The sequence below is a fragment of the Muscardinus avellanarius genome (genome assembly GCF_963383645.1).
Source record: "Muscardinus avellanarius genome assembly, chromosome: 8".
NCBI classification, from domain to species: domain Eukaryota; kingdom Metazoa; phylum Chordata; class Mammalia; order Rodentia; family Gliridae; genus Muscardinus; species Muscardinus avellanarius.
This window is the reverse complement of record NC_137794.1, coordinates 68,170,265-68,314,443: the sequence shown is the minus strand read 5'-3', so window position 1 is coordinate 68,314,443 and position 144,179 is coordinate 68,170,265.

Sequence of the window (144,179 nt, the reverse complement as noted above, 5' to 3'; positions counted from 1 at the left end):
CACCATGCCCAGCTTTATTCTTTATTTTGAAACAGGGTCTCACAGAGTTACAAAGGGCTGAGGCTGTCTGTGAACTACAATCCTACTGTCTCAGCCTCCCAAATGCTGGGATTACAAGTGTGCACCACTATACAAGACTTAAATAGCATTTTTTGACACAATTTATACATACCATGTTTATAACTTAAAGTATTGATTCTGTGCTTTTGTCTTCTCCATCACATCCTGGAGTGTGTCAAGTTACCATTTATTTCTCAGTACCTTTCCATTTACCTCCATGGACTATCATCTATATTTCATCCACTTTAAATAAACCTAATCACTGACTTAGGTTTTAATGCACATGCAGTGCAATGAGATAACTTCATTTAAAAACACTTTGTTACACTGTGTATACAGATAGACATAGTCCGTCAGATTATATCTCTTGTGTTTCATAATAAGCTTCCTTCTCTAAATCAATGTAACAAACGAGGGGTAGCCTATTTTGTTGGTTGTAGCATCTGAATTTGAAATGATGCTAGGCTTGGACACAGAATCAATTGAAGAAGTTATTTGTACACTATGAAGTTTGACCCTCAGAAGCTTCGTTTTTCAGACTTAGAAGAACAGAAAGCTAACATTCACTTTTTCTTGACAAAGACCACATTAGCATTGATGGTTAAGAAAATCAAATGACTTATTTTTACAATCAGTAGATTGTCATCTATGGTCTTCTTTATAGATTGCACAAAAAAGATTACAGATTTCTGTAGAATCTAGCAGTTTCAGAATTGGAACATTTTATGACTGATATCAAAGTAATACAAAAGTTCTGAAGTAAGATACCTGAAATTGGAAATCCTGATAAAGTAAAAACTATTTTGCAATTTCCTCAAGAGCCTGTTTAATGTTGTTTCCTAGAGCTTGGCAGATTGTCTCCCTCATCTCTGGCTAGACCTGAGCCCAAAGACAAATGTACCCATAAAATACCCATCTCAAAAGAAATGAAAAGAAAATGACATTTCTAAACCCAACAAATAGTTGTAGCAGGAAGATTCAGTGGCTTTCCCAAGCCCAGTTCTCATGTTTATTTTAGTTTAGATTTAATCGGAAGTGCTATAGGGAGCTTTAATTAAAATCAAAACTATTACAAAGCAATGGTTATCTAGTTATATATTGTTCTTACAGAACCGGATGAAACTTGAGGACATCTTTCCAAATCCTCTCATGATTTAATCTTGAACTGAGCAACACAAAACAAAAGGATCAATTCCCTTCTTAAGAAACAAATGTTTAATCATCACTCTGGACTCATTCCAATTTGAAAAATCTTTAGAACTGAAAAAAAAAGCAAAAAATAAAAAGACACAATACTTTTCCAAAACGCTGTTGACACTATCCAGAATTATTTGAGATGGTGCCTCACTGTGTTTACCCAGACTGGCCTCAAACTCATGATCCTCCTACTTCAGCCTCCCTAGTAGCTAAGACTGTAGGTGAAACCATTCCCAGCTTCTATTCAGAATTACTAAATCATTCAAGCCTGTTTTTAGCAAATCCTAGTTGCCTTCATCTTTGTGTTGTTTCTGCTTGCTACTAGTTCTCTTCAACATTTCATCTTAAGTTCCTAGACTGAAAAATCTATCCCTGAACCCTAATTTATTCATGAGGAAAAATAAGATTATGACAGCTATAAAAAAAAAAGTCAAGGCAGCCAGGCATGGTGCCACATGCTTGTAATCTCAGTACATGGGAGGTTGAGACAGGAGGATCTCAGGTTCACAGACAGCCTGAACCCCTTAATGAGGCCCTCTGCAACTTAGTGAAACCTTCTTTCAAAATAAAGAATAAAATATAGGGCTGAGGGTGTAGCTCAGAGGTAGAATGCCCCTGGGTTCAATCCCCAGTACCAAAAGAAAAAAAAAGGCAAGGTATTAATTTCTGTTTTTTTTTTTTTTTACTTTAAGTTAAATTTTTAAGGAAAACAACTCCTGAGTATGAATTCTGATCTAAATTATAGGAGGAAAAGGAAAGAGAGAAGGTTATACTGTGCATCTCGCTTCTCACAGTCTAAAAGGAGAGAAAGAACTATAACAAATTACTAACCTACACTGAGCTAGATTATAATAGAATAACATTCAAGGTATAGAAGAAAGGGAGGCATATGCTATTAGAGGGATAAGAGATGTCTTGAAATAAGTACTGAACTTGAGGAATTTGTGGGCCTCCAATCTTAATTTATATAAGAGAAAATAAATACTGGGTTCTGAAGTCCTGTAAAACATCAGATATTAATTTGATAAGATTAATTTCATCTACTCTTATATTATAGAAACATGCAGAGATAAGTCTTTTCCAAGGCCTAGATCCCAGATTCATCATCTCATAAGATGATGCTCTGGAGAAAAGTAGAGCCTCGTGATCAAATAAGATCAAAGAATTTCACACAGTTCATCACTGTCCTTTGGAAATTTGTACATAATATTAACATTTTAAAGACAGCAATAAGTGCTAAAATTAGATAAGATATAAAAATATACAAAAATGTCTATTAAGAAAGCTAAAAGAATCTTGGTATGGTGGCACATACTTGCAATCTCAGTACTTGGGAGGTTGAAACAGGAGGTTCACATATTTAAGACCAGACCTAGCAACTTAGAACTTGTTCCAAAATAAAACAATAAATAAATAAGGCTGGGGATGTAAATCAGAGGTAAAATGCCTTTGAGTTCCATCCCCAGGATCACAAAAAGAAACTTCTTTTTTAATTGAGGAAGGTAAATATGGTCAATTATACAAATCTTAGACAAATTCCTAGAAAATAAGAACTGGCAAGGAGAGGGTTTTACTCTATTTGTAATTCTAGAATCCAAGTGAGAACATGGAATATATTATATATTCATTGACATGTATCCATAAAGAAATGAATAAAAGCACAGCCATTGAAAAGTAATTTCTCATTTAATTCCTTTGTACATTCTACTGAATGCCTATGAAGATGGGGAAAAAAGATTAGTCATAGTAAAATAAAATTCATACAAAAGAATATAATTTGATTTTGGAGAAAGTTTCACAAAAAATATATCACAGTTAGTATGGAATTAGAAGTGTATTCTGAGACATTAGTGGTTCTCAATGGGATCAAGAGAGGACAATCCTCTTTCCCACTCTGGGGACATTGGAAATATCTTAGAGGTATTTTGGATTGTCACAAAATCTACTGAGTAGAGACCAAGAAGGCTGATAAATACCCTAAGACACACAAGAGTGCCACTAGAGCAAAGAATTTTCTGGCTCACAGTATCAATAGTGCTGCTGTTGAAAAGTCCTTTTGAACAACATATAATATAGTTTCGACAAGGAACAAGAAGAATGAGTTCAAATCAGGGATCTGGGAGTCTTTGATTTAACCTCCATTGTCTGCTCTAAATTTCAGGGGGGAAAAGGAGAAAATGCCATTTTCCAAAAGACTAAAGAATCATTTTTTAAAGCCCTGTAGAAACTGCCCCGTCCATCCAACCAGGGTCCCCAAAGCCATCTGAGACTTATGCTGGGAAGCAGTGGCTGAGATGCCATTCTCGAGAAAAAAAAAAAAAAAAAAAAAAGGAATGACTAGCCCATACTTTGTGCCCTACTCACTGTTAGACAAGTACATCTTAAAGTCTGTGCACATAGATCTGCCTTTGGATCTAGAGAATAGCAGCTGCCTGCCCCTAGGTGAAGAGCAGCCCAAGCCAATGAAAACAAGAACCATCTTTTGAAAAGTCCCAGGTAGAGTTGAATCTCTATCTGCCTAAGGAAGAACAGAGAAGAACAGTAGGAAAAAAAAAGTTTGTTTTAAAGGTTGTTTTTTTTTTTAAAACATCCCTTTGTGATGTGTTTAAAAATGGAAAAGATAGAAGTAGCCTCTGTATTAAAGGAGTGAAAGGCAAAGGGTGTAAGATAAAGGTAGAGAATAACAAAGAAATCTGAGTATATTTGTAAGAAACTTCAAGAAAACTCCAGAGCATGAACAAAACTAAAAGTCCCATTGAAGACAATAAAAATGTATGTGACCAAATCAAATGAGTAAGAAGAATGGAATATTAGAGAAACTTAAGTGCAAAGGAAAAGGACAGAAGTTACAGTGACAAGAAAATTTGTAGATGAGAATGAAAGGGAATCCAATCTTTAAAAGTTAGTTCTAACATAACTGAAGAAAATTCATGACAGAAAGTTTTACTGTAGTGAAGAAGAAAACCAAATTTATAGATTTAAAGCTTCACTAAATACCAGGCCAAAATAAGACTCATTCCTAAAGATAATGGAAATCTAGGACCATAGAACAATGTATAATTCTAAAAGAATCAAAAAGAAGGGAATTACCTACAACTGGATAAAAATCGGGTTGTCTTTATACCACCTGAACTACACTAAATCTCAGAGGAAAATAGAATGAAGTCTACAGAATATATCTACCTACATATAAGTAAAAAAAAAAATAGTTAAGGAAAAATGACCGGAAGATAGTTGTGGAAAATTTATAGACCTATCAATCTGACTAATTAAGTATGCAAAGAATAGCAATGCATATGATTTTCACATTTAAATAATATCAAATAACTATCTATCAAAGAGAATAAACCATTCCAATTATCAAATGTTACTGGTGATTTTTGGATTGTATTTTAATTATAATACCTACTCTCCCTCTTACAATGACTTCACCCCCAGCCTCCTTTTTTCAACTCAAATGCAATACTGTTTTAGCACATATTTTCTCTGAATAACAACAAAAACATCCTAATTTTTAACATTTGCCACTTCCATGGTGTAGATATCCCCATCGTGGCCAATTTTAAGACACCCGAAGATAAACAACCCAGCTGTTGAGATTTCTGAATATTTAACAATGGACTCACTAAGAGCCAGCCAGCTTCTTTACACCACTGAGAAGTGACCTTCTCATTGAGCACTGTGATTGTGGCTAGCTGTTTGCTTTTATGCTCTTTTCACAATATTAGTAATTCCTCAAAGGTAATGACTTTAACAGTACTAATTAATATAGAAAGCCCCATATTTATAATGGTTATTCCTCACTATATTTTAGCTTTACAGATGGTGTGAAAGCTATATGTATTGAGTAGAAACTGTACACCAAGTGCAAGTGTGCATGTATATTTGTAACACATTGAACCTCGATATGTTGTATAATTACAATACACCAATAAAAGTGTAAAAACTTTCTTTAATTAAACTCTTTACCTGGGTTTGGGGGTATGCAGTACAATTCCCTCAAGATGAACCACAGCTCCCACTCAGCTCTGCGATATTGGGGGTAAACAAACAAAACTCTACTGTGTATTGTGGATGTTTGATAGGTTAGGTGTATTATGTCCATTTGTGACTTTGGATATTTTCAACTTAGAATGGGCTTATCGGTATGTAATACCATCTTAGGTGGAGAAATGTTGGTAGTCATGTTATTGTTGGTTTGGTAGAGGAGGAGAAAGTTAGGTGGGAATCTTGAATCTTTGACAGAAACACTACTGGCAGCCTGAACACATTTGATCACTGGAGCTTGGCCTTGAAACCTGGAGTGGAATCCTAACCCCCAGCGAGCGAGAACGGACCCCACTCAAATCACAAAATCTCTTCAGTGTCTAGCCTACATGAAAATTTGCCCCTATTCCCTAAATGAGCAACTTTACTAAACATTAGTAATATGATGAACCAAAGCGATGAAAGATAATTCCAAGACCTAGAGCAACAAGCTACCCCTCTAGTCCTGGTCTCTGAACTCCATCTGGATCAACTGACTTCCTGAGATTAAGCTGATAGATGTGTTAATTAGCTTGATCAAATCTTTCTGCATTGTACACATAGATGGAAACATCACATTGTACCCCATCAATGTATAAAATTGTCAATTAAAAATACTTTTTAAAAAAATGTACAAATTTTCTTAAGGGAGCAAAGACTTTGAATCTGTATATGACACTGACATAAGAGGAGAAAAGAAAAAAAACTATCAAGTCCACCCCATGAATAATGGGTATTATAATTCCTTTGCTCATCCCACCCAAAGGTCTACCCTCAAGAGCCCTGGCCCACTGGGATCTCAGAATAATCTCTTTCTTCCCTGATCTGAAGGGAATCAGGACATCTTTTGTGGGATGGAGAGAGAACTGGAGTTGTGAGTGGATAAAAGCTCCCTAGGGGGCAGTACTAAATCGAGCAGTGTTCAGCAAACTTTTCTTTAAAAGTCCAATAATAAGTATTTTAGACTTGTTAACAGCATAGTCTCTGTCAATAGAAATTAAGGCTACAGAGTTTCCACTTCATAGCAATTAAGTTATTTAATTTTCAATAAAACTTATGCAAAAAAGAGAACTAGTAATGATATATAATAGGACATAAATATTTTTATCATTTTATCAAAATTAACAAAGGATATAAGAACAGTATAAGCACAAACATCCTCTTTCATGCTGAAGAACAGAATATTTACTGATAGACCACAGTGTTAATCTAGCAATCACATCCATCTGCTTTATACAAAAGAAAGCAAAGCAAACATTTCCCTGTTATGTCAGAATACCTCAAATTATGTTCCATATCAAATGTTATTTTAATGCACAATCTGTGAAAACAAGAATAATTCAAATTAAATTTTATTTTGGCCATAGATCCAACATTTGGAGGACCATTTGTGAATGTGAGGTAGCTTACACATGTTCCAAAAGTTGTTCTCTGAAACCTTGCCTGAACAGCTGAATTAACAACTGCAGCAGTCAATCCAGTCCTTGCAGCTGTTCTTAACAGCCAAATCAAATTGTTACATGGTCAATAGGTTGATCAATGCATAATTGACTGTGAAGATAACCAGAAATATCAGCCAATTTGTTAACTGTGGAGATATAGACAGAGTCAATGAACAAATTGGAGGAAGGAAATTAAAAGAATGTAATCAAAATTGCTCTGATCAAAAGAACTATTTAGATGTGAGAACTCCAAAATTTATTCCACTTTTTTCTTGGAATGTCCTGAGTGTTTTATGTTTAGGATTCTCAATATTTAGTAACAACTTCCAGCTATATCATATGTGGAATTTGCTTGAAATATCCATTTTCCCAAGCTTCCACCAACACTACCACATTGTATTTACTAAAATAATAACCTAAGTAGGAAGTATGTTTTTGTAGATAAAAAGCAGTATGTTTAATCAATTATTTTACATTAGCAATGTTGACCATAACAAATCACACACACACACACACACACACACACACACACACACACACACAAACAGAAAACTGTTGCAATAAAACCGAAGGAGAGGAAGCTGCAGAGTATAGTGAACATTAAAACTGCTTTTTGTTGTTGTTGTTTTTGTTGTTGTTTGTAATTGGGATCAGACCCAAGAGCATTCTAGAGTCTACCTCTGAGCTATTTCCCCAGTCCTTTTAAATTAATTAATTAAGCTGTGCGTGGTGGCGCACGCTTGTAATCCCAGCGCTTGGGAGGCAGAGACAGGAGGATCGCGCAGGTTCCAAATAAAAATACCCTGTTTCCAAATAAAAATATATATAAAAAAATAGGTCTGGGAGTGTTACCCAGAGGTAGAAAGGTTTCCAGGAACCCCAGTACCACCGGAATAAATTAATTAATGAGTTAATTAATTGATACTGGAAATTGAATTCAGAGGCATTCTACCTCCAAGCTACATCCCTATCCTGATTATTATTATATTTTTATTTCTTATTTGGAAACAGGGTCTCAGTAGGTTGCTGAGAGCCTAAGTTGTCAAGTCTGGCTTTGAACCTAAGATTCTCCTGTCTCTGCCTCCCAAGTACTAGGTTTACAAGCATATACCACCACACCCAGTCTTTTTACTTTTTATTTTGAAACAGGATAATGCTAGGTTAATGAGGGGGTCCCTCAGTTGCTGAGGCTAGCCTCCAATCCACAATCCTCCTGTCTCAGCCTACCAAGTAGTGGAAATAGAGGTGTGCACCACCACACACAGTTTAAAACTATCTTTAAAAAAAATCAGTAGTGGTAACATATGGCACATGCCTGTAATTCCAGCATTTGGAAGTTTGAGATAGGCGGAGCTCAGGTTCCAGATTAGCCTGAGCAGTTTACTGAGACCCACAGTGACCTAGAGAGACCCTGTTTCAAATGAAAAATAAAATAGGGCTGGGATGTAGACATTCAGAGGAAGAATGTCTCTGTATTCAATTCTCAGTACTGCATACATGCACACACACACACACACACACACACACACACAGCAACAAATTGTAAATGAGATCTTGAGAACACAATGACAAACATAATTTAAAAGTTAAGTTCTACTATACCATTCAACTTTTGTGTATAATACATATGTGTACAAAGTAAAATGACTTTAAATTTAAAACAAAAATTAAGATCATATGTTATATGTATTTTATTTTAAACATGTGCATATCAGTTCAAACAGGTAAATTATTGTCTCTTAAAAACAGAACATGTAGATAATTTGGGTAACATTTTTTAACTCTAGATTTAGAATATTTGTGGTCACAAGTATGCAAAAAGATACAATATTATAAACCTTAACAAGTTTAGTGTTCAGGTATTAATAGAAAAAGCTTTCTATGGCACTTTATCACTGTTTTTCATTCATAATTTATTTGTGACTTACAGACCTGACAGGTGGGCTGGTCAGGAGTTATTGTCAGTCATCTTGTAGGGAAGAGACAACTGCAGCTGAGGAGAGTGAAGTGCTGATGGTTTTAAATGACATTTAAATATGATCAAGATGTTCTGGCCTTTTCCACTAAACAATTCTACTTTCTGCTACATCGATACTGAGATATGAAAAATATGTTCTTTGTTTTAAAAATAATCAATCTTTTCTCCTTAAACTTACTAAAAACTTGGGTAAATATCAAGTGCAAAGTACATGTTTATCAAGAACTCTCAGAATAAGTAAAGCCACCCTGGTGAGTTAAATGTCTTTGGTTGTAGAACACTATGAAAACACCCCCAGCTTCAGCTTCTCTTGGGTTCATGTTCTAAGAACTTAATTGCCTGTTTGTCCAGACACACTGTGCTAACCACAGGGGAAGGAAAACAGACTTGTTTATGTTTCAGACCAGTTGATATGGGAGCAATAATTTCTTGTTGTTTTAGAACTGTAATGTAAAATTATCAATATTTAATAGGTGAGATGAATTGGTACACACACTTTCTTTAAAGTGGGCTTTTCTCTTCTTTAGCTGTGCCCTGTCAAAAAGTCAATAAAATAAATAAATTTTTTAAAACAGAGGCATAACAAGTCTAGATTTTTACTTCCAATTGAGTCTGTAATCAGCACTAAGAATGGGATATAACTGAGGGAGGTTTTCCAGTGATTTGAGAGTATGTGGATAGAAAACTTTTCCTCCTAAAAATGTTTTTTTTTTTTAATCAGTGCATTATAATTGTGCATCACTGTGAAGTTCGGATTGACAGTAACATACATTCACATAGCATTCCTTGTGTGTGTCCCTTCAGGTCCCTCCCCCTCCCCATAGATAATAGTAACATTAATGCAGATAATATATGAACAAAGGATTATTTGAATTGTTTCCAACATTAGGTCTCCCCTTTGTGTTTGCATCTAGGTAATATTTGGGATGTTAGTACTAGAAAACATCCTACCTACTTTTTTTTTGTTTTTTTTTTTTTTTTTTTTTTTGGTGGTATGGGGTTCCTGGAAACCCTTCTACCCTTCTACCTCCGGGCTACACTTCCAGACGTATTTTATTCTTGAAAACAGGGTCTCTTAAGCCAGCACGGCTGGCTTCGAACCTGCATGATACTCCTGTCTCCGCCTCCCAAGCGTGCACGACCACGCTCGGCTCCTACCTACTTTTGATCACACTGTAAAAGAAATATGATAAGTATTCCCAATCTAGCCTGTTACTAAGGTCTTTCAAATGCAGTGTATTTTCTATTTATTATCTTCATGATAATTCAGATAATGCAGCATTTATTGTGGTACCTTCAATGAGTACTTCAATGTTAACCCCTTTAAAATATTATTTAGTCTTTATCATATATATGTGAGTGTGATGTGTGTGTGTTGTTTTGCTTTATACCAATAAGGTAGATCCTGTTACTTTCTTTTTGCAATTTGTATTATCATTTATTGAACATTTTTGGACCATACCCAATACAAATGCTTTTGGGTGTTGTCTTATTTAATTTTATTTAGCATTCAAAATCTATGAGGTGAGCACCTATCTGTTCACTATGCAGGTGGGAAGAGTGGAACCCCAAGTTTCTTTTATTAGCAATCACACGTTCTTTCATTCCCAAGGCTGGAACTCAAATTCAAATCTATCTGATTTCAGAGCTTATGTTCTATCAGATTGTTATGGTTTTTTCTGCTTTATTTCATTATTTATTGGATTGAAATTATGTGCCTAACTTGACTGTTCCTCTAGGAGTATACACAGAAGAGAAATAACTCCTCTCCCTTCCTTTCACATATACCTTCCCCATCATACACTCTGCCCAGCCATGACCCAGGAGAACTCCATAATTTTCCCCTATTGCACTAAAAAATGTATTAGGCCGAATAATACATTCATGAAGTGTTAACTCTACATTGCCTTGGGAAGGGCTGGAAAAAAATGCACCTTTCTCCCTGTCAAGCTAAAGCATATTTCAAGTTAAAGACTAATGAAAATTCTTTCAAACTTCAATTTTCCTCCTTGTTTCTTGTATCTGGCCTGGCCTATTTCTTTTTACAATTAAGTATAGAGGAAGCAATGCTATCCTGTTTCTGGGCCCAGCCTTTAAGAAGACCGAATGTTTCTGCCTTGATCACTCAAAGCCTGAGTCACAATGAAAGAAATATGACTACACTGCTGGAGAAAGCTCATGAAAAGGCCTTGAGATGGTGTGAAAAGAGAAAGCCCAGCCACAATCAGCAAGCTTCTAGGCATGAACTCTTTAAATTGTGTTTCCAAGACCCACATTCTGAGATTTGAGACCTGTGCACAGGCTGTTACTGGAATGTTCTTTTTGAAGAACAATACCTATGAAGAATGAGCAAAACATATGGGAGGAAGGTTGAACTTTGATGCAGCTTCAACAGATGAGCTTTGGAATTTGGACAGCTCTTGAGAGATGTCTGGTTTGAGGCAGAGGATTAGGCCTTATACTGTAGTATGGAGTAATTGTTGGAGGCAGGCCTGTAGAGCATGGACTAGGGGTGTGTGACTTTTCTTCAAATGGCCTTTGTTTAGGATTCTATACAAACTAGTTTATATTGCTTTTTTTTCTCTTTCTGCAAAGGTGTAGTCTCTTTTGATCTACTGTTAGTATGAGAGTTATATTACATTTTTTCAAAATATTCTAAATTAAAATTGGCAAGATTCTTCATGCAAAGTCGATTCCAATAGTCCTCTCATGACACCCACAGTTCTCAAGCTAATTTTCGTAGAGAGGTAGAAAAATCAAATTAATACCAGTCTATTAGGAATATCTTGCCCAACATCCCTTCTGATCCTAGAGCTCTTTTATGAGGTTCTCTTTTGTTCTAATTGGATATATAGGGAATCAGTTAAGGAAGTATATAGAAAAAATTCAAGTCTGATTTTATTAAACCAAATAGAACCAATAAGATAAACCATATTTCCATGGACATCTGATTTCCTAGATAGACAGCTGCACACAGGATTACTGCCAAAATTAGAGAGAAAAAGATTGCTTTTTTGATGAATTAATTTTCTATTTCAAATGGCTTAAAGCAGTTTTGACCCTTGTTATACATTTAATGCATGTTAAATTACTAGATGCAAGTCCTGAACTGGAGACCTTCTTGTTAGTCACAGCAAGGAAGAAACTATCACCTCTTTAGGCCACCATTCCTATTTTACTTTTACAAAATGACCCAAGAAAACAACTTAGCCTATTTTCTCTCATTGCCCCCAAATCAATAATCCCATGGTTCTGCAGTAACTTCGACTAAAACAAAATGACTCCATCCAAGAGCTTTGCTCATGCAACTACTTAGAAACATTTTTAACCTAGTTAGTTATGCAATAAAATTTTACTCTTACTCAAAATCTGTGGGGAGCCATTAAGGCTTTCCCCTAGATTGGTGTCTCTGACTCTGCTGACTGTCCTTCGCCCAGAGTCAACAAGGTTTGGGGTTATGGAAAGTTCAAAGAGGTCAGAGAGAGGATCAGGTGGTGATGACACGAGGGTACTGATAGGCTTATCTGTAGTGTATGTGTTTTGTATTAGTCTTTATTGTATTCTGGTGGTGGTAGCCTGAGAATGTTGATTGAACTGTGACTGTATAAATACCTCTGAAAAAACAAACCTGACATTTGTGCAATAAAGATGAGATTGACCCAGAAGCTGCGTTGGCCAGGAGTGTCAGCACAATAGAGAATACCGACTCAGGCATAGTCGTCGACCCGTAGGAAATACTGACCTACGAACAGGGGTCGACCAGTAGAGATAGTAGGCGGGCGGCTCCCCCACGTTAGAATTTTAAGTTCTCCATCCTCACGCCTCACTTCAGAACCCATACTCTTGTTGGCTGGCTCCGGCAGGTGGTGGCCCATACGGGGACAATTCTGAAACTGAGGATACCGTGAAGGACACCGCTGAATAAAAAAGGAGCGCACTCGAAAGATTTTTGGTAGTGGTGAAACGTGGGAATTTTGTAATACATAATCGGTCACTAAAGTAAAGCTTTGTGCAAAAGAAATTAAGACAGAAAATGAAAGAAACTAAGATAGAAAATGAAGGCACCTAACGTGTAAATAGTAATAGACAATAGGTCAGAAGATTAGTTCCTAATGTAAGAGTTGTAAAAATCCAATGGGTCAAAAGATATAATATACAATGGGTCAAAAAATTAGTTTTTTGTTTTTTGCATATATGTTAAAAGATATGCTTTGTGTTAACCTTCCTAAGGAAGGAACTGCTGCTCAGTACCATAGAGATGAGTTGTTTTCTTTAATTTCACCACTTCAAACAGTGATAAATTGGGCTGCAAAAAATGGAGAAGATACTAGGGGATTTAGAGTTTTCCCAGATACTGAAGACCCTGATGGTTAAGGAAGTGTTATTACATTTCTTAGATGCCGACAAAACTGGGTCAAGGGGTGTTATTAGAGGACATAGACCCCTTTCCTTTCAAACAATCTGGTTACTGAAGATCCTGACAGTCAAGGAGGTATTCTTAGAAGACATAAACTCTTTCCTTTCAAACGAATAAAAATTAAAAACGGCATGTGCTCAATATGGGCCAACAGCACCTTTTACTCAAGCCATGATAGAATCTCTCTCTATGGAGGCTTTGTGTCCTTCTGACTGGAAACAGATAGCCTGAGCTCATTTATCAGGGGATGATTTTTTTATTGTGGAAGTCTGATTTGCAGAACAATGCCAATCCACAGCAGATTTAAACATAGCTCAGGGAATACCCATAAATTTTGATATGTTATCAGGAGAAGGACAATTTAGGGAGACTGCTCAACAATTAAAATTTAGTCTAGCTTCTTATGCTCAGACCAATGCTGCTGCGCATCAAGCATGGAACAAGTTACCTTCTTCAGGAAAACAAACAGAAGATCTTTCAAAAATAAGACAAGGACCAGATGAGCCATATCAGGAGTTAGTAGCCAGGTTATTACAAACTTCTAGTCGATTGATAGGCGACAGTGAAGCAGGGCTGTTGCTCATAAAGCAATTAGCCTTTGAGAATGCTAATACTGTTTGTCAAGTCGCCTTACTCCCTTTTAGAAAGAAAGAAGACCTGTCTGATTATATTTGGCTATGTTCCGATATAGGACCTGCATATACACAGGGACTAGCTATGGCTGTGGCATTACAAGGGAAAACTGTACAAGAAATCCTTTTCCAAAAACATAAAAAATCGGGACCTAAGAAAAATATGGTTAAAAGCTATGAGTATAGACAAAATGGTCATTTAGTTAACTGTCCACAGAGGCAGAGTGCTAGTAATAAACAAGAGCCAGGCTTATGCCCTCTATGTAGAAGAGGGAAGCATTGGGCTAAGGAATGTAAATCAAGGACTGATGAGCAAGGGAATCAGTTCCTGTCGGGGAAGGAGGGGCCGCCTCAGGCCCTACAGCAACATTGTTATGGGGCACTTCAGACAGCTGTACCACAGCAGGACAACTTTCAACAAAACAAACCATTCAGGCCGGGCATGGTGGCGCATGCTTGTAATCCTTGCGCTTGGGAGGCAGAGACAGGAGGATCGGGCAGGTTTGAAGCCAGACACACTGGCTTAAGAAACCCTGTTTCCAAATAAAAATATAAAATAGGTCTGGGATGGTAGGCCGGAGGTAGAAGAGCTTCCAGAAACCCCAGTACCACCAAAAACAAAACAAAAAAACCATTCAGGACTTATTCAGAGCAACCCCAGGCAGCGCAGGATTGGACCTCTGTGCCTCCACCTATACAGTATGAACTCCCGAAATGGGAATGCAAGCCCTTCTTACTGGCATTTATGGTCCGTTACCTAAAGGGGCAGTAGGATTGTTGTTAGGACAAGTACATCGACTGATATTTTGGATAGAGAATTAATAGTACAAAGATTGATAGTATTATTTTGAACAAAGAATGGAATTGGTACTTTTGATTATTTTGGACAAAGACTGATAAGTAATTGTGCTATTGAAGGTTTGGTCTTGTGGGGCCCTGGTTACCCAGAGAAAAAAGATAAAAATGTTAGCCCACTAATAACTTGTTTACTCTGTAAAACTGATTCAACATGTAAAAATCATTGTGTTAATTGGAGAAAATGTCTTGCTGAAATACCTATGTTACATGATACCCCCAATACCTTGTTTATTAGAGACTTGGGACAAAGTGTGGTCTCAGGACAAAATGAGAACATTTTTTCAGCAGAAGTGCACAATTTACCTTTGAAGTGTACCCCCATTTAAGAGGCTGGTAGTCAATGATGGGTAAAATTTCCTTGGGACAAGGAAACCTAAGACAGGATATACAGCTTAGTTCTGTATTATCCAAAGACAGGTAATCCTTGATACATAAACGAAACAACCTAAGACAGGTACAGTCTTCTTTGAATATAGTAAAAAAAGGGGGAATTGTGGGGAGCCATTAAGGCTTTCCCCTAGTTTGGTGTCTCTGACTCAGCTGATTGTCCTTTGCCCAGAGTCAACAAGGTTTGGGGTTATGAAAAGTTCAAAGAGGTCTGAGAGAGGATCAGGTGGTGATGACACGAGGGTACTGATAGGCCTATCTTTAATGATGTGTTTTGTATTGGTCTTTATTGTATTCTGGTGGTAGAAGCACAAGAATGTTGATTGACCTGTGACTGTATAAATACCTCTGAAAAAACAAACCCGGCGTTGGCGCAATAAAGATGAGATTGACCCAGAAGCTGTATTGGCCAGGAGTGTCGGCACAATAGAGAATACTGACCCAGGCATAGTCGTCGACCCGTAGGAAATATTGACCCACGAACAGGGGTTGACCAGTAGAGATAGTAGGCTGGTAGCTCCCCCACGTTAGAATTTAAAATTCTCCATCCTCATGCCTCACTTCAGAACCCGTACTCTTGCCGGCTGGCTTCAGCAAAAATCTTACAGTTTAATTAAGGAGTTTGAATTGTTTATCTTTGATTCCATGTTAGAGGTTGATTAGCAGGCAAAAATTACTTCATATACTAGTATCTAGCATCTCAACGAAAATGCTGATGAACTTTTAAAATCATATTTTTAATTTTGAAAAAATTATATTCTCAGTGTTCCCACAGCTCACTTCCATTTGATTGGAACAATTCTGCAGCTGTGAAGAAATTTAAGTCAGGCTCCCATGTTTACAATGGCTTGTTGCTTCCATGGTCTCCACACCTGATATCTAACACACATGAATTTTCTTGATTTAACAACCCAGATTCCTGACCCAAAAAGCACTCTTCAATTTTTTCTAATAACTATTATCTGGAATTTGCCAAAACCTCATTTAGGACAGTGACTATTGATACAAATAGGATAAAGGATATTTTAATCATCTATGACCTTAGATCTCATAACTATAATAACTCTATCTCCAGCTACCCAAAAGCTTATTAGAAATTTACAGGAACAACCAGGTGTGTTGGCACAAGCCTATAATCCCAGTACTCGGGGGACAAAGACAGGAGGACCAAAGCGTAAAGGCCACCCTCAGCAGCTTAGAGGCCCTGTTTCTAAATACCCTCAATAGGGCTGGGGGTGTAGCTCAAAGATTGAGTGCTCCTGGGTTCAATCTTCAGGACAAAATTAAAAATAAAATTTACAGAAACTCACATTTTATGTCCAACTTTCTGCTGGAAACTACACTAAGAACTAAAATTGAAAATATATGTCCTAGAACTGCATGTGCAAGTATTTATTCTAAGAAACATAGTCTTGACAAAGTTGCATAGATGCTTACTGAAACAGTTTTATAGAGCAGATAAATTGGAAATTACTCAGTAATCATTGATAGGAGATTAACTGTGACTTATAAATATAAGACATCCATTAAAATGATTAAAGTAGTACTAAGTAGTTACATAAATCTATATCTTTATTTTAAAATATGTAAAAAAGCATATATAATTTATTTTTACTTGTTAAAATAAATATATATATATATGCAGATAAGAAGGTGTAAAAAAAGGACACAAAACGATAACTGGTAGTTACTAAGTGATGGAGAACCCTCATTTAGAATTTATATGGCTCAATATTTCTAGATTTTTACAATGAGCCTGTCACTTTTTCTATCTCATGAAAAATGAGTTATTCATTGAAATACTCTAAATGAGACCAGATTGCATTAAGTTACCATAGTTCCCATTTAACGCAGAGTTAAAACTCAACATTAAATTCTCATATTTATAGAAATGATAATATAGAAAACCTTGAATCGTGTTTCTAAGCAAAACTCTACTTAAATCACATAATAATTGCTAGTGTATTCAGTATTGTGCTAAGTTCTTTATGTCACTTCTTTAATACAGCACCCTGAAATAATAGGTACTGTAATTATACATAATTTGAAAATGAGAAAAATAAGATTTAGATACTTCAATAACTTTCTTATTTAAGGTAAATCAAAACACTTAGTGTCTTACTTGACAAAAAAACTTTTAACCACTAGGCTAGACTACTTCTCTATTTATTATACTAAGATTATGAACAAAAAAAAAGAAAAACACTCTTTGCACTATAGATAAGACATATTTAAGACAGGGATTTGAGCCTTTTAAAAGATCAAAAGAGCTGCTGGGAAGAAGGTCAAAGAAGCCTCCACCAATATCTTAGTCAGAAGATGTGATGAGCGGAGATGATGTTTCCTTCACACACAGAATATTTAGATTACTTCAAACTCAAACCATCGGTTTATTGTTAAACTACAAAAGCCAGCAGTGCTCCCTACTACCTTTTGTGGGCTCTATAAGCTGAAGCAACAGGGATTATGAAAAGTATAATTCCTGAATTCTCCTCTACAGTACAGAAGTGGCCTTAAAAAGGAGAGGTGGGGATAAACAGATAATCTAAAATTATTGCTTCACTAGATATCTCTTATGTATTTATATAATATGCACTATATATCTCTTATATATGTGTATATATATTTATATGTATTTTTATACAAACTTGAATATGTGTGTGTAAATGTCTAAGTACACCTTCACATTCATATACTATGCCTTCTAGATGTATCTATGGACAATATAGCTTAATAGTTGAGGATACTGACTCTGATGTCAGGTGCTGATCCTGGTGTCCTCACTAACTAGGTGACTTTGGGCAAATTGGTTAATATCTGTGTGCCTCGGTTTTATTGTCTTTGAAATAAGGACAATAATATTACCTACATCATGGGATTATTGTTAAGGGCTGTGTATCAATTTTGTATGCCCCAAACTGCAAATTTGGCATGCTGAAGGGAATCAGTGAGAATGGAGAGGGAAAATGATGAGTTCAGGGACATTAACCAGGGGATTTGTTAGGTTAATCCTATGGGTGGTTTAGAAAAAGTACTCAGCATGATTGGCTTCTCATTTACAGAATCATTAACAATAGGTGCTGTTTTCCATTTTTATTGTTGTATTTGTTTTTGACAGCACACAGGAAGATCTTTCATATGCAATACCAGGGGCAAGTTTAATCTCTTAAGACAAAGTAAAAAAAAAAAAAAATATATATATATATATATATATATATATATATATATATATATATATATATATGTGTGTGTGTGTGTGTGTGTGTGTGTGTGTGTGTGTGTATATATATATATATATATATATATATATATATGACATTTAAGAAAGGAAGGGATGAAAGAAGAACTTGTACCTATACTGTATATTGCTTTATTTCTCACCTCCCTGTTAATGTATTTTTATTAGCACTTAAAAATGTTTTTCAATTATTATTTCTGAATTGAGCAATTTAGTTATGTCAGCTTTGATATTACTTATTAGCTGGATCAACCACCTTTTCTTTGGAAACTCACTAACTATGATTGAGTTGAAAGATAAATATATCTTCTCTCGTTTATTTCTCCGTTTTTACATGATGCATTGGTTCAGCCACGAAGAAAGTGCCACTTTTATAGAGATTTGAAAGATTAGATGAGTGGAGGTTATGTTCTTCCCACACACCATTTAGATATGTTTACTTCAAACTCAAGCCATCAGTATGTTGTTCAAACTCAAAAAGAGTCAGGAGATTAATCAATGTAGTTTGCATGTCCTTTGAAATCATAATAGGTTCTTCTCTTTGACAACACTGATAATGGATATTAGTATTCTTGGGGGATTTCTAGCTTTTTAAAAAAACAAATATTATTGTTTAATAATTCTACAATTTGCCCATGAAAAAGATATAGAGTAACCTGTGTGAGAAACAGCTCAAGTCTAATCAATGCCTGCAATTCTGAGCATCTGTCCCAACATTTGTTAAAACCACAGATTGTTTCCCCCATACAATGTGTCCCAGAATGTAAGGTAATTTTTTTCCCACGGAGCAGCATAAGGGCCTCAATACGAACTCTGTTATCAGTCTCTGAACTTTTCATTTCTATCTGTGGAGTTCTTAGCTTCTCTCAAAACAATCCCAATTAGGTAATAGTCTATTTTATGAAGTCAGATGATCTCCCACTTATCTTCCATATTAAGTGAAACATCTCCCTTCTCATTTTCAGCTTCTCTGAAAAGTGACTGCCTCTCCTTTTTAGGTGATCTCCACAGCCCCTCCTCCAAAAGTGTATTTTGTAGGTGCTACTTATACAGCTTTGTTTTTACATCAGACCACAGCAAATTTCCCTACAAATTTGTTGTCAATCCACATCTCCATTTTCACATGATGCATTAGGGAAGCCAGCAGGCAGGTGTCAGTTTATAGAGATTTGAAAGATTAAGTAAGAGAAGAGGATGTCTCTCCTGCACACACAGAATATTTAGATATGATTACTTCTAACTCAAGCTGTCAGTGTGTTGTTAAAACTTCAAAAGAGTCAGGAGATTAATAAGTGTAGTTTGCCTGTCCTTTGAAATCATGATAGGTTCTTCTCTTTTGACATCCATAACAGATCTTAGAATGCATGAGGAAAATTGCTGCCATTTAAAAATTCTATACCACCAACTATCATAGATGCAGTTTTCAAATATATGCGGCTTCAGCATGCCATAACAGCATTTAACATTTATAGAATTTAAAACATTAAAAATATCTTCCTCTTTTGTTGAACAACTCAAATTAGACACATGTATACACACAGATTAACTCTTCTGCATTGTGTAGAGAGCATTATTAATAATGATCACACTTAAAAATAAAGGAATCTGGAGTTTCATTATAATTTCCACTTAGCTCATGCTTTAGTCTAATGTATGGATAATACCTGCTCCTATTTTTACTTAATGATTGCAAAAAGACTAGAAAATATGATATGACTATATTTCTGTAAGTCCTTGTGCTTAGATTTCTTTGAGATACTGTCTCCAGCAATAATCCAATGTCAAAAACAAGAGCAACAAAGTACATTTAGGAGTGAGGACTTGTTCATGGTCTTGGTAGTCCAGCCCTTGCTCAGCTCTTAGATCTGAGAATCACACACAGGGGTCTAAATTTAAGAGCCAGTTGCTCCTTAAAACTCTCTTTGCAGTGTTTTCAAGGTTTTATCAGACAAAAGTAGGGATCGCAGTACATCCTGAAGGCAGGGCTTGTAAAGAGCTGCCACAAGGAAAGAGCACAAGCTCTTGATTCACCACTGCCACTCAGCTGCTTCTCCACCAAGATTCTGGTGGTGGTCATCACTCCAGCAGTGACCTCATGTTCCTTACTGCAGATCTCGAGCAAACCCACTTCTCCACAGCCCTGTTTCCTGGATTCCTGGGACTCATCCATCCATCCTGAGTGGCAGGTCATGGCTAAGCCTGTGTCATTCAAGCTGCCTGACACTTTCGTGAACGTAACCCTCGGCTAACACTGCTGCCAGCTGGTCCCCAAACATCTATTCTTCCTAATTGCTTATCTCTCCACAAACAAGTGTGGAGCACAGGTGTGCAGCTGCTACTGACTGCATGGCCGGGGTCCTAATGAGCTTTCTGCTCCTCACACGCTGTCTGTGAATGGGGCACTGAGTATCTTCTCCCCGTAGATGAGGAAACTGGGACTCAGGTAGGTAGCTATTCAGGCCCTAGAGCCAGTGAGCGACAGAGCCAGGCTTGGGGTGCTTTCAGGTCTGAGCATAGACTGCAAGCACTTTATTGCTTCACCAGGTGATATGTCATAAGAGATAAACCAGGCTCTGACACTGATACAGAACCAAGCCAAGGAAGTATACTTGTGTGTTCTTCATAGACATATCCTGCTGAGAGAAGAAAATATCTTAGCAGTACCCAGAAATGCTATCAATGAACTTGACGATCAAAAAATGCAGTTTCATAAACCAAACTCCCACTTCTGGATCTTTTTCTGACCACCCTCCTCCCGCTGCTCAATCCAGGATTCTAGATCCATTCCTATTTATTATACATAATCGTTATTTGATTTTATCTAGTTTTAGGAGTCATATTGAACTCACTTCATATCAATCTACACAGATCTGTGCCTTCATTTTTTTGCTACATACTAATTGATAAAGGAATATTCAACATGGCCACCAGCAGATGAACAGAGATTTGGGAAGGCAGGAAATATCTGGGGCAGCTCCCTCTTTCTCTGGACTGCACCTGGAGCCTCCTATCTGAATCCGTTCTGCCTCTCCCTAATTTGTTCCCACAAAGCAGCTATGGTATTCTTCAAATTTCAGATACTAAGCTGGGTGTGGTGGTGCACACTTGTAATCCCAGTACTTGGGAGGCTGAGACAAGAGGATTGCAGGCTCGAGGCCAGCTTTAGGTACTGAGTGAGATCCTCTGAAACTTAGTGAGACCCTGTTTCAAAATAAAGAATAAAAATATAGTGTTACTGGCCTCATAGAAGGAATTTGGGAGAGTTCCATCTCTTTCAATTTCCCGGAACAAGTTACGAAGTATTGGTATTAGTTGTTCACTGAAGATTTTGTAGAATTCAGCTATAAACCAATCTGGGCCTGGGCTTTTCTTTGGTGGAAGAATTTTTATTGCCATTTCTATTTCTTTGGTTGTTATTGGTTGGTTTAGGCTTGCTATGTCCTCTTGGCTGAGTGTAGGAAGGTTAACTGTGCTTAGAAATCTATCAATTTCTTCCATGTTTTCAAGTCTATTGGAGTATAAATTTTTAAAGTAGTTTCTGATCATCTTTTTAATTTCTTCACTATCTGTGGTGATATCTCCTTTTTAATTTTAAATTCAGCAAAGTTGCAGGATAGAAAATCAACCTAAAGAAATCAGTGGCTTTTCTTTATGCCAACAACGAATCCACAATGAAAGAAAAAAGAAAACAATTCCATTCACTATAACCTCAAAACCTAGGAATAAACCTAACCCAAGATGTAAAAGACCTCTACAACAAAAACTATAAAACATTAAAGAAAGAAATTGAAGAAGACCTTGGAAGATGGAAAGATCTCCCATGCTCATGGATAGGCAGAATAAATATCATCAAAATGGCCATTCTGCCAAAACTGATCTATAGATTCAATGAAATTCCCATTAAAATACCAGTGACATTCTTCAGAGACCTAGAAAAATCAATCATGAACTTTATATGGAGAAAAGACCCAGAATAGCCAAAGCAATTCTCAACAATAAGAAACATGCAGGAGGCATTATAATCCCAGACTTCAAACTATACTATAGAGCAATAGTAGTAAAAACAGCATGGTACTGTCACAATAGCAGATATACTGACCAATGGATTAGAATAGAAGATACAGAAACAAACCCACACATCTTTACTCAATTAATCTTTGACAAAGGGGCCAAACACATACGCTGGAGAAAAGACAGCCTTTTCGACAAGTGGTGCTGAGAGACCTGGCTAACCATTTGTAAAAAGATGAATCTAAACCCTTATATCTCACCCAACACAGGAATAAACTCAGGATGGATCAAAGACTTAGAAATTAGACCTGAGACTGTGAAGTTAGTAGAGGAGAGCATAGGTTCAACACTACAACATATTGGCACAGGCAGCAACATTCTCAACAAAACCTCCAAAGCTCAGGAAATTAAAGCAAGACTAAACAAGTGGGATAGCATCAAACTAAAAAGTTTCTTCTCATCAAAGGAAACTATCAATAACCTAAAGAGGAAGCCTACAGAATGGGAAAGGATCTTTACCAGCCACCACTCTGATAGGGGACTAATATCCAGAATATACAAAGAGCTCAAAAGACTCTACACTAGCAAAACAAACAACACAATCAAGAAATGGGCAAATGAACTAAATAGACACTTCACAAAAGAAGAGATACAAAGGGCCAATAGATACATGAAAAGATGTTCTTCATCACTGGCCATCAGGGAGATGCAAATCAAAACTACACTGAGATTCCATCTAACCCCAGTCAGAGTGGCAAGCATAAAGAAATCAAACAACAACAAATGCTGGGGAGGATGTGGGGAAAGAGGAACTCTTATACACTGTTGGTGGGAATACAAACTAGTTCAGCCACTATGGAGATATGTATGGAGATTCCTAAGAAAGGTGGAAATAGATCCACCATATGATCCAGCTCTACCACTCCTGGGTATCTTTCCAAAGGGGTTGAATTCAGAGAAATACAGCAACATATGCATACCTATGTTCATAGCAGCACAATTTGTAATAGCCAAAATATGGAACCAACCCAGATCTCCATCAATAGATGAATAGATAGCAAAACTTTGGGAAATACACACAATAGAATTCTATTCAGCCATAAAGAAGAACAAAATTATATCAGTTGCAAGAAGATGGAAAGCCCTGGAGAACATAATGTTAAGTGAGATCAGTCAAACACAGGAGAAGGTACATATGTTTCCTCTAATATGCCCAAACTAGGAAACACAGAGGATACCAGTGGGACTCCAGATAATGGAGGGGAAATATCAGCAAAGTTTGAATGGAAAGATAGGAGAGGAGGAAGGCTGATCTTGATTACTGAGGGTCTACATCTGAATATGTGTAAAATTATGAATATGACATGGTTAACCTGGACAACCATTAGTGGGAGGGGGCGGGGGAGAGGGGCGGGAGGGAGAGGGCACCAAATATAGTTTAAATGTATACTATTTATGTTCAATAAAAATTGTTTAAAAAATAAAAAATAGTGTTGATGATGTAGCTTGGAGGTAGAATGCCCCTGGATTCAATCCCCCATATCGCAGGAAAAATGAAAAAAATTAATATACTATAATTTAGTTCCCTTTTCTTCCTCCCCAATTAATTTTTTCTTATTAATTAGATTGCAAGACCATAACATCCTCAGAAGGTCAGCCCCAGCCTTTCTGATGTGGTCAAATATTTATGTCATATACCTTTTTGTCATTAACATTTTCTTCATAAGCTGTATTACAAATTGTAACTATATGTTTATAATATTTAACCAATGGTTTTAAAGTAGTTTGCTTTTGTTTTCCTCATCTCTCTTGCTCCCAGCCTAGCTGATGCTTAGAACAGTATAGAGGCTCATATTACTAGTTGAATGAGTGTTAGTGATCTGGTGAGCTGAATAGGGGTGGCAATTTTCAGTTACACCTGGACACAGTTCAAATTTTCTCCAGTCACCAACACACAAGTTGATAAGGGGAAAACCTTCGCAAAGGATGACGTTTTTGCAATAATATAAAGACCATCTTCCATAACACAATCCTGGAGAAAAATCTGTGAGATAAATTATGATAAAGAAAAAAGACAGCTAGGCATGGTGATTCACTCCTGTAATCCCAATACCTGGGAGGCTGAGATATGAGGATCAAAAAGTTTGAAACCAGTTTCAACAACTTAAGAGTCTCATCAATCTAGTAAGACCCTGTTTCAAACCAAAAAATCAAAAGGGCTGGTGTGGGGTAGCTCAGAGGGATAATGCCCCTGGTTTCAACTGCCAATACCCACTCCCTCAACATAAAGAATAAAAAAGTTGCATTTGTTACATTGATAGGACAATGTCTTTTTAAATTTGTATTTACATCAAACTGGCTGACTGGTTAAACTATTCTTACAAAAACTATCCCTCCTTCTTCATTATTAACTTTCATGTGACTTTTCTTTTCCAAGGAAATATAAAACAATGATTATTTTGCAGTATGATTATCTTGCAGTATAGCCATAGAGAAATATACCCAGCCATTTCACTGCCTAGTCTCAAAGTAGAGATGGATCAACAAACACCATTCTTTTGCTCAGCCCATGTATTGCATAGTGAAAACCCAACATCAGAGCACAGTACTAGTATGCAAGCAACAGTCAAGGCACATATTCAAGTGGTTCTTTGGTCTCTCCTCTCTTTTGCCTTTAACATGATGATAATCAGAACAAATTGATTTTGTTTTTCAGATTGCTAAAATCCTCCCAACACTTTCTTCAACACCGGTGCTGAATAAATCATTGTAATGTCCCCCTGAAGTGAATTGAAAATTAATTTACACAACCAAGATGATCCTCCTAATAACAGGGTACATGAAATGGGGAAATTGGAAATCATTACCCAGCAAACATTATCTGCATTATTTTTGTAGCTTCTTTAGATTGCATTGTAATAGAAAATTAGGAGACCGGCTGTGAAGAAGTTTAAGAGGGTCCCCTGAAGAGCGCCTGCTTTAAAATTGATTCTTTAAGAAAGCATTAAAAAGCTATTGGAATTGATTGCCTGCTAATATAAAGGAAAAACTCTTTGCCACCATTTGAGTTAAAAAAGAGCATCTTCATTCATGCATGTTATTAAAACTACTGGCCTGAAAGCCCCTGTAGAAAGATAAAGGATATGGATGGGATATTAAAATGGCAATCTTTACCTTATCTGGGATTTAAACTTAATATGTTGCTTTTATTAATTTAGTAGGAACCATTAGTTAGGATGTCAAAGAGTGGATTTACAATTAAAATGGTACAGAATTGTGGTATCTTTAATAAACAGTAGACTAGGAATTCTTCATTAATCTTCTAAGCATGAGGCACACCCCTACAAAGAATAAATCCTGAATTTACAGTTTTCTTTATTGCTAAGTTTTCTATATAGCAGCAATAAAAGGCATAGCTGATAATACCTCCGATTAGCTCTAGAAGCTTCCCCTGAAATAAGGTAATGACCAATCAGATCTCAGCAGTTGGCCAGATTTATAATAGCAGTTGCCATCTTAAAACATCATCTATTGAATTTTCAAAGGTTTCCATGTATCTGATGTCACGGGCTATTGTTTGATAAATGGTACTATAGACTGATATACAAACACATAAGCAAACTCAATAGGGTGCCTTGACATTAAATTATTTTCTTTTGATTTTTGCCACATTCAGTGGGAAATTGCCTTGTCTCTTTTAATACATGATAAGTAGGGCTACTTAACAGTAAGAAATAATGAGTGAGAAAAGCCTTTTCAGATGCAAGATGTTTCTTTGAAAGTTATCTTGGACTTTAGTTAAACTTCACCTCCAACCTAATCTCTTCCTTTCTCTCTCTCTCCTGTTTTAACAGATTCTGAATAATTTCTACACAGATGAATCAAATCAATAAATTTTGGGCGGATGCATACTAGGATGTATATACAGCATAAGCTAAGATTGTATCCATACAAGTAAAATTACAGCCCACTATCAACTTGGATCCTCCCTCTCAGCCTCTTCATCAGGTTCTTCATGATGTAGAAGACAACAGCCTCATAATAAGACCTTTGGGTACCTCAGTTATGAACCCCTTTAAAATCGGTACATCCACATTTTACTAAATTTTTGCATTATTCTTATTAGACTAGTAGCATTTCTTACATACCAGCTTCAAATACTGGCATGAAACCTAAAATGCTCTGTGAACTTAAGACCAGAAAAATATGTATTCAACCCTATTCACCTAAACATATTTTAATAAGATTTCCTATATTTATTTTATTCACATTTTTTCAGTTGATTAAAGTCATCATTTTTATATGTCTCGGTTTTCCTGGACAGTACAATTCAAGGCCTGTTGCCTAGAGTAATAATTAATAGTAACCTCTTTTGGGTCACTCTAAAACCATCTTGGCTTGAGGGTGAATAATAATAGCTATTCTGTTTATTGATAATTTCCAAAATATGTAACTTTTAGGTCATTTGTAGTCAAACCCAGGACCATTTTTATCAACTTAGTCAAGCCTTACAGATAAAAAAATGCTTTTAAAACCAATTTCACCTTTTTGTTCTAATACTCATAAAACTCCTTTATAGCCAGTACAGTTGATCCAAAAAGGATTAGTATATGTATTTAATGTCTGTGAATGTTGATGACAAAGATGATAATAATTACATTGTTAAATTTAAACAAATAAATTAATAGAAGCAATAAAAGTATCATATTACTAATTTGTAAAACATTTAAATTATAGGAAACATATGAGGTCATGGTTTAAAAAGGTTAATGAAAAAAATATTGAATGAATGTTCTCCATAAACTTACTCCAGAAAGTCAATTGTTACCCAAACTCTACATTTTCCAGAACTCAGTGTTTTTGAAAACAAAGTCACATTATTTGTAAACTGGTCTCTTCACTGTTAAAGAAACCAGAAATGTACATGGTTTTAAATAACAAACATAATATTTCTTTGTCATGTTTTTCAATTCTGTTGATAAAAGACAAAGAACCAAGCAGCATATGTTGACAGAGAGAAAAATGAAACCTGCCCAGCATATGGCAACCCCTGCAGTATGTGGATCTTTCCAGATCAAACTCTTTCATGTTCAAGTTCCTGATTGTCTGTTAAGTTCTTTTCACCTAAGTACTTTACTACTAATAATAATTTCATTAAAAGTGACACCAAAACTAAAACTAAAACCTAAAAAGAGTACAATTAACACAAATACCTTAATTTTTTCTGTAAGGCTGAAAAACCAACAATCCACATTTCTATTCAAATTGAAAGCTATATTCTTTACTTCAATATGACATGCTAATACATATTAAAATGTTTGAGTTTCCCATCCAAGTACTAACCAGGCCCGACCCTGCTTAGCTTCCGAGATTGACAAGATCGGGCGCGTTTATAGTATTAAGATTTATACTTAGGTCTTTTATCTATTTTGAGTTAATATTTATAAATATGTTAGGTAAGGGTCCAATTTTATTATTTTTCATGTAATTATTATTTTTCAACAATATTTAGCTAAAAGATTATTATTTCCTCCACCAAATGTTCGTGGAAACCTTGGCAAAAATAACTTGACAATATATGGAAGAATTTATTGTTTCAATTATTGTAGCTTTATATGGTTTGAAATAAAAAAATATACATCTTCTAGCTTTGTTCTTCTTTGAGATTGTTTTGAGTATCTAGAGTCCATATTCCATATCAGGATAGATTTTTTTCTGAAAAATAAATAAATAAATGTATGATAGCTTCACCTAAAAAAAAAAAAGAAAAGAAAAAAATATTCTCTGGTAAGAAAGAAAGCAAAAAGAAATATTGAACTGTTATCTTTTAGTCATCAAAAGCTTGGTATCAGACAAATGAAACTGTTTTGTGAGATTACCATCGTTAATATTGGATAAATTGCTATAAAACTAGATGTAAACCACTAAGCCAAGCATGGAACGAGGGATGGGGAGGGAACGGGGTGGGGATCGGGTAGGGGCTAACTGGGCGATGTGTGCATGTATGTCTACAAAAATATTTTCTTTATACCATTATGATGTATGAATACATTGCACCAATAAAAAAATAAATAAATATTGTTACACCAAGAAAAAAAATGTTTGAGTTTATGCTTATGATAAAGATGATAGTCATATTTTGAAAATATAAACAAGAATAACTGAAATGTTCAGTAGGTGAATAGATAAATTACCTGTGGGGTATCTAGAAAATAGATGTGATTTAGTTAGTACTAGAAAGAAATGAGCCATTAAGCTGTGAAAAAATAGAGGAAAACTAAACATGAGTATTACTGGGTAAAAGAAGCCAGTTTGCAAACGCTATATACAGTATGATCCCAATTATATGACATTGTAGAGGGAACTATTCACAGGCAAAGCTATGAAGACAGTAAAAAGATCAGTAGTCTCCAGGAGAAAGGAGAGATAGACAAAGCACAGTTAATTCCTAGAGAAGTGAAAGTACTTTGTATGATACCACAATAGTGGATACATAACTTTAAATATTTGCCCAATCCCATAAAATGTACTACAGCAAGAACAAATGCTAATCTAAACTATAGATTGGGATGTCATGTGTCAATGTAGTGAATGTACTGCTCTGGTGAGGGATGCTGCTTATGTTGAGGCTATGTATGTTTGGAAGCAGGCTATACATGGGAAATCTCTACATTCCTCTTAATTTTGCTCTGAACTTAAACCTGTTCTAATAAAATAATGTCTTAAAAGAAAATAAATAATTTGTCAGAAAAATTAATAAACACAACAAAAATGAGTAGCATCTTTACTACTACTATTGTATTGTAGGTTTGTAATATTTTCAGATTACAAAATTCATATACTTGCGTGAACTTTGAAATTTTTTTCTTTTATAAAAGTTCTAGTTAAGTTAGAAAGTACAGTTTTTTATTCTAATGAATTATAACTTCAAACATCATGTGTACTTGATATGAAAAGCATCTTATATTAAATAAACAATAAAAATGTTTTTCCATAATCCCTCACAATAGTAGCATAAAAATAGATGTTTTGGGGTTGAGGCTTTCCATCAAAGGTAGACTATATGCTTAACATGTAGGAGGACCTGGGCTTGATCCTTAGCACTACACACATACATATACACCCACATACCATATTTTGTATGTATACTATATATACTACACATATATATTTAATATGTATACAAAATATATTATGTAGCTGGGTATCATGGTGTATGCCTGCAATTCCAGTACTTGAGACACAGACAGGAGGATCTCAAGTTCAAGATCAGCATCATCAATTTAGGGAGACCTTCAGCAACTTAGCAAGACATTATATCAAAGAAAAAAAATAGAAAAGGCTGGGGATGTAGTTCAGAGTTCAAATGCCACTGGGTTCAGTCTCCAGTACCATTATGTGTGGGTGTGTACGTAACACACACGTGCAGTGTTAGTATACAAGAATTAAATTGAACTGGATGCCATCATTTTTTCCTTTCAAAAATTATATTTTGTGGTTTTTATGTAAAGACAAATGTCTCTCACTCTTAAAAGGAACATAAAACTAGAAAGTTGTACTATTATTGTAGTAGATAAAAATGTTATAAAACAGAAGACATGTTCTTCTACAAGAAATTTTTACATAGCAAAAGACCATGGGGGAGAAAAAGATGCAAATGAGATCATCTGTGGGTCTCTGGGGACCCAAGATAAATAATCCCTTTTCTCCAAAACAGTAAGAATTTAGTTAAAAAAGAAAATATTTATAATCTCAAACTAATAGAGCTTATATTCTCTTTTCTCATTTATTTCTTAATAAGTCCAAGTGGCTACTCTACATACAAAAAAAGAAAGTCCAACTATAGCTCATCAGAAAGGCAGAAAATATATATCTTTTAAAAGGGCCTAAGTAGAAAGAAGCAAGGAAATATAAAGGACAGGAAGTTAGTTTTCTCCTTATAGATTTTAAAGAGTTGCAAAAGACTAGTATTATTTGCATATTTTCCCATTCAGATTTATGAAATAGAAGAAAGAATACTGAAAAGGTAAATAGTTTTCACCTTTATTACCTGTGAGTTGGTTTCACATAAACAAAGAGCATGACAGCTAAACTGCTTGTCCCTTGGGAAAATAGCACACACATATGCACTCGCGTGCACACAGCACACACACACACACACACACACACACACACACACACACACACAAAACTGGTAGAATATTAAAAGTCCAGATCAGTGTCAAGATATTTAAAATAAGAAATCAAATCTCACACATATAATTCTTTTAAGAGAGCTTTCTTGTCACTTTTCCGTCTTTAATTAATGTGTTAGAGGGAACTGAAAAAGCTGAAGCACAAGTAATTGGAGGAAATTCTTCTTTAATGAGTCCACCCAGACATTATCTTTCCATAAGCTTGACCAGAACTGGGCATTAACTGTTGCGATGTTGCTGTCTGCAGGTATTAAAAAAATAAATAAATAAACCCCGCCCACAAGGGCAGCTCCATTCATGCTCATCATTCCCCTGTTATTGTGGCACCAGTCAAGAAAGAAAATTATCTGTACAACAGCATCTTGAACAAATGGCTAGGAGCCAAATTAAAAATGGAAAAACCTAAGCTGGGCACATTTGTAATCCCAGAATTCAGGAGGGTGAGACAGTAGGATTGCAGTTTGCGGACAGTCTCAGCTACTTAGTGAGGACCCCTGCAACTCAGTGAGACCCTGTTTCAAAATGAAGAATACGAATAAGGCTGGGGGTATTGCTTGGAGATAGAATTTTCATGGGTTCCATCCCCAGTATCGCCAAAATAAATAAATAAATAAAAACCAAGAAAAAACTGCAAGAAGAAAATTATACAAGTCAAACCCAGACTTCCAAGCACAGGCAACAGACTAGCTACAGGCCGGGAAGATAGAGCTGTCCTATGCATGTGTTATCCAGACTTCTACTCCTTCAGTCCATGCCAGATCTCAAGTCTATCCAAAGTCTGAGTAATGAGGTCCAGTCCATCTCTGTAGCTCCTTTACCAGCAGCCAGTTCTTCAGAGAAAATTGGTACACGGTCACATTAGATAGGAGAAATACTATCTTCAAATTCCCTTTAATTTGTCTCGCTGGTCTCACTAGGACCACACCTGGCTTGCAAACCCTGTCCTCAGCTGTAAACCCTATTTTTCCTTCTTAACCAATATGACAGCAGCCAATATAGGAATGTGCCCTACAGTATCACAACAGTGGGGAGTGTAACTGACCAAAGGCTCAGCAGCACTTCCTACAGGCTGCCTCCAGGCAATGCTAGTGTACAGGAGGGGACACAGAGAGGAACACTTTAAGAGATAAAAATTCCTCTGTCCAGCCAGGTTTGGTGGCGCATGCTTGTAATCCCAGCATTGGAAAGGCTGAGACTGGAGGATGGCAGTTCGTGGACAGCCTTGGCTACTTAGTGAGGCTCTCTGCACCTTATTGAGACCCTGTTCAAAATAAAGAATGAAAAATAGAGCAGGGGATGTAGCTTGGAGGTCAAACGCCCCGGGTTCCAGCCCCAGCCCCCACTGCCAAAAATTCCTTTGTCCAGCAGCATGCAGGCCTTGCCAAAACTTTTCTAGAACCATAACATTCTCTAGTACTTTTCCCACCCAAGCCTTCCTCCTTTCTATTTCACAGAGCTCACACTTATAGCATCACTTGTGAGCTCTCCCCCACTCATACCATGTCTTTTTGCTGCAGTGCCCCAAATTACAGAGTGTCTCTGTCCTTTTATTCTCCTAACCTGTTCTGTGATATATTCTTAGATGGTCTGTTGAGTGGTAAGCTGCAGCTAATGGGGTCTCATAAATAAATTGGAGGATGTCTAGAGCCAGTCAGTTGGCAAGATGTTTTGGCACACAGGAACGGTGATAGGGAGAAGAACTCGAAGGATAGAATTCAGAGCTCGAAGTTCTGGTAGAGATGTGCACCCTCAGAGCCAAAGAGAAACAAGGTTCAAGAAGAGTTTCTTAAAGGCACTGAAGAAAAACTATGTCAAGTGATGTAATTAACAAAATGTGCAGAAAGCACACCTGGGGCAGGGAGCCTGTGTCCTGCTTAAAGACATTTCTTTTTTGCATCAGCTGTGTAAAACAGCACAGGAAATATAAACTGGGTTGCTTGTTAAGATACAGACTGGGACTGAGGAAAAAAAAATCATGAAGGAAAAGTTTATACCAAAATTACAGTCATCCAACTTTTTCTGAAAATTGCTAATGTTTAAAAAAATTAAGCTGGGTGTGGTGACACACACCTGTAATCCTAGTACTTGAGAAGCTGAGACAGGAGGATTGCAGGTTTGAGGTCAGTCTCAGCAACTTGGTGAGCCTCTCAGCATTCAACAAGACCCTGTTTCAAGACAAAAATGAAAAATGCTGGTGGTGTGGCTCTGTGATAAAATATTCTTGGCTCAATAAATAAACAAACCATTCTTCTTTCAAGGCCTTCACAAAATCAAGAAGAGAGTCAAACATGGTCTTCCAGGTCTGGTCAGCAACCGCTGGCCTAAAGTGAGCATTCATATCTGTCCAAGTGCCTCTCAGATAATATATAAGGCCACATTTGTATTTTATTCAGAATAGTGCTGTGTACATGTATATCACTACCATGATGAACTACATTATGATGTGAAACTAAGTTGTACCAATTAGTGTATAAAAATAAAAATAAAGATCACTTCATAGCATTCTAACAGGGAAGGGTATGTGTCACATTTTAAATTACCATCTTAATTGAACAGAAATATTACTGAATCAGCATCCTTTTGAAGTCACCAAAATAGTAATTAGCTGACCACATTCAAGGAGTAGCAGCAAAAAGGCATCCTTCCTATCATTTAGGTTGAAATTCATTTAAGGGCTGCATCTTGCTACTAAGTGATCCTTGTATCTGAAGATGATGGATTCTCCCTCCTTGTTCCAGAATCATTCAGCGGTATCCACAAGCATCCGGACTCTGGCTGGCTCTGTCACTTTATTTGCAGGAGAGAAATCTACCCTTCATCTTTTCTGACACTTTGGTCTCTATTACCTGAAACTTACTACTAATCATAGGTTTTCATCGTTAGTAACAACAATGATAATGTTATTTATTAAGCACTTTTCTTGATGTGCTTAACCTTGATACACAAGCCTCCTGATATAACTCAGCCCTTCGAGGCTGGGGCTTTTATGAATGATGGAACTCAAACTCAGAATGGTGAGATGATTTGATCAAGGTCGAGGAATTAATCTAACTCTAGTAGAAATTTCTTTTTGTCTTTGCCAGCATAGCATTCCCCTTTCTTCTGGCAACAGAACTATTTTTCTACTGTCCTTCTGACACTGAGTAGGATCCTGGTAAATTTGTCATTTATATAGCCCTACTTTTCCCTGACCTAATCTTACCACTGTGGGTGGATCACAAAAATGAATAGTCGGCATAGATCAGTGATTGGCCTAGGAGTGAACATGTGACTCCTGCAGGACCAGAAGTCAGACAATAGATAAGGATGCTGGAAGAGAAATCATCGTTCTGCTTTTATGATAGAGGGTGCTATGTGTCATGCATGTATAGGATGCCAGTGGCCTCCACTGTCAGTACACAAATGCAGGTGAATAAAGCCAATCTTGAGGAAAATATTAGTTGTAGCTAAAGCTAAAGCCAATCCTTCAGACTTACCAGAAGCAAACACCAATAAATATCATTTTTGTTTAAACTAAACTTGGGTTTATGTTAATGCAACTGGAAAAACCCTGGCAAATATAATACTAGAGTCAGAATTAAACCCAGTCCCTCTGAGTACAGAATCATATTAGCTATTATAATTTTTTTTTCCTTTGGTGTTGGTACTGGGGGTGAAACCCAGGGGCTTTTTTTTTCTACCTCCGGGCTATTCTCCCAGACCTATTTTATACTTTATTTGGAAAGACGGTCTCACTAAGTTGCTGAGAGCCTCGCTAAGTAGCTGAGGCTGGCTTCGAATCTGTGCGATCCTCCTGTCTCAGCCTCCCAAACGCTAGGATTACAAATGTGCACCACCACGCCCGGCTTATAATTCTTTATCAAAGATAAATAATACTTTTTGTGACTGACTAATCTAACGTAGCATAATGTTCTCCAGAGAAGGAAAACCATAGATGACCAAATAAAATTACTTAACTGAGGATGATGGGAGGGGAAAGAGGGAAATTCTCTAATGTACACGATGTACATTCACAAACATATCAAAGTCAATCATTAAGCCTAATATGAGGGGAGGGAGGAATGGGGTGGGAATTGGGTAAGGGCCAATTGAGTGAAGTGTACATATTTGCCTCTACCATCTTGTATCCCATTAAGATGTATGGCTAAACCAGGTGTGGTGGCACACCCTTGTAATCCCAGCATTCAGGAGACTGGGATAGGAGGATCATGCTTCACAGACAGCCTCAGCTACTTAGTGAGGCTCTCCGCAATTTAGTGAGACCCTGTTTCAAAATAAAAAATAAAAAATAGGGCAGGGGGTGTAGCTCAGAAGTTGAAGGGTTGAAGCCCCTGGGTTCCATCCCCAGACCTGTAAAAAAAAAAAAAAAAAAAAAAAGATGTATGACTACAATGAACCCATTAAAATAAGTAAAGGGAAAAAAAAGACAAATTACAGATGGGAGTCATTCCATTGCTAAGAATACAAAATAAAACAAAAAAATTTTACCTTAATGCCCTGAGTATAGCCCTATTATGGTAATTAGCATTTTTTATAATTACCTTTTAATGTGTTTTGCCAGAAATCTCTTAATGACAAAGAATCATGTCTTTTTGATTCTTGTAATCCTTTTGCTGAGTTCAGCCCTTAGGACTTAGAAAGTGCTCAATAAGTGTTTTATGAATAAACAAAAATTTCCAGTAACTTGTATTTTAAAGAATTCCCCTTGTTGCAGAGGGCCTCAGTAAGTAGCTGAGGCTGGCCACAAACCTGTGATCTTCCTGTCTGTCTCAGCCTCCCAAATGCTGGAACATTTACCACATCTGGCTCAGAAAATCTTAACCAAGAGAATTACATGACTTAATTCATTTTATCCAAATATTTTATAAGATCTGACCTTTTCTGAGAGTTTCCATTAGTTCTGATGCTCTTACTCACTTCCTTCCTTCCCACTGCACTTGGATGTTCTTGATAATACTTGTCAAAGACTGAAATATCTATAGTCTATTACTCGTCCAATTTCACTGAATTGTAAACCTCTTGAATGCAATATCTAGGATAGAGAAGGCTCGTAAAAAGTATTAAGTTTACAGTATGAACACTATCTGGTGAGGCAATCAATTTCACATTTCTAATACCTTCTGTAACATTTATTAATTCACTATTATAATAAGAAGTATATCAGTTAAACTAAATGTATATATGTTATAATGCAATTAATATACATTTTAAAATACTCGAAATGTGCTCCTTAGTAAAAACATCTTTCCATTGCATTAACTCTGATTCTGACAACTTCTACTAAGTCGGTACTGGTAATCATATTTATTAACACAGTAGTACCTTAAGACAAGTGGCTAAGTCAGCCATCTGTTTGCTCATGTTGTTATGGTAATGATAACTTAGCCTAGATTAACTACAAAAATACATTGAGACTTAGTGAAAATTAGGTGTATATCATTATTGACGCATACAAAATGGTCAAATGTTATTTTTAAATACTTTATTTAACTTCAATTTTTTATGACCTGATACAATTACTTGTTTTCATCCAGTTTTAAGTAAATTCATATATATGTTCAATCAATGATAATTTATTAGGGAAATATCAGAGACAAGTTTTATGGGGAAAAGTAATTATAAAAAAGAATGATATGACAGATCAAAAAATAATATATTCAATTTTTACTTCTTATTTTACTAAAATTTTATTAGATTGATTCCTTTAAAAAATGTGGCAATCACTTGCATTCCCTCTCTTATTTATGGGGTATGCCTTACTCTCTTTTTTGGTAACTTTTAGAGCTATTGAAAATGGCATGCATGGTATTTTTATGAATATCATGAACTTTCAAAAATACTATATTGCAATTACAGTATTAGTCAGTATCACTGTTCAATTAAAATAAAATCAGTGCACTGTATCTTGCTGACTCCAAATACCTGGCTCCTCTTACTCTTTGTTTCTTATCAGAGAGAACAGCTGTAGTGCGACGCGGGGTACGCATGGCAGCTGGAAACATTCAGGTGCCAATTCCTGCTTTAAGAAGAAAAAGTAAGAGAATAGAAAGTCCTGTTTTTTCAAAGTAATCTTCCCCTCAGAGACAACTAGTATTGAAGTGGAGATTAATGGGGAGAAGTCAGAGGAGAAAAGGCTGGGCTGACTTAACTTTCACCTGCAATAAATGCAGATAACATGTATTTAAAATGCCCCTCCCATGAACAAGTGGTTACACCTTTCTATTTGGCAAGTATAAGTGAAGACTTGGTTTATTCATTTTTGCGCATATAAGTGACTTGGCTACATTTTCCATTTTCTCTTTAAAATGGAGCTTGGCCAAGTCTTTTCTCCCTACTGCAGAGAAAAGATAGGTGAGCAACATTTATACTAAGGGGAGGGACCCATGAAAAATACCATGAAATGGAACGCTCAGGGAAAGGCAGGCAAAGTTTAGGTTTTATTTTTTTTTTAAGCTCAAGGTCTTTTGCTTTAAAACTTTAATAAAATGCTAAGTATAAAATAATGGTTTGAGATTCTAGACCAAACAAGTTCTCTTTACCTAGAGTTTGTATGAAATTATATGTATGGCCTATTTAACTACTTGAACACAACAAATGATTAGAGGAGAGTTAGACTTATTTGTTTTATAAAAATCACACTAAAATGCTAAAATTTAGTAATCCAATACTAGGTATTTCTTATTGGATTACATGTCATTGGATAGGAGTCCAAAGAGGTCCTTCCGAGGGGGCAATGGCACTTCATATTGGCTTAGGCAGATTTTTGGCCTTAATCACTGAAAAGAATTCCAGAACACATCAAAAGCAAGGCACATCAAATATTTATTTAAGGACAATACAGATATGCACACCAAAGGCAGAATGTGGCACCCCTCACGTCTCAGAGAAGAAAAGGTGAGCGACATGCCTTGGGTTGATTTCCAGGGAAGACATATTTAGGTCCCCAGAAATTCTGCTTTGGAAATGAGATCTTATGTCAATCATTTGATATTTAGGGTTCAAGAATCTTTTTTCATGGTCAAACAGTCTAGCCATAAATCAGTTGTTGGCACATATTTATCTTAGAACCTGGTGACATTATGTTTCTATTTTAGGATTGATCTGGAACAGGCAAATTCTGGAGCTTCTGTTCATCTAACTAAAGGACCAGGCTCATAGATCCAGTTCTCCATCTTCTAAGTAAAGGTATCTTCCTCTCCCAACAAGAGCTCACTTACCTCATTTGTATTTCTGATTACTTATCCCTACTTTTTCACAGAGAGAATTTTCCAAAGTTATTCCTTTTTTGCGTGTGTGTGGTACTGGAGATGGAACCCAGGGGCATTATACTTCCGAGCTACACCCCCAGCCCTATTTTTTATTTTTTATTTTGAGACAGGGTCTCACTGAGTTGCAAAGCACCTAAGTAGCTAAGGCTGTCCGTAAACTGTGATCCTCCTGTTTCAGCCTCCCAAATGCCTGGCTCAAAGTTATTCAATTATGAATTGAGAGCAAAAGAAGAAAAGCAAATTATTATTATTTAAAAATTATGAAAGGTTTTGACTAATGACATAATTGTGCAACTTGCTTATTTTAGCTCAATGGAACCAAGGTATTTATTAAAACTAAATACTGAATAGAGCTATTAAAAACATGTTTGTTCCTCTAGGGAGAAATTTATGTAAGCAAAAATAAGATGAAAACAGAGCTCTTAAAAATGAAATGCACAAAAGAGAATTTTTTCTGTTGGTAAATACTTGGAAATAAAATGTCAATGTACATGCAATTTGTAACACATGAAAAGAAAAACCGCCCATGATGTACCATGAATAATAAAGTTTTCTGATATACAATGGATATATACTAGTTTTGTTTTTTAGAGAAATGTCTTTGAAATAGGACGAAAAAACTTTACATATGTACTTGTACATTCTTTTCATTTTAAAATGGAGAGGAATCATTTTATTCAAAGCTTATTCTCTTCTTCCATCTGAGGTTTGAAATTCAATGACTTTAAGCCATCTGAATACTCCCTCCCTAACAACAGGCACACCTGCAGAAGATCAGAGTTCTCATTGACCTTGGGAACACAGCAGTTTCGATGGAATAATCTCACTTAGTGAAAAAAAGCCATATGTGAATCAACATTAACCGTGCTTAGCCCACATCAAGGTTGATGACTCCCTTGGAACCAGTTTGGATTTTGTGCTAAGGAATTTGGCCTGAGCTTCCACATGCTTAGCCAGGACAGATTGATAAAAAGGTACAACATTAGCTTAATCAGTTGCCCGCTATTTCTGAACTTTTCCAAATATATTTGTCATATGTTTCCTTCCACTGGAAATACAGAAAGACTGTTTTCACTCATATTCCTTTCGGGTGAAACCACTTCCTCATATATTAGTATCAGTCCTGAGAAACAGGACTAACAACAACTATTAACTCATTTATTGAGTGTCTCACTTGTGCTGGGAACTGGACTAGCATTTTTACATGCTTTATTTCTGGTATCTACATCAATCTTTCTAATATAATTATGATCATTCCTGTTGTATAGATGAAAAAAAACTAAGGGTGAGGATGGCTATATGATTTGCTCATAGGCAGATTAATTACAGCCAACAAAGTAAATATAATACAATAATGATCCACAAGTATTGATTCACATTTTCTTCTTTCTTTACTGTATTTTAAAAGAAAACAGCTAACTTTCCTATAGTCTTTACTATATGTTGGGCATTTCTGAGTGCTTTACAAACACTAGTCCATTAAAAACTTTTATTATCTCTGTTAGAAAAATGTTGTTATTTTAACTTATATAGGAAAGCAAGGCACAAATATGTCAAGAAACTTGCCTGAATCTGAAAAGCTGATAAATGAAGGATCCATGATTTAATCCAGGTAATTGGCTTCAGATTAAGCATTTTTAACCATGATGCTGTGCAAATATTGAGTAGGTTCCAAATAGCCTTCTTTACATTTAGTTATTAAAACATGCAATTACATGCTCCTTATGCATCAAGATTTATTATAACAAAACTAAATATCCATGCAAGTAATTCTAGTTGAAAGAATAACTGCTACACTCCTCTGCCTTCCAACAGATTGGTGGGGGAGACCCACCAGGCATCAGAGGCATAGTGATATGTGAGATGAATTCTGAGCCTTTTCCAATAGTTAAGAACTTTCAGAGTAATAAAAATTACATCCTGAGTAAAGGTGCTTTTTGAAAACTCCTTAGCTTATCTAAATGGTCCAACAAACAGCAAGATGCCTTTTCTGAGTCAGAACATCATAATTATGATGCATAAAATAAATGTAGTATACCTGGCTGTAAATAAGTGCATGTGAGGTGTCCTGGCCCTTCATTAAAGAAGAGAAACCTAATATGATCCACATAGAAATAAAAAAATAAAAAAGAAGAGAAAGTTAATAGAACAGTAAAGTTCTCTTATAAATATAAGAAGAAAATATATTTACAACACCTAGTTGTTCCTAGTTTGTCAACCTTGAGAAATAAAAAGAGATGATTTTGAGTTTTCTTATGGAAACGGATCAGAATGTAATAGCTTGAAATGGAGATTTCCTCTGTAAAAGACATGAGACTTATTAACAAATAGTCATTTCATTTAAGAAAAAGATATGTACCTTCAAAAAAAAAGAAAATTGAAATATTCATTTCACCTATTACGATAGCAAGTATCACTACTGAACTCAGACTTCAGGCTTTAAGTATTGTGATAGAGCAGTGGAGCCTCCCTGAGCTTGAATGTTGTCCCTTTCAGGGCCCCTCGTTTCTTCCCCTCCTGGGAGCTCAGCCTTGGACAATTACAGAGTTGCTATCACAACAACTGGCTGTGTTGCATGGTGCTGGTTTTCTGCATATAAAAAACATAGAGTCCAGAATGGTGTGAGTTAACATTAAGTCAGAATCCAGTCCTCTGGGAAGACATAGGTGTATTGTGTTAAAGGAAAAAATATATATACTGTGTAAATTGTCATAGAATTTTATTTTTTCTGTATCGCTCTGGGCTTTAATGAACCACTAATACTCTGCAATAAATTATTTGTATAGAATTAAAGTATGCAAATAACTTAAGTCTTTCAACCCTAAAACAATTTGAACAAACAAAAAGATGAAAAATAGTAAAAAGGTTGCATTCAAATGAATGTATTACTTTCCTAACCTAAAGAGATGACATAGATAAAAAAAATTAGTATTCTTTCTCAGGCTACATAACTTTATTACAGTGACTTTTTATGTTTCTTATTGGTCTTTTCTTTAGAATAGTTTGACCTATCTGAAAGCCAGTTTTTACCCTTCTGAACTTTGTCTGCTTACACATTCAAAAAAGGATTCCATACAATCATCCAGAAATTTTAAAATATATGGTGCTTGGAAACTACATATTAATTAGTACTACATTCAAAGTTTGGTATCAGAACCTAAATTAATTTTTTTCTTTTGAAATATAAATACTGCAACTTAGGTGGCATGGCACTACTGAAAACAGTTTGCCATATGCCTTTGATTTCACTGAGAGACATGCCATCTGCCACCACATTTAATAATGATTCAAAAAAATTAAGAGGAATGGCAGAAGATTATGGTCAAATACAAAAGTGTTGTCCATCACCCCTGGTCTAGAATTTGGCCTGAGAAGCAGTTTCAATTACCTCTAGTCATGAAGTCAAACCTAGACACAATCAACTAAATTCTCCCTTTTTTATATCAGTGATAAACTGAGCATAATGTGGATAACTGAGCATGATTATTGATACAGATTTAGAAAGAAGTCTTTGATATGAAAGTAAAACCCAAAGATCCTAGGGCAGTTTATATTTTAAAGGAGTTTGTGCCTAGGGACGGGATTAAAACAAGAACTTGCTTATGCACAGTTAATTTATTTGTAAAAATTCAATACATTCATGGAGGTTTGGAGAATGAAGAAAAGTGACAAGAAATCACAGATTGTTGAGGGGTATATTTATATGGGAAGAACCACAAATTTGTTTTGTTACTACATTTTATCAAGTGCTAAACAATCCAAGTGTGTACTTTACCTCTACATAATAAAAATTACTGTGATAAATCTCTTTAGATGATTCCCAAAGAACAGAGGTGATTTTTCTATAAAACTTAAAATAGATATCACAAATACATCCAGACAGTGCCCTTACAGTTAGTATTTTTGTCCAAAAAGAAAGAAAGGAGCAAGATGAAATGTAAATCATATAGGAAAGCTTTCACAGGTAGCTGTGTGTTTATTCAATTTTGTTTACCGAAAGCAAGAAATATTTAAACCCTATGGACCAAATTTTGGCTGAGAGGATACCATTTGAATAATACAACTAGATTTTGACCAGATTTTTCCTTGTAAATGAAAAAAAAAAAAAGAATGTTACTAAACTGTAAAACTTATTTCAGAACTCGGTACCAGTAGGACAAAGTAGTATTGAGACTAGCTTTTGAGATTTATTTGGAATATTTTATCCCAGATAACCAATGGAAAATGGTTTCTAAATAATAGAATTTTCATTTTTCTTTTAGGAAATAAAATTTAATAGAAATTTATATTATTACATTTCAGCTCCCTAAAAAATGTCTAATTGTCACAAATAACTACATTTGGCCTACTCTAGAAAGTTCATTCCATTATTTATAGAGAAGTATCTAAGACACACCTACAGGGTATTATGGGAAAAGAAACTAAGCAATAAAGTATGTGTAGGTAATTTTTATATTTTCATTGGTACTTTGCAACTATACATGGGAGTGAGGTTTAAAGTGATGCCAGCATATATGCACACAGCAATTGGTGTTTTACCCTCTACATCACAGCCTGCACCACCCCTCCCTGTACATGTTACTGAGACTCGTAGTGATATCATCATATATGGACACAGCATTATTTGAACTGTTTCCTTCATTAATTCTCCTTTTGTATAGCACTTAATAATTTATTTTCAACACTCTCCCTGCTTCATCTGTAAAAAATATATTTTCCTATTTCATAAATAAGAAAATGAGATTAGCAGGGTTAATCACCTACCTGAAGTCAAATTACCATTTGTGTTAGAGTCAGAAGTGAATGCAAGCTTTATGGTACCGCGTCAGGGCTCAGTCACCCAGCACCATTCCTCTCACACCTAGATGCTGGAGCATCAGCTTTCAAGATTTGATATATGATTCCACCCTGTTGCCCTCAATGTTGTCCATCTTCTTTGAATGGAAGCACTTAAGATGCAGTAACATTTTAAGCTGTTCTCAGCAACAGACACCTCTGTAAACAAAGGATTTAAGAATTTACAGGGGAAAGTGAGAAGAGTGTGTCACAATTGGACACAAGCTAGCTGTGTGACAAGTAATATACATGCCTAGAAAAAAATTCTGTAGTAAACCAGGTGCCCCTGCAATCATCAATGTGATAATTTAATCAATAGAATTAAATAATCAGACAACATATAACAGAGTTCCAATAGAATAAGCACCTCACTTATCCTGGTCAAATTTGGAACGTATAATTTATTAGAACTTGTTGATGTGGTATAGAGGCATTGGGCAGAGAATCTTGAGTAGGAAAATAAAGAACCTCTCTGCAAATTCTCCAATAACTTATTTGTAGAGAAATTCTAATTTCAGAAATTTTTGTTTCTATGGAAATCAAACTTGAGATATAGAAGACACTTCAAACATAGTGCGTGTGTCCCAAGGAAATCTTCAAAGGCAGTGAGTGGGGTCATGCAAGGGAAGTTTAAAGTGAGTTGAGTTTCCTATTTTCTATTCAGCCTCCACATATGAGAGAAAATATATGGCCACTGGCTATCTGAGACTGCTGATCTCACTTGGCTTAATATTCTCTAGTTCCATCCATTTTTCTGTAAATGACATACTTTTGTTCTTTTTCATGGCTGAGTAAAACTCTATTGTCTGTAAATGCCACCTTTTCTTTATCCACTCATCTTTTGATGAATACCTGGGTAATTTCATAATTTGGCTATTGTGCATTGGGCTATGAGTTTGGATGTACATGTATCACTTTTACATTTTGCTTTTAATTACTTTAGAAAAATGTAGAGGAAACCAACATGATGGCACATGCTTTTAATCTTCGTACTTGGGAAGCTGAAACAGGAGGATTACACAGCTTCAAAGCCAGCCTCAGCAACTTAGTGAGACCCTGTTTCCAAATAAAATATAAAATAGGCCTGGGGGTATACCCTAGAGGTAGAAGGCCCCTGGGTTACATCCCCAGTACCACAAAAAATGTGGAGGAATAATGTAGCTGGTTCACATGGACTTCAGATAAATGAAAAGAAAGACTTTTAGAATAGTGGAAGGGAATTGAGGCAGGGAGGGAGGGAGGGGATTAAAAAAAAAAAACAAGGCTTGAAGGGAACAGTTCAAATGTTATGTCCATCTCTGGAGTTACCACTACTGATATCGCAAATATGTAATGGGAGGGAAGAGGGGAAGCAGAGTAGGGTGCAGAGGAAAAACACCAAGTGCTGTGCGCATGTATGTTTGTATCTCTTTGAATTTCACAGTGATGCATAATTACATTACACCAATAAAAGTATGAAGAAATAAAGTATGCTCAGATGTTACAGAAAAACATTTTAAGTTTCTGAATAATATTCCTCTAAAGCATATCACATCTGCCATTGCTAGGAATATTTAAAGCTACTAACAGAAAAAAGAAAAGGAAGCATCGGAAGCTGAGAAAAGGCAAAACAGTGAACAGATTTACAAAAAGAGTTTTCACAGTGTGGCACTTGCAGAATAAAACTGAGTCCAAATACTCGAGAACCATGAGACTTGGTCCTGTTATTCTCCTTCATCGAGGGAAGAGAACTGGGATGTAGCTGAGTGATGAAGAGTCCTGTCAAAGAATGTGAGCCATTGCTCATCTCTGCACTGGCGCTGGCACTGCGGTCCCTCATTCACAGAGGAATGCTCCCCTCAGACTAGCTATATTAATAAAGCATTTCACAAGCCTTTCCTACATAAGCACATATCAATGAAACACATGACCTACAAGATCTTTTCCAGCTTGAGCATAGAAATTTGATAAGTAATTGGCTAACTGTACTTCCTTTTGCTTTTATTAGTGCATTATAGTCTCACATCATAGTGTTTATTGTGTTGACAATGACATACATGTACACAGTACTTGGTGTCCCCCCAACTTCCCATTTCCCTTTCTCTCAATACCAAGTAACCAGATTGACAATAGTATATTTACATGTATACTCATAGTCAGTAGTAATAGTTCCATTAATAAACCTCAGTCTTTCTCCTCTCCTACCCTTCCTCCTTGGCTCCACTGAGGTACTCCTCCTTTATCTGTAATCCCTCTGTTATGCCAAATACTCCCTAACATGTGCATATTACAGAAAACATATAACCCTTCACTTTCTGTGCTTGGCTAATCTCACTTAACATTATTGCTGAGTAGAATTCTGTTGTGTGTATTCCACATAATTTTGTAATCAATTCATCTCTTGATGAACACTTGGGTTTATTCCGTAGTGTTGCTATTGTGAATTGTACTGCTATGAACATGGGTAAGCATACATTACTCTAGTTCCCTGGTTTCAACCCTTTTGGAAAGATACCCTGTAGTGGTATAGCCAAATAATATGGTGGATCTATTCCCAGTTTTCTAAGGAATCTCCACCAACATTTATTATTATTTGATTTCTTGATGATTTCCATTCTGACTGGGGTTGGATCAAATTTCTATATAGTTTTGATTTGCATCTCTCTGATTATTAATAATGTTGAACATTTTTTTTCATGTATCTATTGGCCATTTATAACTTTTGTGAAGTGTCTATTCTGTCCAGTTGCCCATTTCTTGATTAGGTTGTTTGTTTTTCTAGTGTAAAGCCTTTTAAGTTCTTTGTATATTCTGGATATTAGCCCTCTATCAAAGGGATATCCAGTAAAAAAAATATTTCACTGGGATCTGAGTTTTTGCAAATAACAAATTCTGATGAGGTTGTGGGTAGATAGGAATTCTTATACACTGTTGGTGAAATTTCATATTAATGCAATCACTATGGAGATCAGAATGAACACTTCTTAAAAAACAAGAAATACCACCCCTTGGTATCTTTCCAAAAGAATCAAAGTCAGACTACTACAGTGATACATGAATATCTATAGTATAGTAACACAATTCACAAAAGCTAAATTTTGGAATGAATCTTGCTGTCAACCTATAAAAAGATAAAGGGAATGTAGTATACACACACACACACACACACACACACACACACACACACAAGTTCTACTTAGCCATAAATGTAACTAGGTTATGTCCTTTATAGGAAAATGAGTGGGACTAGAGAGCATTATGCTAAGTGAGATCAGCCAGTCTCAGAAAGTCAAAGGTCCTGTGTTTTTGTCTTATGTAGAAGATAGAAAATAGGAAAGAAAATGTATTTGAGATGGAGGAGAAAGACGAGTAGAAAAGTGGGAGGAAGTAGGATGAGGAAAAAGGAGGCTTGATGAAAAAACAGATCATATACTCTTGCATTAATATATGAAGAATTCAATACCAAACTCACTAACATATAAGGGGAAAATGGAGGGAAAACCAGGGTAGCATAAGAAGGGAAATCCACAAATGATATGTGCACATATTAATATATCACTTTGAATCTCACTGTGTTTTATAGTTGTAGTGCATCAATAAAACTATAAAAATAAAACATTTAAAAATACATAGTATGACTACAATCAGAGATTCTGTTATTCAGCTATCCAGAGTATGGATGTCCAACTTTACACAACCAATTTTCTACTGTCTGAAGTGCAGCTTTTGTTCCTGGATAATGGATGGAATTCTCTTAATTGATCATTGTTTTCAAACTTTTTCTTTTTCCCATTTCCCTGTTGCTCTTTTTTTCTTTCACTTGCCAGTTTAGGAATTTGCTTGGCTCTTTTCCTCTACTTAATGACTATATTTAAAAAAAGATTTGGCTACATGCCTAGAGGCTCTTGGGTGTTGGGTGCCATATAAACAAAATTAATTACTGATTTCAGTGCCAATATCAGATCACTGGCACTAAGAGGTGAGTTGGCAGAAAAAGAGCAAAGAGTAGTGAAAATTCAAATAATTACAGAGATTTTTGCACAAAATAAAGCATAAGTACATAAAACACTAATAACAAAATGAAATTTGTCTACATGTGGATAGCATTTAATTTTTTATTGCTGCATTGTAGTCATACATCTTGATGGAGTATAAAACGGTAGAGACATATATGCACACATCACTAATTTAGTCTTTCTCCATTTCCCACTGCATTTCTTCCCCTCTCCCTCCTTCTCATGTTTGGCTTAGTGATTGACTTTGATATGTTTATGAATGTACATTGATATAGATTATTTCATATGGTTTTATGTTTTAGATGCTATATTATTATCAACTTCATTTTACAAAATCCAGGAACTAAGCCTCAGAGATATTGATCTGCCATCTACATTTTCCTTATTCACTAAAAAGACTTCCTGAAAACCTACTAAGTGGCAAGATATTGCACCAGGATTAGTGGTATGACAGCTATATCAGCTTGCCCAGATTACAGGGTTCCTGGATTGTAGACTTTTAGTGCAAAAAATGGGACAGTCCTGGCAAATAGGACAGCTGGTCATGCTAGCACATATTGGTTATCCTATCAGCATATTTCGGTTCAGATCACAAATAAACTATACCTTCTTTGTTCACGATATCTAGTGCATCACCAGTTTTGAGGGGTCCTCTTGACCGGTCTCTTGGATTATGGTTCTGGTCCTCTTGCTAAATCAATTTCACCCTGCCCTCTGTTCCCTGACATTCATATCTTCCTTCAACTGCAACTTAATCTACTCTACTCTCAGGTCAAAATACACTCCCATCTCAAATTTTTAAAAAATTTTTATTGGTGCATTGTAGTCATACATTCTAATGGAGTACAAGATAGTAGAGGCATACATATACATATTACTCCACTAGCCCTTCCCCAATTCTTACCCCATTCTTTCTCCCCTCCCTCTTTCTCATGTTTGGCCTGGTGATTGACTTTTATATGTTGGTGAATGTACATCATGTACATTAGGAAACTTTCCTCTTCCTACCCCCACCCCCCTAAATTAGGTTGACTTATTTGTTCATCTAGTTTCTCCTTCCTTGTCTAGAGTTCCTCTTATGAACCTCTTCCTCCCTAGCTTCTGAATATTAGGTAGAGTATCCGATTTTTTCTTTTTCTTTTTTTTTTTGACTGATTAATCTCGCTTACCATAATGTTCTCCAATTTCATCCATCTTAATTCTTAATGTTCTTTTGTAAACCCATCCTCCAGGAAAAATCACCCACATTCTATGCAGTCCTCTCCTCTCTGTGCCTTTGTTATTTTTTTCTCCTATGTGTGTGTGTGTGTGTGTGTGTGTGTGTGTGTGATATTTCTGCTAGTCTTTCAATCCAATCTTAACTTTCAAAGTTTCACAGAATATCTTTTTTATAGTTTCAAAAGGATGTGAGTACTCTCTCCTTTGAACTCACTTCACTTTGTACACCCGAATGACTCATCTCACCTGCTTCATATAACAATTATTTATATCATCTTTTCATTCTCCCAACTAGACTGCACAGTCCCTGAGATCAAGCATGACTCTGACTCACTCCAGCCTCCCTGCTTCACTCAGTGGGTATTCATCACATATTTCTTAAGGATTAAGGAACTCTAACTCCTCCCACAGTTCTGACTTTAAGAACAAATTTTATAAACTAGCCATTTTAGATATTGCAAATTTATCACGTGACAACAAGCTAAATGGATACATGAACATGGGTAATTTAAAAAAGAATTCATATGCCCAGGGATTTTTCAAAAGCAACATAAATTTTCTGCATACAGAAGTGCACACTAATAATGTTTAGTGTTTGCCTTTGTACACACACATGTTTTCAGTCCACTCTGCTCCTATCAGCTCCCTGCAGAAAAGGCAACAGAAAAGGAGAACTGCTCCAGAATGGGCAGTCATTTATGTTCAGAGAATAGACTTTAACTGAGTAATTTTTCAGGCAGTTGAAAATGAATTGGTATTAGAATGCAGGAAGAATGACTGTTTGTGGTTTAAATTGTTTCACCCATTTAGATGGGCTCAAAATGTAAGAATGACATTCATGTGGTTTGAGGATTACATATTTTTTATTTTTGTTATATTTGCACTTTTGGATCATTTCACAACAATCCCATCAATTGGGACTTTAAAGGGTTTCACTTAATTAACCTAGTCTTCCACTAAAACTCTGGAACTAATAGATGCATCACAATGTTTGCTCAATATTTACAGAGATAATTTCAAAAATAGCACAGTTATAGAAAAGTAGAGTCATTTTTCATGATGTTTTCAAATTTTTGTCATAGAGGTTTTGGGTGTGCATTTGGAGGGGAAAACAAGAGATTGATGAGGAAAAAAGTCACATCACATGTCATCCTATCCTCTGCCTCCTTTAAGTCCCTCCCTGTCATAGAGTGTCTCCAGCCACATGCACACATATCAGGGACCGCACCTCAGACACTGCCCTACACGACTGGAGAACTGAGCCCTTGTTTTTGCATCTTAATCACAGCTGACTCTTGCTCCCTTGATCTCAGCCAAGTTATATGAAGGAAAGGGGGAGATGAATGAGCGGCCCATGCATCTGACATCTAATATCTGCTACTTCATATTTGGGCTTTGATTTAGTGTCTCTATCAGAGAGTTTGAGGAAACAAAGTCTTTTATCTTCTTTAAATAAATTCAAGCACTGACGCACAATTTACCTTCTCTGGCAGTTTTATTATTCAGGACAATGGGCTTTTTTAGTGGTGTAATATTTTGGCTTTCCCCTTTCCTCTCACATTTGTAAGCAAACACATTCAGTTTTGGTCATCTAAACAAGAATAAAACAAAAGTGATGCCTGGCACTAAGTCTCCAAAACTGCCCTGTAGTCATTGGCATTGTTCTATAAATTGATTGGAGAGCAAAATAGTCCTCATCTTTATATTTTCTGTAATGACCTGAAGTCGATGCATTAAAATGACCTTTCCAAGAATGACTTGTAATTTGTAGTTGTCACCTATTTTCCCTTCAATCTATATAAATGTTGTATGGGCCAGTCTATGAGCCTTTAGTTCCCCCACTCTGTACAGAGACTCCAGCCACACTGTGATCAGGGAATCCAAGTCTTACCACTGTTCTGCCAGATAACAGCATGCAGCTGCCCTGCCTTGCAAGCTGCCCTTCCCAGAAGACCAAGCACCTCTTTCTCAGTACAAATATATCATCTGCTCCTCCATATTTTTCCTGCTGCTGCATTAGCCCACAGGGTTATGATTTTCCTAACCAACCTGCTTAGAAAGGACATCATTTTCTAATTTGCAAAAAAGCACCATGTAAGTGAGCTGCATCATGGCCCTGGAGATCTAATGCATATTTCTGGATGAATGGTAGACACAGACTACAACGAGGATTGAGCAACAGTTTTGCTACTCCAGTGTTTACTTGCATTGACAGTCAATTGATGACATGTGGGATTTTGGCAAAAGGTTTCAGAGGGTAATGTCCCACCTTCCCCAGGAAAAGTGTTACGGAGTGAATGAGGCCTTGGGGATATCAGACTAGGTTCTGTCACTTAGTGCAGATTCAGCACCAGGAAGAGCTGTGGGATGGAATCCACCCATGATTACCGTGAAGCAGAGCACACCGTGGTGAGCGGGATGCTCACTATCAGTTCACGGCAGCTCTTCTGAGGAGGACACAGTCTGCATTTAATAAGGGAATCTCCGGCATGGTGGCACACGCTTGTAATCCCAGAGCTTGGGAGGCTGAAACAGGAGGATTGCACAGGTTCGAAGCCAGCCTCAGCTACTTAGTTAGTGAGGCTCTCAGAAACTTAGTGAGACCCTGTTTCCAAATAAAATATAAAAAACAGGTCTGGTAGGGTAGAAAGCCCCTGTGTTCCACCCCCAGTACCAAATAATAATAATAATAATAATAATAATATGATGATGATGATGATGATGATGATGATGATGATGATTCCATTAGGAATCTCTGAAGCAACAAATTATAACAAAGACTTGTCCGAATAGTAAAGCAGATTTCAGAAGGAATAGACATACCTAATCTTCAGCTCTTAAGGATGCTGATGAAAACCAGCAACTTGTGACGACACAGTCCCCTGCAGATCTGTGTTGCTCTCTTCTTTTCCTTGGGGGAACTATCCATGCATCTTTACCCTGATCATGTTTGTCTTGACCCCTCCTCTTCCTTTACTTGTAGTTGATGTTAAGCAATGTATTTAACAGAGAAACTGAAGATGAGCCTCTAATAGTTACTGCCACCTTAATTGTTAATTCATGTAATACCTATTGATTAAGGACTTGCTGTGTGTACTAGATGCTGTTTATAAAGAAATGAACAAAGACACAGGCCCTGTGGTTGCTGAGTTTCCAAGCCTAAACACAGTCATGCTCATTCTTCATTTCTTTCTGCTTGCTTTACGAGCTCTTATTAGATCAGCATTAGATTCTGTATCCAGTGTTCTATCCCCCAAGATATTCTGAATAATTTCTTTTAGTGCTCTCCTTCTAGTCTTTTATCTTACCTCTCCTTCCTATTGATGTAATATATGGTTATCCTTTTGAAAACTTTCCTCTATATATTTTGGATATCAGTCTTGTGTCGAAAGCAAAGCTGGCAACCATTTTCTCCCATTCGATAGGCTGTCTCGTTACTATGTTGTTTCTTTTGCTGTGCAGAAGCTTTTTAATTTAGTGCTGTTCCATTTGTTGATTCTTGCTATTTTCTGAGATTTTGGTATTCTATTTAGGAAATCCTTGTCTGTGACCATGTCCTGAAGAATTCCCCTTATGTTTTCTTCTAGCATTCAAAAACCTTAACAACATAAAATCAAATAGCCCAGCCAATTAATTGGCAAATGAGTTGAAGAGACATTGTAAAAAAACAAAACAAAACAAAAACAAATTACAAATGGTCAATATTGGCAAATGTTAAACTTTAGCTACCAGAAAAATGCAAATCAAAACTATATTGGGATTTCATCTCCCTGTATCAGAATGACTATTAACAAGAAAATAATAAATAACAAATGCTGGTAAGAAAAGAGGAAATGAAACACCATACAGTGTTGGTGAGAATGTAAATTAGCACAACCACAATAAAAATTGGTACAAGATTTTTCAAAAAATTAAAAATAGAACTACCATATGACCCAGTTGTACCACTCCTTAGTATATTCCAAAAGGAGTTGAAGTCAGAAATCAGCATGGTTATAGAGATACCCGTGTAGCCATGCTTGTCACAGTACAATTCACTGTAGCTAAGTTATGGAACCAGCCTAGATGCCTGTCAGTAGATGAATGAATAAAGAAAATTCAGTATATACACAGTAGAGTGTCATACAGCTATAAAGAATGGAATCACTGGAATCATGGCATTTTCAAAAAGAAATGAAACAGAATTATAATGATAAGCAAGACTAAATCAGTCTTAATAAACAAATGTCACATGTTCTCCCTCATATATGAAATCTGAAGTGGAGGAGACATGAGAGTAAAAGGGAGACTATTCGAAAAGAGGAAGAAAATCAGAGAAGGGTGATAATCCAATGCAAAAAATGTGCAGTTGTTTTTATTGAACCCAGGAGTATTCTACCTCCAAAGTATACCCCCCAGGTATTTTGATTTTATGTTTGTTTGGCTTTTCTGGTTTTTTGTTTGTTTGTTTATTTTGTTTGTTTGGTGGTACTGGGGTTCCTGGAAACCCTTCTGCCTTAAGGCTACACTCCCAGACCTATTTTTTATATTTTTTATTTGGAAACAGGGTCTCTTAAGCCAGCAAGGCTGGCTTCGAACCAGCACAATCCTCCTGTCTCTGCCTTTGAAGCATGGGGATTACAAGCCTGCACCACCACACCCAGCTGATTTTATGTTTTAAAACAGGATGTTCCTAGGCTTCTGAAAGTCCTGCCAAGTTGCTGATCTAAAACCTTTAATCTTCCTGTCTCAGCCTCCCAAGTACTGGAATTACAGGCATACACACCATGCCTGGCAATGTGTTGATTTTGCATAGCAATATAATGAGGATAATAACCAAGTTCAAGGAGAAAAAAAAACACTTTTCCTAAACTCTCCTTAGATTCCAAATCTCGTCTCTTCTTCTCTTCCCTTCTTTTCTCTTCTCTTCTCTCTCTCTCTCTCTTTCTTTCTTTTTTCCCTCTCCCTCTCTCTCTCCTTCTTCAGCATTCACGGAGGAATTGTTGGCTCTTGGTTGTTGGCATACGCACTTCCTCACCTACAACTCTGAAATTGCTAAACTTTTTTCTCACTAGGGTCACTAAACCCAACGGATATATTTTAGATCCTATCTTACTGACTCTTTGGTAGCAGTTTAAATGTTGAGCAGACTTTCCTACCTTAATGATTTTCTTTTCTAGGTTTTCACCATAATATAATTTCTTATTTTCTTAATATTTTGACTGGCAATTCATTTTTACAGACTTAGGATGATTGCTGGCGCTCTGCTGGGCACTCGTCTCTCTTTATGTTCTCTACTTCACTCGGGTGATCTTACCAGTGAAATGGTTTCAATTATACAATCCAGTGAAATCCCAAACTTAGTGTGCATAGGAACCAACTAGAAAATTGGAGTTAGTAGATATAGGTGGGGTCAAATTTATTATTTTGATAGGCACTATTGACAATTCTGAGAAACACAATCACCACATTCAGATTACCCCTTATGCCTTGAGCTGAAGTATACATTCTATGACAGAACTAATTGTGTCTGTGTCCATTGTAAGATTCCATAGCCCAGCAGAGTATCCAGGAAACACAAGTGTTTGTTTATTTGTAGGAAAGAAAATGAATGTATATGTGGATATCCAGGTCTTACATCTCTATTTCTGGGCCAGACTCAGTGTGCATCTCCATCAGCCTGCAGTGTCATCGAATGGTGTCATCATCCACTCACATCGAATTCTAAACCCTGCTTCTCCCATGTACCACAAGCTTGCCATCAGTTAACGAGTGTATCTAGTTCAACCTTCTGATACTTTTCAAAACCCACCACTCATTTCTATCACCATTACCTCTCCCGTGTACCACAAGCTTGCCATCAGTTAACGAGTGTATCTAGTTCAACCTTCTGATACTTTTCAAAACCCACCACTCATTTCTATCACCATTACCACAATTTCTCAAATGGATTACTTTAATGTTCTTCTAACTGGTTACACTGTCCTTGTTCTTACTACAAGTTCTCTTAAACAAAAATTGCATTAATAGAGCAAGCACATTAATAAAGCTCTGGAAAATTTTTAAGAGATGGCCATGGCTTGCCTCTTCAAACCTGTTTTTCAATGTTATTCACCTCTCTTCACCTCACTTATTCTGTACTTAATAAAGTTTTGAAAAATCACTGTTTTGTTTTTCCTCCACTTTGGTACTGGAGAAGAAACTCAGAAGTGCTCCATCTCTGAGCTATAATACCAGTCTTTTTTATCTTATCTTATTTTATTTTGAAACAGGGTTTGCTAAGTTGCTGAGGCTGACCTTGAACCTGCAATTATTGTGCCTGAACCTCCCAAGTATTGGAATTGTACCTGTACACCACTGCATCTTGCTACTTATTTTTGTTTGTGGTTTTCTTGCTTTTTATTCTAGTAGTATTTCCTTTCATAAAAGCTTTTAATTAGATATATATTTTCTTTCATATTATATATACACATATATGTATATATAAAATACATACACACACATATATGTATATATATACATACATACACACACACACACACACACACACATATATGTTTAAGTGCCAGTTCCAACAATTAGGGCATTTTATTTCACAGCTCGCCCATATAAGCTCTTAAGTTTTTCACATTTCACTCTTTACTATACAGCTTCCAACTCTTTTTTTAAGCTTTTGCTACTTTCATCTTATGTCTTTGGCACAGATTATTATTGTTGTCATTATAGTAAATGATTAATGCATTATTATCTTTGAATGCTATATTTTCTTTCAATAACTTTCTTTAAACTTGGTTTCATAACAAGAATTTATATCAATTTTTTCATATTTAACTGTTTTTTGTAGAAACTTTTTTACTACTTTTGTGTTTCAGCTCTACATTCTATTTAAATGTATCACTAATAATTTTTAAGAATGTAAATTAGATATTTTCTTAGATTATTATTTTCTTAATTCTGATATTATCTATTTTTATATTATCAGTATTGTTTTCTATACATTTATTTTTCATCAGACAACATAAGACAAAACTGGATTTCTTTCTTTAAAGATAAATCATCATGTCTGCTGATAGACTTTAATTGCATTTCTCTCTCAATATAGTGAAAAATTTCAGTCCATTATTGAATGCTCACTCCTCCAAATATCACCAAATCAATCTGTTAATAAGACAAAGCTGTTTTTCCACTTATTTTCTTAACAGAGAACACTATATCTACAGTACTAATCCCATCTCTGGGGTGAGAAAGCAAAGATAGGATACTTTTGAGATTTAAAGTCTGCTTAAAGTAGGTCTTCACTGGGGAGGGAAATAGGAAGAGTCTTGATTAGGATTGGAGAAGGATTGTATCTTAGCTTTTTGTCACTGAGACAAAATATCTAAGAAAAGCAACTTAGAGAAGGAAAGATTTATTTTGGCCCATGGTTTCAGTTTATGGTCAACTGGCTCCAAAATTGAAGCATCATCATCATGTTAGAGCATGGTGGAGGGAAGAATCTCACCTCATGATACCACAAAGGAGAGGGATAGATGAGAGAGAGAGAGAGAGAGAGAGAGAGAGAGAGAGAGAGAGAGAGAGAGAGAGATGATGAGGGGGACTTGGGACAAAATAAGCCCTTCCATGACATACCCACAGTGATCCACTTCCTCTAAATAGGACCCACCTCCTACAGTTCCCACCACTTCCAAATAAAGTCATCAAATTATAATCCCATCGGTGTATCAGACCACTGATGTGGACATAGTCCTCACGATTCAATGAAATCCCAAGAGCGCAACTTCTGAACACTGCTAATTTAGGAATCGAGCATTAAACATATGAGCCTTTGGGGGACATCCCAGATCCAACCCAGGACAGATCATGATGTAATACTATGGCATCTGTAGACATAGCTAGGAGAATATTTTAAAGAGAGAGGTCATAACCACAACACCATTCTCACAATTAAAAAAATACTATTTCTTACTGTCATTAAGTATTAGTGTTCAGATTATCCAAATTGTCTAATAAAGATGGGATGAAAAAGTGTCTTTTTATAACCTTTCATTTTTATACATACTGTTGAAGAGTTGGTGAATCTCTCAGTAAGTTTCTGGGGTGGCCAATAAAACTATTTGCAACTTGATTATATAGAACATGAGTTTCTGAGAAAGATATAGCCATGTTAATGTACATAGAAGCAGTATGGTGGAGATAGTCTTAATGTTTTGGGTTTTTTTTTTTTTGTGTGTGTGTGTGTGTGTGTGGTATTGGGGGTGGAACCCATGGGTTTTTCTACCTCTGGGCTATACTCCCAGACCTATTTTATTATACTTTATTTGGAAACAGGATCTCACTAAATTGCTAAGAGCCACACTCAGTAGCTGAGGCTGGCTTTGAACCTGTGTGATCCTCCTGTCTCAGCCTCCCATGCGATGGGATTACAAGTGTGCACCACCACGCCTGGCTCGAGTCTTAATGTTTAGTGCATACAAATGTCTTTCTTGATTTCAGGATAGCACTAACTTGGGTTATTTTTATTTTTTCATGTGAGCTCTTCTTCAGGCTTAATGATCAAGCAATATTGGTTTTCCATTCTCTGTCTTTTACATGTACCTCTTCCTTGATGATTATTTTGACTTATCATTTTTGCTGCATTCTGAATTCTTGTTCCATATCAATATCAATTTTCTGCAGTATCACTTCTATTCTTTAGCATTTCAATCTAAATGTAAAATCTTCTATTTCTTTTCCATTTTTAAAACATCTACCTTAACTTCATTTACATGTTTACTTGCCTTAGGGTGATATCTTCATCTGGATTGTGTTGTCATATTATAATGGACATTTTTTTCACTTTTTGATTGCTCTAAATAATTTTCTAAAGTTTATAGTAATTATTTGCATAATTTTGCAGAAGTATTTTATTTGAGTGATTTTTACTTCTCTTTTCTTTGTCCTGTATCATTTAGCAAGAGCTCTATATTCCTCTCTTCCTCTCTCTCTCTCTCTCTCTCTCTCTCTCTCTCTCTCTCTCTCTCTCTCTCTCTCTCTCCCTTCCTCCTTCCCTCCCTCCCTCCTGTTACTCTTCTTGTCTTAGAGTAAGACAACCCGTTTATCTTCAGGTTTAACCAAAAGATCCAAATGAGACACTTTTCTACCACTGCAATGATGCTGCTTAAATCCTTCTTTCAGATTTCAGCTCATCTGAGTTGAAACTTTTCCCCCTAAATCTTTCTTCCTCACTTTTTTGCCTACTTCACTAATTATTCCCTCATAATCTACCTTATTTTCTTTACTTTACATTCAGTTTCCAAAAATTGGAATGTTCTTGGGCCCTGTTTTGACCTTAGTAAATGTTAATATCTATAAACATTTCTTTGCTGATAGTCCTCAAATCTATATCTGACTATAACATGTATAATCTCCTTGGGATTCTAAGTGCATTGATCTAACTGCGAGTTCAATACCCCCTTCTATTTATAAAATAGGTAAAGCAAATGTAACATAACTAAAGTAAAACTATTGAAATTCTTTCTTCAAACAGATTCTTCTTCAATCATCTCTATATTAATAACAGATGATACTTCCCAACCCCTGATCCAGGCCTGAAATTCAGAGTTCTTAATTACTCTTTCTTTTAGCTCCATTAATCCACTAGCAATTTGCATTAACCCTATAAACAATATATATCCCAAATTCTACATTATCTGGTCTCCTCATTTTTCTGTTCCTGTGTCAGTAAAGATCTGGTATGCCCTAAGATGATTTTTATGATAAAATATTTATATAAATTCTTTTCTCTGCTATTCTGCCCCTACTCACCCAACATTCTATGGCAGATTTTGATTCTTTTGTTTTCTATTCAATCTTAAATTTTATCTCATTGAAATCTTTTTACAACAGCTTCAGCTTAAAAATGATGTGCACAACATCTTATTTTTGTCCTTTACATGGCTCTTATCAATCTTATTTTTTTCTTATTTACTTGTCTATTTGCTCACTTTTTTGTAATTTCTAATTAGAATATTCATTTTCTGAAAGAATCTTTTCTATCCTTTTTATTTCTGTGTCCTTGAATACTGTCTCACACAAATAGACAGTCAATGAATATTTCACAAATGAAAAAATCTATGGCCTAGCGGTAGATATTAATGGGTTCAACTCCCTAGTCAAGTGCTAGATTTTATCAGACCATCACCATGTAGGCAGGTGCTCAAAATTAATATGTGAAAATACATAGTTGCATTGCTATCAAGAAACATCCCATCTCATTTCTACCTCATGACTTTCATTACTGAATTTTAGACACTACGCTTTCTAGTAAGCTCTGTGCCATACCACCCCCATTTCAAATTTTCTGCCACTTGTATTCTGGGATTTTTTTCATTTTCTTCTTAGGTTGGGAAAACTAACTCAAAATGTGTCACCTGAGAGGAGAAGATGATGTGTAGGTTTATGTTTAGTCTACAATTTGGGTTTAAAATTACAAAATGAGTATAAAAGATTGGAAGTATAAAGTATCATAGCTCATTTTTAGATAACATTTTGTAATATGAAGCCAAGCCGAAGTCTTGAAAAATTTCTTATCCCGATCCACTTCTATTTGCCTGGTAATTATTGCCAACTTATTTCAAATAATAGATATCTGCCTACATGGTTTTTGTGTCAATATACAAAAATTCTCTTTTAGAATAATGTTAAATTTGCAGTGATATTTCAAACCTGGGACAAAAAGTTCATACACATTTTTCACTACATCTTATCCATTTTTGTTATTTTATATTATTGTAGTACATAAAATAAACATCAAGACCTTAGTTATTTCCAAGTTTTACTTGGATTTCACCATTTTTTAATCAATATTCTATTTTTCCTCCAGGATCCAGTCCAGAATATCACAGTGTGTTTGAAAGTCATATCCTCTTTATCTTCTCTGGGCTTATCTCTTCCCTTGTTTTTGATGTCTTTGAAGCTCTTGAGGGAAGACTGACTGTTTCCACAATCAGGGTTTGTATCTAAGAAAAAGAGATAGACTACATGGATAAATGGATAGATGATGACAGATAAGTACAAGCTAGATAGATAAATAGATGATAGATAGATAGATAGATAGATAGATAGATGATAAAGATAGATATAGAGGTAGCAAGAAGTTGGCTGATATGAAAATAGGAGCTGGTTAAGCAAAACCAAAATCTGCCCAGGCAGGGTATCATGAAGTTAGGCTAGAAGCTTTCAGACAGGAACTGAAGATGCAGTTCAGAATTTATTCCTTCTCAAGAGAACCTCACTCTCTTTCATCCAGATTATTAAGGTTAATCCCCTTTGCTTAAAGTAAACCAATTATAGAATTTAATCCATCTACAAAATATCTTCACAGTAACATCCTGATTAGTATTTGACAGAATAAGTAGATCCTATAGTTTACTTAAATTGACACATTAACCTGACCATCATACCTGGATTATGGATTTTTTTTGCAAGCATACAGCAAAGGAAAATGATGTAATATCAGAATGTTTTTAATGTACCCATCACATTACAATGCTGTTGCTTTTCATCACGTTGTTAAGGCTGGATTTTCTGGGTTTCTTCATAGTAAACATATTACTTTTCCCTTTTTCTACCCTGTTCTTTGGAAATGGGTCTCAAGGCCTAGGACACACTAGAGGGTGAAGCAGAGGGAACTAAGTTCATTTCATGTCATGGGCAGTATCTACCTATATTCTTTGAAAGTCTTCTGTAAGAAAAATTTGTTTCTTTTTGTATGTATTTATTTACTCAATCACTTATTTATATCATCATGTGTTAATGTATATATTTTGAATTACAATATAATACCACATCCTCTTATTGCTTAAATTGTCCCAGCTCTGACCATTGAGAGCTCTGTCAGGTTGATTCTTTTAACCTTTGATATCCTTTCATCTTTTTTATTTTAAGTACTTCCTTAATTTTTGATATTTAAAGATGTGCCAGATTCATCTTGTGTTTTTACCTGCTCTGGTCTGAGAATCAGCCTTTTCTCCACGGATCTCCATGGCTTTTATTAGAAAACAATATTTAGAAACCAAGCTCTGTATATGGGGTGTGTTTATAGCTACTGGATGTCACTACTGTAATCTTTCTCAGAGGATAGTGGTAGCTTTTGTATGCATACTAACTTGGATATGCGTAAAGGCTTCTATATTTATTCAGTTGAATATATACTAAGGGTAAATATAAATTCATACTGATGTGTCCAACTCTGCCCTAGAAGTGTAGGGTTTAATTTAGACTTTCTTGTTTATCTGTAACTTCCTTCTTCAATGGTAGGAAACTTGAAGGCCCCATTACCAATATCCATTTATTTATTAATTCAAATTCTTTTGTGTGTGGGGGGGTCTGGGGATGGAACCCAGGGGCCTTCGACCTCCGAGATACACCCCCTGCCCTATTTTTTATTCTTTATTTTTGAAACAGGGTCTCACTGAGTTGCAGAGGGCCTCGCTAAGTAGCTGAGGCTGTCCGCCCCAACCGCGATCCTCCTATCTCAGTCTCCCAAATGCTGGGATTACAAGCGTGCGCCACCACGCCAGGCTAATTCAATTTCAATAAACACACAAATCAATTTCAAAAAGAAAAAATAAATTCCAACTAGAGCACAATGTTTGCAAATAGTTTTTTGTTTGTTTGTTTGTTTGTTTGTTTGTTTTGGTGGAACAGGGTTCCTGGAAACTCTTCTACCTCCGGGCTACACTCCCAGACCTATTTTATACGTTTTCAAATTTTTTATTTGGAAACAGGGTCTCTTAAGCCAGCGCGGCTGGCTTCGAACCCCTGCGATCCTCCTGTCTTCGCTTCCCGAGGGCGGGGATTACAAGCGTGTGCCACCATGCCCGGCCAGCAAACAGTTTTTTAACTTAGCATTTTCTAGTAAAATTTTATTTACCAAAGTTACTTGGGTTTCTTTTGTTTGTTTGTTTGTTTCGAACATTAAACACAAGACTCTTCTACATAATTCTATGGACTTTGAAAAGTGCAGTTATATATCCAATCACCTCAAAACAACGTGAGACATTTCCTTCAACCTAAATTTTTTCCTTGTGCATCTTTATTGTAACCAATCACTCCCAATCCTGTAATTTCCTATGTATTTAGAATTATTTTTCCTTTTTTGTATTTTGTCTTTGTGCGTGATTATGATTATTTTGTTGAATAATTATAGAGAAAATTCAACTGAGATATGTTAATCATATAGTATATTTCTACTCACTGTATTTTGAAAAGCACTCGCTAAGCTTTTAATATTACCATGCCCTGAGAGGGGTACAAAGTACATAAAGAAGAATACTTGTATCTAAAGACTATTTTCATGTTTTCTCTCAAATGTGCTAGCTGGGACGTCATCAGAATACAAGAAAGGCGCAGGGCGTGGTGATGCACGCTTGTAATCCCCGCGCTTGGGAAGCAGAGACAGGAGGATCGCGCAGGTTCAAAGCCAGCCGTGCTGGCTTAAGAAACGCTGTTTCCACATAAAAACGTATAAAAAATAGGTCTGGTAGTGCATCACATGGGATTGTAGCTGGAGGTAGAAGGGCTTCCAGGAACCCCAGTACCACCAAAAAAAAAAAAAAAAAGAAGAAGAAGAAGAATACAAGAAAGACTTTAATAAAGGCAAAAACCCCACTGGAGCGATGGAGGTGATCTTGGAGGAGGCGAGGTGAGAATCATGAAAGCAAAACTTTGTTTACCTTATGTACATATGTGAAGTTATTAATGCAAATCTCAGTATCATGTTTGTAGAAGAAAAGGAAGCTGGGGGAGGGGGGGCTCCTCAAGTGCTCTGTGCATGTATATCCCCATCACTCTGAACTACGTTATGATGAGATTACAATCTACCAATCGAAGTTTATTTTTTAAAAAGCCTATGTTCATTGCACAGACTCTATCTAGATATTTGATTATTTTATTTCTTTTTAACTAACACTTTAAAATTTGGTTTAGAAATCAAAAAAGTCTTATTTTAAGAAAACCAATTAGAGTCACGAAAAATGTTTAAATCTATGCTAATGAAAATATATTGAGCAAGAAATACAATAACCTTTCTAAACTGTACTTGTTCTTAGTGATGGTAATAATACATCTATTCACTGTTTTAAAACAAACTCTGTAACTTTAGAATATATATAAATTTCTCATCATATTAGCTTTAGAATTTATATATATCAAACCAGTAGATGAAGTTTGTTAAGTATTATTTCTTATATATTTAAGAAAGCTTTGGAGGCTACTTTTCTCTCTAAAAAACTGATCTTTTAGATCCTGTGTTCACGTGTATGTGCATGTTTATTTGGGGGTGGAGCTGAAATTCATATCTGAACAACTAATCATCTTATCATTCCTGATATGTTCTCTCTCTGACTGTAGAATTCAGTCTTCTTAACTACTTAGTAGTACCTGAGAAAATGTATTCAGTGAACTCTTAAAGTCTAATTATCTTTACAAGAGACAAACAGAATTAGTCTATTGTAATAATTTTCTGTTACAGTGAATGGTAACTTGGTGAACTTAGAAAATTAATGAATAAAGATACATAATGTGTAGTTCCATTCCACTGTACCATTTTTTAAGGGAGAAAATTCCTGTATTAGCAATTCTCCCATCATAAGTATCTCAGAGACCTTTTCACTAATTTGTGTTCCTCATATCAACAAAGAAAAGTATTGTGACTGCTTCACTGGTGCTTTTGTGGGTAAGATGGTATACCTGATCTAACCTGAGTGACAAAATGATACTACTTTCAGAAATATTTTAGGTAAGACTGCAGAATTAATAAATAATGCTTTTGAACTGAATTTATACAATGCATTTTGAACAATTCCTGCAGGTAGAGAGAATATAAGAACACCTGTAACTTTGCTGGATAGAATTGGAGGCCACAAGGGTAAGAATGACCATTTTTATAGACTTGGGAGAACCTAGCTCTGATTACTGTTCCAAAGCCTGAGGCTTACAGGGACCAGAGAGCTCATCTAGATACCATGTTCTGTATCCAACTTGTGCTTACAGTGGAATGTCCCTTGTAGTTCTGTTATCTCTTCTCCTCTTCTCTAAAAATTAATGTTGTGAATACTAATAGAATGCAATAACTTTGAAAAACTATTCAACCAGATGACTAATTAATTGAAAGAAGGATTAGATAATAACTGAAATGAAAATGATTTTTTTCAGTTCAACATTCTAAAACACATTTGACATTTTCTTGTAAATGATATGTTTCTAACAGCTGTTAGGGTAATTGTTTTTCTAGTTTCTAATTGCAGATGTTGGCAGCTGGAAATTAAGAGCAAGTGGTAGCCTCTTTAGGAAGTAGAATTAGATGTGTGGAAACATGAGATGACATGATGCTTTTTCAGTCATATTCAACACAGCTAGGAAGATTGGTGTTTTAGAGTCTCTACTAATCTGTATAAAATTCTAATAACCTTAAACTTTAAGAATCTTTAAGCATTTATCATATATGTACATATATATATATAATACATATGAGATGTGTGTGTGTGTGTGTGTGGTGCTCTTGTCACTTTTCAAATGCAGCTTAGATGACAAGTCTCCAAAAGAGACTTCGCAAAGAAAAAAAATAAGGATTTATTTAAATAACTGAATAAAAGAGAGTTTTATTGAATTATTCAAATAATTGCTTCAATTCTTCCATTTAGCCTTGCCTGTAAAAATCAAACAATATGCCCTTTTCTGCTACATATAGTCTCCAAAGCTACCTAAAAGAATGCTGACAAACATTAATTTTGCATTGTAGAATAGTCTCAATAAGTGACAGCAATTTCAAGATGAATATGTTGGCCTCCAGAGAGAAGATTTCAGAAAGAAAAATTGGTACCCTTAAACTTTTTCTTTCAATGTTAGGTAATGTTGATCACTATCTCAAATACTATATTCTAGCCAAAGAAACTGCTGAAGATGATTTCTTCTCTAGTAATTAGAAGCTAAAAGTGTCTATTCCTAGAGGTATGACTTATATTGTGTGGTTACTTCTGCTAATCACTTATACTATGTCCCTGGGGTGCTTCCTTAAGATTTATAGTTGGTATAAGGTAGAAGATAAAAGCAAAAAAACAAAAAAGGAAAATTTAAAACATACCCAAACTTTTGCTCCATGAAAGTTACCATTAGGAAAATGAAAAGACATGCCATACTGGGAGAAAGTTTGCTAATCACCAATCTCATGACTTGTATCTAGAATTTTAAAAGCCTTCAAAGTTCAACAAAATAAGAAAATAAACAATTCCCCAAAATAGGAAAAGAATTGAACAGATGCTTCAACAAGGAAAATACACAAGTGGCAAATTAGAATATAAAAAGCCAAGCCTGGTATGGTGACTCATGCTTGTAATCCCAGCATTTGGGAGGCTGAGACAAGAGGATCTTGGTTCATGGACAGCCTCAGCTACGTATTGAGGCTCTCTGCAAGTACGTGAGACCCTGTTTCAAAATAAAGAACAAAAAATAGGGCAATGGGTGTAGCTTGGAGGTCAAATACCCCCTGGGTTCCATCCCCAAACTCACAAAGAAAAAAAAGAGAGAATATAAAAAGCCGCTCTATACCGTTAACTATTAGGAAAATGCAAATAAAACCATGATGAGATATGACTATGCACCCAAGAAAATGACTAAAACTTTAAAATACCTGATAACAGCAAGTGCTGGTGAGAATACAAAGCTACTATAAATCTCGTGCATTGCTGATGGATGTGCAATGGGTACAGCTACCCGGGAAACAGGCAATATTTTATATGTAAGTGCACACCTAACCTTAAGACCCAGAAATCTCACTCTTAGGTATCCACCTGGAGAGGTAAAACTTATACTCATGCATAAATTTGTACATAAGTATTTTCATAGAAGTTTTGTTCATTATCTCCTATGCATTTCTTTTGTTTTGTTTTGTTTTTCAGTACTGGGAGTTGAACCCAAGGCCATTCTACCTCCAAGCTACACCCTCAGCCCTATTTTATTCTTTATCTTAAAACAGGGTGTCACTAAGTTGCAGAGGTCCTCACTAAGTAACTTAGGCTGGCTGTGAACCTGTGATTCTTCTGGCTCAATCTCCCAAGTACTGGGATTACAAGTGTGTGCCACCATACCAAGCTCAAGGAAATAACTGTATTTCAATGGGTGAATGTACAATCTATAGTCTATACATATAAACAAATACTTTTCACCAATATAATGGAATAAGAATTGATATATTGCTGGGCATGGTGGTGCACACTTGTAATCCCTGCACTTGTGAGCTGGAGACAGGAGGATCACTCAGGTTCGAAGCCAGCTGTGCTGGCATAAGAGACCCTGTTTCCAAAAAAAAAAAAAAAAAAGTGTAAAATAGGTCTGGGAGTGTAACCCGGAGATAGAAGGGCTTCCAGGAACCCAAGTACCACAAAAAAAAAAAAAAGAAGGAAAGAAAGAAAGAAAGAAAGAAAGAATTGATATAAACAACAACATGGGTAAATCTCAGGAGCTTTATGCTGAGTTTTAAAAAGCCATTTTTCCCAGCATTTGGGAGGCTGAGACCTGAAGATCGCAGTTCGTGGACAGCCTCAGCTACTTAGTGAGGCCCTCTGCAACTGTGAGATCCGGTTTCAAAATAAAGAATAAAAAATAGGGCAGGAGGTGTAGCTCGGAGGCTGAATGCCCCTGGGTTCCACCCCCAGACCTGCAAAAAAAAAAAAAAAAAGCCATTTTTCAAATGGTATATATTAAGTTAATTAACTTATGTGATGTTCTGGAAATAGGAAAAACCATAGCAAAAAGAACAGATCAGTGGTTACCAAAGTGAAAAGTGGCATTATTTTAATTATGGTGTGGGATATCTGAAGCTGTTTTAAATTAATGCAGGATGGGTGAGTTGACATATGCCTATAATCCAGTACTTTGGGGACTGAGAAGGAGAATTGCAAGTTAGAGGCCAGCCTCAACAATTTAGCAAGGCCCTCAACAACTTAATAAGACCCTGTTTTGTAAAAAAAAAAAAAAAAAAAAAAAAAGGGACTAGAGGTATAGTTCAGAGGCAGAATGCACCCATGTTCAATCCTTAGTACTGTAAAAAAAAAAAAAGTTAAGGCAACTCTATGCTAAAAACTTAAATTTAATACATCTTAAATATTGGCTTTATAAATACTCATAAGGTGATATAATTTGTTTTCTCGTTTTGCTTGTCTCCACTTCCAGTTTTTGATGCAAATTATTTATTGACATTTTCAAATTAGTAACAAGTGTCTGTTCGTGCCTTTCCTCGGGATGGCTGTAGGGCCATGTGTGATGCTAGCGTGATTCTCTTTAGTTACCCACAAGCTCGTCTTTTATATATTCTGTATTTTACAATGTGCCAGTGTTTTACTTGGGGCATAAAATAGCACTTAACTTATCACATCTAACTTTAAAAGATATAATAATGCCTTTTATCAAGAAATGAATTTTGGATTAAGTTTATAAAGAAATTGTTTAACCCTAGTAACAATCAAGATGGGGTTCCATGAGCTTTTGGGAACAATAGATACATTTGAAGAAAGGAATTATGCCTAGCTCTACATATTCCAAATATTTTTCTTTATTTTTAAAAAATACTTGCAGATTAATATCAGAGTAAGATTTCCTACTATAGAGGGCTTTGTTAAAAAAAAAAATAGACCTAGGTAGTTGTTCTAGGATCTTTTGTTCCCAAAGCAGAATATCACAACACTGGCTTCCCCAGACATCAAAGCCAGACTTCTGTGGAAAACTTGTCTCCTGTCTTTTCTATTGCATTGATCTTATTTTCACAATTCTGTCAAACTGTTTGAATTATTGTAACTCTATAATGTGCTGTGATAACTACTAATCGAAACTCACCTATTGTACATTTCAAAAACTGTTTTTAGCTATTCTCACTGGATGTTATAACTGGAATAATAGAATTATCTCAATACCTCCTTCTATCGAACAAAATTACATATTTGCTTAGCTTTCTGTTTACCTATAATAAAGTCATACATTCTACTTTCTTTGTGGGCAAGGACCAAATCTTGCCCCTGTGTCTCTAGTACTTAGCACAGAAATTTTTAAAAAGCCACCAATAGCACTTGTGACGTGATTAGTAACACTTGCTACATGTTTGTGAATTCAATATCATCATACTTCCTCAAGGATTCAGGGGGAAATAGTACTTCTGTAAATCTCATAGTATGCAGGACGTCTATCTTTGAGTAGAAAAGTGGTCTCTTTCCTCTTTCATCGTTTCCCCAAAGTTCTGCCTTCACGCTCTGAACTTTGTCTATAGTTTGTGATCTGTGGCTCTTTCCTCTATAATAATTTCAATTCAAGTCTAGGAAACTTCTGAATTGATTCTAGAACTATGCAGTAACTCATACTTCACCTTCTCTACCTCAGCCACAGCCAAATGAATCTAGACCTGGTGACACAGACCTATAGTCCCAGCTGCTCTGGAGGCTAAGGCAGGAAGATCAAAAGTTTGAGGCCAGCCTGGGCAATTTAGCAAGAACTGTCTAAATAAAAAATATAAAATAAGAAGGCTGAGGATATGGGTCATAAAGCAACCCTGTGTTCAATCCCTAGTACTACAAAAAAAAAGAGAGAAAAGGAAAATAATCAATCAGAAAATTATAGTAATCCATGCAAATCCATGTTTACAGCAGCACAATTCACAATTGCTAAAGCATGGAACCAACTTGAATGTCCCTCAACAGATGAATGGGTTGCAAAACTATGGGATATACACACAATGGAATTCCGTTAAGCAATAATGGAGAACAAAAATATGTAATTTGAAGGAAAATAGATGGACCTGGAGAACATTATGTTTAAGTGAGATTAGCCAGTCACAGAAAGTAAAGGGTCATATAGTTTTCTCTTATATGAGGAAGATAGAGTAAGAGTGATACAAGAAGGACTTTACATAATGGAGAAGAAACCCCAGGGAAGCAAGGGAGATGGTCTTGAGTGAGAAAAGAATTAACAAAGGAAACATTTTTTATTTATATTATATACATATGCGAGAATACTAATGCCAATCTCAATATCTTGAGGGAAGTGAAGGAGCAGAGAGGGATCCGGGAAAAGCTCACCAAGTACTGTGTACAAGTATGTCACTATCACTGTGAATAACATTATGATTTGAGGCTACACTGCACCAACAAAAGTATTTTAAAACTATTAAAAATAAATTTTTTTCAAATATTTTTGTCTTATTTTGTAATCAACCCAAGTTCATACCATCAAATGGAATCAATGCTTCCCTTAAAACAAAATAATAAAAAATGAGAGAAAATTAACTTCAACACAAGATAGTTCAACTGCCTAATAAGATAATTTTTAAAAGTTTTTCTAAACTTTATTTCTTTAACTCTAAACTCAGAATTTTTCTCATATTTCTGCTATTTAATCAGTTTCTGCTTTTTTATTTTTATATGTTTGTTGTTGCATTATAGTCTCACATTATAATACAGTTCATCATGCTAGGGAAACACATGCAGATAACACTTGGTGAGCTTTCCCCGGGTTCCCTCTCCACTGTCTCTTTCCCCATATAGGTTTTTGAGATTGGCATAAAAATTTCAACAACAACTTTGATATCCTCCATTTAAAAATAATCAACAGGGAACTTATTATGTGTGAGGCTTTGTGCTAGTCTAATTTAATCATCAAAACACCATGAGTCAGGTATAATTTTAATCCCTAAACTCTGAGTGCAGGCACAGAGGGTTAAGGAAGTTAAATAGATCTGCAAAGGAGAATCTTGACTCCAAGATCAGTATCCTAAAGCACAATGCTATACCATCTCCCCAGGTCCACATATACACATCAACATTTGCACCTATGGTAGAGACACTGTTTGTTCAACATTCTCTTTTACTGGAGTTTCAGTTACCACTATACTTGTGTTCCTATGACCTCCTAGATTCTTCTAATGGAAACAATGGTTGCAAGAAACAAATTCTCCAGTCTCCAGGTGAAGTCATCCCTCAATACTCTAACAGTGAGGTTTAAGGATACTTTAACCAAGGGAAGTAGAAAAAAGTTGGGGCGGAAAGTGAGACAATAAAATAGAGAGCAGATATGTTTCTAAAACAGCAAGCCATATACAGAGTACCTTGGACTTAGAAGCACTGAGGGAAAAGAAATTGCCAGTTGTCATAAACCCAAACCCACTAGAAAGCAGGGCAGTGTGTGCCTGTGGGAGTGTAGCATGTTGTAGCAGGTTGTAGCAGCTGGTATTTGAGACCTGGCATCTGCTGGAGTCCCCCTACCTGGTCATTTAATGTTAAAATACCTAAAGAGCATTTTAAAGTCTCATATTAAATTTGTCCTCTTGAAAAGCTGTTAAGCTGGTTAGTTACCTTATAGCCCAGGGGGTCTTCTTCAGCAAAACTGATTGTACCACACTATTGCCATTAGAACAGACCTGCCTGGCTGCCTGAATAATTCCTGTGAAAGGTCACCTGCACTTCAACTCTGAAGGCCTCTTTTCTTTTGCAAAAAAAAAAATGGAAGGAAAAGGTAAATCACCTATTTTCAATTTTTTTTCAGAACAAAATCCCAACATAAAAGCCTAGATGTAATTCCCCTTCTGTTCAACATTCTCATAATAACTACATTCAATTGTAAAAACTTGGAACAAAAGTTACCTCATTAGGTATTATCTAAGCCAAAATCCATTTTAATTTCTATTCCTGTATCTAGATATTGATTCCCTCCTTTGGATATCCCACCTGTAAGTGCAGAATCTCTGGTGTTTGATGGCATAGAGAAGAATCTTGGCAGTATCTTACAGCAATTTTTGTAATGATAAACCAATCCACAGTGCAGGAGAGTAATAAACAAGCTCCCTGCCAGGCCCCCCCAGGAGCCACAGTGAGAAATAGCTGATCTCCTGTGTGACATTAGCTCAAAGCACGTGTCCTATAGCCAACCTTGAGACTGAGGTAAGGCTGAGATGGATTCACATGGGGTAGAATATAATAGGATTGCCAGTTGTATCAAAGCAGTACATTAACAGATTATCTGATTGTCAATTTTTCCTTTGTAAATACCCTTCAATCTCACAACCAAGGTGCCTATAAGTTCTCATCTTTTAAAATCTCCTCTCTCCTGTTTCTGTGAGAAGACTCTCATTGAATGATATACTCAGTGACTAAGAAAGAATGTAATAGAAGGAAAACAAAAGCTGAAGAAATTTTCAGTAAAATATAGCAATTTTTTTTCGGTACTGGGGATGGAACCCAGAGGCATAGTACCCTGAGCTACAACCCCTGCCCTATTTTTTATTCTTTATTTTGAAACAGGGTCTCACTGAGTTGCAAAGGGCCATGCTAAGTAGCTGAGGCTGGCCACAAAACAGATCCTCCTGTCTTGGCCACCCAAAACTGGGATTACAAGTGTGCATCACCATGCCTAGCTCAAAATATAGTATTTCTTATCAACAAAACTCATATTCTTTAAATAGTTTATGGAGTCAAGGTAATTTGATAAAAAACATTTTTTATGATTGCCTATAAACAGAAACTCTTTTCTAGATTTCTCTTGAATCGCATAAGGGCACATTTTCTATTGTCTCAACATTAGAAACAGCTGTTTCCAGGAGTGGACAACAGATTTGAAAGCTCTAGAATTGTTGAGCATCTTGTCTATTATAGTTGAGATGAGATTGTTTTGAAAGTAATTTATGGTTATAATCGATTTGAACCACAGTTGACTTCATTCTCTGCAAGAGAATAATAGATCGGTGAACTATGGAATAACGTGGTTATTTGGTGTTTGGAGGGAACATGAAGGAGGTGGGATGGTTGTCAAAGAATCACAGTAGTTGGGAAGGCCTCAAAATCCAACTTAGTATCTAATGCTGTTGCATTTTCCAGCTAGATTTCTGAAACCAACTGACCATGTGATAGGGACCGTAATAAAGACAGCCAGATTGAAGCACAAAGAAAACAAGCCATTTCCACACAGTCTAGTTTGAAAGCCACAAGTCTTCCATGTCAGTTAATGACCCATGAGCTCTACTGGGCCACCTCCTCTGATGTTACTGCTGGGGAAAAAAAGGAATATTATCTGAAGTTTACATGTTTGGATAATCTCAGCCTTCCTTTACTCTGAATAATATTCAGTGTTTAAGAGATAGATCCGTCCAAACCTTAGCTATCATCTGGAAGGCATTAAGAACTGTGATAGACAAGAGAGGAAAGGACAGACTGCAGCACTACCCATTAAAGGGAGCAGGAAAGACAAAATAATGTAAATGTGAAACAGCTGGACTAGCACCTCAGGCTCTCAGACAAGGGCCTAAAACTCTTGATAACTAAAGGGCTAACAGATAGGAAATCCTTTGAGTTCAGTCTTAATCATAAGACTTGGTGAAGACAATGGAGATTATAGGCATGCGGAGAAAGACATTTTTCACCCAAGAGAAGAAGAGAAGTAAAATCAATTTGTAAAGAATAAAATACAGGGCATTTTTTTCTTACCTATATACTTTGGAATGTTCATAACATTCATAAAACAGAGGAATGTGAAATACTGTAGTTACAACAAGAGAATAAGAAGAGTGAAGCTATGTTATAAGGAGTGTTCAGTGAGTATTAGAAGGATGGATGAGTAAATGGTGTTTGTGAGGAGATAAAATAAGAATAATATCTAAATATGGTGCTTAATATTGAGTTGTTTTACCAAGTCACCAAGATTATAAACTGGCTAATTTAGCCAGGCCCCTGGTGCATACCTGTAATGCCAGCAACTCAGGAGGCTGAGGTAGGAGGATCAGAAGTTCAGACCTTGGACAACCAAGCGAGACCTTGTTCCAAAATAAAAAATAGAAAGGGCTGGTGGTATAGCTCGAAGGTAGAACACCCCTGTGTGAACTGCTAGTACCATTCCTCTTGGCATCAGGAGGCCAGCACACTTGCTTCTTTAGCAGGCCACAGTGGATAGTAAGGACTGAGTAATTCAGTTTCAGCATTTGCTTTGGGGCAATGAAGAATGAGATGAGTTTTGTGCAATTCAGTTTGGCGTGTCACGTCAGCTTCCTCTCCGTGCTGCCCCCACGTGTAGCCAGAAGAAGTAACCATTGGTGCCGGAATATTCCCTTTCTCTCCCTTCCACTCATATGAATTCTCAGAGGTGGATCCAAATTTCATGAAAAATGAAGCTTATACAATTTGTTTGCCAAAACAAATCATGAAAAAAACTAGAGTTATAAAACTATAAGTACTGCCTGAACTACTGAGCCTTGGAAGGAGCCCATGCAGGTGGAGCAGCCACACAAGTTCAGGCATCAGTCTCCCTGCTGGAAAGCCCATGCACTCTTTGTTTTTGGTTATTAAGTGTCTTGTCTATCTTTTTTGACTGAGTGAACTCTATCTTTACATGGGGTTAGAAATGCTTCATCCTTTATGCAATTTTCTTTGACCCCTGACACCCAAAATGAAGTTCAGCCACTCCAGAACTGGATGATTTCCCTGTCATTGACTCCAATTCCAGGTTTTTTTGTCATTATATATGTGCTTCTTTGAGATCTCCACCACACTGTGAGCTCCTTGAGGACAGAGTCTTTGCCTTGTTAGTCTTTGTATTCACAGTACTGGACTGTCAATGAAATGTTAATTGTATGATTAGAAAAGTTATGTTTTTTGTTACATAAATTGCTCATGCTAAAACTGTTCTTACATCTATATAAATTTGCCAGGTTGTTTTACTGTTTTTACCTGACCGTTGCTGTTAATTAAAGATCAGAGCCTGAACAGCATGTTAGTTTTCTATATTTTTATCTTATTCCAAGAAGAGAGTTGACTTTAAGGAAATGTGGGAAGTTACAAAACCCAAAACACATAGGCAATCAGATTTGGTGTGCCGGGCTCTGCACACCCTGCAGAAATCCTTTATTCCTAGTCATCGTTACCATTTTCAAATGGAAAATCTGGGTTGGAGTTTTGCCAGCAAAACAATTAAAAGTTTGATTGGGAAATAAAACCAGTAAAATCTCTGATTATCAAAAAATGTTTTGGAAATAACAATTAGATGTTAAACATACTATTTAGTGAATGTAACATAATGAGGTTCAAAGAATAAATCACTTTGTACTATTTGCTGGGTTGTGACTTAGATTTACACAGAGGGAAAATAAAACAAAATTAGAACAAGCCTGAAGTTTTTCTTCTGCAAGATTATTTTTTGCAGCAAGGCCCATAGGGGCAATTAAATTGGAAGATAGAAAGCACACTAGCTATTTATTTTTATAAAGTCACAAAGAAAATATAGAACTACATTAAAACAAGAAGACATAAGAAAACAAAATATTTTTATAATTCATAAAATTTTCTGTGCCTTTTTATCCTATATTCCCCAAAAGGTATTTTCTGTTTCTGAGATTTGTTTGCTTTTATTTCAGTCATATGTAGCACAAAAGTATCACTTCAGATTTATGAAACATAGATATTATAACAACATAAGGATAAATAGCAAGGAGGGCTAACTTATAATTAAGGACAAAAAGATACAATAGCTTTACATAGATACTGACAGTAAAATAATACATTTGGTACAATATGGTTTGGTTAATCAATTGGCTTTCAACCAGAGACTCATGTTAATGGTAAAATCTTCCTTTTCTTTGAATTCTCTATCAAACATTTGCACATGATTAAGAATGGAAACTTTGCCATGGTCCTTTCCCCTCCTTCTGTGTTGTGTTCAACTCATTCATGACAAAGGGGAGATAAAGTTCAAAGAAAGATCTAGAGCATGTAGGCTTATGACTATCATGTTACACACGGGGAAGCCCTGTTCTAGATCAGGACGTAACTCATTGGAAGCTCTTGAGATGGCACCAATATATAAAATGACCCATGTCAATAAACTGAATTAGAAAATTATGGATTTATAGGAATAAGCTTTTTCAACTTCAATTTTCCAATCTACTTCCATTTTACTATCAGCAAAACAAGCTATAAAGAAGAGAAATAGATACAATAAATAGCTGATTGTTTTGTCCTCAAAAAACATATTCTTTGCCGGGCGTGGTGGTGCACGCTTGTAATCCCTACCCTTGGGAGGTTGAGACAGGAGGATCACACATGTTTGAGGCCAGCCTCAGCTGGCTTAAGAGACCCTGTTTCCAAATAAAAAATATAAAATAGGTCTGGGAGTGTAGCCCAGAGGTAGAAGGATGCTGGGTTCCATCCCCAGTACTACGCATATATATATATATATATATATATATATATATATATATATATATATGTGTGTGTGTGTGTGTGTGTGTGTGTGTGTGTGTGTGTGTATTCTTAGACTGGGCTTTTTGGTTGTTTAAAGAAAGATCAATATTTTATGCTACAAAAATGTTAAACAATGAAAAATAAATAATTGTGAGTATTATTCTGGTATCATTCAATAAGAAATCATTAATAGACCTGGGCATGGTGGCACATGCTTGTAATCCCAACATTCGGGAGGCTGAAACCAGAGGATTGCAGTTTGTGAACAGCCTCAGCTACTTAGTGAGGCCCTGTTTCAAAATAAAGAATAAAAAATAGGACAGGGGGTGTGTCTTGGATGTCAAATGCCCCTGGGTTCCATCCCCAGACCCACAAAACAAACAAATAAATAAATAAATAAATCATTAATAGAGTGATAAATTTCTCAACATAACTGACACAGATAGAGGAATGGAATAGCTTAATTTTGGACTCTATCTCATATTTCTACTAAATTTCACAAATAATTTCTGTATTTATACTTTTAAAATAATTTTAAATATGTTCTTCCTCATGTGCATGCAAAGATCCAGTTTTATTTGCTTTTAATGTTTTATAGCAATAAAATTTAGCTGGGTGTGGTGGCACATGTTTGTAATCCCAGTACTTGGGAGGCAGAGACAGGAGGATTGCACAGGTTCAAAGCCAGCCTCAGCTACTTAGTGAGGCTCTCAGCAGCTTAGTGAGACCCTGTTTCCAAATAAAATAGAAAATAGGTCTGGGAATGTAGTCTAAAGGTAGAAAGCCTCTGGATTCCATTCCCAGCACCACAAAAAAAAATAAATATATAAAAATAAAATCTAATTAAACAAGTTAATATGTAAACCATATTTTAGCACCTCTACATATCACTGTAATTGAATTAAATTAAAAGCAAGGGGAAATTTCATAGGTAACATTTGTTTTGTTGACTTCCATAATAGAGCAATAAACTGACATAGTTTAATCTTTTTTTAGATGAAATCCACTTTACAGTTTTCATGGATAAAAGATAAAATACAAAGTACAAAGTAATAAATTAACAAATTGAAATATAATTTGTTTTATTCGGCTAAATGCCATCCTTTTATGGAAACTATTAAAAAAGAGGAAGACAAAATATATTAATGGAGAAAAAAGAAGAAGGGAGTCAGGGGAAACAAGAAGGAAAGGGAAGAGGGCAAACAACAGGTTTTTTTTTTTTTTCAGGCCATTTTCAAACTGAGTCACTTGGTTGCTCATAGCTAGAAAAATATTTTATATTTTTTATTTCAGAATTTGAAAATCAGTCTTAATACTTATTAAGACTAATTGGAACTTTTTAAAAGATTGTGGAAATTGAAAAAAAAGGGAAAAGACTGTCTTCTTGAATAATTCCTAAATGAGCAAAGAGTCTGCGCTGCTTCAGCATTCATTGTTCAGTTGGGTTGATCTCCCCTTCTGTTAGCTCAGAAATGCCTCTGGACCCCTGGATCTTATTTTCCTTTGTTTCTCTTTCCCCGGTGTGGAGTTTAAATATCCAATAAGCTCAGTACATAAAGATCAGAAGAGCCATAGCTCCCAGCCTTCTGATATCTATATTGTTCAAGCAAAAGAAAATGGGCTCCAGAGCCTGAGAGAGGAATGATTTAAATTAGGAAGGATCTGCAAATGTGTCTATTGTAATGATTATGGAATGGGTGTGGGTTCAATTTCTAAATGTGTGAGAAGGATGTGTGTATTATGCTACTTGGGAGGAGACCAATGCAGTTGTCCTCATCGAAGATATAAAACGACTGCAGGACGAGTTAAGCGCATCAGTTCATGGTCTTTTCATTTGCTCTTTTCTAGAGTCACCATTCAATATCCAATGGAAGGAAGATGAGGCTGAAGACCTAAAAGTAAAAACAAAGGAAAAGAAGTGATGGGTAGAGGGAAGAAAGGAAGGAAGCAATTGTGAGATCAAGTTTTTGGTACTGAGGATTGAACCCAGAGGCATTCTACCTCCAAATTACACTCCCACCCCTTTTTTAATTTAAAATTTATTTTTTTTTGTTTTGTTTTGGTCTGTTTTGAAACAAGATCTCATTAGGTTGCTGAGAGTCTAAGATGCTAAATCTGGCCTCAAACCTGCAATCCTCCTATCCCAGGCTTCCAAATACTAGTATTACAGTTGCATGCCACCACAACTGGCGGGGTCAATTTTTAAACTTACAGTAAAGAAATATTAAATGTAATTACTAGAATAAAAAGGAAAAATTATATTATCTCTTATAAGAGATTCTAGTAGGATTAGGAAAAAAGTGGATTAAGATTGCTCAATGAATACCAAGCTGTAGTTAGGAGAAATAAGTTTAAATTGTAGTATTCACAGTAAAGTGACTATAGAAGATAATCTAATGTATAGCTCCAAAAAGCTGAAAGAAAGAAGTATAAATGTTTTGCCATAAGAAAATGTCAAATGTTTGAGGAGGTAGATATTTTTACCCTGACTTAAACATTATACTGTGTACATATGTATCACTTAACATCACTTAAATGTACCCATAAATGTGTACCCATAAATGTGTACAATATTTGTGTCAATTTAAAGAATTGAAAAAGGGATTATAAATGAATTGTTGAGTAATGGAATCAATTTATTTTTACCAATAAAAAGCTATATATTTCACAACCTTACTATTTAAATATATACTTACTTATGATATATATACATATATGTGTGTGTGTGTGTGTGTGTGTGTGTGTGTGTTAAATGAGTTGTTCAAAGGACATACCATGAATCCTTGAATAGGTACATTTTTTCTAAATTGAAACTTCTTTCCTTACTAGGTAAATTCTTTCTGCAGAAGGAATGCTAAATACGATATTAGTTCCTATGCATATTTTTAATGTCCTAATTAAAAAGTTTGGTTAAAGTCTTTAATCAAGGCACATGGAAAAAAAACTGAGAAAGAAGTAGATAAGCTCTAACTCTTGGAGGTGAGAAATGCAAAAGTGCTTGAGCATAGAATTGTTACAACAAAATGGCAAATTAAATTATTTTCCCTAAAACATCACTTAAAATTACATTATAGCTGAATATAATTTATAGTCCTAAAACATAACTCTAACAATAAAATCAGATTTTAGTTAGATTTAAAATACAGTGCATGCATTCATTCAACATTTGTTGAGTCGCTGCTATGTGCCTGGTGCTGATGCTGTAAGTCCCTGGAACACAGCAGAGGATCCCTGCTTCACGTTCAGGGTAGAGCAGACTAATTATAAACAAGCATGGTAATAAATGAGGAAACTATTAAATATGCTGGAGGTAGCAAATGATATGGAATAGTTAGAGAGCAGGACAACCAATATTAGAGTTGTTGGGAATGGAGAGGATAATTCAGTTTGCAATTTTAAGCAGAGGAGTGATGAGAAGTAGTTGAAACACGCTGTCTCTTGAAAATCAAGCAAACAAGTGTTTCCTGTGAATTAGATATCCATCTTCTGAGAAAGGACTATGAGTCAAGGTTGACTCTCGAGTTTGCAAATGAACAAATTGCTGGGAATGCCATCAACGGCATTTGAGAGGACCACTTGTCACTGCCCATGACCAAATCCAATAAGCTTGTCCCAGTTCTTCTCCTTAACACTGGTAAACATGGCGTTCTTTTTTGAAAACCCTCTGCCTGTAGTTCTACTTGTGCCCTGGTGTCATGAATTTCCCATTGTTCTCTCTGGTTGCACTGCCTGTCTCTCTCCCCAACACTTCCCCCTCTACCGGCTCTTACACATCCATGCTCCACCATGGCTTTCTCCTCCATTTTGTTTTTTAATTCTTTTTATTTTTTAATTTTTTTATTGGTGCATTGTAGTCCTACATCTTAATGGGGTACATCACTCAATTAGCCTTTACCCAATCCCTGCCCTATTCCCTCCCCCTCCCTCCTTCTCATGTTTGGCTTAGTGACTGACTTTGGTATGTTTGTGAATGTACATCATGTACTTTCGAGAAGTTCTCTCTTCCTCCCTCCCATCCCCTTCAGTTGGGCACCTTATTTGCTCATCTATAGTATCTCCTTCGTCCTATGATCCATTTTCTCCCTAGCATCCATTCTTTACTTTGCAGAAACACATAAACTTGTCTCCTTCTACAGTCCCTTACCATCATCCTTTGGCACTTACCTCAGACATTTACTCTGTAAAGCCTTCCCTGACAAGGTGATTCTCATGTTGCCTTTTACTTTCTCCCTCATCCCGAATCTAATTCTAGTTCCAGCAATTTAACATTATTTTATTATTATTATTATTATTTATTATTATTTTAGTGTGGTACTGGGGATTGAACACAGGGGCATTCTACCTCTGAGCTACACCCCAGCCCTATTTTTTAATTTTTAATTTTAAAACAGGGTCTCACTAAGTTGCAGAAGGTCACTAAGTAGCTGAGACTAGCCACAAATCTGTGATCCTCCTGTCTCAGCCTCCCAAGTACTGGGATTACAGGCATGTGCCACCATGCCCACCCGCAATTTAACAATTTAAACAAATGTACTTCTTCCCCTCTCTCCTTTCTCATCCTATAACAAAAATAATAGAAATTATAAAGCAAACAAAAATATTTAAAATATTGTTAAGCTTGAAATAAGTGACAGGAGTGTCAATAGATGAATCGAGTCAAATCCATAATACAGAACACATGTTTAATACTGAACCAGGTCAAAAGAATTTGAGTATCGGCTGGAGAAAGTTTACTACTCAGTGTGGGAAAAGAATAACCTTGGATTTATGAAAGGCAAAGGGCTCCACATAAAACCCTATGGAAAAAGCCAGGAATTTGGAAAGATGGTATCTGTGTCAAATTATATTGAAAATAGGTATTAGTTTAGAAAATGTGCAAACAAAACCTTTCACCACCAGAGTCAAGTAAGTGGGGCAGATAGTATGTGTGTAGAGTCCAATAGGAGAAATGCAGCACTTGAGCCTGTGCTATCCCACGTGTGAAATTTGAAATTTATACTATTAGTGTTGCGTGAAAATATCAAGTTGAAAAATTAACATAAAAACTATCACAACAGAAAATTCATGAAGCCCAAAAAAACTGGCACTAAGGAATATTTCTACAACTCAGGGCAAAATTATGAAAGACAAGAAAAAAAAAGAGCACAGAATTTAAAAATTGCAGATTTTGTGAAGAGATTTTCTATCATTAAAATAGTACTTAAAGTCTCATTATTTGGGAGATTGAGATAGGAGAATGACAGGTTGGGAACCAGTCTCACCAACTTAGTGGGACTCTCAGCAGCCTAGCCAGACCCTGTTTCAAAAATAAAAGATTAAAAAAAGCTGGAGGTGTAGCTCAGTGTTAGAATAACTCTATGTTAATGCCAGTACCAAAAAAAAGAAAATTTAGAGGCAGAATTAAAAAAATTTCAAGAATGCAAGATTGCTGTATAGTCAGAGCTTTTTTACATTTAGGCATAAATAATATTTAATGTGACATTTCCCTTTTAAACCTACCATGAGCAGTGCATATATATTTTGAGGATTACAGATGATTAATCATATAAGTACTTATGATTTGCAATGTATTAATGTTGTTACAAAGAAGATTTTAAAATACCGCCTTATAAACAAAATTTTTAATTTATAAATGTTTTTTTCATATTTTCATTATCTTAAAAGTTAACAAACATAGAAACCTAATTGTCTTCTCCAAATATTGTAGTAAATTTTATGAAGGTTTACTGGTCAGGTTTTAAAAATGCTGTTCTAGGCAATATCAATGTCAAAATTCAAAGCTTTTAATAAAGACAGGTTTAAGAGTAACTTAAACATCTTTGATAATTACACTGAACTAAAATTTCTAGCACATACTGGCCTATTATAAGCTATAAGAAGATATTAAGGCCGGGCGTGGTGGCGCACGCTTGTAATCCCCGCACTTGGGAGGCAGAGACAGGAGAATCACGCAGGTTCGAAGCCAGCCACGCGCGCTGGCTTAGAAGACCCTGTTTCCAAATAAAAATGTAAAAAATAGGTCTGGGAGTGTAGCCCGGAGGTAGAAGGGCTTCCAGGAACCCCAGTACCACCAAAAAAACAAAAAAAGAAGACATTAAATTTAGTTTTTATATTAAAAAATGGGAAATATAATCTTTAAAAATAGCAAATTTTTTCTTACCCTTATTCATTAATTGTTAAGATAATTAATTTGAATACTGCAATTATGAGGGCCAGGGGATCACATATAATAATGCATGTGATGGTAAGCAAGTCAACTGAATCATATTAATGACATTTTCTAGCAGCTAAATAATCAAGCAATAGGTATATGAAGTTTCTCTCTTCCCAAGACCGATTAAAAGTAGTCAAAAAGGTGATAATATGGTACATATATCTGGAGATAAATATTATTCAGGTTTATTCCTTAGCATTAAAAACAAACCCAATACAACCCACATACTTTTGTCCTTCTTTAACCTTGAGATTCCCTATCTAAAAATTCCTGTTCAAGATACAAGAAGAGCTTTACATATGCCATTCCCCAAGAGGAGCAATCTCTTTTCTCTATGTGGAATTCATTATTTTCTTATCAGTGATAAATCTAATTTAAACCTCCCTGGACTACAGAGTATATTGTATTAATATTGTTGGGCAACCCGTTCTTTCCTTTTGGGGACCAGAAGCTTCTTGCAAGGCAGAGAACACCATGTCCCAGGGCCCTCAAAACATATAACAGATTTTTTTTTCAAAAAATTAGTGTCAAACAAAATAAACTTCTTTTGTTTACCTTCTTATATATTCTTACATGTATGTGATAATAAAGTCTATAGAAAATAATACATATATCTTCTATTAGCAGTATATAAACATGAACATAACTACAGGAAATCATATGCATAGGCTAAGTAACCAATCACATATATACAAATCTAGTGATTTAGCAAAATTTAAAACATGTAGTACCTTTAAAACTATGCACTCATGTTTATATAAATCGACTGAGTTAACCTATAAATTGGCAAAATTCATATTCAAAATACATATTCCATTTATAATATATATACTATGTAATAACTATTCTTTTTGGTGGTACTAGGGGTGGAACCCAGAGGCTTTCCACCTCCGGGCTATACTCCCAGACCCATATATATATATATATATATATATATTTTTTTTTTTTTTTTTGAAAACAGGGTCTCACTAAGTTGCTGAGAGCCTCACTAAGTATCTGAGGCTGAACCTCCTATGAGATCCTCCTGTCTCAGCCTCCCAAGTGTGGGGATTACAAGCATGTGCCACCACGCCCGGCATATATATATATATATATATATATATATATATATATAATATTTTTGAAAGAGAAAAGAATGGCTGAGTGTGGTGCACACTTACAATCCCAGTACTTGAGAGGCTTCCACAGGACAACCCTATGTTCACGGCTTGCCTCTTAGCAAGACCCTCTGAAACTTAATGAGACGCTGTTTTAATTTTTTTTAATTATAATATGGCTTAGTGTGTAGCTCAGAGGTAGAGTACCCCTGGGTGCAATCCCCAGCTGAGAGAGAGAAAAAGAGAAGAAGGAGGAGGAGGTGGAAGAAAAAGGAGAAAAGAGAGAAGAATGGATTTGCATACAGCATCTATATTAATTTCCTTGTGTTGCCTAACAATGTACGACATCCAAGATGGTTTATCCTATGCATATGAGTTTCTGTAGGTATGTCCATGCTTATTTACTGCTAATAGAAAGTATACGGGTTATTTTTATAGACTGCTTATTATCACATATATTTAAGAATATATGAGAAGGTAAAGAAATAAGTTTATTTTATTTGGCGCTAAATTTTTTTTTAATCTGTTAGATGTTTTGAGGGCACTGGGACATGGTATTCTCTGCCTTGTAAGAAGCTCGTGGTCCCCAGAAGAAAATAACGTGTTGCCCAACAATTATAATACAATACACTCTGTAGTCCAGGGAATTTTAAAGTAGATTCACAATAGAAATCCTTTCTCTCACAGTTCTGGAGGCTAAAGTCTGGCACCCAGGTGTGCGCAGGGCCATGGGATCTCTGAAGTCTCCAGGGAAGTATCTACTGTTTCTTCCCCTTAGCTGCCGGTGTTGCTCCCAGTTCTTGACACCCCTTAGCTTGTACGAATCCCTCCAGATTGCTTTACTGTCACACAGCATCTTCCCTGCGTGGTTTTTCTTTTCTTTTTGCCAAAACATCAGTCATATGGGATTCATATTGGATTATGACTCATCCTAATGCAGCATGACTCCATATTAACCTTAATGTGTGTACTCACAGGACTAAGGGGCATTTCAATATATCTCTTGGTTAAGGCACAAAATTCAGTAACAGTGGCCGGGTGTGGTGGCGCACACTTGTAATCCCTGCACTTGGGAGGCGGAGACAGGAGGATCCCGCAGGTTTGAAGCCAGCCAGCCACGCTGGCTTAAGAGACCCTGTTTCCAAATATTTTTTTAAAAGTATAAAATAGGTCTGGGAATGTAGCCCAGAGGTAGAAGGGCTTTCAGGAACCAAAATAGTTCAGGTAAAATAAAAAATAAAAAAACTTCAATTACAGCATCTATTTCTCAATCCCTGCTAATGAAAAAAAAAAAAAAATACAGGTAGAAATACTTTCCCCTTATTTTTATTACAAGCAGGCTATTTTTACACATTCCTGCATATGTTAGTTAAGTAACTTGGTCAATATTAATGGTAAAGAGTGTATGAGAATGAATGCAAGAGATGGAAAAAAGGTAAGATATTGTAAGCTAACAGAAATTAAGGGCTATTGTGAGTCAGGCCTGAGTTAAATTTGACCATGTCCATTTATCCCATTAGTTCACTGTGCAGCAAATGAGATTCACACTGTAAAACAAGGTGGTTTATAGTAAAAGCCTGACCTCTCTCCTCTTCTAGCATCTGTATTTTTACTTCTCTTGGTTTTTTTTAAAATCATGCCTGTCTTGCTTTTTGTTGCTTTTGCAATCATTGGTTCTCAAACTTGCAATTAAAAGTTAAGTAAAAGTTTTTGTTTATTTTGCAGCAGTATTCTTAAATATTTATGAAGGATCTTAAGTCTGACTTGCTTTGAGGAAATATAGATGAATTAATAATTGATGTGGCTGCTTTGCAGAAAATTAAAGGTTGGAAGCACATGTTAAAATTAAATCATCCATGGCTAAAACAGCAGATGTTATTTATTTAAAATCTTGCAAAAAATGCACAAGTGGGTTTTTTTCTTCTGTCCAAGTCAACTGAACACCTAATGATTCATCTGAACTTTTTACATTTTAAGGCCTAAGGCAAGTCAAAGACTAAAAAATAAAGAAGAGGAATTTCAATCCCTTATTCGAGAATTTTTAAGAATGCTGCTTATTAACACAAAAATGAAAATAAGTGGAAAAATAAAAATCTATATGTTTTGTAGCATATGGATCTTCAGGCAAGACTGATTTATTAGAGTTTTATATAAAAATATAAAACTATAAATATGATATAAAAATTATTATTAGCAATTTTTACACCAAATAATAATCAAATCTTTTACACATGGACATTTATTTATGTAAAGTTAAACAATATAAAGAAAGACAAGATGCAAAAAATGTTGGGTTAGAAACACTTTCTATCACTGAGCACAGGTAACTCCCATAGCTGCTGGAGGAGGAGTTCATACTTTTGCACAAGATTTATAGAACTTACAATCTTGGCTGAGCATATTATTTAGAGGGCAACCTTCCTATAAAAGCTCGGCAATTTTATTTCTGCCTAGAGAATGAGAGTCTCCCAGAACACTTTCAAAGTATTCTAGAGGCAGAAAAGTAGAAAGCATAACCTTTCTAAGTCCTTACAAGTAAGTCCTCATTTCCTTATCCCAAACTGGGAAAAAAAAAAAAAAAGGCAAAGCAATTCAATGAGCAACATACGACGCCACAGTTGTATCTTTAAGATACTGTTTGAAACTGTGGAGTCTTTTTGAAAGCATCATTTTTTAAAGACATTTATTCACCTAGTCATATTTAGAGCATCTTTTATTTCTTTTCAATAAAATGCCCAGTAACTTGAAGGATCAAGTTGTGTAATTCTGGTTCATTGTCACTGCTTCAGAAAGATCCCCATAAAGCACTTGCCTTCTAAGAACCGTGGTGTCGTCAGCTTGCAACACTCAAGGAAATACTTTATGTATTAATGGAAAATATGAATCAGGAAAAGCTTTCTTGGCTTCCTTAAGGAAAGTGAAAATAGCAATATTTCTTAAAAGAACAGAGTTGAAGGTTATGTGCTTCTTTAGTGTGTCTAAGGTGGCCTGAAATCTGAACTATTTCCCTCATTTGCCTGAACCAACAGTTTTTCTAAAGACTGAATTTAATTCAACGTCATATATTTATTTTGATTCTATCAAATTCCTGATATTTCCTGTTGGCCAGAAAGGAAGGGAAAAAAGAAATAAGGAAGGAAGGAAGAAGAAAGAAAAGAAGGAAGAAAGTCTCCATCAATGTATTGATAAAAATCTTCATCATGTGATTTTTCCTACATCTTGTAGAAACAGTCGAGGTAGACGAGTGGTCCTGCAACAATACCAAGAAAAGAAAATCATTCCCAGTCTTCTGAGGAACCTCCAAACTTATCTCATAGTGGCTTTACTAATTTGCAATTTCACCAACAATTTTTAAGAGTTCCTACTTCCCCACTTTCTTGCTAGCAGTGTGTGTGTGTGTGTGTGTGTGTGTGTGTGTGTGTGTGTGTGTGTGTGTGACTAGAGATGGAACTCCAGGAAATTCTACTTCAGAGCTATACCCCCACACCTAATTTATTTATTTATTTATTTATTTATTTATTTATTTTTAAAACAGGGCCTCGCTAAGTTGCTGAGACTGGTTTCAAATCTTCAATCCTCTTATCTTTTTACCATTTGTATTCTTGATGATTGTGTTTCTACCTGAGGTTAGATTAAATTTTAATGTAGTTTTTATTTTCATTTCCCTGATTGCTTATGATGTTGAACATTTTTTAGCCAAATTATGGAACCAGCCTAAATGTCTCTCAACAGAATGGAATTTTACTCGGCCATAAAGAGGAACAAAATTATGACATTTTGCAGGAAAATGGATGGAATCGGAGAATATTATGCTAAGTGAGATTAGCCAGTCTCAGAAAGGGAAGGTTAGGGTTCTTCTCACATGTGGAAGCTAGAGAGAAACTGGGGACAAAAGAAAATTCAGATAAATGAGGAGAGATATCAGTAGAAGAGTGGAAGGGGACTTGGGAAAAAAGTAGGGAGGGAAAAGGGAGACTTGGTGAAAGAAACAGTTCAAACCCTATGTATATATGTGAAACTAGTAATGCCAATTCCAATATTATGAACCGGGAGAATGAGGGAGCAAGGTAGGAACTGGAGGGAAACATACAAGGCCCTGCGTATGCTTCTAACACTAAACCTCAATATTACATATAATTACAATGCACAATAAAAACATATTTTTAAATGATTTTAAAAATAAATAGAGCCGGTTGTGGTGGCACATACTTGTAATCCCAGCATTTGGGGGCGGTTCATGGACTGCCTCAGATACTTAGTGAGGTCCTTTGCAACTCACTGAGAACCTGTTTAAAAAAAAAAATATTAAAATTTGCCGGGTGTGGTGGTGCACGCTTGTAATCCCAGCGCTTGGGAGGCAGAGACAGGAGGACTACGCAGGTTTGAAGCCAGCTATGCTGGTTTAAGAGACCCTGTTTCCAAATAAAAATATAAAATAGGTCTGGGAGTGTAGCCCGGAGGTAGAAGGGCTCCCAGGAATCCCAGTACCACCAAAAAAAAAAAAAAAAAGAATAAAATTCGGGCTGAGTGAAGCTCAGAGGTAGAATGCCCCTTGGTTTCATTCCTCAGTACTATAAAAATAAATAAATTAATTAATAAATCAATTAATTAAATGCAAACATAAATAAATGCATAAGTAAATAAATATAGAGAATTAAAAAATAATAATAAAAACATCCATTTTGCTTCACTTGGCTCCTGTTAAGTGGCCTTTGGTCCCCTGATGGAGGTCACTGAGTTTAAAGCCCTACAGAGAACTGATGTACTTGTACACTCATTGTCTCAGATTTTCCCAAATGACTTTTTCTCTTTCAACTCAAGTAGAATAAAGAAGTTACTATATTTTTCCCTCGATCCTTATTACCTGTTCTTCAATCAAAATGTATGTCTTTGGATTCTACTTTATATTCTCAAATATACCTGTATATTTCTTTGTCAACAGTTAACTGTGAAGTAAAAACATCACCCTTCTGTGAACAGCTGCCTCTTTCAGATTTTTAAAATGTAACAGTGTCTTCCAATCATTGTTGTGCAATGTGTCCTCTTGGTATAATTTCTCCAACAATGTCATAATGCAAACTCAATCAATTTTGTCCTAGATCAAACCAATTATTTCAAAGAAACACAAGAGAAATGCTTTCAGTGCTTAGAGAAGAGTGTACTAGAATGGTTCGGGCTTTCAGTTACATTAGTAAACTGATTCTGCATCATGATTGAAATACATGCCCATGCAATGAAAAACAGTAGCTCAGTACTTCTAGAAATGATAGAAATTTAAAGTACAGGCCTAATAGGAGTAATTTATTATTTTTTCAATAAGAGTAATTTAGACTAGAGATAAAAATTATCTTCCTCATTTTAATGCTGCAATATATGCTGTGACAAACCATCCACATGTCCTTAAGAACTTTGGGACTTGTTTCCCCAGGTGCTAAAGGAGCCATTTCATCTCTGGCAGGGTATACCCTTTTGAAGGTAACCTGGGCTAGAGAGAATGCAAGCCTCCTTTCTGGGGCAGCACCATTCAATGACTGGTGTAATGTGTAATGTACAACATGTTGCAGAAATTATATAAAACAATGCAGTATAAAGTAGAATATGTTAGCTCTGCCTGTCTTGCCTAGGCTTGACGTGCAGAACCATAGACTAGTAATCTTAGAAACAACAAAACTTTCTTCTCATAACCCTGGAGGCTGGAAGTTTGAGATCATGAGGCCCCATGGTTGTGGTTGGATTCTTAAAGGTATCCTTCTAGTTGCAGCCTGCTCACTTCTACAAAAAGAGCTAATGTGCTAGCCTCTTTCTATAAGGGCATTAATCCCCTTCATGAAGGCACCACCCTCAGAACCTACTTAACTACCAAGGGTCCACTTCCAAATACCATCACACTGGGTGAGGGTCTCCACAAATGAGTCTTGAAAGCACACAATATTCAGCCCACTGCACTATCCAATTCTGCTACCTCCCCTCGTCCTGCCCTTTCTTCTTCTCCCTCCTTTCCTCTCTTCAGCCTGCTCTCCATTCATTCCCCTTCTTCCTCTCTCCTTCTGCCTCTCCCTTTCCTAGTCCCCCCTTCCCTTCTCTGTTCTTCTATAATTTTTCCTGGGGAGAATCATGCATGTAGTCACAGTCTCAGCTGACTTCCAGGAAACACAGCTGCATTCAGTGTTTAAGAGAAATGAGAAGGTAACCCAAATGGGTTTGTGAAAAAAATTTTACCATATTTATTTAATTTATTTAACTTATTTTTTGTGTATGTGGTTCTGGGAGTGGAACCCAGGGGCTTTTCTACCTCCAGGCTATACTCCCAGACCTATTCTATACTTTATTTGGAAACAGAGTCTCACTAAGTTGCTGAGAGCCTCACTAAGTAGCTGAGGCTGGCTTTGAACCTGTGCGATCCTCCTGTCTCAGCCTCCCAAGCGCTGGGATTACAAGCGTGAGCCACCATGCCCGGCTCTTTTACTATAATTTAAAAGAATAAAAAATGAAATGAATGACTGTATTTCTGGGCTCATGTAGATATGATCCAACCTAGAACTTTTCAGATTCAATCATGTTGATGACTTAATTATAAGAGTTTGTGTTGAAACTGTTAAAAAATAAATCAGGGTACATGTAAGGATGGCTCAGTGGTGGAGAATGAGTACATTAAGCTCTGTGTTCATCATTTCATTTGTATCTCATTAATCTGAGGTAGAACAATAAAGATTTTCTATGGAGAAAATTTCTTAAAGTTTAAAATTTCTTAAAGACCCTGTTCTTATCTAAAAATAGTAACTTTAACAAAAAATAAAGTGTTTTTGCCAGGGACCCATCTGTAAATTATCAATATATCTTACTTTTCCATTAACTGCTGTCTTCCTTGGCTAATTATTCTCACCTTAAATGATACAGATATTAATTTTACCAAAATGAAGATTAAATCTGCTTTATCAAATATCTGCATCACACTCCCTATTGAGAGGTAAACTACAATTACTTCAGTGGAGGTATAGAAGCCACTATATGCACCATTGTCAAAGGAACTACATGGCCATACATGTTAGCACACACCTGTAATCCCACTGCTTAGGAGAGTGAGACAAGAGGATTGTAGGTTCAAGACCAGCTTCAGCAACTAGCCAACTCAGTGGGACTCTCAGCAATCTAGTGAGACCCTGTTTCTAAACAACAAAAAATAAATAAAGAAGGACTAAAGGAATAGCTCTGAAGTAGAATGCCCCTAGGTTCAATCCCCAGTACTCCTCAACACACACACACACACACACACACACACACACACACACACACACATTTCCATGCAGTATTAGAAAACATCAGCAACCCCTAAATTTGGGTGCTCACAAGAAGCTCTGGGCACCAATTGGTAGAAAACCACCCAGTACTAAGCGACTTTGTTTTGCCAATACCATCTTTTTTGACTCTTCAAAATAGCCAAGTATCACTCAGACACTCCTTACTCTTTTGAAAAGTTTTCAAACTTGTTTAAATTTCATATTATTCTGAGTTTATAGGCAGCAGGTTTGCATTTTTTTAAAATTCTGCTATCAGTTCAGAATGGCTACCTGTGTCTAAAATGATGGCATGTATCTAAGCCGAAAAAGTGTGTTCTCCTGTGCATTTTAGTATCTTTGTCTCATTACACAGTTAATGTTTTGTTTCATCATTTAATGTAACATAATATGTCAAGTAAAATTTCAGGAAGGGAATTCTTTTTACACTAGGTAACTACTTTCTGTTTGAAATACTGGTATCTATCTCCACTTTCGTGATCACACTAAATATCACCACAGCTTAAGCCCACATCTGCTTGCAGACACTGGGGAATGGGTTGATGACTGACTTTTTAAAAATCCAAGGAGCTTGGCACATCTCATTCCACCAAAAGTTGTGACATACAATGTTTTATAGCTTCCATTTTGCTTGAAAAGGCTGTGTTTTTATGTGTATCATCTTTTCCTGTCTTGTTTATATATTTTACCACTTACATGGGTTCATACAAAAATATCGAGTTCTTTTTCATTTTCTTAATTAAGACAAACTACATAATTCCATAAATGCCAGTGGGGAAAAGATATTGCTAAGTTTTGTTCCTTCTAAGATAAAAGCACAGGAAGAATGGTATAACACTGCCTTTGGTTCCCATATGTTTCACTCCTGAAAAGAATCTACTTCCTTTCCCCAGCTGATGTAGTTCCCAAGAATTTCTAGGTACAAATATGTTTCTCTCTTTCCAATAGTGTGTATCTCAATATTTTGATAGTGTGTTCATGCAGTTTTACAACATTGAATGATAAATGCTTCTGAAACTTAAAATCACGACAACTATTAATTTGTTATTAAAGAGATATAATACCCAAAGATCAAATAATTGACATTAAATCTAATGCTCTGATTATCCTCTGTTATTACTGTTGTTTACATTGCCGCTATTATCAGATCTGCGTTCATCTTCTGTTCTGCTTCTTATTGACTCTTAGTTCAAACTCTGATATAGATTTTGATGGGGAAATGTTTTTGAAGTTTAAATGCAAGGATTCTTATCTAAAAGTGATAACTTTAATGGAAAATAGCAATGTTGTTGAAGGGGGAAAGACATAAATGTTTTAGAAATCTAACTTTTTAATTTTCATAAAGCATGAATTGTATAATAGATGTAGGATTGGATTTTTAAATTTCAGTTCTTTATAAAGAATTAATCCACCCTACTATCTGTTTCTGTAGGACTCACAAGCTAACAGGCTTTTCACATTTCTAAGTATCAACATTGTAAGTGGTATATACATATCTATGTAGTGTCTTTGATTTTTGCCTCTTGAGCAAAAAACTTATAATATAAAAATAAAAATTTAAAAAGAGAATGGTCGTGGATCTCTCTTAAGCTTTGGGTAGAACGATAAGTATAAAATCGGTATTAAGAGAAAGCATGACAATAACTAATATGAATATTTAATGATGGTTACCATTTTTATATGTAATCATAATGCACCCATAAATAAAATTTAAAAAATAAATAAATAAATAAAAGAATAAGTCTTCTGTCTATAAAAATTATGTTTTCCATGTTCCATGTATATGACTATATTCTAAATAAATAATACTTTAGATCTAGTAAAGTAAATGCTTTTCTAGAGTGCCAGAAATTCTGTATTCTACCTGTTTAACTTTTTACAGATCAATAAGTTTATAGTAATGTTCTAAGAGAATCAATCATCATACTGGATATTTTATTTTTGGATCAGAATAAGTAATAATTTTATGTAATACAGGTCTAGGTGTCCAGGCTGTTCAAAATAAAAAAAAAATTAGTAAACATAAATCTCAAATTTGATGCTTTTAGAATATCAAACAGAAGGATAATAACTGAAAAATAATTTCAGCTCATTTTAGATAAAAAAAGGAACTGAGATTCAGGGCAAAAACAGGGAGTTTCATAAACTCTTCCAGCACTTGGCTTCTGGTATTTTTATTTCTAAATGAGTAAACATGAGCTTCTAAATGTTTTTTCACACTTAGAGCAGAATAAAATAGTAACTAATGCAATTCAAAACAGCGTTAGTAAGTCATCCTGCTAGTATCATAACATTTTTGATATATTTTTCTTCCAAAGTTAGTTTTTCACTTAGCAGCAAAGAGACTATACTACAGCTCTCAGAGAAGAAAAAAAATCATATTTTTAAAAAGTGTTAAAACTACAAATGACTAAGGACTTTTTGATTCCAAAAATTCCCTAAGTAAAGGGGAAAATTCTTCCATTTGAGCCATATACAGTCATAAATGTGGCAGATTTCCTATTACCCTAGACTCTGAGAATAGTGAGGCTGGAGCGCTTTCCTAAGGAGCACAATTCATGTCACAGAGAATTATGGAATAAGGACCTTTCACTCTCTCATTTGTACTTATACATATGCACACATACACACTCATTTACACTCAATCTCAGATACTCAAATAGCATATAAATACACAAGTTCAGAGACATACACACCAAGTCACATATATACACAGATATATGCGAAATTATTAGATACAATTAGTAACTACAATAATGATAATTATGATTTGAAGTATGTTCTTTATGTTCGCTGTTGTTCTTTAATCTAATGAAATGACTTTCTTATTACAAAATATATTGTCATCATACTGAAAAATAGCATTTTATGAAGATGATAAATTCTTTTCAGGGGATGTACTAGAGGTTGAACCCAGAAACATTCTACCTCCAAGCTACACCCCCAGCCCTGTTTTATTTTTTATTTTGGAACAGGGTCTCACTAAATTGCTGAAGGTCCTCACTAAGCTGCTGAGGGCTACACTCTAAATTCTCATCCTTCCATCTCAGTCTTTCAAGTACTTGGGTCTACAGATATGTAACAACACACCCCACAGATGATAGGGTTTCAACTGACTCAAGAATGTCAACATGATAACAACAACTAAAGAAATAACAAATTTTGTGTCTAGGGAAACATGGGTCCTAATCTATTTAGGGAAAAAGACATGTTATTTAACTCTGGCAGGTGACCTTAATTTCTCATCATTGAAATATGTGGCCTATATTATTAGGAGGAGTTCTCCAAGGCTTTTTATAGTTCTCATACTCTTGAACCATCTACTTATATTTGCATGTATATCAGAGTGATTAATTATTATTAGTTAATACCAAATTGTTAAAATATTGGAGTAGTATAGCTACTATGGAGATCATTATAGAGGTTCCTCAGAAAATAGGAAATGGCTCCACCAGATGAACCAGCTGTACCACTCATGGATATCTTTCCAAAGGGACTGAAATCAGAAACTTATAGTAATATATACGTATCCATGTTTATAGCTGCACAATTCATAATAGTCAAATCATGGAACCAGTCTAGGGGATCATCAACAGATGAATGGATTAATATTATTTGCAGGAGAATAGGTGTACTTGGAAAACATTATGTTAAATGAGTTTAGCCAGTCACAGAAAGGGTCATGTGTTTTTTCTCATATGCAGAAGCTAGGGAGTAACTGGGATACCAGAGGGGCTTCAGATAATGGAAGAGAAATGCCAGTGGAGCCAGCAGGGTATCTAGGGGATGCAAGGGGGAAGAGGAGGGATCGATTAAGGAAATACTTTCATCGACATTATGTACATATATGAAAATATCAATGTCAATCAATGTAAGGGGAAGTGGATAGTGGGGAAAAAGCCAGGAGAAAGCCCACCAAGTGCTGTGTGCATGTATGCCACTATCACCATGAACTACATTATAATATGAGACTATAATGCACCAATGAAAGTATAAAAAAGAAAAAAGCATTAAATATTTATTTCACATGTGAATATTCTTCATTAGAGGAATTGTACTGTTTTTCCATACAAAACATTTAATTTGTGCCTAACCAATCATAGAAATAGTCATTTGGCTGACGCACCCTCAATTGAACTTGAAAACAAGAATGTTTAAAGAGACAAGTCCTTAAGTGTTATCAATAGTAAACCATCTATATCACCACAAAGTACATAATTTGGTGTCACTTCGTTGGATATTAAATGGACATCCTGTGTGTTGAGTAAGCTTCAAATAATGATGGTTAAGTAATAACTATTTATTAAAAGCAAAAGTTTCTGTAGAAACCTTTAGGGAAGTTACTTCTTCCACTAATACTATATCTTATACATTTAGTATAGCTTTAATATTGTATATTCTTTCAAAATCTTTGGAAATTGATGGTATAATATACATTTATCTCTGTTCTTATATAGGAAAAAATCAGTGAGCTCCTCACACCAATTATAAACTATTAACTATAGAGTTACTAAAATGATCAGATGATTTGATATTTAATTTAACACTCCAGCAGGTCACAGTGGTTTCTATGGAGCACAAACAGTGATCAAATTTAAAAGCAAGTAACCCGCCCGAGGCCACATAACCAGTAAGTGGTAGATCTGAATTTGAAACACAGTTGTGATGGACCTGTTTATTTTTTTTATTATTGCATTGTACATATTAATGGGGTTAATCGTGATGCATCCATACAGCACATAGCATAATTTAGTCTATTTCTTTCCCTGTAACTTCCTTTTATATCCCTTCTTCCGTCCTCTCATCCCCTTTCTTTATCCTACTAACTGAAAATTATCCTAGTTTTCATGAGTTTTTTTTTCTTTTCTTTCTTTTCTTCTTGACTCTCGCTTTCATATATGAGATAAAAAGATGTAACCCTTGATTGTTTTTGAGTCTGGCTTATCTCATATAGCATGAGGTTTTCAGTGTCATCCATTTTCCTGCAAATGACATAATTTTATTCTTCTTTATGGCTGAGTAAAACTCCATTGTGTATATATACCACATTTTCTTTATCCATTCATCATTTGATGAACATCAAGATTGCTTCCATAACTTGGCTATTATAAACTGTGCAGCTAGAAATGTGTAACTTAACTGCTGCATAACTACATTTTGAAGGTACGCAAAAGTTTGTATAAGCAAACACACTCACCTGGAGTTTCTAGGAAAACAATCTGTCCTTGGAATCTTGTGTCTATCACAGAAAAAGTAGCCTCTTCTCAACTTCTATGAAAGCAGTTTTTAACCCTGATTTCTTATGTGAATCACGAAGGAGTATCAAAAAAAAATTTTAAAGACCAGGGGCCACCCAAGACCAATTATCAGGAAGCAGAACCTAGGCCATGGTATTTTTAAAAGCTTCTTAAGAGATTAGGGTGTGCTTCCAGAGTGGTGAAGCATTGTTTTGATTAATGGTTCCTAAAGTATAGTCCCCAGATCAGCAGCAGGAGCAGTAACCTCCAGGAACTTGCAAATCCCCTTGCTTCATCATAGATCCTACTTGAAACCTGAAAACCTAGTCTGAGGCTTAATGACCTGTGCTTTCATGAGCCTACAGGTGATTCTGATGCCTTTTGGCTTTAGCACCACTGCTCTATTTCAAGGACTATAGAGATGTGATTTCCAAGCTTGTACGTGCATAGAATCTGCAGAAGATCTTGTAAATATGCAGATCTCAATGCTGGAGGTCTGAGTGGAGCCTGAGAGTTTGTATTTCGAACAAGCTTCCAGGTGATGCAGATGCTGTCCACAGAGGACTCTGTATAGAGTTGGTGCCCAGTCTGTTTTTTTTTTTAATTATATTATTTTTCTCACAAATGTCAGTTTTCCATTTAGGGAAATAATCTGGCATTAAAAAAAGCACTCCTAGAAAAATCTATCCCAGATAGATAAGATAATGGATAAAAGAATATATATTCTCCTCTACCATGCATGGGATAGAACAAATAACAGTAACTAAAAAATTTCAAATCTAGTTCTGGAAAACCACAGGCAAGTCGCATGGCCTCTCAGTGTCCATTTTATTTACTTAAAAAATTTAGGTTATTTATTTTAAAGTGCTTTTGAGCTCAAATTATGTGTTTTTATGATAGACATGTTTTTTACTTGGGAGTAACAAACTTTACTTTGAAATTTTGCCTACCCATCAAGGTGATGGTATTGAGATGACCTAATAACCTGTAAGCAATTTATCATCCAAAGGTAATATATAAATGTAAAATGAATGCGATTAATGTCTAAGATAAGAATTATAATAGAGGCCACCACGAGCTAGCTTGCTCCTTCCTGCATGTGAGGACAGGGTTAGGAGATGCCATCCAGGGGCAAACAGGTCCTGGTCAGAACTCTACAATGCTTGCAAGATCTTGGAATTCCCATCCCCTAGAACTGTGAGAAACAAATTTCTTTTGTTTATATGCTATCTAGTACCTAGTATTTTGTAATAGCAGCTCATAGAAAAAGATGCATATGTAACTGACTTTGAATTACTCTCTAAAGAATATCCACTGTATTTCCATACTCTGCTTGGAATATCCCATTAAGTACTAGGACTGGCACTTGTATATCTTTAAACCCTTAAGTGTTCTAAAACTCAGCTCAGAATAGGTTCTTCTAACTGCTTCTCAGATGCTTAAAAAGCAAATTAAAGACTATTTTTTTAGAAGTCTTCAATTTTTAAAACAATAGCTCTATGTTCATAGGTTTTTCTTTGTAGATGCTATCCTTCTTTGCACTGATGAGAAAGATACATACACAGAAAAACGTTTTACATAATCACAACAAGGGGCTTACACAAAACATCTGCCCTATTGCACCTCTGATACAGTTACATCGTTCCAATTGTACAGTCCACGCAGAGTGGGCAGAAAATGCCACAGGATTTAAAAGTATTCAGAAAGGCTTTTGGAATAAAAGCATTTTTATTTTGAGTTGCAATTTACAGATATTTCAGATTGTCATTTTGCCCCTTCCCCTGTTATTGTCGCTGAAAAGCAAAATAGGCAAAATTTTTTAAAGGAAAACAGCAAATGACAAAAGAAAGTGAAATGTGTTATTTTATGTAGTTCGGCATTTTTACTGACATTTGCTTCCAACTCTTGTCCTTTTTTCCTAAAACTACAGAGACAAGATAAATACTTGCTGGAAGGGTTAGAACCAAAACACAAATGGTATCTCTGAGTCTTAGGGCTCAGCAGCCTGAGGAATCAGTGAAACCTAAGAGCCAGAGTTGATGAGGAAGGTGTGCAGATTAGAATTAGGCCAGGGAAGAAAGAAAGACTAATTGATGGGGTTGACAATGGCCAAATTACTCGGGAAGTTCTAACAGATGGAGTCGAGACCCTTAGAGAACGTGAAGACCTGTCTTACAAAGCAGATGGCTGATGACAAAATGCAGCCTTGAGAACCATGAAGGAAACAAAGGCTGGCGCAACCTATTCATTAGTGCTGCTCTGAAAAATTGATCCAGGCACAAAAAGTGGTCCAAAGGACAAAAATAGCCCATTTCTTGACCACATAAGGAAAATACCTCTTATTCAGCAAGATAATACACAGGTGTACAAACATGCCAGAGACAGAAATGGATGACAGATGATAAAGGAATGGAGGTAGTTTGTCAGCATCTTCAGTTAAGGTATCCAGCATTAGGCTTTAGCATAAAGAAGCAGAACTCTGAATCACCCCTAAAGCCAGCATAATGTGATCTTTATGCTGAATGTCAGAATATAATATGTGGTGAAAATAGGCCCACTGCCTGCCCACATCATCTGGTATGGAAAATATCTGTAAAATATTCACTCAAATGTAAAATTATAATTGACACTAGGAAACAGAAGTGCACTGGGCCTGGAAACTTTACAATTTAACCTAAGCGGGATGGTGCAAGACAGTATCCTTGAGGAAATGATGAGTTTGCTGAGCCACTTTCAAGGTAAACTGGCCGTTGGTGGTGGAATACGTGGTGCTAACAAAGAAGGGATAATATTTTCTATGAGATGGGAAGAACGAGCAAAAGACTTGTTCCCGTGTTCAAAAGACTCTAAGAGGCGCAGCTGCTGAAAGGTCAAGAGGAAGAGACATAGTGACAAAGGACCCTGGAAGAGGTGAGGGAAGACCAGGCAGAGACAAAAGACCAGTTAAATATTCTGGTCTTTATTCTAAGATAAATGAGAAACCATTTAGTTGGCTGAACAGGGGACTGTGTTGAGAAGTTTAGCTTTATAAAACATGATTCTTAGCCGAGTGTGATTATGACAACACCTATAATTCTAGTATTTTTGGAGGCTGAGACTTGCAGGTTTGAGGCCAGCTTCAGCAACTTAGTAAGACCCACAGAAAATTGGTAAGATCCGGTTTCAAATTTAAAAATTAAAAGAAGGCCAGGCATGTTGGTTCACACTTGTAATCCTAGCATTCAGGAGGCTGAGACTGGAGGATCACGGTTTGTGGACAGACTCAGCTACTTAGTGAGGCCCTTTGCAACTCAGTGAGAACCTGTTTCAAAATAAAAGTTAACAAAACAGGGCTGGGGATGTAGCTCAGAGGTAGAATGCCCCTGGGTTCCATCACTAGTACCGCAAAAAATAAAAATAAAAAAATAAATAAAAGAGATGGGAGTGTAGCTCAAATGTAGAACATCCCTGGGCATGTGTATGCACGCACGCACACACACACACACACACACACACACACACACACACATATATACAAAGTACGTATTTATGCATATAATCTCTTCAGAACGTCCTTCTTTGGTGACTATCAGAAAATATTGACATTGAGGTAGAAACTAATTTATTCTTTGTGAATCACTAACCAAGAAGTTAAGACTTTAGACTAAGATTAACCTAGAAGTGCAAAGGTGAATTAAGTTATTTCTAAGAAAAAAATTATGCAACTATTTTTTTATTTTTCGATGCTTGATTTCATATTTTGTTAAATAACCAAAAAGTACATGTACTAGAAGTATATAATCACACTAAATGATAAAAATATCTATAAACTCAGTTTTTCACATCTTAGTTTAAGAAATCACTATGAATCTTTTTTTCATTTTAAAAACGTAACTGTTTGGGGGACCATAATGACACAGTAAGGCAAATGAACAAACTGAAGAATTAGTGAAAACCTCCCAGATGGTTACTTCATCATGAGAGGAATTAGTCTCTAAGTGTTCTTGATGAGATTTTAAAGTCATGTGTTTGATAGATTTATTTTTTGATATTTAAATTTTTAAATTGTTCTGAGAAATGTTTTTGTTCACTAGAGAGAACTAATGAAAACAACGGAAAACACGTACACCACCTTTTCCAGTATCTTTGTAATCTTTATTATAAATTGTCTCTTTATATTTTAATTGTATGGTTTTTCTCCTGATATCAGTATTCTATTACAGAATTCTAATTTAGAATGAGAATTCTAGCTTTCTCATTCTAGCTTTACAGATTTAAGCACCTCCACAAACTTTAAGAATAGAAAAAAAATTTCTGATGTGATGTCAATGTGCCAGCCAAGTGGTATTTATACTTTGCAGTCAGTGATGTTACATTGAAATTGTCTCTGCTTGTGATCTCACATTATGGAGAGTTCTGAGGGTCTGACAAGTCCTGACATTGTGATATACTCCTGCTACATGGATAAAGCAGACTGCCAGAGCAGAGTTCTCAGCAGAGCATAAGGAAAGATTTATAGACATGGCAAAAGAACACTTTGCCTGTTCTCTTCTTTAAATAATTATGACTTTCCATGAATCTCTTTCTAAATCAACTACAGAATGACAAATATCTGGGCAAAGAAAAGGCCACAAAAATATCACTTACAGTAAGCACTACTGAGGTTTTAGAAGCACAGTATTGAATTCTCTGTTGTACTTTCTGCATATGATTCATTATGTGGGATGCTCCTCACCTCTCCACACTCCATATATTTCTCCCATTATCATTCAAAAAGGACTTTTAAAGCTCCTTCTTTCTGTCAAGCCTTTTCTTTCTCATAACATGAGGTCAAGAAGAAAATATTTTAGTGTAGTTTTCATTGAACAAGTTAGGGAGATGGAATAAAAGTATTTGCATAATTGATTCCATGATATGAGTACTCTGGAAGGGCTTTCCATCTTGGGGAAATAAATGTTTTATATAATCATGAAAGTTTACATAAAGTAAAATTTGTAAATAGTAAAAACGTTTAGTGCCAATTTGTTCTGAGATTAAAAAAAAAGAATATTTATGGATTTCTACTTTTTATTGGGCTAAAATATCTATCGATCTTCACAAAAAACTCATGGAATGATGAAATATAGCCCTGTTTTACGAATAAATGCATTAAGTTTCAACCAAATTATATGCCTGGGACAACACAGTCAATACCAACAGACCCAAAATATGAAGCTTTTTCTGGTTCCAGGTTCATGTTCTTCCTCAAGACTGATCATCATTTTCATGTGTAAATATTGCATAAAAAATAAACAAAATGAGAACCAAATTAATTTAAATTTATTTTACTATTATAATTTAAATAATTATAATATTTACTTATAATTAAATAATTAAACATATTTAAAATAATAGTAAAGACTTCCGGTAAGATGGCAACTGAGAGAAGCAGCACATATCAGCCTGCTGACACCCAATCTCCATTGCCTTGGAAACAGCATTCTACAAAGCCAGAAAATACTACCAGTAGAGGAATAACACGATAGGTACAAGGCTGTAGGAAAAGAAAGGCTAGAAGACAGATCAGAGAACATAAAAGAAACCCATCCACCTTGTGGCTGTGGGCACCTCAGCAGTGCCATCTTGCCTCACTACATCCAATTCCAGAGACAAACAGGAAAATATCCAAGGACCTGAAGTGAGCACATGCAGATCATCTGAGTTGTGGGCCATCAGTGCAAACACTGGCTGCAGCTTCCAGGGGTGGCAGCCAAGCTCACAGCATACTCCAAAGGGATCCAGAGCACCTGAGGGGAAACCCACCCACCTAGTGGCCCCAGGCGCCACACCAGGACCATCTTGCCTCACAACACCCGACTCCAGGGACAAACAGGAGGGCAACAAGAGATCTAAAGTAGGCCGTTGTGCATCATCAGAATTGTGGGTCATTCATTCCTCCCAGTCAAACGTCGGCTACAACTTGCAGCAGTGTCAACAAAGCTCACCACACCCTCCAGAGATCCAGACAGGCGCTCAAAGAACATGTAAGTGAAGCTGCAGTTTTAATAGAACTTGAAGACAAGCAGGAGTAGCAACTATGATATCAGACAAGTTGGACTTCAAGCCCAAACTTATTAGAAGAGATAAAGCAGTACATTTTTTACTAGTAAAAGAAACAGTCCAACACGAGGAAATAATGATAGCCAACATTTATGTGCCAAACATAGGTGCAAACTACCTTCATAAAACAAACTCTGTGACATTAAGTCCCACATAAATCCCAATACTCCTGGAGACTTCAACACCCCTTTTACACCATTAGGCCGATCTTCTAGACAAAAGGTCAGTAAAGGTGCCTCAGACCTAAAGAACACCATCAACCAAATGGACGTATTAGACACATATAGAATATTCTACCTAACTACAGCAGAGTTCACAGTTTTTCAGCTGCTCCCCGAACCTTCTCCAAAATAGATCACATCCTGAGACACAAAGTGAGCACTAGCAAATTCAAAATATGTGACATACTTTCCTGTGTCTTTTCAGAACATAATTGAATGAAACTAGAAATCAACTATAAGAAGACCGAGAGAAACCACATAAATATGTGGAGACTGAACACCACACTGCTGAGTGAAGAATGGGTCATTGAAGAAGTAGGGGTTAAGTCAAGAAATTTCTAGAAACAAATAAAAAAGGGGATAATACATATCAAAACATCTAGAACACTTTGAAGACAGTATTAAAGAGGAAAATTCATAGCACTGGGGGCTCACATAAAAAGAACAGAAAATCACCAAATAAATAGCCTACTGACAACACATCAAAGCCTTTGAAAAACAGGAACAATTTAACCCTAAAGACAGTAGAAGACAGAAAATTATTAAAATCAGAGCAGAAATCAATGAAGTAGAGAACAAAAAAAAAAAATAGAGAAAATCAACAAAACCAAAAACTGGTTTCTTGAAAAGATTAACAAGATAGATAAACCACTAGCCAACCTAACCCAAAAAAAGAGAGAGAAAGAGAGAATCAACCCAAATTATGAATATAAGAGATGAAACAGAAGATATTACTACTGACAGTATAGAAATCTAGAGGATTATCAGAAAGTACTTTGAAAAACTATATTCCAACAAAATAGAAAATCTGAAAGAAATCGACAATTTTCTAGATAAATACAACCTTCCTAAACTGAGTCAAGAAGATAGAGAAAATTTAAACCAACCAATAGCAATCAAAGAGATTGAAACAGCAATAAAGAGCCAACCATCAAAGAAAAGCCCAGGACTAGATGGTTTCCCAAGTAAATTTTATTTAAAAAATTATTTGTAAACTCTTTTCTTCACAGATTTATTTTCCATTGGGATCAAAAATATGCTGGTTTTCTCTGATCTTTTAATACCATCCCCCAATCCCTTGTAACCCTTTAACAATTGTCCTGTCCTTTCCTTCTCTTCATAGTAACACTTCTGTTAAAAATATTTTAGAGACAATCATGATTCCTTCCGAGATCCTCACCAGTGATGTTAACCCAACAAAACCCTTTTTGTAAATCCACAGCTGAGATCTTTTGTTCTTTAACCTCTATGCAACATTTAATATCATTGATCATCAATTCCTTCCTGATACTCAGGCTGTCCAATGTTTCCATTTTAAACCTGTGAAGTAAAAGGTTCATAGGAAGATCCAAAATTGTCACTGCAGAGATTAAGAGAAGGCAGCATCTATAGAAAATAAAGAGACCCAGGCATTGTTGAGGACCTGGGCCATCCTGGAGAGTACTAATATGGAGTGCCGCCCACTGTTTCTCTCTTATTTTCTGCAGCGAATATCACTCTGGTGTAGGCACAGAGAAAGTAGGTGGAAGAGTTGAATTGATTCAGACTTAGTCATTTTAAAGGTCTGGAGGGGAAACTGAAAGTCACTAGAGTGGATAAAGATTCTCTGCCGAAAGCATGTTGAAGGAGAAGCAGGGAGGGCCAAGGATGAAATTCCAGGCAGTGTTAATATTTAAAGAGTTGGCAGGAAAGGTGTTTACTGATGATACTGAGGGAAAAAATAGCAGCCAGATGAAAAGATAAACATGAAAAGTGGGTGCTAGGAACTAGAGGAGAAAATTTTAAAAGGTAAATGTGATCAATAGAGGCAACTGTAAGCAAATTATGCTGTGTGTGGCAGGAAAATACAATAAGAAGCCACGACTTTATCAAAAGTAGTTTCAGAAGCACTTTGGGAAGTCAATGCAGTTACAACTTTTGCTGAATCAGACACAAACACTGCTTCTTGCAGCACCGGGACATATACTGGTGGCCATGGAATTCCCAAAGCCATAAAATGTATGACCACAATTAGTGGGCAGAAGCAAATCTCCCTGGAAAAATTTTCCTACGCACATTGCCATCCCAAAGGCTTTGACCTAAGAGTGTTATCTGTCATCATCGACTTCACTGCATGAACAGCTCAGGCCGCTATGTGGATGCCACTCAATCAAGATTTTCGTAAAGCCCTCTTCACTTTGATGAAGAGAGAAAGAAAACTGTAACGCTGAAATCCCTTCTCAAGCAACTACTACCAAGCTCTGTCTTAACTGACCTCCAGACTCTCATTTCTGACATTTCATAATCACTGTATTCTCTCTCTTTTCTTCAAAACTCATTTTTTCTGACTTAAAAAGAGACACATGATACGAAAACCTTCAAAGTCAACATGAAAATACTGTATAAAAGACTAACCTTCCGCTCTTCCTCTCATTTTTCTTTTAGATTTTCTCTCCATAAGATATTCCAGGAGTTTTCCTTGGGAAAGCTTGTATGTACATGTTTCATGTAAGTCCCAGTCAGTTCTTCCCACTAGTGAAGCACTTCTTGAAGGAAGCACACATTTCTACCCATCAAACTTGAGGATAGGAGCAGAGATGCTCATATGTGTTAAGAGTCCAAAGTAAGTCTAAGACCCAGCCTGAATCTTCATGTGTCATCCAGGAAATTATGAAAATTTCTTGCTCTGTCAGAAAACATGGAGTAGCAAACATGGACTAAATACTATGATGTTAAAGACAGGACAAGACTCAGCCGTGATCATGCACACGTGTAATCTCAGTATTTGGAAGACTGAGACAGAAGGATCACAGGTTCAAACCAGCCTCAGCAAGTTTGTAAGACCCTGTTTCAAAATAGTAAACAAAATAGAATCTAGATCAGAAGTAGAATGTCTTGAGTTCAATCTCAATACCAACACCACAAAAAAAGAAAAAAAAATACAGGACAGGAGAAATTCTTCCATTGGCTTCCCTCCAGCTCTGTTTAAATTTAGTTCTTTGGACCAAACAATGCTATGTGCCCACCAGCTTTCTCACTGTAGCTGTTGCCCAAAGGTGCAATGATTGTATACCCAGCTACCTATCCTGCAGTTATGTAAGGTCTTATTACTCCTGGCCAATTAATGTGATCAGAGGCAACACAACTGGAGGTGGCCTCCTACCATGGTGGAGGTAGAGTCCTGGTACAAAAATCATAGGTACACAACAGCCATCATTGAGTGTCTCATAACTTGCAATCAGGATTTTCATGAGCAATAGAATTTTGTTGTATTAGGGCCATCATGGATGCACAGGCTTATAATTCCAGAAAAACAAAAGAATAAAAAAATCCAAGCCCAACATGACCTATCTATTTATTTATTTATTGTGTGTGTGTGTGTGTGTGTGTGTGTGTGTGTGTGTGTGACTGGTGATTGAACCCAGGGGCATTCTACCTCTGAGCTAAACTTTCAGCCTTATTTTGTTTTTATTTTAAAAGAGAGTTTCTCTAGGTTTATGACTCTCACAACTTGCTGAGGCTATCCTCAAACCTGCCATCCTTTTGTCTTAGCTACCCAAGTACTTGGATTATAGGTGTGTGCCACCATGCCTGACAACCTGGCCAATTTAGCAAGACTCTATCTGGAAGGAAGGAAGGAAGGAAGGAAGGAAGGAAGGAAGGAAGGAAGGAAGGAAGGAAGGAAGGAAAGAAAAACTCTGAGGATATAGCTCAGAAGCAGAACATTCATCCATTCAATCTCGAGTATCATACACACACAAAAAAAATTTGCTGTTGTTTTAAGACATAAAATTTGAAGTATAATTTGTTGCCATTTGTCATAGTCTTGCCTATCTTGACTAATTCAGGCAACATTAATTTATGGCCCTAAAATAATATTTTCCACGATTTCTTCTTTTTGTAGATGAAACTGAGGCCTAATTACATATTCCATGTCACAAAATTATTGAGTGGTACTGAGAAGCCCAAAATATAGGTTCCCTGAAACTTGTTTCACTGCTATCTCTTTTATCAAAAAAAGATTAAAATCTAGCATATTTAAACAATAATGACAAGTATATTGGTAGCATGTATTTATTGACATTTTAGAAAAGGATGTATATTTACATACATGTTTATAATAATTATCAAATAAATATGTGGATATAATTTCTGACATAAATTATTAATACAGATATAAGAAAGCAAGCTCTTATCATGTTTCATTTTGTTTTTGCAGTACTATGGATGAAAATCAGGGCTATTCTACCATTCATCTACAACTCTATCCCCTTTTAATTATGAAGATGACACCAGGTTTCACTAGGTTGCCCAGGCTGGCCTTGAACTTGTGCTCTTCCTACCTCAGCCTCCTGAATCCTTGGGATTATAGACAAGAGCTGCTATGCCTGGTTCTGTCATGGCTTTGTAATGGCTTTTAAATTACATGCTGGAATTTGACACTACTCATCTTGGTAAAGATTTGTCAAATCATATTATTATTTTACTCAACTACTTTAAAAATATGATTTATTATTTAAGCCGGACGTGATGGCGCACGCTTGTAATCCCAGCATTCGGGAGGCTGATACCAGAGGATCGCGATTTGCGGACAGCCTCAGCTACTTAGTGAGGCCCTCTGCAACTCAGTGAGACCCGGTTTCAAAATAAAGAATAAAAAATAGGGCAGGGGATGTAGCTCAGAGGTCGAATGCCCCTGGGGTCCATCCCCAGACCCGCAAAAAAAAAAAAATTTATTATTTAGATTTTTTTTTTGCTTACTGCCAAATGATGAAACTGAAACTCAGGAAATAGAGTAATATCTCAAGTTCATGTTACCTGTTGGTGGTAGAAACAAAATAAGAATGATATTCCTTCCCATTCCAAAAGATTCTTTGTATTATGGTTCAAGTTTTCATCCTACGTCTCAAGTTGAGGATATAAGGAAAACTTGTAGTGATGTTGTTACATATAAGGAGATAAAGAACAATAGTTTCTTCCACAAAATTGGTAAGACAAGAAGAGTTTTCAGAAGTGGAAATGGAGTATTAGGGATGGAAAAGGGAATTCACTGGACTAGAGATAAGGATGAAGGTTAACACTCAGAAATCTGGTTCTTAAGTAGTCATGAGTTAGTATGATTTGTGTGAGTGAAGTTTTTGAGAGGAGAATAAGGTGATGGCCTTTAGGGATTATTTGTTATTATTATCGGTCAGGGCTTGGGACAAAGCAAAACCTTGTGAGAATTGCTGCCCATTACATAAGACCGAGGTAGACTCCTGACTCCCTGGGTAGATGTGTGATGAAAACATTGTCATCTGAAAGCCTGTTTTCCCTTGTGGTTGAGTAAGCCATAGGACACATAATCTCCCACCTTTTGTGCCTTTGTAATGTCTCTGAGCAAGGCTTACCTGGTGTGGCTCTTTAATCTCCTTCTGTGGTAAAGAGCTAATGCCTAGGTTCAAATGACTCTCTGATCTGAACTTACACTCCATTCTGCAAGTGGGGCCCCAAGGTCCAACTCTCTCTGCTAGCAACCTGTTTGATTTCTTATTATAAAGTGCAATATAATCCCTTCAGAAAGATTTGCTTAAAACATAACATTGCAAAGAGCCACAGATCTATGAAACATTCTTCATCAGAAAAGTAAATATGTGTTCATGTCAGATACATTAGTTCAACAACCATTTTCCATGATAGAGGCTGACCATAAAAGATCAAAACTCTATAATCCGCGAGTGATTATAAGCCAACACACAGTGCTTGCAGGTCCTCCCTGTTAATTAGCTTTATCCTCAACTTCCCTGATCCACTAGTAGTGCCTTTTCAAAATGGGTTATGCCCACCTGAAAACAAATGGGGATCTCAAGTACCAGTTTATTATTCAGATAGTATCATTTTACTTCTGTCTTCAGAACTGCCTGATTGTCTAATAAGAAAATCACCTGAGCAGGAATGCATCACAAGAAGGTTGAAAGGGGAAGCACCATCAGTTATCCCTCCACTGACAGTTTACGTGCATGGCATTGCCTTGCACCAGTCAGCAGTAATCACAGCCTGCCCTCTGCCTACACAGGACTTTGAACATATGATCATTGTGCATTATTTCCTTTTGGTTTAGCATGTCTCATCTGTATATGTCCCTCCTATGTGTCCCTCCAAGTACTTTAAGGCAAAAGATTTCTTCATATTTGTCTATATATCCAGCATTGACATTAAAGTTAAGGTTCAAATTTTGATTGAATAACTAAACAGACAAATTTCTGCAGAAGTAATTATTTGATGATGGAGGAAAGGCTCCTATAGGTGTAAATAGATCACAGACACCGAAGGCAAGAAAGCAAGACTCAAACCTGTTCCAACTTGCTGATCATGGGTTTTATATATGCCCTATTCCAAGGGGGTCAGGCTCTCACACAGCCTTCAGAGAACTACACATTATTGGCTTATAAAATAAGACCAAAAACAAGACCCTGCGTGGAAATCAGAAACTAATGCAGAACCCAGAAAATTTAGCTAATCAATTGCTCTCAAGCGGGAAATGCCCTCTACAACTTACCCAACTAGCTTGGTCTTACCACATTTCCCAGAGGTGAAAATATATCCAGCATAGAATGAAAAGAGGGGGTCCTTCTAGAGATTAAGGTCAATCTTATTCTAAATCCTAGGTAAAAAGCAAATACAAAATCATAGGAAGTGAAAATCAGGCAGCCCAAATAACGCTGACAGCAGCATCCTATGGGACTCCTTCCATCCTGATTGCTAGTTAATGTTAATGAGAAGCCTGAGAGTAGCCCCCAGGTAGTACAGGCAAGACTTCCAAGTGAAGCAAGATTCTCTGCTTCCCTTTTCCCTCATCCTTGAGGATGAGAAATATAAACCTACCAGACACTTTTTCACAGGGGCAGCTAACAGGGTATTTGTAATATGGCTTAAAACCACTCAGATGAAAGTGATTTCAAACAACAAGGCTGTGGTGACATATCTAACTTCCAAATGCTTCCTGTAAGTTACTCTGCTTCCTCAACTCAATTCTCTGGGCTGACCTTGCTTAGCTTGTATTATATTTCAGATAAGCCCATCTATTAATAATTTACTTATTTCTCATTAACATTATGTTATGTTTGTTTTCTTAAGGAAGTAAGAATATTGATTTAATTCCTATATCATGAAGCAAATTATTTCTGACCTCTGTATGTACAGAAGATATGCAGTTAAGTTGCAACTCTTGCTAATCATAAAATACTCTGCCAAATCATGAATATTTAAGCAAATAGCTTTCTATCTTGGGGCCAAGAGTGTGTACTTCCATGGGGAAAAAAAATGAGGCCACTTAATTTTAAGAAAAAGAAAAAAAATAATTGGTGTATGCTTAAGTTGAAGAAAGTTTCTAGAGGAATATAATAGTTTAATAAAGGAAGATCTAATATTAAACATATTTATATTTATATACTAAATATAATTGCAATGCTACAAGAGGAAATATATTCAGAATTATATCATTCCATTCTAATTAAAGAGCTCTGTTTTCCTCAGGAATGAGTTGCTTTTTGATTAGTTTTTCATTAATCATTACCTTCCCTTCCTGTATACAGTTTTCCCATTTGTGTAGTCACTTTATTGAAGTATGAGATACCATGGCCTTGGGATGATTCTTCATATCAACATAAACAAAATAATATACAACCTATGATATAATAATTTTCTAAGGCTCATTTTGTTCCTATTTCATTACATAATTATTCTTTAAGAAATTTTATGCATATGATAGTACCACTCTTTTATTATAAAATCAAGAATTTTCTGAATTTTGTGAAATTGATCCTCCCTAAAATTTTAAGCTAGGTGTGGAAGAAAGTATGGATGTGTCAATAGAAAAAAGGGAAGGAAGGACAGGCTGGGGAAAGGGTTTTCTTCCTAGTATCTCGGTGAAATTAACAGTTAAAGAGAGAATAATTTCATCATTGATTCACAGTGGAATCTGAAATTGCAGAATTTCTTTGAATCTTTGTATATTACGACAACTTATGTCAAAACTTATTCAAAATGGTAGCATTCAGATATATAAATGAAGAGGTTTTTCTCTTTGCTCTTTAGAACCATTATCATCATTATTTTTATTACTGATTCACTAAATATTGCAGTATACACAGACTTTTACCTTTTACGATCGCCTACACTCATAGTCCATCTCAATCTACCAGGTTGCTTATGTGTGGTCACCTTTTCCAATTGCTTTATTACCCTCCTCAACAATACTGTGAACTCCATGAGAACAGGGTATCTTTTGCACACCTGTTCACACACAGGTCCAGCACCATATATGACTCTTTATATTACAAACTTCTACACCATGTCTGACACACAGCAAGGATTTAATAAGTATTTAATTAAACATATCAATACCTGTTTAATGTCAATACCTGAAGAATTATTTATGTTACTCATCTAGAACCTACAGATGGCATTTTATTTCCATAAACAAACAATAAGAGTATAAATTTGTTTTAATATTCTTAAGGGTTATCTCAATAGAATTATGGAAGGAAAAATAATCTACTTTATGCCACTTTCCACTAAAAAACAAAAGCAAAAATTTACCTAAACCTCTAAGACAGGTATATGTTTGTGAAGCTTTCCTCTTGTTCCAACTTAAAAAAATACCACTCAGCAACTGTAAAGTACAAAAGAATATTAGAATATCAGGATTTGTGGTTTCTTGATATGGTTCTCAAATGTCTAGTTTTACACATTTGTCCAACTGGTTAGTAAGACAATTTTTCTTTTCTTTTCTTTTTTTGGTGACACTGAAAATTAAAACCAGAGGCATTCTACCTCCGAGCTAAACCCTCATCCCTATTTTCTTTCTTATTTGGAAACAAGGTCTCACTGTCTCACTAAGTTGTGGAGGGCCTCACTAAATTGTCAAGGCTGGCTTTGAAACTATGATCCTCCTGTCTCAGATTCCCAAGTACTGAGATTACAACTGTGCACCACCATGCCCGGCTAGTAAGACAAATTTTATGTGAGTTCATTGGTTTTTTATCATTATTTAGATCTGAGTAATGGTTATGCTAGATAATCTTCAAATTCTTGCATCCTTAAAGTAAAACTGAGACAACGCACTGGTGAGCATGCTTCTAAATGTTATTGTAGTTATTCTGATAGAATGCTGCTTTTTATAGTAAGAAAAATCAATATATAGTTAAAATAAGGCATGCTATTAATGTTTAGAAGCAACAAATTCTTTTTCTCAATATAAAAATGCTTGGTAAAATGGTTCATTTTATAATATAAAATATTAATTTTTTATTTCCTCAAGGTGAAATTATAAAGAATTATGGCATTATCAATCAAGTAGGATAAAAAAATATATTAAGTGTGGGCTATGAAGGAAAATCTTTTATGTGCTTGTGATCCACCTTCATTTAGATTTATTGATATATAATAGATATCAACTAACTCTAAATGGTTGTCTAGTGATAATAATTACATTTTGGGGCCATACTTTATCACGTTGATTCTATACATAAGGATTTTACTACCTAACCAATAATGCTATAATAAGCTATTCTCTGTTAGCTAATGATTTTCTATTAAATGCCATGATCAAACCTTCTGCACTTTTTCAAATCAGCTTAAAGACATTTTGCAAAATTAATATTTCACATGCAGTTAGAATTTTAGAAACATGGTTAGTTCTTGAGACACAGGGAAGCTGAGGAATAATATTGAGTAGTTGTTTTTTGCTTTCAACCCATCAAAATTTGTATTTAAATAAACATTAATCTGAAGAAACAAATTTCCATATGACTTCTAATAATCTCTAATATTTCTCTCCAGGTCTATGTTTATATGGGTTCCAGCTCCAGCCTCAGGATCAAAGCTGATGTCCAGCAGCCTCTTTTCTGTTGCTGCATCGAATTCACACCACATGCCTCCGCCAGCTTTTGTGTAATTAAGCTTGTTATTTTTGAAGCTCAAGCAGAAACCATTGAAAATGTAATGGTGACTGTTGTGTGGATGAAAAGGGCCTATTTGCCACCATTCATTATGCCAGTTCAGCCATGATAAATTTACAGAAATGGATAATTCCCCATATTTCTAGTATGACTCCCCTAAAGCTCCTGATCTGAATGCTAAGGAAGAGTGCTCTGTAGTAAAATTCCATGCATAATATGGGAATATTTATAGCTTATGCAGCCTGGAGCCAGAATAGCCCAGATCTGACTCATCCCCATGTCAAACTTGTTTGACATTTGGCTAATGTTTTATTTTGTTTTGACATGAATCATTGAAACCAAAACACAATAATCTGAATTCAACATCAAACCTTTTCTTAAAAAAAATCTAAAGTATATATTTGAAGCTTTTTAAAAAAACAACTTAGTTAATCATAAAAAAATAAGTATCATAGTCTCAAAATGTCCAAACTTTTGTCTTTTGAAAAGTTAATCTATTTGGGACATAATAATGTTTTGCTTTCAATGAAAGGGAAACTATGAACTTGTCTCTTCAGACTGAGGTGATATGAAAGCTCAGCATTCAACAGATAGCTAACTATCGAGGTCACCAGTGACAATATTTAGGATTCATAAACACCAGAGAACAGCGAATCTCTGCATTAATCTGGGTGTATCCTGCATTATCTGGGTGGATCCTGCCTTTCTTTTCAGACTATTTGTAATTGAATAGGAAAATAGGAAAGTTAAAATAGAGAGCAATTATTTTTGTAAGGGCTTTAAAAATAATGAAATATAATGTTTTCAATTGTTAGTAATCGTTTTAATATTGATGATCTAGAGAGAAGAGTTGGGATACTAAGCCCTAGACTCAGCATATATAGCTATCCAATGAGCGATGGAGCATAGAAACTAACTTCTGAGTGGAGGCGTCCTGGTCTAAGAGATAGCCTCCCAATCTAGTTCAAAAAGTACATCACCCAGAATTCAGGCATTTTGAAATTTCCAAACTTTATAAAAGAACATACCTTTCCCTGCATGTTAGAAAGCATGTTGTATGTACTAGCAAACTCCTCAAAATGTGACATTTATAACCTGGACCTGGATTGCCTCGCCTCCAAACAAGTTTCCTGGAGGTCTCTTCACTCAAGTCTCTTCATTCAAATTTGACAACAGAAAAAAATTTTTTTTCATGACAACCTATGACCAATTACTGATGAAAGCTCAACTTACCAAATAGAACTAGTGGCAAGTAGAACAGTATTAGACCATCTGTTAGGACAATGAATTCACTGGGAAAATAATACTTCACATTATAATAAAATAACGTAATATATGTCTTTATTTGACTAATACGGCAATATATAAAATACAGGAATAGCTGGATTCTTAATTTCACAGTAGTGACAAAAAGAAATAGAGAAGCCCGCAATGTTACCTTAAGTAAACGGCTCGACTAGTAGAACAATTTGAAAGGATAAATACCTTCTCCCCTGACAGCTGCTCAATTCCCTCCAGCAGGGCTGATTTAAAAAAAAAAAAAAAAAAGTCTCTTGCACTATGTTGACCTTTGTCATGAGTCGGTCAGCCAGGTGCAAGCCACCAGATGCGACTTTCCTGGATGCTAAGCCTCAGGAGGCCATTTATCTCCTTTGTGAGATAGGACTCAATTCAAACAAGAATTGTGGCAGAGCTAGCATCTTATAATTAGGGTGTGTGGATTTGACAAAATTTTATCTTTGCCAATAAGAAAAGCACTCCAAAAAGTGTTGGTTTTTACTGTATCAAAGTATATCATAAGACACATTTCCCAGTGTTTGTAAAATAGTATTGAAATAATTACAAAACCAATTCAGATAGCCTAAATAATGCTACTATAAAATCTACTTTTCATCCACTTCTCTTTGAATAGATGGTTTAATGACTCAAAACCTGTTGAAGGACTATTCAAAGACTTAAAGAAACTTGAAGAGATAGTAAATCAAGCTCAAGCATCTAGTTGGACTTTACTGGAAAACCCGAGAACATTGAAAGAAACCTGTCCTTTGGTGTGTCTTTTACTTCCAAGCCCAGGTCCCATCTGATGTTCTTCCAACAAATAATACTTGCCACCCTTTCTACCAGACTGAGAACCTGAGGGTCTCCAGTCTCTTCCTTCCCGACTTTCAGCTCTGAGGTTCCCTGGGTTACTAAACTAACTAGATGACAAATCTCTACTGATATTTCAAAGGTTTTCCTAAAGATAGCATGAATTTTATTTAATATTACCTGTTTTGGTTTGCTTTTTTTTTCTAATTCAGTGTTACCTAAAACTTATGGCTTTAGAAATAATCTGGAGAGCACCTTAAAAAATACAGATTTTTGCCGGGCGTGGTGGCACACACTTGTAATCCCCGTGCTTGGGAGGCAGAGACTGGGGGATCGCACAGGTTCGAAGTCAGTCTCTCTGGCTTAAGAGACCCTGTTTCCAAATAAAAATATAAAAAATAGGTATCTGGTAGTGTAGCCCAGAGGTAGAAGGGTTTCCAGAACCCCAGTACCACCAAAAAAAAACAAAAAAAAAAAACAAAAAACGATTTTTAAGTCCTACTACAGATTTTTATTCTGACCATCTCAAGCAAGTCTGTCCTACATGATCACATAGGAAAGATAAGTTGAGAACTAGTTGATAAACTCATTGATTCTTGTGAGAAATATGAGATCATGGGAATTTGATGAAACACTGTCTCCAGGCAAGACAAAATTTATGATCTCTGGTATTTTGACAGATCAGGGTTCAAATCTTGCTCACAAGTTGTGTGATCTCTCTAATCTTCAATTACCCCCCTTAAAAAAAAAAACTCAGCCATAAAGCAAAACAAAATTATGTCATTTTCAAGGAAATGGGTGGAACTGGAGAATGTTATGCTAAGTGAGATTAGTCAATAACAAAAAGTAAAAAATTGGATGCTCTCTGTAATATGTGAAAGCTATGGAGAAAAAAGTTCATAGGAGGAATTCTAGACAAAGAAGGAGAAACCTTAGATAAACAAAAAAGGTGACCTAACTGATGTACATTCACAGACATATCAAAGTCAATCACTAAACCAAATATGAAAAGAAAGGAGGGCAGAGGAAGCGAGGTGGGAATTGGGGAAGGGCTAAATGAGTGATGTGTGCATGTATGCCTCTACCATCTTTTACCCCGTTAGATGTATGATGACAATGCATTGATAAAAATTTAAAATTTTTAAAAATAAAATAAAAATAAAAATACAAAAAAAACAAGAGTGAAATTATATTTGCCCAAGCTGTCATATAAATTGAACGAGTTAATTTTTTCACAGATGTTAAATTTGTTTGTTTGTTTTGTGGTACTGGGGATTGAATCCAGAACCATTCTACCTCTGAGCTATAACCCCAGCCCTTTTTTTCTTTTCAGTACTGGGGATGGAACATAGTACTAAAATAGATAACCAAATGACTGGAAATCATTCTTATACTGTTTTGGGCTCTGGTATGGAATTCTTCTGGACAGGAATTAAGAATAGAGGAGATCTTGGTCAGAACGCAGGAAGAGTCTTCCCTTGAGCATGCTGAGTACTCTTCCATTCATTCATTCATTCATTCATTCATTCATTCAACTTGTTTTTTGAGTACTCACTGTCTGTTAATCATGGTACAACACAAAGGATACTACGTAGGGAAGTAAAAGAGATGTTATTTCTACTCTGTTGGAATTTATATTCTAAGAGCAGCAAGGCTGATGGCATGCAAGAAGACATGAGTAGTAAACGAATGAACAAGAGGAAATTCGATTATTATAAATACATGCAAAATATTTAAAAGGCAAGATGATAGAGAGTGATTAGGCAGATGTTTTAGACTGGATAAAAAGAGGGCATCTCCTAGGAAGTGACATTTAAACTGAAATTCAAAGGGCCAAGAGGATTCAGCTATGAGAAGATTGGAGGTAAGAGCATTCCTGGGAGAAGGCACAGATTGGACAAAGTTTATAAGATGGCAACATTGGCTCTTAAAAAAACAGGAAGAAAGTCAGCATGGCTGAGGCACAGTGAGTGATAAGAAGAGAGAAAAGAATTGAAGAAATCAGGAGTGTCAGAGCACAGGGAGCACTGTATGCCAGAGTCAGGAGTTTGGATCTTACTCCAAGCAAAATGAGAAGCCACTGGAAGGATTTTGGTTAGAGCAGTGTCCTTATCAGAGGTATATTTCACCAAGATCAATATGGGCTGCCCGTAGAGGATGAGCGTCCCTAATGCAGGAGCAAAGCAGGCATACTCTTTAGGAAACTGTTGTGGTAGGCCAGTCAAGAGGACAAGCAAAAGTAGTATGAAAGAGAGTGATGGTCATGGAGGAAGAGAGGAACAGATGGAGTCAAGACGTGCTTTAGAGGCAGCCTCTCCACCTCGTGTGACTCAATACAGGTGGGTTGCAAAGGAAGGAGAAAGCAAGGCCTTGGGACTGGAACAAGTGCATGTCGGCTGGCACAGGGAAGGTGAGCAGAGGCCAGTTCAAGAGCTCTCCTGGTGATCTTTCAACTACCAGAAAACTTTAACAAAAATAACAACAAAAGATGCTTGTAATATGAAGAGATTTGTGAAAGTCATCCTCATACTAGCAATACAATAACTGCACTTCAGTAGATGTTTTATTCTGAGAGTTTTAGAAAGCATTTACAATGTACTTACACAAAGAATATAATGGGAAAAAAATCACCTTCCTCCTAGGTGAGACATTTTAAGAATATTAGAATCACACCAAGTGCTCTGTGCATGTGTGTTTGCACCATATTGAACCTTACTGTGATGTATAATTAAAATGAACCAATAAAAATACATTTAAAACAAAAGAGACTCACCAATTCCTCAAATTATCTTGGAAAAGAAACAGAAAGAATATTATAATACACAAACCACTAACTTATATGGTAAAAGGTAGTCACAGGTGAATTAATAACCTAAGCCCAGGCTTGACTAACTTGTTACCCTAAAGTTAAAAGTGTACAAACCTTCTTTAATTCCAGTTCCCGCTAGAGTAACTGCAGAAGTTATGGAAAGCTCATGGCATACCAGGGTGTGTGTGTGTGTGTGTGTGTGTGTGTGTGTGTGTGTGTGTGTGTTACTGCAAATTAAACCCAGAGGCTAGCCGGGCGTGGTGGCGCACGCTTGTAATCCCCGCACTTGGGAGGCTGAGGCAGGAGGAGCGCGCAAGTTTGAAGCCAGCCACGCTGGCTTAAGAGACTCTGTTTCCAAATAAAAATATAAAATAGGTCTGGGAGTGTAGCCCAGAAGTAGAAGGGCTTCCAGGAACCCCAGTACCACCAAAAAAAAAAAAAAAAAAAAAAAAACAGAGGCTTACTATCACTAAACTACACCCTCATCTCTTTTTATTTATTTTTTAAATTTTGACATAGAGTCTTACTAGGTGGCTGAGAGTCTTGCTAAGTTGTTGAGGCTGTCCTTGAACCTACAATCCTCCTGTCTAAGCCTCCCAAGTGTTGGGATTACAGGTGTGTGTGTGTGTGTGTGTGTGTGTGTGTGTGTGTGTGCGCGCATGCCCATGTGTGTGCACGCACAAGTGTGTGTCTCCATACCCAGCTGCAGCAGGAACTACTTTAATCCTTGAGTAATGTGGTGAGCTAGAGTCTGTGGTCATCGCCCTTGTATAAAGGAGGGAACTGAAGTGACTTTCCACTGTCACAGAGATGTGAAAGGAAAGTAGGGCTTTAATTTTGGCAGTCTGACTCCAAAGCCAGGGATGTAAGTCACACTAGGACCTCTTGAGCCAGGCATTTCTGTGACCTCCAGCTTCCGTGACTCTCTTCAGAGCTGCTTTTGTGGAAAGAGTTAAACATCCTGCACTTCTAGCATTCCCTTGATAGACTTCTATCAGTATACAACCAAACATAAATGAGACCAAAGCCCTAGGTGTTTGGAAGCTATGATATAAAAAAAGATAATTGGATTGTTTATTTTATGAGTATATTGCTTTAGCTTGAATTATGCAATAAAACCCCATTAATCTACACTTCACTAATCTCATGTAAAGTTAACCAACAAAACTAAATGTAATTAAGAAGTTGTTCCTTTTTCTTCAAAGAAGTCTTTAGAGTCTTATTTGTAAGCAAGGCAAATCCAGGTTTGCTTGTTTGCTTTTAAAGAAGAGTCATTTACTTCTGGTTCTAGTAATTAAATTTGTTATGTTTCCAAAGTTGCTTATACTTACAATTATATGAAACAATTAGAATTTTTGTGAAGTATAGTTTTTATGAACTTGGCTTTATTACTTATTAAAGTCCATTTATATCTCAGCTTAAAATATTAACTTTCCATGGGATTACTAAAACTCCATTTCTCCTCACATATTTTCTCAGGCTGATTTCTCTCTGTTTTTCCTCCATTATTCCAAATGAGTGAAGTTTTAAAGAGTTCACATTTATAGCACTACATATAAAAATAACAATAAAATCCAACTTGCAAAATTATATTCTTTTTAATTTTGTGGAGACTGTTTAGAGAAATAAAAATGTAAATGATACAAATTTACAGCCCTTGATTCATGGAACAATCATTCCCCAGTTGCAGAAGGAGCATGCAAATGCCTACAGCCACATAAAACTTTTAATGCAGGCATTTCAAACATTACCAGATTTTGCCACTTAATTTAAAGAGGTGAATTTGGGACGAGAACAACGGGAAGTAATGAATAGCTGGTTTTGATTGAGGCTTATTTGTTTGTATTCTAAAAAAAAAAAGATGATAGTTGGTAATTGTAGGTGATAGAACTCACTAAAACTAGGCACTGGACAAACAGTATTTATCTTTGAGAGGAATAAAGTTTAAGAGCTAATTTTATTGAAAATTTACTGCTAGTCTATCCCTCTATTAAATGTTTCACATGAACATTCACAGTAAGGGATGGGATATACCCTAAAATTATGCCCAAGCAGAGAGAAAACTGTCACTCCAAATGCTGGGTGCCAGCCAAGGCCACACAGTGAAGATTGTAGTTGGACTCTAGCCCACCCTCCCAATCACCATGCTCTGCACAGGAGCCTTTGCTCCCTCTTCTCGTATCTATAGTAGCAGCAGGTTCTTGGTGGTATTCACAATAGCATCATGGAAGAGGCAAATTGGCCCATCTGTGCCTTCAGTAACAGCAGCAGACCGCAAGACTGTGTATCTCCAGAGATTATAGCTCAGGGACCACACACAAAGATTTCCATTCTGGCCAAACAGCCTAGTCATTGGCTAGTAGCAAAGACAACATCAATAACCCTTTGGCACATTTACACCTTGCTAGGCCTCACCTTTCTTTAAGAGAAATCTCAAAACAAGACTTCTATATGTAGTTTCTAATATGTTTTTATTTCTAAGTTCTAAACCCACCAGAGGCATATCTTCATCCCTAAAATTTCTCTACACACGATCATCTTTTTTTTTCTATTTTGGTGGCACTGGAGATTGAATCCAGAAGTATTCTACCTCCAAGCTATATCCCAGCCTCATTTTATTTTACTGTGTGTGTGTGTGGGGGGGGGGGCTACTGGGGTTGGAACACAGGGGATTTTCTACTTCTGGGCTATACTCCCAAATCTATTTTTTTTTTTTTTACTTTATTTGGAAACAGGGTCTCACTAAGTTGCTGAGAGCCTCACTAAGTAGCTGAAGGCTGGCTTCGAACTTGTGGGATCCTCCTGTCTCACCCGCCCAAGCACTGGGATTACAAGCGTGCACCACCACACCTGGCTTTATTTTACATTTTGAAACAGGGTCTCCCTAAATTCCTAATTGTCTTGCTAATTTGTTAAGTCTGGCCTAGACCCTTGCCATCCTCCTGTCTCAGCCTCCCAAATGCTGAGATTACAGGCATGCATCACCACATGGTGCTTATCCCCTATTTTTAAATGTCTTTTCTCTTCCGTTATCTATTTAAAGGAAGAGGATGAGGAATGAAAGATAAGCAAACAAAAAGCAAGAAATAGAGTGATCTGCTTAGCACTTACTTAATATACAGAATATGTTTATACTCCTATCACTTCTTGGATATTTGTTTTCTTCTTTGAAAATTCTAGGTCTTTAAATGAAATTCTTTGGAACTATACATTTGTATACAGGTAACTTTATTTTTAAATTTTTATTTGACTTTCTTTCAGAGACGTAACATATTGAATGTGCGACTTTGGACATGTAGAAGCCTCTTGTGTTTCCAGTGTCACACAGAGTAATACCTGTTTTGCCAGATAGGCAGAATGGTTGTGAAGATTAAGTGAAACAGCAAGGAGGGCCCACTCACAAAGGCTGATTATCATGAAGCAATGTAGTGGCACCATAATTCTGCTCCCATCTCTGTTCTCCCCCTCTTACTCCTCTTTTTTGCTGTTATCGTCTGCCATTTAAACAACACCTCATTTACTTGATACATCAACGAATAAGCGCTCGATTAGAAATTAATGGGTTTTCCACAAAACTAAACCATGAAAATCTATTTTTTAGCTTTCAACATTTTAAATGGAATGTTTCCAGAAAAAGAATTACTCATATCCTGCCTCCTTACCCATGGTTTATTAAGCACAGTGATGTTTTCTGATGATTCGAGATTATCATCACTATAAACACATGATGCTCTTTCTCATGAGTTGTAGGATCCCACTCCACGCTGCCGTTAGTTCTGCCCTAATTAGTTTGCACCTGATTCTATTGTTACATCTTAGCTGACCACCTAACTTATATCTTAAGGTTTTTCACTCCAAATAACTAAGTTACTTCATGATATAGATTGTTTTTCATGCAAGTTTATGTCCCTGTGTTCAGCATGCTGTCCATACTGTCCTAAGAGTTTAATAAGCACTACCTAAAGTTATAAAATTCAGTGATAACCTGAAAAATGATTCATTCCTAGGGGGAGAAAAGAGTACTTACCACAAGCCTGTTTTTTTCACATATATTTAATTCTTTCCATTGAATAAGGAAGATAATTTTAATAGCTCTGTTTCAGACATGAGAACACTGAAGCTCTAATCATTCAAATAGCCGCTGAAGTCACACACCTATCAGCAGAAGACTTTGGTCCTTGGACCTATCTTATTCCAAAGTTCTTTCTCTACCCATCACAGCACACCATATATACTCATTCCGACACTGAATGGGCCACCTCCTTTTTGGTTTGAGATGATGTTCACAGGCTTTACAGTTTTCCTATTCCTCCCTCAAAGTCGCTTGCAACATCTTCGGCTATCATGTATCACACGCCCCTTTGCACCTGGCATTCTCCTGTTCTAGCCTGCAATCACCTTAGAAAATACTAACAATGCTTTTTAGGCTTATTAAAAAGTAAAAATAAAGCACCCCCAGTAACAATGCAAGGAAAGAACGACAAATACTTTACAAGCTGCATGCTGACCCACGGATCAGTCACAGCCGCCTGGAGCGCGGAGTTGAGGTCACTGAGACAATATTCATGGCTCTGCAGAAACCAGGGCCCACAGGGAGTAGCGATGTCTGGCATGGATGAGAGAAGGAGAAGTGGTGCCACACTTCTGGGGCCTGGGGAGTTCTCAACAAGTAAATTGCATGAAGGCTACTGTGTGGTCTTGGCCTCATCTGTCTATATGTTCACATGTACTTTTTGCCTGCTCCTTGGCTCTTAGCTAAAGTATATTCAATGGAGGATGTTGGGTAAATGACTTATGGGCAACTTAAATATTGAAAATGTTTTTTGTTTCTTTCTTTCCTTTTAATTTTATTTCCCCTTGGATCATGCGCTGTGGATTATTTAAGTCTTTGTTTTTGGCAGCTTCACCACTAGCACCCACTGGCTTTATCTACATCACTGAGAACACACAAGACCAAAGAAAGTGAAACCTCTGTTACTGATAAACAACTGCATATGAGTAAGTAAATCAGCAAACAGAAAATGACTTCAGAAATATTGAGTAGGAAGACATTTAGTTATGCGCAGCATTTCAACATCCATTGTACCACTGATGCTAGCTTCCAGCTTCACCTTATTTCTTTCTACTATCCCCAGGGGCTGGTGAAATTTCTTGGCCTCCTTTGCTACTACTTCTATTTTGGTACCACGATTTCAGCTCTAAATATAATCGCCTTTGCTTGCTTTCACTTTCTCTCTGCCTTTCTTATTTCTTATCTCATTGGACCCCTGTCAAGTCATTTGAGCTTCTTGGCTTCTACAAGAAAAGACTGACCTTTTATGTACATTACATTTAAGCCAGATTTCTTTCCTCCTGTTGGGGAATTAATCAATCAGAACTCATCTGTTGTAACTGTCATGTCTTTTGCTCCTCTTAACTATGTTCCAAAGGCTCAAAGCTCATGCTTTATTTCTTTTAACAAGATACACATTTTTCCCTTTTGTCACTGACACCATTACTGGTGCTTGAACCTCTTGGATAACTGAGGTTAAGCTCTACTCTGTAAAACATACCTGCTGGAAGTCACCTTCCCATCACTGCACACATGACAGTCAATGTGTGCATTCATAACACCTCCCAGAAAGCACTGGCTTAGGCTCAACTCCCAGGCAGACAGCTCTAAGGATTCACTTTCTCCTCCTGCTCTTCTCCATATATCTCATAACAATGACTGCATCATTGGAGAGAAAAATTTGTTTCTACTAGAATATTCATATATCATTTGTAAAAAATACATACACACATATACATACATGTATATCGCTGTGTTTATGTATAATCAATGCTGTGTGACAACTGATGGCAAAACATAGTACATTTGGGTCCTGCTATTAAAACCATTAGTATCTGGGACTCAGTTTGCTAGGAGTTTATCCTCAAGATATAGTTATATCTTCACTGCTGATGGTTTAGTCATCAAAATACCCAGTTTATTGAGTGTCATTCTGAAGGAATTGTCTTGTCATGGGTTCAAGACCAGAGGTCCCTGATATTATAAATTAAATTAATAAAGTTATAAAGGAAAGGAAACGAATAGGGAAATCATTTCTGAAAAGTAAAAATGAGAGAGGGTTTTATTGTTATCATGTTTTGTTTGGTATAAGGTACAGAGTTTAAGCTTTCTTTGAAGAAAATCAAGAGAAGAAAGAGGGAGAAAGAGAGGTAAGAGGAGGTAGTCATGATTTTTAAAAAAGTACCATCTGATGTGGTAGCCACTGGCCATATCTGGTTAATAAGCATTTGAAATGTGGTCAGTCTAAATTGAGAAGGGTGTTCTGTAAGTGCAATATACACATAGGATTTTGAAGATAACATGAAACAGCATGCAAACTATTACAGTATTATTTTTCATATTGTTCACATGTTGTAAAGATAACTTGGGGCTACATTTGCTTACATAAAATGCATTATTAAGATTAATTTTGCCTGTTTCTTTTTACTTATTAAAATGGCAACTAAGAAAAACTTAATTATATATGTGGTTAAAGTTTGTTTCTCTCATAACAGTATTTGGACAGGTGCAGGGTTATATCTCCTGGTTCAACCATACATAACAGAAAATTCCAAAATAACATAGAATGATTATTCAAGATGAATATTTGATGGTGTGTGTGTGTGTGTGTGTGTGTGTGTGTGTTACTGGGGATTGAACCGAGGACATTCTACCTCTGAACTACACCCCATTCTTATATTTATTTGGAAACAGAATCTATGTTTCTGAGAGCCTTGCTAAATTGCTGAGACTGGATTTGAACCTGTGATTCTCCTGTCTCAACCTCCCAAGAACTGAGATGTGCTACCATGCCCACATAAAGTTTCTTTCTTTCTTTCTTTCTTTCTTTCCTTCTTTCTTTCTTTCTTTCTTTCTTTCTTTCTTTCTTTCTTTCTTTCTCTCTTCCTTCCTTCCTTCCTTCCTTCCTTTATGTCTTTCTCTCTCTTTCTCTCCTTTTTCTTTCTTTCTTATTTTCTTTCTTTGTAGTATTTGGGATGTGATAGGCAAATGCTTTACCACTGAACTACATCATCACTTTAAAGTGATTTTATTGTTATTGCTTTCCTTGTATTCGGGATAGAATTGAGAACCTCACACATGCTAGTCAAATGCTCTACCACTCAACCACACCCTTACTATCCTCAGTAAGCCAAATGCAGAGGTGATGAATAGAACCATTCTATATCATCAGAGACTCAAGCTTTATTCTGTTCCACAATACTAAGCTTGTTATCTTATGATTTAGCTCTAATAAGAATATCCATGCTGCAGGCAGCAGGAAGGAAAAAGAAGTCCATTAAGGATATTGAATGTTTAGCCTTCTACAATCATCTTCTATCATCTTTCCTGATAGGCAAGACTCCACTTTGGTTAAGATAATGACACCCTCACTTCCTGCAAAACTTTGGAGGAAAACTGATCTGGGACTATTTTTATTTACGTGGCCTCCCACAAATACATGAGAAGGTGGACAAAGCATTCTTTATTCCTTGTAGTCAAGTGTTGTGTTAGCTTTTCCTTGCTGTGCAAAATAATAAGAAAAATAACTTAAAGGAGGAGAAATTTATTTTTGGCTCATAGTTTCAGTCAATGGTCACTTGGCCCCATCTAATAAAGCATCATGGTGGGGATCACATAGAAGAGTAGAATTGCTAACCCCAAAGTAAACAGGAGGGAGAGATGGAATGAGGGAGGGAGAGAGAGAGAGAGAGAGAGAGAGAGAGAGAGAGAGAGAAGAAGAAGAAGAAGAAGAAGAAGAAGAAGAAGAAGAAGAAGGAGGAGGAGGAGGAGGAGGAGGAGGAGGAGGAGGAGGAGGAGGAGGAGGAGGAGACATGAGCAAGTCAATGACAAAATATTCTTTCCCAGATCATGCCTCCAGTGACCTACTTTCTCAAATTAGTTCTAGTCCTACCTCTTATAGGTCCCACCACCTCCCATTAGTCCATTCAACTATGAACCCATCAATGAGTTAATTCAATGATGACATCAGAGCTTTCATTTTCCAATTACTGCCTCAAAGTCTTACCTCTGAACACTATTGCACTAGAGAACAAGACTTCAATACATGAGTCTTTGAAGGACAGTCCACATTTAGACTATAAGGAGTATATAACTAAAACCAGGAGTTATTTTTAGGATGACCATTTGTCTCAGTTTGCCTGAAATCCTGATTTTTACATGTTGTCCTGACATAATTATTAATAGCTCTCTCTTTTTTTCCTCTCAAGTGCCCTAGTTTGGATGATAAATTATATGGTTATCCTTGTTACATTACCAAGGAGATGGCAAGACTCAGACGACAGAGTAGATAGTTTATTCTGCAAGAGGTACTTGAAGAATCAATTGAGAAATCCTTGTCAGGTGAGTGTCTTCTTTAACTCATCCCACCACTATTCTGAAACTAGGCTCCTGTAGATAATTTGTAACCTGTATTTTTACAAATTAAAAGACATCTATCACTATTCTTTGATTTATTCACTTAAGTATTTATGATATAATTCCATGTGCCAAGCACTGTGTGTTTAGGACACTGTGTATTTGGAAAAATTAAACCCCAATACTATGAAACTCATTTCCTATTACAATGGAGAAAATAAGAGTCTGGATTTTCTGAATAGTCAGGATTCTGAGACTATAGTTTCTCCCCATAAATGCTTCTTTAAGTCTATTCTGTCTTCTAGTTCCAGAAAAGTTTTGTCCATTATCATTAGTTCAATAGTCAAATGATATTTGAAAATACAGCATTATTAGAGTTTTATAATACAAATTAGTAAATTAGAGAAGCTCTTAGAAGTATCACAATAGAAAGTCCTATCTAACTCTTCTGATCTGAACTTTCTTTGGGGTTGATCCCTGCTAATGTCTGGTGCAATAACCCTATGAACTACTGAAGTCTGAGGATATTATGAGATTTTCTATCCGTGGTTCCTTCTTCAACATTTTGCCTCCTATGCTCACATAAATTCTCTATTTTTACCTCTAAAAAAGTTGCACCTAAGTAACCTCTTTGACTGCTACCTCACTCTCCAGAGTACTACAATATTTACTTAAGGTAAACATTGTAATAAAAACTAAACTACCAAAACTGAATTTGCTTTATTGTCCAAAATAAAAATCAAGTCACTTCTCATGTCCACCTATTTTTGGAATAGTGCTACTTGTGATAGACATTCTGTTGTTTGTTTTTCGGTTTTGTCTTAATTTTGGCAAGGGTGAAGGTAAGGGGTTTGGTTCAGGCTAAGTGTCATTGCAACTTCATTTATATTTTAGAAAATTTGTGTACAGTGTTGGTGAGAAATAGTGTATCACCAATGTCTTTGAGCAAGCTAGGCCAAGTGTGGGGCATGGGCTTAGTCAGTCAGGCTCCCCCAGAGGACTTTGGATCTTTCTTATTAGAGCAGAGATGTGGAAATGGCCATTCATAGTGGGGTGAGAGTGACATTAGCAATACTCTATGACAACCATGGCCTTGTCTTGGTCACTCCAGGTAACTTTGATGCAACCTAAAGTTTGAGAAGTATTGCCTCAGAAATTACTCATGCATTAACTCTCCCAAGAAGACTTAAAAGCTATCCCAGCCTAAATAAACTCTTCTTTTCTTGAGTTATATAACCCTTAATTCCTATACCACCCGTGTCCAAGCTACCTCATATTGTTTTGTAGTTATTTAAGTCACTAGCTTATCTCTGCAACTAGTTTCTAAGCTTCTGGAAGGCAAGGTGATGACTTACATAGAGTAATAGCTCACTTAATGAATAAGTAAATATTCACTAGTGAAAAATTAACTGTTCTTGATTATATGACTGCTCTATTCTCTAGAAAATAAACTTTAAATTAGTTCATTCCTATTTAAAAATTTCTAAAGCAGTGTTTCTCATATTCTGTTGTTAAATTTACATAGAGAGCTGTGACAAATACTGATATTCAGGACATAACTTTGGAAATTCTTATTTAAATAATTTGGGGCACAATAATCTGGTCATAGTGGTTTCCTTTCTTTCTTCCATTTATTTATTTATTTATTTATTTATTTATTTATTGCAGTACTAGCGGTTGAACCCAGGGGGCTTCTACACCTGAGCTATACCCCCAGGATAGTTTTTATTTTTATTTTGAAACAGATTATTATTAAGTTGCTGAGGGATTCTGAAGTTGTTGAGGCTGGCCTTGGACCTATGATCCTCCTGCCTTACCCTCCTAAGTACTAGGATTACAGGTGTGCATCACCATGACCAGCTTGGTCATTGTGATTTTAAAAGTTCCTAAATGGTCTCATGTTTCTGGGCAACAGCAGGTGTGGCTCATGTAGGAGCTTCTGAATGTTCATCATAATCAGATCGTCAGATGATTCCTATATACTTTAAAGTTGGAGAAACAACTTGGTTAAAATAGAGCAGTGATATCCAGTAGAAATATAATGCAAGCTACATATGTAATTTAAACTATTAAGATAACCTTATTAAAACATTTTATTGAAAAAAAATTAAATATATATTTAGTCCAAACTAACAATCTAATAATAAAGTAATATTATCTCAACACTCACTATAAAATTAATAATGAGATAGTTTGCAGTCTATTTTGTGCTGTCTTATAGCACATCTCGGTGAGATTGACCACATTTCGAGTGTTTCGTATCCATACGTGATAGGGACTGCCTCTGTGCTGGACAGTGAGAATCTGGAGCATCATCTTTTCATCTCTAACATCGACTATAGCTTTTCTTACAAAAGCTCCGTGCTATAGTCAAAAGGGACCTATACATTTAACAAAGCCAAGAAGAAAGGATTTTGAGGTTTATCACCATAAAGAAGTGATACATGTCTGAAGAGATAGATGTATATAACCTGATTTAAATATTATACAGTGCATACATGTACTGAAATATTACCTTACCCATTAATATGTACAACTTTTGTGTTGTTATATAACAGGTCAAAATAAATTTAAAAGTAACTTTTTGTCGGGCATGGTGGCACACACTTGTAATCCCCATACTTGGGAGGCGAGACAGGAGGAGGATTGCGCAGGTTCGAAGCCAGCCTCACTGGCTTAAGAGACCCTGTTTCCAAATAAAATATAAAATATAGGTCTGGGAGTGTAGCCGGTACCACCAAAAAAAAAAAAAGAAGTAACTTTTAATCAGCTAGTTCTTCAAAAATCTACTTTCCTGTCTTTGTTAACCCCACTCATCCTTTAAAGCTGGCAAATCTTCCTTCTGCTCCCTCTTGTTCTAGGTTTCATTTTTTAAACCCAGCCCCAAATTATAACCATATGACAAAAAAGATGGTCCTAGATTACCATATTTGGTTCCTGATCTAGATTTTACAGTTTAAGCTCATTTATCTTTACTTATTATGGAAGATGATAAAGATGGTTTTAGAAAGCTAAACATGAAATGATAAAATTGTAAAATTGAGTGCGCTTTCTTAATGAAAATAAAGCATATACTTCATAAAATTGATACTGAAAGGAAAACTCTCTGGTGAGGAGCAGTAGCTCTCCTAGGAATGCTGTCAATCCACCAAAGGCTTCTGGGGACTTTCCATGATTACCTGTGCCTTCGATCTCCTACTCCATCATGCTGGAACTAAATTACGGATGCTTCATCTTAAACGTAACTTCAAGTGAATGTGACAATTCTCCTCTTGCTTGCTCCAAAATTTAACTGAGACAAAAATGGAATATTTAAAAAAACACTTTATTTATAGTCTGAAAGTAAAAAGATTAAAAAAAATTGGTGTCCGGTGAGTTGAACTTCCTGACATCTAAAACTTGGCTTGTTTTCTATATGATGGAGACTACTCCATTCACATGGGGCAGGACAGAGTCAGCAAATGCCTTGTCAAGTCCCAGCCTTCATTTCTACTTTTCTTTCCCCCACCAGATAATGTTTTATTCAACCCAAACACCTGACACTTTCAAAATATATTATTTTCTTTTTTTTGGTCTCTACTTGCTCTAATACTGTGGCCGCTAGCCACATGTTGCTATTGAATACTTGAAATGTGCTAGTCCAAACTGAAATGTGCTCTTCATGTAAAATACACACCAGATTTTAAAACTTGGAATGTGAATGTTTTCCATTGCTGCTATGAAAATTTTCATAAATTTGGTGGCTTAAAACATTTAAAATCTCATAATTTTGTAAGCCAGAAGTCCCAACAAACTGTGCCTGAGTTGAGTCCTCTATATAACCCCATAAATCCAAGATCTAGATGTCTACAGCTTCATTCTTTTCTGGAGCCTCTGGAGATAAGTCTGCCTCTGCACTTATTCAGGTTGTTGGCCAAATCCAGTTCCTTAAAGTGGTAGGGCAAGAGTCTTGTTTCTTTTCTGGTAATCAACCAAAAGTCACTCTCTTGGCTTTTAAGACAACCTGCATACCTCATCACATGATCACATCCATCTTCAACCCAAGCCAGGACACGCTGAATCATTCTCATGTCTTGAATTCTCTGACTACTATGTGGCCGTACCTCTTTTATCACCTCTTCTGCTACCAGTCTGAGCAACCCCTTTGCTGTTAAGAACTCCTGTAAGGAATCTTTTGAGAATACTCAGAGAAAGGCAGAGGAGAGGCATCTACCTAAGGACATTCTTTTCTCAAATCAGCTATTACTCACTTGCCGTAGAAATTGGTTAAAGAAACCACTTTATTAAGAAGTTTTGGGGTTGAATCTGATTCCACTTAGGAGTTTTAAAAGGTTAATAGGAAACTGGCCTTGAAACTAACCCTGATAAGAATTCAATTGAATGAGAGATATTTAACCAGATTTCTCATACTTATGAAATGCTCTCTGGTACAAAGAAAATGGAATTATATAATAAAAGATGAAAATAATCCACTAAAGAGGGTGCATTAGGTGTTGGTTTTGGCTCCCACATGGACATATTTGTTATATTTTTTGAAGGAGAAAGAAGGGTGTCAAGAGAAAGGAAAGATAAACATGTTGTGCATCTGCTCTCAGTAACCTCAGAAGATTTATAATAATAGTGCAACAAAAACAACTGGTTCCACACAAAACTATGTGTTCTGTGGCAAATTTGAAAGCTGAAGTTCTAAGATGAAAAAGGTAAAATACTGCCCTAATCACTGATGTACTGAGACACAAATACAAATTCTTCAGATAGGTGCTGGAATCACTCTGCAAATTCAGTCTGTGTGCATGAAGTACCAGGACTATGGGGGGGGGGACCAATCAGGACTAAAGATACCTGAAAAAGCTGCAATGGGCCCTTGGTTCAATATCCAACACTGCAAAAACAAACATAAGGCTGGAAGATAATTCAACAGGAGATTCTATAAGTTCTTATTAACAAAGACAAGAAAGATGACCAGAAGGAAGCCAAGAACTAGGACTAAAGCCAGGAGATATTATATTTGTTTTAGATCAGAAGGACCATACTATTCTTGCTTGAAATATCTATTTTGTACATGTGAACCATAGCCATCTCCCATTTTCCAGGTCAGATGGTCAATGTGTGCTAAGTTTTTTTTTTTTTTTTAATTACATGAACATCATTCCAGTGGTGATGTTCATTGTCAACACTATTAATGGTACCAGCAAATGGCACTGGCTGTTGGAATTTTATGTGCAGGAGTGAATGAAGAACTTAAAATCATAACACAGCCACTACTTGCTGTTATAACAAGAACTCAGACTCCTTACTTTTGCCTTTATCTCCGCCTCCATTTTCCATCTGTCTCCTTTCCTCTAAGTTGCTTTTGATTCCAGAGACAACAGTTCTGATCTTGCATCTTATGATTAGTTGTAACTATCCCCTAGGCAATAGCAGTTAGGCCCCACATGACCAATACTGAGTGACCAGACCACACCTAATCCTAATCAAGTTCATCTGCTTTGGTAACTATGCAAAGCCTCCAGCAATGCAAAGTCCAAACTCTTGCCCTCATTTCAGTTTCCATAAAACCTCAAAGTCATCATTAGCCCCTAGAAAGACAGGGCTAAAAGAGAGGCTCCCCTTGTCTTTCTGGTATAGCTACACTGATAAAAGTACCTTTCATGATTTTTTTTTTACCATTCCCTTTTTATTTTTGGTGTTTTGGGGTGAATGGCCAGATTTGATTAGTTGGGTATCCTGAATCAGACTCTAGTAAAACTATTATTTTAGCATTTAACTATGATGATGTTTTAAAATCTAAATAGAGGATAAATGCAAGTATAAAAGTTCTGACTTTGCTGTATAGATATTTTGATTTGATGTACAAGATGAAGATTAATACCTGTAAAAAAAAAAAGACTTTAAACAAGTTTCCCTAGCATTTGTTAGGTAATATTTTATCATTGCTTTTATCTGTATACATGGTCAATTTAATTGCTAGAGATATATGTATTGACCTCTGTGTATAACTTTGCACTATTAAACTACAAAATTAAAACTCTGTAATGAACTGGAAAAAATAAAACTTTATTTGTAGAGAAGCACTGGTCTATAAAATTATCTCTATCAAGTAGAATTCATTATGTTACCTTTAGTAGATTTATTCTACTGACTCAAATGTTATTTGAAATGACATAATATAGAGAACTTCTGAGACTGGTGAGAGAAATAAACATAGTCAATAAGTAATATAACTGTATAATATAAATATAGATAATTAACTTACATTAATAAGTCCTGGATATATTTTATTTCTTTTATTTTTTAGACCACGATAAATGGTAAATCACTGAATAGTGATTTCTGGAGGTGGGAAACCTAGATGTTAAAGAGATGTTTACATGAAGGAGAAGTAATCTGCACATATGATACAAGAAGGTGTTCCTTATATATATTACAAGCTTAATTTAAACCTTTTAACTTATTAACTAAATTTCAAAATGACTGGAATTTAACATTAGGAATATGGCAAATCATGATAAGTAGTGTTAATTGTATATTAAAGTCATCATATATTCCTATACTGATTTCTGGATATCAGAATTTAAACAATTCTTGAAATGTATGAATGTCTATAATATATGGCTTACAAAGTATTTCCAATGTGTATCACTACAGTTTATATTTTCTTCTAGACAAAAGCACTGGTTTTCAACTAATTAAGATGTGTAACCTTTTAGTTAGTTAAATAGAATAATGTAAAAATCACTATTTAACCATTTAAAACGAGCTCTTGTGATACAATCTACAAAATCTCTTTTACCATTATTATAATACTACACATTTATAGGTTCCAGGGATTAAGACATAAACATCTTTGGAAAGATATTTGCCTATCATATTATAAAAACTATAGAAAATATTTCTAATTACTTTATATTGAGTACATGTTGGTCACAAAGCATTATAAGAATTTGAATATATCATATAAAATAAAATATTTTATTAAGATTAATTTCAGATGGGCGCGGTGGCGCACACTTCTATTCCCAGCATTTGGGAGGCTGAGACAGAAATATCGAGGTACGAGGACAGCCTCAGCTACTTAGTTAGGCCCTTTGCAAGTCAGTGAGACCCTGTTTAAAAATAAAGAAAAAAAATAGGGCTGAGGGTATAGCTCAGAGAATGCCCCCGGTTTCCATCCTCAGTATTGGAAGAAAAAAAATGATTAGTTTCAACTGATTCTTATTACTATTTTAGTGGGCTACTACTAGACTATATAAAATTACACATGTACCTCACATTCGTTTTTATATTGTCTTCTATTGGTCAGCACTGGTCTAGACCTAGAGAGAGGTGAAATTCTCTTTAACTATCCTCATAGTTTCTGATATCCCATCTGGGGACCCATCTCCTCAGAGAGAAATGCTTCCCTACAATCAAGCATGGCCTCACATTTTCAGGTCTTCCCTGATTAAAAACAGCATAATACGATACAAAAACAGCATTTTTCATATAAGACACACTCGATGATATTGATGAGTGTGGAGATACAGATGAAAGAGCTCACTTACTTATAAGAGGAAGACCCCGGGTCTGCCAGGTCTACACCTGATAAGCCTAGTGATTACCGACTTCACTCCATGGAAGCAAAGACTTCTTTTATTCATCTTTTGGTTCCTAGTAGTTGACACATAGAAAGGTCCCTTCCACGAATATTTGTTAAACCAACTTAATCTGAATGTCAGTGACTAGCTGGTGCAAAAAGATAAGAAAGATTTGGATAGGAAGTCAGCTACCCTCTATTTCTTAGTAATGATAAATATTTCCAAACTACGGAGAGGGCAGCCTCCATTTGGATCTGCAAACTGAATGTTTTATCCAGCTTTTCTAATGGTGTAAATGAAATACTAATGAAAACAACTTAGAGGAGGAAAGGTTTATTCGGCGTCACGACTGCAGAGACTCAGTTCATGGCTGGCTGGCTCTAAGGCAGAAATATGGCAGAAGGCTATGGTGGTAGAGAACTACTCAGCAGCTGGGAAGTAGAAACAGAGAAAGGAACCAGGGACAGATACAGCCACCAAGGCCACATTCCTGGTCATCTATCTCTTCTAGCCATGCCGAGCCTGCCTATTACCCAGTAAATCCATTCAATTATTAGTCTATCAACATACTCATCTACTTATGAGATTAGATCTCTGATTCATTAATTTTATTTCTGAACATTTTTGTTGCATCTTTCTGAAACAAGAAAGTGTGATGATGTTCAGAATATATGTATGCTTTACCAAATAACCATTCCAATTAGCCATTGTTTTCATTATCTCTGTACTTTATTTGGTTTTGATGACCAAATCAAATTATTGAATCTGTAACTGCAACATTTTATTTTAAAAATATTTTGATGTACCACTTTGAGATTCAGTTTTCTTTAATTTAGCACAATACCAAAATATTTCTACTAAAATTTTAAACCTCATTCGCCCACCTCTTCACTTAGCAGGGAAAAAAAAGGATCATTTCTAGTTGAAAAACTCATGAACCCTAATCAGATCCTCCAACTCTATCAAAGAAAGGTTCATACTGTAATAAGGACTTAGAGAAGCTGCCTCTGCTGAAAGCAGTGACTCTTTACTTAGACCTGCAGATGGTCCTTCATTGTGTATCTGCCTCCTTTATTACTTTAAACTTCTGGTCAGATCCCTGATCAACATATAGGAATGTTAAACATTTAGGAAATTTTCATCTCAAATCTAGTAACACAGGAGATATTAGCCCTAAATTTACCTAACCCATGTTATTGCCCTTGAAAACTGGGATAAGATTTGCAGCATCTCCTTTCAGATCCCTGAAGCCCCTTCCCAGGACCACAAATCTGAGGAACATCCTAAGCAACAGTAGCAGTTGTTCCCTCAAAGTGATAAGAACTTCTCTGAAGCTAACTCTCACAGAACCAGAACTAAGAGAATGATCAAAAAGATTACAGTTTGACCAAGAATACTTTATTATACCTCTCCCCAATTCTTCCTCCTTTAAACCTACAGCTCCTGCAGTAACCCAAGACAGGGTTGAGATACTGGATCTCACTTTACTTTGCCATCTACATAGTGTGGCGATGTAGATGACAGGCCTTTTCATCATTATCTTTTTTCACTTGGTTCTGGGAGTGTGTCCAGACCTGATTGTAGGGACCCCCAGAGTCAGGCCTCTGGCCTAAGGTTCCAGTAATATTACCAGAACTTCACAGTCTCTAGGATTGGTCTTGCTCTCAGTCCCAGGCATGATGCTGCAGGGGCGAGGAAGAGTCACTGTATCAACCTGGAAGTCCATCAGCCTCAGAGGTAAGAATCCTCAGAGGAGAAGTCACAGGGGTGTGGTCTGCTAAATGCTCCTCTCCTACCTGACCTCAACCTGATGCAAGACAGCATTTTAAGGAACAGACTCACCTTACCCAGCCTTTTTTTTTGTTTTGTTTTTGCCATCTTTCTGGCTCAAAAGAATGAATATCAATAAAATGAATATCAATAAAAAGGTAATAAAAATAATACTTATTTTAAATAAACTAATTGAAAAGACTGATAGATGGAGTGAAGCATTCTTTAAAATCTTTTGTCATGACTTTGTGGACTTTATTGCCTATCAGCAATTTTTTTCCTTCTCAGGAGAAAAATAGAGTAGCAACATTTGTTCAGAAAAAAAAAGCAAATTGTGTTTCCTCCTTTCTTATTACTTTTATTGTTGGAGGCTTCTTTTAGAATAAAATGTGTCATTGTGATTTTGAGATGGAAAAAATTCCCTTGTCTTTCAAACATAAGAATGTGATTGTATGCTATTGTTGCCAACAATGAGCTAAAGAGGTTAATGGATCACATATCTGGCAAAGAGCCATCTTTCCTCAGCTCGATATATTACACAATATACATTTGGTTGCTGCTGAGCATATGATTTTGTCTGAGTAGTTGGTAAATAAGTTTCCTTGGATTTTTAAGTTATCTTGTTCTAGAACTCGCCAGCTTTGTGCTTCAGGCTGTGTAACCTGAACGTTTAAAAAAATGCAGTTTGAGATCTAACTCATGACCTTTTGAAATGATGGTGAAAGTGGACTGGGGAAAGAGGTGAGCCTGGTTTTTTGAATGAGAATCTAGGAATATTGTGCCTTGCGAATAGCATCTGACCTTTCATTTTCAGATTGACTAAATTAACAGAGTGAAATTACCATAAAAAAGAAATAGAGACTGGAGAGAGCACCGGAGTTCTTTCCAGTGTTTGCTGGTGATCATTCTAACAGACCTCTAATTAAATGGAACAGTCCTCTCCACTGACCCCTAGTTGACTCAACTTGGCATTCTGTGATTGTCATTTGAAAACAGATAAGCTGTCATGGGCAATAACACTGTGATTTCTTGCCTAAAGGATTTTTCTGGGTATTGCATTAATAGTATGAAATGTAAGCAAGAAACCTAGTAACGCCATGGAAGAAAGGGAAAAAAGGAGGGGTCTATTTTTCAGGAAAAACTTCATCAATGGCAGGTGGTTTTTAGGTAATTTTTAGTTGGTTAAAGGTGTCCAGGGAAAGGACTACAGTCCTGCAGTAGAAAAGCAACAATATTTCAGTCTCCTTAGCTCAGAAGGGATCCGTTCAGTGTCAGACAGACTACAGTAAATAGCAGGTGGAATCTGTTCCCTGGGCTGCTGTTTAGCTGGGGGCCAGGAACAGGATGGATAGACTAAATTGGGAAAGTGAGTGTGTTTCTGGGCTTTGGGACTTGGGACCTGCAAGAAGGCTGAGCCCTGAGCTTCTCTTCCCAGCTAAGCGGTGATCGCCCCCTGTGACTCGGAATGCACACAGCAGCCCAAAGCATCGCACTGATGCCGCCCGACCCCTCACAGCCTCAGGCTCTCCAGCCTGATAAGCTGGAGCTCCCAGGACACTTGTGTGGCCCAAGGTCGGGTGTGCATACCCCCTTGCCCTAGGGAGACTTGTCTCAACCCCTCAGAGATTGGGTCCCTTCGACCTCTATGTCCCAGTGCTCGGTCACCTCCGCAGATTTTCTCAAGCTGACACCTCAGTGGGTGCCGGAGCCCTGAATGCCCACCTGGCCGCCCAACCGTGCTGCTGGCCAGCGGTTCCCGCACCTGGGTGGGACGCGGTGTGGCTCAGTCACAGGACCTCCGCCTCTGGGTAAATCTTCCTCCTCCCCTTTCTCCGCCTAAGGCCCGGCCCTTCCCCCGCAGCAAGCGGCTCCCGTGCGTGTGCCCATCTCTCCACTGAAGACACCTGCGCTTCTTCTCCACCCATCTACTCCTCCCTTTCCATGCGGTGGCTCGGCCGCCTTTGGGAGCTGGGGAGCGGCAGCTGGAGGAGGAGCAGAGGGAAGTGGGGAGGGCGAGGAGTAGGGGCGGGGTGGGTGGGAAGAAAGCCGGGAGGGTGTGGACTGGCAGCCACTCTGCAGCTGGTCGCCGGGGACCTGGTCCCTCCTGCGCGCCCGAGTGATGGAGGGGAAGAGATTCGCTTAGACACACACACGCGCACACAGCTGGGCACGTCTCCGGGAGGCAGCTGCCTGCTCCAGAGCGCCAGGGGCCGGGCGGCGGCCGTGACAGCGCGAGCGGCGGGGAGCGGGGCGCCCGCACAGCTTGGCACCGGCGGCCAGAGGACGCGGGGAGGGAAGATCCCAGCCGCACTGACTGTTGCTCTTTGGGGCTCATCGCGAGAGAGCGGGCTGCTCGAGGTTGTCACCGAGAACACCCGAGGCTTTCACCCCTCGGTGCGCAGGGTCCGGGGCTGCGCCGGTGCCGTCGTGGGGCGAGGAGGATGCGCGCCTCCTCCCGCAGAGCGTCTGCGGTCCCCGACACTGCGCGGACTCGGGCTCCGGCGGCCACCCGTGCCGTGCCCGCGCCGCGGGAGCGCGCCCTGCCGCACCTGGCTCCAGCCTCCCGGGGAAGTGCAGGAAAGGCGCCCTAAACTCCACTACTTCTCGCCCGCCTCCTTCCCTCCAGGCTCCCCGCCCCGGACCTCGGGGTCGCCGCCGCCTGCGTGTGGGAGCCCGCCCGCATCTCCACGCGCGCACGCACAGCTCGGCTTGCCTGCTCCGCGGGTTCACGCAGACTCGCAGACTCGCTCTTAACTGAGCCCGAGCCAGAGCAGCCGAAACTACACCAACTGCTGCCCGGACCGCAGAAAGAAACGCCTGGTGGCCCGGCGCGACCGGCCACCCCACCGCGCTGGGCTCCGGCCCCGGGGGACCACGGTGAGCCTCGCGCGGGGGAGGGGCTCGAGCACTCCTCCCGGAGACTTCGCGGACTCGGGGGAAAATGACCAGGGGGGAAATCTCCGAGAGGAGGCATCCTCGAGTACCACCCAAAGCACTTTGCGGGGTGCGGTTTGCCTGGGCTCTATCCGGGGAAGACTTTTGAGATGTCTTTGGGTCCAGGGGCTAAACTAGGGGGAGATGAGAAAAGGCGGGGCGGATTCCCGGGGTGAAATAGACAGTGAATTAGTTTCAGTCTCTCTCCCAATTTTTTGGCCAAAACGCTACACCCAGCGCTCTCCTGACAGGGCAGGCGGTCACTGCGCTCCGCAGAGTTTGGGGGCTCCGTTCGGCCACTTTTCGGGGTGGCTGTGTGTTGTCGCTTGGAGTTCCAGAGCAGCTTTGTAGAAGTGAGGGGCTAGGTTGCCCGAGCAGAGGACAGGCAGAGGGCAGGCAAAGGCTCAGTTACTGTGTAGGTGGGGGTGTCTTCTCTTTGGAGTGGTCCCCACCACTCGCAGCTCCAGTCCCCCGCCTCCTCTTTGCCCCGCTTCGCACCGCCCCTCCCACCCACCCACTCACCCGCAACACGCTCGCACGCACACACTCAGGAGCTGGGGGTGGGCATTTTGTTCTTACTAAGAGGTCTGTGAGGTCGCTGTGGCCATCGACCAGAACGCTTAGACTCTGACCCCTGAGACTTGGGAGACCACCTGGTTTAAGGGAAGGATGATGGAGCGCCCAGCCTAAGGTAGAAGCCTTCCCTTGGAGGAACCAGGTGCACAACAAGCCAACCTCCACAACCCCAAGTCGCCTCTCCTGGCTGGGCTCTGCCCTCAGGCAGCCCTTTTCTTGGGCACCCACCCCAGGGAGCTGCAGCTGGATCCTTGGATCAGTGGCCTCTGCAATCGTCACCGGGTGGGTCTCTTTCTCCTCTCCTCTTTCTTTCCCTCTGAGAAACAGTTGCTTTATGGAAAACATTGATCCCTTAAGGCGAGATTTAATATTTGCAAAGTGCTTTATATCATATTACTTCGTGGACACATTTAATTGCCCTGTAACTCTCCTCTGATTTATGTAAACTCAGCCTGATAAATAGCAGGCATGGTCCCATTGGATGGGAGCACAAGTAAGTAGGCATCCTTTCTTTGGCAGTGTTCTTTCTGAACCGATTTGCTAAAAGTAATAAAAAGTGGGCGCCCCTGCATAGTTCAGAGCTTTAGATAAATGTTTTCATATTACAACTCAATTCAGATATATTCAGTTTCTTTTCACAGAAAAGTTGAGGGAAATAAAAGCGAATTTCAAATGTGAATGGCAAATATGACTATTATAAATGTTTCTATTGGGATCAGTCACGTTGAAACAGTTTTTTTTTTTTTAAAGTTATCTTGGTGTTTCCCCTCAGTGAAAGACTTAAGATGAGAAATGAAAACAATTCTCCTTACCATTGTCCCAATATTTGTTTGCGAATGGTTGTGGCCCAGAGGAACTAAATGAGAATCAGAACTGCCTTCTTTACTACAAGAATATGAAGTTATTTACCAGTGAGTTTTGGTGAGACACAAAGGAGTAGTACATGAAACATATGGATGGGGAGGAAACTATTGCTTAAAACTGAACTGCCTCTATATTCTGCTGTATCTTAACACTCACAAAAAAGGAAAACTGTTCTGGCCTCTCGTAAGTTACTGTAGACTATGTAAGAATACTCTTTTCTCATTTAATAAAATATAAGGAAATATCACTACTCATATGAAATAATATTTTTAAATAGATGCCTAAGCAGACTGTATGGAAAATTACATGCCTAGTATTCAGTGGAGAAGTCCAGCAAGTCCTGCGGTCCTGCTGTCTAGATTAAGCCAGACCTCAGGCTCAAATGTTAGTAGCTGAAGTTGCTCCATTTGGCTTCTTGCGAGGAGGAGCTGCTCACTGCGTTTTGGTTATGTTTGCATTACTGTCCTTACCACTTTACAGGCTTACACAGATGTTTTTGAATGAATAACCTTCTTACTGAATTTTCATTGAAAAATAATTTACCGAGCACATGAGCACACACCATGTACATTGCTGAGCTGGGATGTTATTTTAAACACAGCAGGATTATTGCTAGATGCAGGGTGCTTTACTCCCACACTGTGTAACTAAAACTATAGAACAGTGGCTTACTCAGAGAAGCAGCATCTTGGCCAAAGCAGGCGATCAACAGAGAGCTGCTGACTCAAAAACCATCTAAGATGGTAACTGCCCAACTTTGTTTTTACCGTAAATTCCACCATTATTTTCCACCATTCTTTCCCACCCACCCTGTCATTTAGATATGACTCAACTTCGGGGGGAGAATTGTTGTTGACTCTAATCTCGCTCTTTGTCCGTGTGTTTTAGAGTAATCTGTCAAAGCACAGTGTATGATTTCTATGGAGGAGCACCAGAGCTAAGTATGTCATTAGTATTCATTTATGAGTAAATGCAAATATTCCTATTGCGTTGAAAAAGTGAACTTGAATTTATAGAACACAGCAAATTTATATATATATATATATATTTTTTTTTTTTTTGGTGGTACTGAGGTTCCTGGAAGCCCTTCTACCTCCGGGCTACACTCCCAGACCTACTTTTACATTTTTATTTGGAAACAGGGTCTCCTAAGCCAGCGCGCAGCTGGCTTCGAACCTGCGCAATCCTCCTGTCTCCGCCTCCCAAGCGCGGGGATTACAAGCGTGCGCCACCACGCCCGGCCACAGCAAATATTTTGTTCCTCAATTTCTTATCCCTTTATTTTTATAATCTTAAGCGGTGGCATCTCTTATAAATGGAATTGCATGTAAATAAGCAAGTTAACATAAATGGTTATTTAGGATTTTTTTTTAGAAAAAGGGAAATGTCTTATGAAAAAACTTGTTAAGGAGAATTTTGTTTTAGACTTTTGGCATGTCTGGCAGAATCATCTTTTATAACTGGAGCCCTCATTCATGTACACAGCAACTCTCAAGGTAACTTTTAGTAAACTGAACTACTACTGGTAGAGAGAATGCTGAATACAACCTCTGGGAATTGTATGAGCAGGAACACTGGGGTTTTGCTGATGAAATTATGTGAATAAGTATTTATTTTATGGGTCTTTATACGCATTTTAAAATTTTCTTTTTAATATTTTATTCCCATAGTTCAATATAATAAAATTATTGCAATTAAGTGTGTAAGAATGGTTTGGTAATAGAATTCTAGTTTGTTTGTTTGTTTGTTTGTTTGATTGTTTGTTTGTTTTTAAGGAAAAGAGAATAGTTGAGAGAGCAAATCAAAGTAAAGGAATAACTATTTAAACCATGGATTTATCTTTGTTTAAGCCCTGCCTTTTTGTTGGTGTGAGGATGTCAACGCCAAAATATCTAAACTTTATATTAAGGACTAAATTGTTATTATTGAGAAAATCTTATTTTTTAGTTTAATATGATTTCTTTAAAATCAACAATATTGTTCCTTTTTTGTCTGGAATCCAATTTAACTGTTGACAAATTTTGCTTCCTCTAGAATCAATGTTTGTTTTTTAGAGAGTCATGATGTTATCTTAACCTTTACAGCAGATATGCAATTAAGGTGAGATATTAATAAGTACAATTAAAGTGAGATATTAATAACTATCTGAGTCAAGCACATTTCAGAATAGCTAACATTTATCAAAAGTAAAAGTAAACAGTTACATTTGGAGATATAATATACAGTTAGATAAACAAATTTCTCTAAATCTCATATGCAACTTTACTACCATATATTATTATTAATTAACATTTGATACCATGAATTATTTTCCATCTCTTGAAAAGTTTTATAAAACTATGATTATATTAAGATGTTGAATGGCTGATTTGACTTTAGACTAAATTTTATGTGTATAAGTTTTATGTGTAAATATACAAAAATGTATGTGTATACAGACACATATATGTAATATAGCATATATTTGTATATTATTTTATATATTTATATTTTATATAATACTGTTAAACAACAGAAATCAAATTCCGTTGGTAGCATATGTGACTTATGAAGTGGACATCATGCTAAGGATTAGACTTACAAGTGCTCAACTACTTTGATATTAAAGTTTTAGAATATGTTAAGTTACTTCAGACAGTCTCTCTTTTTTCTTTCTGTGGTACGGGGGATTGAACCCAAGCTCATTCTACCTCCGAGCTACACCCCAGCCCTATTTTTTTATTCTTTATTTTTAATCAGGGTCTCACTAGGTTGCTGAGGGCCTTGCTAAGTTGCAGAGGCTGTCCTGGAACCTGCAGTCCTCCTATCTCACTCTCCCAAGTATTGGGATTGCATACATGCACCGCCGTGTCTGGCTTGAACAGTCTCTTTAATGCAGACTTATACTAGCTCTTAGTTTGTGCCTAACATCATTCCAAGAGCTCTCTAATAACTCATTGAATTCTATAGCCACTCCATTTTTTCCTATTTTGAAGAGTGAAAATAGAAAGGCAAAGTCGTTGCTATTATTATCCTCATTTGGGGGATGAAGAAATTAAGGCTGCATCTGTCCAAATAAATAGTTCAAGCTCTGTTGCACTAAGTGGCAGAGCTGGTATTGGAGCTCAGAGCTAGTAGGTAGCTACTGAGATTTACAGCCGTTTTCAACTTGGAGTGAATTCTTAAGAAATTCGTAAGGAAGATTTTGTAATGAAACAGTGACATAACCCTAGCCAGAGCAATGCTTAAGCTCAGTGCTGCTGTGCCTTAATGTAGTTTTTAATGGGCTCAATAATCTTCTAAGGTCTGGCTACTTTTAAATGAGACAACTTTAAGAACGCTTGCCATACTTAAGTAGTTTTAATAGCATGGAGGATCTGATGCTGAATGCTTTATGCTCCCATAATAGCCTTATAATGTGAACTTCTTGCAGAGAGGTCAGTGTTATGTGTTACTGTTTGGTACATGTAAAAGGAATCTCAGTTTTATCGAAAGTGTGAAGTGAGATTTACTCTCCTCAAGCTCATTGCATACAGTAGGCATCCCATTAATGTTTACTGTATGAAGTGAAGCCGTATATTTCACAAGTTGGTTGGCCAGAGGGAAAGAAGTTTCATATATCTTTATAACTGCACAGTTTTTAAAGATGTGTTTTAATAGTGGATATACATTTTCCTTGCCATGATGATCCTGGGACGTAACTATCTATGCAACCCTGTGGAATAATAAATTTTATGAGATGGAGTGGCCTGAGAGAAAGCAGAAAGAGAGTATAAGGATTGTGGGGGGAAAAAAAACAGATTTAAACACTTAAATTTATAAGTAGACAAATGGAGGAAAAATGCCTATAATTGTGCTTTTTATTTGTAAAAGGCATACAGGACATAATCAAAGTTAAGTAACAGAATATTGAAACTGCTAATGAGGGAGCATAACTGTCCTATCATAAATATTAACAATCTTACTATTTAAGTAGAGTTTGGGGAACTATTCAGGAACATATTAAAATGTCACTATAATGTTCTTTGCCATAGTTAACTAACTCAAGTCAATGAAAAAAAGCACAGTAATCCCAAATGTGCCTCTACATAAATAAAGTATTTATTGTAGTGCAAGTTCCAGAGGCAGACAGCTGGCTGAATTAGAATCCCTGCTCTGTTGCTTATTAGCAATGTCATATCTTGGACCAATCACTTAGCTTTTTTCAATCACTTGGATATTTTTTCATAATTTTATCTGCTGCATGCTTATTCTCACTCTTCTACCATTGGCCAACCAACCTGCTTCATCCGTGGAAAATCCACAGACTTTTGTAAAATGATCCACATAAAATTCCTAACACGGAGTCATACGGAGTAAAGGTTCAGGAAGCAATAGTGAATATTGCTGCCACTACCATGCTTATATTTAACATTACCAAAGCATCATCAGAAACAGCTAAAACGTAAAGGGTGCATGATGCTCAATCAGTGTGTATTTGAATTGGTTGTTCTCCACCGTGAATCATAGGTTCAGTGGATTCTCTTATTATTCAGGGATTTGTATAAAGGGAGGAGTGTGTTTGAAGAATGAAGCTTGACTAAAGTATTCCCGGATTTAAAGGTCTATGCCAAGCACAGAAGTTGAGAGGAGGCTCTTGTGACTGCCAATTCACTGTACATGCTCGCACAATTCACTGGAGCATGTATCCTCTTACATAGAAAATGGGAAGGAACAAAAGCTTTGGCTAAAGGCATTGAAATGTTTATATTACTCTTTATAGTCAACACAAGTTAAAAGTTTCAGGATACACATAATGTTTTGTAATCTTTTATATTTTATACCTGATAGAATTTATTGTATAAAGGTAAAAACGATTTCCTAAAAGTGGTCACTAAACTTCAGTTACTGTTTTTTAAAAAGCTAAACCTAATTTCATTCTTAGTTGTCTTTAAACTCATTTAATTCTGGTAACCACTGAGCCATGCTTCAGTTTAAGCTTTTGGACCTTAAAATCTCCTGCTCTTCTGTGTTATTTTTTTCTATTCATCTCTTTATCTGGTAAAAATAATAAATGATGTTAGCTATCATTTAATTCAGGTCTTAACATATTTCATACTCACAAAGCATTCAGTGGGACTTGTCCTTAGTGTTTCCATTTCATAGATGAGGAAATTGAGGCCCAGAAAGGACTCACAGCTGGCTGGGGGGCAGAGGTGGGGAGGGGGTCATTACCCAGACTTCAGAGCCCACATTTGAGTCCCACTCTGACCTTCTTTAGTGCATGTAGCACCCAGTTACTATGCCAGGATTTTCTAGGCCTTAGAATCCATGCCCCCCTATTTTCCTTTTTCTTCCCTGAAATAAACAAAGGAGGTTAATTTGAATAATGGTTAATTTCTTGGCTTTGTTATCTCACCTATTTTCAAACGTATATTCTCATATGTATATTCGACGGCCACTAAGGAAACAAATTAAGACTCTATTAATGGCATCAAACTATTGGATCTATTTTTTAAGAACATTTAAGTAGGTCTGCCAGGCTTCTGCTGAACAGGTGAATCTGCACTCCACATGCAGCAGAGGGGACTGACATTACAGACAAGTGATGTCCTGTCCAGAGTTTCCTCCTCTGGAGAGCCAGCAGCCTGTGGCCTGAAGTTCCTAAACGCCTGTCTTTTTCTAAGCAGAATGCAAGAGTTTAGGGCCAGAGGGCACTGGAAAGGAGCCCTTCTTTCTAGGAACACTGAGTGGAAGTAGCAAAACTTTCTATTAGAAAGCTCTGGAGTTCCTCTGGATCTGAAGAATTCTTCTCTCCTGAAAATGTCCAAAAAAGGCCTGAGGATCATTCCATTGACTACCTGGCCAGATACTTCTCAAAACAGGGATTATGCTGGATGGTATTCTTTTCATCTTTATTTCTGTGGTTCTTGGTGCATGGGATAAGGGGACAGATACAGAGCTCTTCCTATTGAGCACCTTGCAACCTGGGAAGCAGAGAGCACCAGGCACAAGGGAGCTGGGGGCAGCAGCAGAGGCTGAGAACAAGATGGGCACGGGGTGTGTGAGAAATTAATGGGCTAAGGATAGCTGGACACCTGGTGGGAAGACTTATTTTCATGCAGTATGCCCCCCACTAATAGTCATTTCCCTCTTCTCCAGTGATCTAAGTATCTATAATAAACATCCAGCGATCGAGACTACTAATATTTTTGGCAATACTTTTTTGAAGTATAGCCCAGATATATGGTCCACATTTAACCCTGATATCTTCCTCTTTAAAGAACATTGCTTCCCTTTGGCCTGATGACATTGTTGGGAGACTATAAAACCTTTTTGACATTATTGTTAATAATATTATTATTTTTATTATTATTAATTTGCAGTCCTGGGGATTGAATCCAGGAAAATTTTACCTCTGAGCTACCTGTCCAGCTCTATTTTGTATTTGAAACAGAGTCTCACTAAGTTGAGGGGAGCCTCACTAAGTAGCTGAGGCTGGCCTCGAACCTGTGATCCTCCTGTCTCAGCCTCCCAAGTATTGGGATTACAAATGTGTGCCACCATTCCCATAATGACACTATACATCTTAATAAGTTTTAGCTATAATTATTTTCTGATTTTTCTATGAGTGAAAATTTCAAATTAATAAAATGTATATTTTATTAATTTTAAATTTTATATCATACTTTATTTTCTCTGAATGAATGACTAAACAAGTCTAGGGTTACTATGACAGCACTTAATTTTGGAGTTTTAGAATTCCCCTAATTATTGGACTTGTAATACTTTACTAGAACAAAGAGCTTTAGAATTTTTTATACATTACTCTCTGCTGTTACCTATTCTCAAGAGCTTTGTTCATTTGCTATTTTGTATTGCAATATCCTTTGCCCAGATATCCAAGAAAATGGATAAATAAAAAAAAGAATTGTTAGTTATAAGATTCATAGTAGAAATGTGATAGGTACCTTAGGATTTTTTTTATATCTCCTCCTCCCTGATCATCTAATATGTCCCCTAGACTTAACAGTCCTGCCTCCTAAAAACCTACCTGACTCACCAATCCCTGTGTTGTGGCTTTAATTCCATCCACTGGCACCTCTAACCTACTCACAGAGGGTTCCTGATTAGCTTTGGATCTTCTTCCTGTT